The sequence below is a fragment of the Budorcas taxicolor genome, chromosome 7, assembly GCF_023091745.1.
Source record: "Budorcas taxicolor isolate Tak-1 chromosome 7, Takin1.1, whole genome shotgun sequence".
Classification (NCBI taxonomy): Eukaryota; Metazoa; Chordata; class Mammalia; order Artiodactyla; family Bovidae; genus Budorcas; species Budorcas taxicolor.
This window is the reverse complement of record NC_068916.1, coordinates 15,627,942-15,768,567: the sequence shown is the minus strand read 5'-3', so window position 1 is coordinate 15,768,567 and position 140,626 is coordinate 15,627,942. Positions and strand designations below refer to the sequence as shown.

Here is a 140,626-nt window from a genome sequence, read left to right as displayed (position 1 = left end):
ATACATGTAAAAATAAATAAATAAGCTACACACTCAAAAAGTAAAATAGAATACTTTGTCAGGGACTTCCCTGGTGGTCCAGTGGCTAAGACCCTGTGCTCTCAGTGCAGGAGGGCCAGGTTTGATCCCTGGTCAGGGAACTAGATCTCACATGCCTCAACTAAAGATCCTGAATGCTGCAGCAAAGATTGGAGATCGCATGTGCCACAACCAAGATCCCGCACAGCCAAATAAACAAATAAATATATTTTTTTAAAAATACCTCATCAAGGGGAAAAAAAGGTTAATGAAACAAACACTATTGAACTCTTGGTGATGGTTGAAACTGGATGAGGGTCTAGAGGATTCTTTTTCATAAGAATTTTAGATTTTTCTCACAAAGTAATTTTTTTTTAACCTTCTTTTTTGGCCCCATCATGTGATTTGCAAGACCTTAGTTCCCTGAACCCATCCCCCCTGAAATGGAAGTGTAGGGTCCTAACCACTAGACCACCAGGGAGGTTCCTCACAAAGTAATTCACAAAACAGGACAGTTTCAATGGCAGGAAGGCATGTCATCCCATTCAGGTACTTAGAATTACAACCGCTGTCAGCTGCGATGAAAAATAAAATGAAGGAGAAAGGAGTCAAGATGAGGAGGATTTCCCGAATCCTTTATTATCAATCTCCTTTCCAGACGCAGGGAGGGCCGCAGAGAAACAGACTGAGACCACATCTCCTTCCAGCAGCCAGTGGGGCTCAGGGGTCCTGTTCTTCCCAGGTCTGTCAGCCCAGCTTGATGAACAGCAGCAAGGTGGCAAGAATTCCTGGCAGCTGAAATGGGGGAAGAAAGAAACACTGAACCAACATGAGGCATCTCTGGAACCCAAATTTAATACGGAGATACATCGTGATTTAGAAAGGTCAGGGCAGGGTGTGACAGACAGACAGCAGAGGGACTCTCAGGGCCTCGGTGGAGGCAGTTTGGACTGTTACCACAATAAACCTCATCAGAAGGTAGAAGGAGGAGGCGTTTTGCGATGCACGTCCGTCATTCTCCCTTCGTTTTCCCCAGATCTTATCTCCACCTTCTTTTGTTCACCCCTTGGGTCCTGAAAACGACATTTCCCAGAATCCCCTGCTCCCGAGGGTCGAGAAGAGTCGGACACGACTGAGCGACTCACACACGCACACACACACACACACACACACACACACACCTGCTCCCTAAATTCCTGTTAAGTTTGGCCAATAGGAAGTACCAATAGGATATGGCTGGACAGAAAGAGAGGTTGGAATATTCTTTCCCGCACTCCCTCCTCTCTTCTGCCCACCCTGAGCTCTGCAAGGTTGCAGTTGTGGGCAGCTGGCTTCTTATCCTTGGCTCTTGCTCTCCCTACCCCTTCAGGCATAAGAAAAGTAAAGGCTTCCTACGTGGCTAGCCCTCATTCTCCTCAACCCTGCTGATACTTCCACAAGGGGCCCCTGAAAACTTTTAAACGGTTTTTTTTTAATGTGGACCACTTTTTTTTAAGTCTTTGCTGAACTTGTCACAATACTGCTTCCATTTTATGTTTTGTGTTTTTGGCCACAAGGCATGTGGGATCTTAGCTCCCTGACCCTAAAAATGTCATAAAAGGGCCCTCTAGGACTTCCCTGGTGGTCCAGTGGTTAAGAATACGCCCGCCAATGCAGGGGACATGGGTTCATTCCCTGATCCGGGAAGATCCCACACGCCGCAGAGCAACTAAGCCTGTGTGCCAAAACTACTGAGTCCTTCTCTAGAGCCCGGGGGCTGCAACTACTGAAGCCTGTGTGCCTAGAGCCCATGCTCGGCAACAAGAGAAGCCCCTGGAACTAGAAGCCCGTGCGCTACAAGGAAGAGTAGCCCCTGCTCACCGTAGCTAGAGAAGGCCTATGCGCAGCAGCAAAGACCCAGCACAGCCAAAACAAAGTAATAAATGAGTAAAACTAAGGGAAAAGTCATACATGCTGCTGCTAAGTCGCTTCAGTCGTGTCCGACTCTGTGTGACCCCATAGACGGCAGCCTACCAGGCTCCCCCATCCCTGGGATTCTCCAGGCAAGAACACCGGAGTGGGTTGCCATTTCCTTCTCCAATGCATGAAAGTGAAAAGTGAAAGTGAAGTCACTCAGTCATGTCAGACTCTTGGCAACCCCATGGACTGCAGCCTACCAGGCTCCTCCGTCCATGGGATTTTCCAGGCAAGAGTACTGGAGTTTCTTGCTAGGATCTTGACTGTTTTGACTTCCCTGGGGAGGATAGTGTGATATCGTTTGCAAACAAATATTCAATATAAATGTGTACAATGAAAAAAAAATCCATTTTAAAATATGAATCAGACAGATGAGACTCGTCCGTATCTTGGCTGGTGGTAATCTGCAGAAAAACAGTTTTGTGTGAAGCTTCCCAGGTGGCTCAGTGGGTGAAGAATCTGCCTGCCAATATAGGAGACGCAAGAGATACAGGTTCGATCCCTGGGTCAGGAAGATCTCCTGGAGAAGGAAATGGCAACCCACTTCAGTATTCTTGCCTGGAGAATCCCATGGACAGAGGAGCCTGGCGGGCTACAGTCCATGGGGTCACAAAGAGTCGGACATGACTGAAGGGACTGGGCAGAGGCATGAACAATCAATATGGGGAAAATGTGAGAAAAACTTCCAGGGCTCAAGGGGATGGACATTTTTTCTAATTAACAGCTTTATTGAGATGTAATTCATTTATCATACAATTCACCTTTCTAAAGTGCATAGTTAAGTGGTTTGATTCCTTTACATTTAACGTAATTGCCAAGAAAGTAGGATTCATATCAGCCACTTTGCTATGTTTTCTATTTGCCTTTTTTGTTGCTCTTCTTTTATTCATTCATCACAGCCTTCTGTTCTGTTGAATATTTCCTTTTCAAATATTTATTTGTTTAGCTGTGTCGGGTCTTAGTTGCAGAATGAAGGCTCTTCATGCAGCATTCAGGCTTCTCTAATTGTGGTGCCTGGGCTTAGCTGCCCCAAGGCATGTGAGATCCTAGTTCCCCAACCAGGGATCAAACTCACCTCCCCTGCAATGGAAGGCAGATTCTTAACCACTGGACCACCAGAGAAGTCCCCGTCTGCTGGATATTTTCTAGTGCACCATTTTAATTCCCTTCTTGTTTTCATTATATTTTAAAATTATTTTCTTAGCTGTTGCCCTGGGGAGTACGATGGACATCTTAACTATTCATAATCTAGTTTGGATGAATACTAAATTAATCAGTACCTCTGTCGTCCCCTTCTCCTCTTGCCCCCAATCCCTCTGATCCCACTCGATGGACGTGAATCTGAGTGAACTCCGGGAGTTGGTGATGGACAGGGAGGCCTGGCGTGCTGCAATACATGGGGTTGCAAGAAGTCGGACACGACTGAGCGACTGACTGAACTGAACTGAATCAGTACCATACAAAAACTTCACTCCTATATAGTTGTGTTTTCTCCAACATGCTCTGTGTTATTCTTGTCATGTAAATTACATGTAAATTAAATCTTCGTACAAGCACAGTTTTATGGCTGTTGCTCTATGCAGTTGTCTTGTAAATGAGGTAGGAGACTAGCTTCACCAACCATTTCTGTCTTTTGTCACTGCTGTGTCTCAGTGTTCCAAACAGTGCTTGGCACACAGTAACTTAAAAGACCTCGGTGTGTCCCAGAGGAGCTGGAACTTACCTGCATCACTGCTGCCCCCAGACAGCTCCGACTCAGGTTGGCGCTCTAAGTCCTGGTTATTTTCAGGAGCTTAGGGAAACAGCCCTGGGGAAACAAACATCAAAGTAGGAGGGACCAGGTTAGAGCCTAGTGGATTCCAAAGTGAAGTCAAAGTCACTCAGTCGCGTCTGACTTTTTGCAACCTCATGGACTGTACAGTCCATGGAATTCTCCAGGCCAGGATACTGGAGTGGGTAGCCTTTCCCTTCTCCAGGGGATCTTCCCAGCCCAGGGATAGAACCCAGGTCTCCTGCATTGCAGCCGGATTCTTTACCAGCTGAGCCACCAGGGAAGGCCTGGTGGATTCCAAGGCCCCATCAACCCCTACAGGTCAGATTTTTTTCACAAAGTATTTTATTCATTTTTTTACTTTTATTTTTTATTTTTTTGCCTCACCCACTGCATGTGGGATCTTAGTCCCTTGACCAAGGAGGGAACCCGTGCCCCCTGCAGCGAAAGTGCAGAGTCTTAACCACTATACTGCCAGGAAAGTTCACCAACACAATATTTATAGAAGTCAGTAGGAGGAATTCCCTGGCGGTTGGGTCGGATAGTTAGGACTCTGCTTTCACTGCTGAGGGTTCAATCCCTGGTCAGGGAAGTAAGATCCAGCTAGCCCCTCGGTGTAGCCAAAAAAAAAGTCTCTGGCCTCAGGGTCTACCAAGGTGATGCCTGTGTTTCGTGGGTGTTCAGTTGATCATTCGTGTCTGACTTATAATCCCATGGACCACAGCCCGTCAGGCTCCTCTATCCATGGGATTTTCCAGGCAAGAATACTGGAGTAGGTTGCCATGTCCTCCTCCAGGGGATCTTCCTGACTCAGGGATTGAACCTGGGTCTCCTGCATTTCAGGCAGATTCTTCAAAATCTCCAGTTACCTCCTGGTGGATGATGTCTGCAGACACGTTGCGTCCATCGCAGTCCACGGTCCCTAGGGATTTACAGCAGCTCCGGGGGTAGGTGTGACCTGTCACCCTTTCAAAGGAGGAGCCAGAAAAATCTGTGTAGTTCTTCACTCCACAGCACTTGAGCTGCAGAGAGGAGAATAAACACTTGAAGGCTCCCTTTCAAATATCGAAATAATCCACACAATAGAAATCACAGTCACCATGGGTACTGTTTAGAGCAGGCAGTTGCATTATTCCAGGGCCTGTGTTAAGCACCGCCCTTCCTCACCCCATCATGGCTCAGAACCCTCCACGACTGTCATCTTACCTGAGGCAAAAGCTGAACTCTTCACCATGGCCCCTGGGGCCTGCATGATCCTCCCCATCACCTTCTCATCTCCCTGCTACGTCCCTTGAACTCACCCAGCTGCATATTGGCCTTCTCTCTGTTTCTTTTTTTTTAAATTATTTATTTATTTATGGCTGTGCTGGGGCTTCGTTGCTGCACGCGGGCTCTTCTCTAGTTGCGATGAGTGGGGGCTACTGCTTGTTGCGGTGCGCGGGCTTCTCATCGCAGTGGTTCCTTCTGTTGCAGAGCAAAGGCTCTCGGCTCGAAGGCTTCAGGAGCTGCAGCTCTCAGGCTCTAGAGCGAGGGCTCCGTAGCTGTGGTGCGTGGGCTTAGTTGCCCCTTGGCATGTGGAATCTTCCCAAATCAGGGATCGTACCCATGTCCCCTGCATTGGCAGGCAAATTCCTACCCACTGTGCCACCAGGGAAGTCCCTCCTGTCTGTCTTCTTTCTTTTTTTAATATTGACTGTTTCTTTTTATTGTTTGGTTTTTGCTAAGCAAAGGGGATGAGACGAGATGATGGTGGTGGTGGTTCACCTGCTTCAGTCGTGTCTGACTCTTGCGACCCCATCAACTGCCACCCACCAGCCTCCTCTGTCCGTGGGATTTCCCAGGCAAGAATACGGGAGGAGGTTGGTATTTCCTTTTCCATTTCTCTCTGTTTCTTAAGCACACTTGGGAAGCGTCAGCCTCAGAGTCTTTAGATGGCTGTTTTTGGAATGCTGTTCCCTCATCTACCTGCCTGACGTACTCCCTCACTTCATTCAGGTCTCCAGCCCTGTATCAGTCAGGCCAGGCTAAGTGATGCTGCATAACAGACAGGTCTTCAGTCTTAGCAGTTCATCTCTCACTCACATGACATGCTCATCCCAACCTGGCAGGAGAGCTCCACTTATCAAGGTCTCTCAGGGACTCAGGCTGGTGAAGCAGTCACCATCCAGATGGTTCCACTATTGGGGCAGAAGGCAAAGAAAGGTCTAGAGAGCCCTGCACTGACAATTACATAATTTGGCCAGGAAGTGACTCATATTACTTCTCATTGGCCAGAACTCATCAACGATCCCCAACTAACTATAAAGGACTAGGACAGGCCATCCACTGTGTGTGAAAAATAGATGACAACTATATCTAAGAGTAAACAAAAGCCTCTCTCTTTCCCTGCCTTGGTTTTCTTCACACTTAGCACTCCTGACACCAATGTTTACGTAGTGATTTCTTGTTTGTCTCCCTACCCAAGTGTCAGTAACACAGAGCAAAGGAGTTTTGTTTTGCACCCTGCTTTGTCCCTAGACACCTGAATACTGCCCAGCACACAGTAAGTGTTCAACAAAGATCCATGGAAGGACAGCCACCTAAATGTCCATAGACAGAGGAATGGATAAAGAAGATGTGTTACATATATATGATGGAATACTACTTAGCCATAAAAAGAATGAAATAATGCCATTTGCAGAAATACGGATGGACCTAGAGATGATCATACTAAGCAAAGCAAGTCAGAGAAAGGCAAGTGTCATATGACATTGCTTATATGTGGAATCTAAAGAAAAAGTAATACAAATGAACTTACAAAACAGATAAATATAGATATAGAAAACAAACTTACGGTTATCAGAGGAGGGATAAATTAGGAGTTTGGGGATTAGCAGATACACACTGCTATATATAAAATAGATAAACACAAGGACCTACTGTATAGCACAGAGAACTGTATTCAATGTTTTGTAATAAACTATAATGGAAAAGAATATGAAAAAACTATGTCTGTATAACTGAGTCACTTTGCTATACACCAGAAACAAACACAAAATTGTGAATTAACTATACTTAAATTTTAAAAGATTAATGGAAGGATTGTATGAATGAATGAGAGGTACTTTCCACTATCTCAAACTTCAGAAGCCAAAACAGGGATGCAGGCAAGTCCCCTATCCATCATGTGACGCCTCCAGAGCCTGAACTTGACCCCATACCAGTTCCTGGGTCCCAAACTCAGACAGAAAACATTCCTACAAACAGGCGATGGCTTTTCCCTTTCACATGCTTCCTGGCCTCACAGACCCTTCTCAACTATCTGCCTCGAAAGCTTAGATGACATATGCAGGCCGGTCCTGCTCTTTAAACACGAAGACTAAAGAAATAAATCCTGGGGACTTCCCGGGTGGTCCCGTGATTAAGAATCTGCCTTCCAAGGCAGGGGACGCAGGTTCGATCCCTGGTGGGGGAACTCTGATCCCACATGCCATGGGGTAACTAAGCCACAGCACCTCAACTATTGATCCCGTGTACTACAACTGGAGAGAAGTTTGCTCATCACAATGAAAGATCCCAAATACTGCAACGAAGACCCAATGTGGCCAAATAAATAAATACATATTAAAAAAGGAAATAAATCCTAACACCTCACACCCTGCTGATGGGAATATAAAATGAGCAGTTGCTGTGGAAATCAGTTCCTCATAAAAAATTAAATGTAGAATTATCAGAGATCCAGCAATTCCATTTCTGGACATACACCTAAAAGAATGGAAAACAGAGACTCGGAGAGATATTTGTACACCTGTAAACCCAAGTGTCCATTGACAGTGTGTGTGTACTGCTAAGTTGCTTCAGTCGTGTCCAACTCTTTGCAACCCCATGGACTGTAGCCTGCCAGGCTTCTCTATCCATAGCATTCTCCAGGCAAGAACACTTGAGTGGGTTGCCGTGCCCCACTCCAAGGGATCTTCTTGACCTGGGGATCGAACTCTCATCTCTTATGTCTCCTGCATTGCTAGGTGGGTTCTTTACTTCTAGCGCCACCTGGGAAGCCCCTGTCCATGGAGAGAGAAATGGATAAATAAAATGTAGTCCACCCATACAAAGGAATATTATTCAGCCTTAAAAAAGAAGGAAACTCTGACACCTGCTATACCATGGATGAACATGGAGAATGCTTAGTGAAATAAGCCAGACACAAAAAGACAAGTACTGCAAGATTCCACTTAGACAAGGTTCCTGTGTCTGAGCGTACTCAGTTGCTCAGTCATGTCCGACTCTTTGCAACACTACGGACTGTGGCCCACCAAGCTCCTCTCTCCATGGGATTCTCCAGGCAAGAATACTGGAGTGGGTGGCCATTTCCTCCTCCAGGGGATCTTCCTGACCCAGAGATAGAACCTGTATCTCCTGCATTGCAGGCAGATTCTTTACCAAGCCCATATGAGGTCCCTAGACTCTTGAGAGTCCCTTGGACTGCAAGGAGATCCAACCAGTCCATCCTAAAGGAAATCAGTCCTGAAGGTTCATTGGAAGGACTGATGTTGAAGCTGAAACTCCAGTACTTTGGCCACCTGATGTGAAGAACTGACTCATTTGAAAAGACACTGATGCTGGGAAAGATTGAAGGCGGGAGGAGAAGGAGATGACAGAGGATGAGATGGTTGGATGGTATCACCAACTCAATGGACATGAGTTTGAGTGAACTCCGGGAGTTGGTGATGGCCAGGGAGGCCTGGCGTGCTGCAGTCCATGGGGTCATAAAGAGTTGGACACGACTGAGCAACTGAACTGGAGTCATATTCCCAGAGCATTGTAGAATGGAGGGTGGTGGCTGCCTGGGGCTGAGGGAGGGAGAAGGAGCCTTTGTGGTTAAAGGGGACAGTTTCAGGTGTGGAGAGGCAGGCTGGCGACGGTTGCACAACCATGTGGATGTGCTTAACGCCACCAAACTGAGCAATTAAAAATGGTTAAGACGGTAAATTCACGTTATGTCTTTTCTGAATGTGACTCTCACCTTCTCCATGACCACATTCCATCGCATGGAATAGTCATCTGGCTCCTTGTAACCTCTGTAATTCTTCCTCAGGGTCACGAAGTTGTGCTCCAAGGCCACTTCTCGAACCTCAGCGATGAAACGGGGAGCGGTGAGCACAGAAAACAGCAAGGTGCCCATTTGGTGAGGTTTCTTGGGGACTCAGGGTGGGGGCGGGGAAGGGGACTTCCCGTCTGCTTCCTTCCTGGCCCCTCCACCAGCCAGGGGTCTGCGCCGAGGGAGGAAGAACTCAGGCTACCGTCGGGCCTGCCCCCCACCCCCCAGAGGGACACAAGCAAGAGCGTGGGTGTGGAGCCCAGCTCAACTGGCTGCGTTCATCCTCGCAAACCGTTTTGAATCATCTGCTCTTTTGAATCGCCCACTCGCCCGCTACGCCCCCGACTGGGTTGCAATTCGATTAGGGACTTGAAAATCATCTTTAGCAACTGAATCTCTCTCTGCACAAAAGGCGCGACTTTAATTTTCTATGTGCGTGCGTGTGTATGTGTGCGTGTGTCTAAATAGAGGTTTAAATTTAAAACCTTTTTTTTTTCCCCCCAAAGAGGTAAAATAATCCCATGGTTCAAAATTCATAAAGCACAGACGGTAAATCATGAAAAGTCTCCCTCCCACTTTTTTCTTCCAGCCGACAAGTTTCTCCCACTCCATCACAGGGTCACATTGTCCTGTGTCCCCAAAGAGATACACTATGTGTGTCAAAGCAGAGTACTCTCCTTATTGTTCTCCTTGCTTCCTACTACTCTCTCTCACTGTTCCGCATCCGGCTACTCTCATCATTCGGCGTCCGGCTGTTTTCAACAAGCGCATTAGCGGCTCTTCGTAGCCTGCTCAAATCCCGGGGGCTTCGCTTATTTCTGGGTCCGGGAGCCTGACTTCCCGCTGCCAACGACCGAGGGGCTCTACGTGGCCTCTCAGTACGCATGCGCCGTGGGAGCAGCCCGTAAACAATGACTGGTGAGAGGTGGTGGAGCAATACTGCAGCTTTCTCGCCCCTTGGGTGGGGAAAATAGTTGCGTGCTCTTTGCGTCCCAACCAGGATTGATCCCAGTTGTGCCGTGTAAGCTTTTAGGGGCTACATTCCCTTCCCTGCCTCACTGCTCATGCCCCCTACTGGTGCTTCTTGGGATCATCACTCAAACCAGGAGCCTTCAAATCCTTGTCTCAGGGTGGGCCTCGCCGGAGGTAAACAAGAACTACGTTCTGGAGAATGTAGCCTCTGTTCATAGAGCCTCCTCCTTCCTTCTTTCCAGCTGCATCAGGCTCCCTTGTCTGGATTATTATAAATTATAATCCCCTCCCGCCAAACTGACGCTCCACGAGGACAGAAGCGATCTTCTGCACATCCTGGTACATGTATGTCATGCTGCCCACAAACAAGCATATCCTTGGATAATTCCTAGAGACCAGATGGTTGGGTCAAAGCATACGTGCTTTGCCATTTTGATAGATATTGCTAAACAGCCCTCTATTTTGAACTCATTTCAAAACCGCAACAATTTTCACAGCGTTTCCCATTACCATCCCCCGCAAGCCTCACCGCAAATGCAGGAGAGAGGTCAAATTAACCCAGCAGGTTTTTTGAGGACAGCCTTGGCGGAGAGAGCTGAGGTTTTTGGCTTTTGCACCCTATTTCTAGAGACTCAGTCTCCCACCGTCACCAGATCTTGGAGGGCGTGGGTGCCTGGCGGGGGCGGGGTGGGGATGGGGCCCGCGGAGGGGAGGAGGTGGGGCCCTATTGGTTCCATCTATTTCTAATGTGGAGTGGGAGAAGCCATACTGTACTTACAACCGGGAAGAAGGCAAGGCCCACCGTGGAAGCCATGATTTCCACAGTGAGGATGATGACCATGACCAAGAAGCCCTGGAAGACACGGGGCGGGGCGGGGTGGGGCGGGGGGGCTGAGGCTGGGAGCCTGCTGGGAGTCCTCCCACCCCAACCCCCACCCCCAGGCCACCCTGTAGCCTCTCCAGTTTGAAAGACTTCACTCCTGGCATTGGGTGGTGGTGGGCTGGGAGGTGGGGTGGGTAGTGGGGGTAGCAGGGTGGGGGGGTTTGGGGGGATTTTATTTCTTCCCTGTGTCATTTTCCTGGATGTCGTTCAGGATGCTGGCAGCAGGGTATTCCTAAGAGCTAATAGCTAGAACCCCGTTTCATGTCCAGCACTTTCTGGGAGTCCCAGAGCCCTAAGAGGGGACTTCTGACTCTGTGTGCAGACAGCAGGTCCTGAGTACGTGCCAAGTCACTTCAGTCGTGTCCGACTCTTTGCGACCCCATAGGCTATACCCCGCCAGGCTCCTCTGTGCATGGGCTTCTCCAGGCAAGAATACTGCAGTGGGTTGCCATGCCCTCCTCCAGGGGGTCGAACCTGAGTCTCCTGCATTTCCTGCACTGGCAGTGTGGTTCCTTAGCACTAGCACCCATCTAGGAAGTCCAGATAGCAGGGACGATAGAAAAGCAGGAGGGACAGTAGGGACAGAGAACAGAGGCAGGAGGGCATTCCCCAGCAGTCCAGTGGTTAGAACTCCATGCTTTCACTGCTGAGGGCCCAGGTTCAATCCCTGGTCAGGGCACTAAAATCCCACAACCTGTGCTTTGTGGCCAAAAAAGGAAAAGTTGCCGGGAGAAGAAGCAGGGCCAATAAATCTCAGATATGTAAATTGGGGGGAAGGGTGATAAGACTGAAGGGGAGATGCCAGATGACAGGTGGATGAGCGCCAGGGAGAAAATATCAACATAAGCTGCCTCATGCTTCCGATGAAATTCACATGCCTAGGGGGAAACAGTGGGAAATACTGTGAAGGGAAGGGGTGTCCAAGAAAGGTCAGCTACTGGTCTCCTTTCATCTATTTCTACCTATGCCTATTATTACTATCAGTCCCATGGACAGCAGATCAAACCAGTCAGTCCTAAACGAAATCAACCCTGAATACTCATTGGAAGGGCTGATGCTGAAGCTGAAGCTCCAGCACTTTGGCCACCTGATTCGAAGAGCCGGCTCATTGGAAAAGATTCCAATGCTGGGAAAGATTGAGGGCAAGAGGAGAAGGGGGCGAGAGAGGATGAGATGGTTGGATGGCATCACCGACTCAATGGGCATGAGTCTGAGCAGACTCCGGGAGATGGTGAAGGACAAGGGAGCCTGGTGTGCTGTAGTCCATGGAGTCGTAAAGAGTCAGTTACAACTGAACAACAGCAATAGTATTTCCCAACCTCTGGGTGAGTGAGGCATCCAGAAGACAGATAGCCAGGCATTGAAAAGTCCTATTGGTGACTTCTTCAGAATCTGTCCTGAGTCTACCCACTTCTAATGCCCTCCAGGGCCCCAGTGGGTCTAGCCCAGACTATCTCCCATCGGTTCAAACACAGTCCTTCCACTCCGGTCCTTCCCTCACGGTGTTCCCTCCACAGCCACCAGAGGGCGCATCTGTCAGGGCACAACTCTGCTCAGATCCCTCCGTGGCTCCCAATTCCATCAAAAGGACTTTACTTTTGTGGATGAGGTCTCAGAGGATTTGGATGGACCGGAGGCCAAGGGTAAAGTCGATTGAACTTGCCACTGGGTTGGACTGTGGTGTGAGAGCGAAGACTCTTTGATCCTTCCAGATTAAACTATGGATAAAATAGTGCCCACAGGGACTTCCCTGGAGATCCAGTGATTAAAACTCCCTGATTCCACTGCAGGGGGAACAAGTTCCATCATCATATGCTGGGCTTTAAGGCTAAAAAGCAAAAAGTGCCCCCCCCACCATGTTATTGATCCTGTATGCATCCTAGACAGCATATTATAAAGCAGAGACATCAGTTTGCAGACAAAGGTCTGTATAGTCAAAGCTATGGTTTTTCCAGTAGTCATGTATGGCTGTGAGAGTTGGACCATAAAGAAAGCTGAGCCCTGAAGATTTGATGCTTTTGAACTGTGATGCTGCAGAAGACTCTTGAGAGTCCTTTGGACGGCAAGACCAAACCAGTCAATCCTGAAGGAAATCAACCCTGGATATTCATTGGAAGGACTGATGTGAAGCTGAAGCTCCAATACTTTAGCCACCTGATGCGAAGAACCAAATCATTGGAAAAGACCCTGATGCTTGGAAAGATTGAGGGCAGGAGGAGAACGGGATGACAGAGGATTAAATGGTTGGATGACACTACCAACTCGATGGACATGAGTTTGCGCAAACTCCGGGAGATAGTGAAGGACAGGGAAGTCTGGGGTGCTGCAGTCCACAGGGTTGCCAAAGGTCGGACACGAACATGACTGAGAGGCTAAAGAACAACAACATCCTATAGGAGAGAAAATGAAATATTGCAGGCACAGGACTGGTTCAATAATACTTGTTAAATGAAGTAATCAAGAAAACTAGAGATGATAGATATTCAGGGAGGTGGAGAGTGAGGACGGATTCTTTAAAAGTGGGGCATGTTGACTCCCTAGGAGATGGCTAGAGCAAGGATCACCTTGAAACCTCTAAATCAAAACCACTGGAATTTTACAGCAACACAGTAGGGGAAGATGCTGGAGGCAGGGACTTTCCTGGTGGTCCAGTGGTGAAGAATCTGCCTTCAATGCAAGAGATACCAGTGTGATCCCTTGTCTGGGCACTAAGATCCTACACACCTCAGAGCAACTAAGATGCTGTGCTCCAACTAGAGAAGCCCTTTGGCCACAAGGAAAGATCCTCCCTACCCCAACCAAGACCAGACAGAGCCAGAAAAAAAAAAAAAAGAGAGAGGCAGTGCTTGTTTAAAAACAAAACAAAAAAGGTGTGGAGACAGATTCAACTTAAAATGGGATGATCAGTTCAGACAAGATTGTTAGAGAAGTGGGAATGGGGGCTCCGGGAGCTGCACGCTGGGGAGACATTTGGCCAAGGCTGCATGTGAGAAAGAGTGAGACACGTAAAACCTGTGACATGATCTGATGAGCATGCTCAAAACATTCATACTCCATGCATCTGGCCACGCACTTGTACTGCGTGGCAGTTACTATAGTGTTGTCTTCATGGGGGACATATACCTGGGCCATCAGCACAGAGCAGTGTGCACAGAGCAGATCTGAGCATAATGGAAACTAGCAAAGACAGAGGAGGACTGGGTGGGCCAGGCAGTAAGTGCAATAGTATGTCACACAGTTAGGAAAAAAACAAAAAGAAATCAGATCCCTACCTCACACCACACACACACAATCAAACTCCCAAAGACTGAAGAGCTAAGAGTGAGAAAGGAAGACTTAAAATCACGGGAAGAAAACCTAGGAGGGTATAATTTATGCACTTGGGTAGGGGAGGGGTTCTAAATGAGACCCATCATAAAGAATAAGACGGGACTCCTCTGGTGGTGCAGTGGATAGGAACCTGCTCGCCAGTGCATAGGACACGGGTTCAATCCCTGGTCCGGGAAGATTCCACATGCCTCAGAGCAACTAAGCCTTGCAGCACAACTACTGAGCCCACACGCTGCAACTTCTGAAGACTCGAGCCTGTCCTCTAGTCCTAGACCCTGTCCTCCATCCACAAGAGAAGCCTGAACACTGCAACAGAGAGTAGCCCGCTGCTTGCCGCTAGAGAGACGCACGCAGCGATGAAGACCAAACACAGCCATAACTAAACAACTCTTTAAAGTTATTAAAAAAAAGAAAAAGATGTTTGCATCTGGTGTTCTGAAAAAGACACCATAAACACTATAAAATAGGAAACATCAAAGGAGTTTAGAACACCTGCAAGGAAGGATTCAGACATGTCGGAGGAGTTGTGGGGTCTGTGTGCAGATGCAACTTACAAACAAGAGGGTGCCTCTGCTTTCCTTGGCTGCTCCATGCCGCCTGGCGAAGCCAAGTAACACCGTGACGCTGCCCATCACCAGGCACAGGTAGCCAACATGAAACAGGTATGCAGAGGACAGCCCAAGGACCTTGGTCAGGACAGCCCCTCTGAAATTCACATAGATGCTCAGACCAATGAGGATCATGCCAGAGAGCTTTAGAACAGAAAACAGGGGGAGCAATCTGTTAGTTGTATACAAACCAAACGCCTGGAGGAGGCAACAAAGGCCAACAAAATCAGCAAAAACATTTCAAAACTCATAATGCCCAGAGCTGGTGAGGATGTAGAGAAACTTTCCATACACTGCTGCCAGGCCACAGCCTTTTTTGAGGGAAGGGGCAGGAGGATATTTTGTAATTAGTATTTTAAACCTTCAAGGTTTTGTGGTAAAACTTTTTACCCAGAAATTCCATTTCTGGACATTCAACCTAGGAAAAATAATCACATATGATGAGCCTCAGAACCAGGGAAAAATGTTGGAAATAATTGAAGCAACCAGTAATGCAGATTGGGTAGGTAAATCATGGCACCACCTTGCAACGGGATCCTAGACAGTTATTTTAAATGATGCTTGTAAGACAGAGGGTGGCACATTTTTTTTTGGAAAAGTCCCCAACATTGTGAGCTTTGCAGGCCATACATTCTCAATTGAAATGACTCAGCCAGTGTATCGGATTGCAGCCACACATGTGCGTGCATGCATGAGCAGCCACTTCAATTGTGTTTGACTTTTTGTGACCCCATGGACTGTAGCTGCCAGGCTCCTCTGTCCATGGGATTCTCCAGGCAAGAATACTGAAGTGGGTTGCCATGCCCACCTCCAGGGGATCTTCCCAACCCAAGGATCGAACCCACATTTCATGCGGCTCCTGCATTGCAGGCAGATTCTTTACTGCTGAGCCACCTGGGAAGCCCCGCCATACACAATTCATAAACAAATTTATTTTATTTACAAATAAATTTTATCTATTTACAACATTGTACTTCACCAACTTCTGTTGCAGGAGCATGTTTATTGATACACAAAAATGTTTTTAAGGCCTATATTTAAAAAAAAATAGATTGTCAGCAGTCATAGTCCTTGGTATTTATCTCACAGAGTTGAAAACTTATGTTCACATAAAAACCTGCACATGGATGTTTCTAGCAGCTTTATCCATAGCTGCCAAAACTTGGAAGGCACCAAGATGGCCTTCAGCATATGAATGGATAAATAAACTATGGTACATCCAAACAATGGACTATTGGCACTAAAAAAAGCATGAGCTGTCAAAGCCGGTAAAAGACATAGAGGAAACTTACAGGCATATTGCTGTTGGAAGAAGCCAATCTGAAAAGGCTACATGGTTTATGATTCCAAGCATATGACATTCGGGAAAAGGCATAACTATGGAGACAGAAGGAAGGTCAGTAGTTGCCAGGGGCTGGGGGCGGGGGGGTGACAGGTGAAGCATAGAGGATTTTTAGGGCAATGAAACTATTCATACGATGCTGACATGGTACATACACTTGTGAAAAGCCATCGGATGTACACCAGGCAGTCCCTGGCAGTTCAGTAGTTAGGACTCCATGCTTGCACTGCAGGGGGCACGGGTTCGATCCCTGGTTGGGGACCTAAGATCCTGCAAGCTGGAAGGCACGGCCGACAGAGAAAACCACGTACAATGTACAAGGTTATAATGATAGCAGTGTCTTGCCTGCGTGCTCAGTCGTGTCCGACTCTTTGCAGCCTGGTAGACTGTAACGCGCCAGGCTCCTCTGTCCATGGAAATTTTCAGGCAAGAATACTGGAGTGGGTTGCCATTTCCTCCTCCAGGCGATCCCCACCCAGGGACAGAACTCTCCTGAATTGGTAGGCAGATTCTTTACCACTGTGCCACCTGGGAAGCCCCTGATTTCAATGTAGGTTCATTATAACAAATGGACCACTCTGATTTGGAATGTTGACAGCAAAGGAGGCTGTGCATGTGTGGGGGGCAAGGCGTACGTGCGGAGTCTTGGTACCTTCTGTTCGATTTTGCTGTGAACCTAAAAGTTCTCTAAAAAGAAGTCTATTTAAAAGGAGGAAAAACTTGCAATTTTTCAAAAGAGAAAAAAAATGGAGATTGTAAAGCAGTCACATACCACATTTATGTTGCTGTTTTTAAAGGTACATAGAAAGGTCTGGAAGGATATAATAACGATATTTATTGAGCCATGTTCCCATGACAGGCATCAGCCTTTTAAATGCGTTATCTTGTTTCAGTCAGTTCAGTTCAGTCGCTCAGTCGTGTCTGACTCTTTGCGACCCCATGAATCGCAGCACGCCAGGCCTCCCTGTCCATCACCAACTCCCGGAGTTCACTCAGACTCACATCCATCGAGTCAGTGATGCCATCCAGCCATCTCATCCTCTGTCGTCCCCTTCTTCTCCTGCCCCCAATCCCTCCCAGCATCAGAGTCTTTTCCAATGAGTCAACTCTTCGCATGAGGTGGCCAAAGTACTGGAGTTTCAGCTTTAGCATCATTTAATTCCCATCAAAATGATGCCACACAGGTGAAGAGAGTAGGAGTAATATTTAATTTCCTTCTCTTTCCTGGCAACCTTTCCTCATACAGTCTTACTGTTGAAAACAAAGACTGCTTCAGCAGTGCACATTTCAGGTTACTTTTTTTTTTTTTTTAATTTGTTTGCCCCGGGTCTTAGTTGCGGCATGTGAGATCTAGTTCCTGGACCAGGGATCAAACCCGTGTCCCCTGTGTTGAGAACACAGGATCTTAACCACTGGACCATCAGGGAAGTCCCATGGGTTACTTTGTAGTAAGAAAAAAAAAATGGTTTGAAAAATGTAAAGGACCAAGAGCAGAACCATTCTCTCCTGCCTTTCCAAACAACTTTCATTTTCTGCAGGGTTTGCCTTAGAGCTGAGTTCTTCCACCATTGACCCCCAGGTCCCCCAGAGTACACAATTCTGCTTGATTTAGCAGCTCTGGGTTGGTGGAGGCGACGCCTGTTCCCAGTGCATCCTGCTCCTCGTCCGTCTGCCCTACATCCCTCCTGGGTCCCTGGGGACAACAGATCCGGATGCCAGCGAATTTGGATCAACTTATTTCTGTCTTTGAAGGAGCCAGCCATGGAGGAAGGGCTGCAAAGCCCCAGGGTCCAGGTTGTGACATACTTACAGCAGTAACACCACTGAAGAAAGAAAACAGTTTCTTCAACGAATAATGTGGAGTGTGCGTTTCAGCCATGTCAGCCAGACTGGGGTGCCCTGACCGGTTAAGTCAGCATCTTCCTAAACCTCTGGGCTCCTGCTTCCCAAGATGGTAGAGGTCTGGGGAGTGGGGTGGGGTTACCAAAGCTGACTTGCTCTGCCCCTCTCTCTCCTGGCTGCCTGATCCTCAGCTGGGGAGGGGCCCCAACAGCTGCCCCTCTTCAGTCACAGCCTTCATCACATCACAATCAGAGGCTGGAGCGAGGCTCCCAGCAGCAGGGAAGTGAGTGCGCCGAACTGCACCCTGCTGGTTCTTCATCAGGAATGGAGAAGTCACTCTGTTACGCCCCGCCCCCAGATGCTACCCAGGACCTACAGGGATAATGCTCAACGTTATAGTGGTCAACATTATTGACCACTCATGTGGCTGATGCCCCTGCTGACTGGGGCCTCCAAGTGGATACGTGTGTGGGCCGTCCAACTCATGGCTGTGTTCCCACAGCCTGATACACAGTGGTGCTCAAGAAACCGCTGTGGAATGAATGAACGAAGAGGTTCCATGAAGCAGGAATCCAGCTACAAGCCATCGGGTTCCTCAGCCCCTTGCTTACACATTAGCTCACTGGGCTCAGACTTCTTAAATGGCTCAGAGAGGCCACCCAGGAAGCAGGGCCAAGGCTGGGCTTTGAAGCTCCAAGAGTGACACAGAGGTAGGAACCTGGGTCCCCTTCCCACCTGAGAGCCTGTACTTCCTGCATCTGAGGCCTCCTTGGCCAGAGCTGATGAAGATATCATCCTTAAGCCAACTGTCATTGATCAGTGGGTCTTTCTTGATGATGAAAGAAGCAGAGAGGGCATTTCAGGGCAAAAAATGTGCAAGCAGGCACTGAAGGCCCCCAGGCCCAACGCCTGCAGCCACTAGCCCTCACTGTCTCCCGGACTGAAGTCCGTCTGGGTCCAAAACTGGGGGCTCCTCTGTCCAGCCCCTAGGCTGGAGTGGGTCTGTGACCAGGTCCTGGAGGGCTCAGGGGTTTCACGATCTTCTGTGATCCCCAGGGCACAATTCAAAGAAGAAAAGAAAAGAAACTTTCCATTTGAATTCATTTAATGAATATTGTTTGTCAAACTGCCTGATTCTAGAAACATGTAGAACTAAGCCAGATGTTCGTAGAGGCGTGGCTGTCTCCTCCCCGGACCGCGGGTCACGTTCACAGCTAGGAGTGTGTCCTTCCACATCTTTCTCTAAAAGGTCACTTTGGAAAAGAGAGCCCCGGCGCTAGATGCTGGGGTAAAGAAAACGGGGGCGCAAATGTTTGGAGAACACCAGAGCGAAGCAGGACAGGAGAGGGTTGGAGTTAATGAGGGCGGGGAAATGAAGGGTGGATAAGGACGGGGAGGGTGGGAGGCAGAGTGGTGTGGCCTCAGGGGCGCGGTGGAGCGCCTGCCATCCATGGGACGCTAGAATTAGGGAGCTAGGTTAGATGCAAGAGGCTGCAGGAAACTCTCCGAGGCGCCTCGCCCCCGCGGCAGCCCCGCCCCCGGCTTCTCTACCAGGCAGTGGCCCAGATCCCGGCCTCTCGCACCCCCTGGTGGCCATCATCGGAAGCACCTGGGCCCCGGCCCTGGCGCCTCCCAGCCAGACACCTCCCAACGCGTCTCCATCTGCACCACCCGTCCCAACCCCTGAGCCACCGCTCAGCCCTCAAGTGTGAGGGAATGGAGGGACGAGAACCACTCCCAAGTCCCTCCAACACACACCCATTGAGAGCCAGAATAGTGCAGGCATCCGGTGAATTGTAAATTCAAGACACGGATCAAAAAAAAAAAAAAAATGCAGAAAACTAGTGCAATTTATCAGGCACAGTTCAAAGGTTCTAGCAAACAGTGAAAAATTCCCCTTGAAGGATAGAACCCAGGGATGGAACAGAGCGATTAGGAGGACACTGAACTACCACGGTAGAATAACAAGAGTCACTCTAGTACTTCCTTAATTACAGGGCCTAGGCTGTGTTGAGGGGCTACCGTGGTGGCTCAGACAGTAAAGAATTTGCGTGCAGCACAGGAGACCTGGGTTCGATCCCTGAGAGGGGAAGATCCCCCAGAGAAGGGAATAGCTACCCACTCCAGTATTCTTGCCTGGAGAATTCCATGGACAGAGGAGCCTGGAGAGCCACAGTCCATGGGATCCCAAAGAGTCGGACACGACTGATCAACTACCGCACATACATACACAGGCTGTGCTGAGAGTCCTAATGTATTTCTCCACATGCTTGGTCTCCTTCCTTATATTTTAGAAGTTTTGGAAAAGCACGATTTTCAAGAAAACGGTGTCAGATTAAACATACATTTTTAAAATGTTTATAAAAAAGGAGACAATGTCTTACACACACAGCATTTATATCAGTAGCCCATGTTGGTCTATGAACTGTCCTTAAATTGATGTATTTGTCATCAATAGCAATAACAGAACTCTCAGGACTTTTTAAAGCATATGGACTGGGGAGAGCGGATATCCCCCATAGGAATTTCTACAACAGATTTAATCAGACGCATATAGACCGATAGTTAACAAAACCTTGCTTGTCAAATTTTTCTTTTAGTTTTTATTGGAGTTGCTTTGCAATGTTGTCTTTCCACTGTACAGCAAAGCAAATCAGCCATACATATACATATACATATATTGGGCTCAGCGATAAAGAATCCACCTGTTAATGTAGGAGACGTGGGTTCAGTACCTGGTTCGGGAAGATCCCCTGGAGGAGGACATGGCAACCCACTCCAGCATTCTTGCCTGGAAAAATCCCCTGGACAGAGGAGCCTAGCAGGCCACAGTCCACGGGGTTGCAAAGAGTCGGACATGACTTGGTGACTAAGAGCAGCAATACATATACGCCCTCTGTTCTGGACTTCCTTCCCATTTAGGCCGTTACAGGGCACTGGGTCGAATTCCCTGTGCTGCACAGTAGATTACCCTTAGTTATTTTATACGCAGTATCAGTACTGAACGTCTGTCCATCCCAATCTCCCAGTTCATCCTAGTCCCCTTTTCCCCCTCTAGGCGAGTGATCAAATCTTTTCTGGAAAGGGCCAGAGAATAAATGTTTCTCACTTGTCACTCCGCTGTTGAAGCCTACACAGTGTATAAATGAGCACTATGTAAATACATGTAAACGAATGGGTGTGACCACATGCCAAAATGTTATTTACAAAAACAGGTGGTAGGCTGTAGTTTTTGCCAACACTTGCTCTAAAGCCTAGTTTGAGTTAGTGAATGATTAGAAATAACTTAAATGCCTTCACAAGGGGGCTGGTTAAGTATGGCACGGTCCAACGATAGGAAAGTGTTAGGGACTGATTTGTGTCCCCTCCCCCACAAAAATTCATATTGATTCACCATCCAGGGAGAGAGACCTCGCTAGAAACCAACGCTGGCACGTCGATCTTGGATTCCAGCCTTTAGAACTGTGAGAAAATGAACGTCTACTGTTTAAGCCACCCTGACTATGCTATTTTGCTATGGCAGCCTGAGATCAGACAGAAGTTATATCTGCAGCTGAGGAAATGAAGGAGAAGTAGCAAAGGTAATTTGGTTTTGAAATGAGATCTTCAAATCATAGTCCTCTCTCTCTTTTTCTTTCCTTTTAGTTTATTTTTGGCTGCTCTATGTCTTCATTGCTTCGTGTAGGCTGTCTCCAGGTGTGCCAACTGGGGACTACTCTCCAGCGAGGTGTGCAGGCTTCTCTTTGCGGTGGCTTCTCTCGTTGCGGAGTGTGGGCTTTAGGGCTCTTGGGCTTCAGTAGCTGTGTCGAACAGGCTTAGTTGTTCCACAGCATGTGGGATCTTCCCAGACCAGGGATCTAACCCGTGTCCCTTGCATTGTCAGGCGGATTCTTAATCACTGGATAACCAGGGACGTACCATGGTCTCTTGAGTGAAGAAATAAAGTACAGAGCCACGTGTATGGATGGAATACGTACTTAAACAAACGCTGATCCATCCATACCATGTAATATTATCCAGTCTTAAAAAGGTATATGAGGCTCTGATGCATGCTACGATGGGGATAAAACCTCCAAAATAGCACGCCGAATGAAAGAAGCCAGACCCAGAATGCCATGGATTGTCGATTCTGTTTATAGAAAATGTCCAGAATAGGCAAATCCATAGAGACAAAGCAGATTTGTCATTGCCGAGGGCTGAGGGGAGGCAGGGAATGGGATTGGCTGCTTTCTGGGGGCATGATTCCTTTCGGGTGGTAAAAAGGTTTCGGAACTAGATAGGGGTGGGGTTGCCCAACGTTATGAATGTACTGAATGCCACAGAATTGTACACTTTAGAGTGGTGTATTGGATGTTATGTGAATTTCACCTTTAGTTCAGTTCGGTCGCGTCCAACTGCGACCCCATGGACTGCAGCACACCAGGCTTCCCTGTCCATCACCAGCTCCCGGAGCTTACACAAATTTATGTCCATCGCATCGGTGATGCCATCCAACCATCTCATCCTCTGTCGTCCCCTTCCCCTCCTGTCTTCAATCTTTCCCACCATCAGGGTCTTTTCCAATGAGTCAGTTCTTCGCATCAGGTGGCCAAAGTATTGGAGTCCATGGGTTGCAAAGAGTCAGATGTGACTTAGCCACTGAGCACACGTGTATATATAAAATGGATAACTAACGGACTTCCGTGGTGGCCCAGTGGTGAAGAATCCGCCTTCCAGTGCAGAGGACCTGGGTTCAGTCTCTGATTGGGGAACTAGATCTCACATGCTGAGGGTCAACTAAGCCCATGGGCACCACAATTACTGATACCGTGCACTGCAACAAAGATGCTGCAGCTAAGGCCTGATGCAGCCAAATAAATAAATAAATAAAAATAAATACTAAAAAATAGACGGCTAGCTGTGAAAAGAAGAGAAGCAAAAAGCAAAGGAGAAAAGGAAAGATATAAGCATCTGAATGCAGAGTTCCACAGAATAGCAAGGAGAGATAAGAAAGCCTTCCTCAGCAATCAATGCAAAGAAATAGAGGAGAACAACTGAATGGGAACGACTAGAGATCACTTTAAGAAAATTAGAGATACCAAGGGAACATTTCATGCAAAGATGGGCTTGATAAAGGACAGAAATGGTATGGACCTAACAGAAGCAGAAGATATTAAGAAAAGGTGGCAAGAATACACAGAAGAACTGTACAAAAAAGATCTCCACAACAAAGATAATCACGATGGTGTGATCACGCATCTAGAGCCAGACATGCTGGAATGTGAAGTCAAATGGGCCTTAGAAAGCATCACTACGAACAAAGCTAGTGGAGGTGATGGAATTCCAGTTGAGCTATTTCAAATCCTGAAAGATGATGCTGTGAAAGTGCTGCACTCAATATCCCAGCAAATTTGGAAAACTCAGCAGTGGCCACAGGACTGGAAAAGGTCACTTTTCATTCCAATCCCAAAGAAAGGCAATGCCAAAGAATGCTCAAACTACCACACAATTGCACTCATCTCACATGCTAGTAAAGTAATGCTCAAAATTCTCCAAGCCAGGCTTCAGCAATACGTGAACTGTGAACTTCCAGATGTTCAAGCTGGTTTTAGAAAAGGCAGAGGAACCAGAGATCAAATTGCCAACATCTGCTGGATCATGGAAAATGCAAGAGAGTTCCAGAAAAACATCTATTTCTGCTTTATTGACTATGCCAAAGCCTTTGACTGTGTGGATCACAATAAACTGAAAAATTCTTCAAGAGATGGGAATACCAGACCACCTGACCTGCCTCTTGAGAAACCTATATACAGGTCAGGAAGCAACAGTTAGAACTGGACATGGAACAACAAACTGGTTTCAAATAGGAAAAGGAGTACATCATGGCTGTATATTGTCACCCTGCTTATTTAACTTCTATGCAGAGTACATCATGAGAAATGCTGGGCTGGAAGAAGCACAAGCTGGAATCAAGATTGCTGGGAGAAATATCAATAACCTCAGATATGCAGATGACACCACCCTTATGGCAGAGAGTGAAGAGGAACTAAAGAGCCTCTGATGAAAGTGAAAGAGGAGAGTGAAAAAATTGGCTTAAAGCTCAACATTCAGAAAACGAAGATCATGGCATCCGGTCCCATCACTTCATGGGATATAGATGGGGAAACAGTGGAAATAGTGTCAGACTTTATTTTTGGGGGCTCCAAAATCACTGAGGATGGTGATTGTAGCCGTGAAATTAAAAGACGCTTACTCCTTGGAAGGAAAGTTATGCCCAACCTAGATAGCAAATTGAAAAGCAGAGACATTACTTTGCCAACAAAGGTCCATCTAGTCAAGGCTGTGGTTTTTCCAGTGGTCATGTATGGATGTGAAAATTGGGCTGTGAAGAAAGCTGAGCGCCGAAGAATTGATGCTTTTGAACTGTGGTGCTGGAGAAGACTCTTGAGAGTCCCTTGGACTGCAAGGAGATCCAACCAGTCCATTCTGAAGGAGATCAGCCCTGGGATTTCTTTAGAGGGAATGATGCTGAAGCTGAAACTCCAGTACTTTGGCCATCTCATGTGAAGAGTTGACTCACTGGAAAAGACTCTGATGCTGGGAGGGATTGGGGGCAGGAGGAGAAGGGGACGACAGAGTTTGAGATGGCTGGATGGCATCCCTGACTCGAAGGATGTGAGGCTGAGTGAACTCCGGGAGTTGGTGATAGACAGGGAGGCCTGGCGTGCTGCGATTCATGGGGTCGCAAAGACTCGGACATGACTGAGCGACTGAACTGAACTGAACTGAATAAAGACCTACTGTATAATACAGGGAATTCGACTCTATACTCTGTAATGACCTACATGGGAAAAGAATCTAAAAAAAGAGTGGTGTATTCGTAACTGACTCAGTTTGCTGTATAGCAGAAAAATCAAAAATATCTTTTTAGAATATAATTTTATTGGCATATGGTTGATTTACAGTGTTGTGTTAGTTTCTGCGGTACAGCAGTGAATCAGTTACATACACACCACTCTTTTTTTAGATTCTTTTCCCATGTAGGTCATTACAGAGTGTAGAGTCGCATTCCCTGCATTATACAGTAGGTGTTTATTAGCTATCTATTTTTTAGTATTTATTTTTATTTATTTATTTGGCTGCATCAGGCCTTAGCTGCAGCATCTTCATTGCAGCACGCGGTATCAGTAATTGTGGAACCCACGGGCTTGTGGGCTCTTAGATCCCCAGTCAGAGATTGAACCCAGGTCCTCTGCACTGGAAGGCGGATTCTTCCCCACTGAGCCGCCACGGAAGTCTGTTAGTTATCCGCTTTATATATGCGTGTGTGCTCAGTGGCTAAGTCACATCTTAGCCACTTGGTCACAGTAGCCACCAGGCTCCTCTGTCCATGGGATTTCCCAGACAAGAACCCTGGGGTGGGTAGCCATCCCATTCTCCAGGGGATCTTCCCAACCCAGGGATCGAACTTGTGTCTCCTGATTTGCAGGCAGATTCTTTACCATTCTGAGCCACCATGGAAGCCGTCTATTTTATGTATAGCAGTGTGTGTATATCAATCCAAATCTCCCAGTTTATCCCTCCCCCTCTTCCACCCCTGTAACCAAAATTTGCCTTCTACATCTGCGACTCTATTTCTGTTTTGTTAATAAGTTCATTTGTACTGTTTTTTTTCCTTTTAGATTCCACGTGTAAGTGATATCGTATGATATTTGTCTTTCTCTGTCTGGCTTATTTCACTCATTAGGGCGCTCTCTAGGCCCATCCACGTTGCTACAAATGGCATCGTTTCGTTCTTTTTTATGGTGGAGTAGTATTCCATTGTATATACACACCACAGCTTCTTTCTGCATTCATCTGTCGATGGACACAGGTTGTTTCCACGTCTTGGTTACTGTGAATAGTGTTGCCATGAACACTGGGATGCATGTATCTTTTCAAATTATGAGTATTTCTGAATATATGCCTAGGAGTGGGATTAAAGCAGAAATACTTGGATTTTCCCAGATGGTATATGTGTGTGTGTTGTGTTCAGTCAGGTCTGATTCTTTGTGACCCCCTGGACTGCAGCCCACCAGGCTCCTCTGTCCATGGGAATTCCCAGGCAAGAATACTGGAGCAGGTTGCCATTTCTTCCTCCAGAGGGTCTTCCTGACCCAGGGATCGAACCCGTGTTTCCTTGTTCTCCTGCATTAGCAAGCAGATTCCTTATCACTGCACTACCCGAGAAGCCCCAAATATTGGTCGTCAGATGGAATTTACTGGGAATCCTCGAGGAAGGCCATATGGTCAGAGGTTTGGGCCCTAACACTTGGTTTGTTCAGATCATAGTGTCCCCACTCACTAGGCAAATGACTTAAGCCTTGGCCTCACTTTCCTTACCTGCCACACGGTGATAAGGACAACATCTGCTTCCCAGGGTCGTTATAAAGCTTTCCATGCAATGGGCAAGCCCTCAGGCACTACTACCCAGAACTGTCATCTTTTTTAAAAATTGTGAATATCCTTTCAAGGCCCATTCTAATCATAAATTTAATTCTGGTCTTAGACAGTTATAGATCTTCAAAAGAGTCAAACTCATACAATGGGCAAGACATGAATGGATAAAGTAGATGTGGTACATCTATTCATTGGAATACCACTCAGCCGTCAAAAAGAACACAATTATGTCCTTTGCAGCAACATGGATACAACCTGAGATTATCACACTAAGTGGAGCAAGTCAAACACAGAGAGACAAGTATCACATGATGTCACTTATATATGGAATCTAAACAAATGATACAAAGGAACTTATTTACAAAACAGAAATAGGACTCTCCCGGTAGTCCAGTGGTTGGGAATCTGCCTGCCAATGCAGGGGACGTGGGTTCGATCCCTGGCCTGGGAGGATTCCACATGCCCTGGGGCAACTACGGAAGCCGAGCCCACTGGAACCCAAGCACTCCGGAGCCCGGGATCCGCAGCAAGAGAAGCCGCTGCAACCAGAAGCCCGCGCACCACAACTAGCGAGTGGGCCCCTCTCATGGCGACTAGAAGAAAACCCTCACGCAGCAACGAAGGCCCAGTGCAGCCAGAAGTAAGTAAATATTTAAAAATTGTATTTAAGAAATCAGTGACTAGCGTCCTTATTAAAAAAGAGTTGGGGTGGGGGGAGATTTGGACACAGAGAGAGGAGAAGGCCATGTGAAGATGGAGGCAGAGCTTGGGCTGATGCAGACACAAGCCGAGGCCTGCCAGGAGCCAACAAACGCTGAAGGAAGAAAGGACTCTCCCCCAGAGTTCTGGGGAGCAGCGTGGGCGCGTCCCCGGTGGCTCAGCAGGTGAAGGATCCACCTGCAGTGCAGGAGGCAAGGGAGACACGAGTTCGATCCCTGGGTGGGGAAGATCCCCTGGAGGAAGAACTGGCAGCCACCCCAGTATCCTTGCCTGGAGAATCCCATGGATGGAGGAGCCTGGCGGGCTACCGTCCATGGGGTTGCAAAGAGTCGGACACCACTGAGTGCACGTGCGCACGTTGCCCTGGAAGTACCTTGTGTTCAGACGTCTGGCCTCCAGAGTACGGCCAGTGAAGTGAGTGAAGTCGCTCAGTCGTCTCTGACTCTTTGCGCCCCGTGGACTGTAGCCCACCAAGCTCCTCGGTCCATGGGATTCTCCAGGCAAGAATACTGGAGTGGGTTGCCATTTCCTTCTCCAGAGTAGGGCGAGAATACCTTTCTATTGCTTCCAACCACCCAGCTTCTGGTAATTTATGGCAGCCGTAGGAAACTAACACAGGCCGGAAACAGTGGGTGGCCGGCGGCAGGTACCCAGCTGCTGGTGGGAATGAGAAACGCAAGGTTTGGGAAAAGAGTCCAGGTCCAGGGAGGGGTCCTCTCCTTTCTCAGAACAGATCTTGCTGGTGGCCTCAGCTCTAAAAATAAAAGAAAAAAAAATTAAAACTTTTTTTCAATCGAACATCTGGATTTCGAGTTTCTCTTGGGAAATCCAGAGATGCGACTATGCTGGAACTGCACTCCCCGCTAAACACAGACACGCATGGCTGAAATGAATGTCTGCTCTCTCCTTCATGGAGCGGGGCGTGGCCAGCGTGCCCCCACCTCCCTCCAGCTAGGCTGGCCAGGTGGGCACCTGAGTTGAGGCCCCACAGCCAAGACAGCCAACTGACTGATATTCAGAGGGGGGTCCCTGCAGGAAGGACCCAGCTGCAGCCGCTGGTAGAAAGGGAGGGTCAGAAATGTTACATAGTCTGTCCTTAGTATGCTCATTCGCTCAGTAGTGTCCAACTCTTTGCGACATCATGGACTGTAGCCCGCCAGGCTTCTCTGTCCATGGAATTCTCCAGGCAAGAATACTGGAGCGAGTGCCATTTCCTCCTCCAGGGGATCTTCCCAACCTAGGGATGAACCCACCTCTTACATCTCCTGCGTTGGCAGGGAGGTTCTTTACCACTAGGGCCACTTAGGCTTCTCCTAAGTGTCTTGAATTGCCCTTCCTTGAGAGGTGATGGAGGCAGGGTCCACCCACCATTAAGATCATTCAGAACTTGACCGTTTTCCGCTTCACTCCAGGTCCATCCCCTGTCATCTCGCACCTGGGCCAGTCCTGTCTCCTCCCTGGTATCTCGGCTCCGCCTCTCGCGCCACAGTGAGTTTCCGCCACCAGAGGGCGCCTGTGAGCAACTGAGTCATTTAGGTCCATCCCGTTCTGAACGCCCAGTGGCTCCCACCTTATTAAGAGCAAAGCTGTCAGCTACAAATTGGCACTTGCCATCTACCGCTACAAGGACTAAGTTATGAGCTGCTGCACCAGCTCCTTTCAACACCCCCTGGAAGGAGTTTAGGGTGGAGAGCAGAAATGAGGCACTGTGTGCTCGGGGAAAAACTGGCGAGAGATAGATAGTTCAGATAGTTACATATTTTTTAGGAGCTGATTTTGTGAGTCCAATTCTTGTATCTCCTCATATTTAGAAAAAGCACTAAAACGCTTCATGGGGACGACTGTTCCTTGACTTCCCTAGCAGAAAGCTTCACGAGACCAGCAGAAACTTCTGGAAAAAAATATGTGCCTGATTGCATGTAGTCCCCCTTCACCAAAATCACATATATACTGACCTTCCTATGATAGCACCAGCCCAGGTGCGAGATAACAGGGGATGGACCTGGAAAGCAGGGGAAAGTGATTGAGTTTTGAATGACATTAATGGTGGGTGGACCCTGCCTCCAATCACTTCTCAAGGAAGGGCAGTTCAAGACACTTAGGAGAAGCTTAGGCGATGCTAGTGGTAAAGAACCCACCTGCCAATGCAGGAGATGTAGGAGACCTCGCCTGCAATGCAGGAGACCCCGGTTCAATTCCTGGGTCGGGAAGATCCGCTGGAGAAGGGATAGGCTACCCACTCCAGTAGTCTGGGGCTTCCCTTGGGGCTCAGCTGGTAAAGAATCCGCCTGCAATCTGGGAGACTTGGGTTTGATCCCTGGGTTGGGAAGATCCACTGGAGAAGGGATAGGCTACCCACTCCAGTATTCTGCCCTGGAGAATTCCATGGACTATCCAGTCTATGAGGTCGCAAAGAGTCAGACATGATTGAGCGACTTTCACTTTTACTTTCCCCCATAACCTCTTTGGAGCAGATATCTCAGAGGTATCTCATGGGCTGCAGTCCTCATTTTGCCCAAATAAAAGTTAACTCATAACTCTAATGTGAAAATTTTTAAGTCAACAAAACCAAAGTCTTCCTCAGGCCTTACAAGGCCCTGTTGTGTCCCCAGGGACCAGAAAAGTGCCTAGCACACAGTAAGTGCTCAATAAATGCTTATTGACTGAGCAAATTAATGCAATGGCCAGCCTTCCACACCTTCCAATTACTGCAAACCTTCCTTCTCACGATACGAAATCATTGCTCAGGGGACTTCCCTGGAGGTCCAAGTAGTTAAGAATCCACTTGCCAATGCAGGGGACACCAGTTTGGTCCCTGGTCTGGGAAGATTCCACATCCCATGGGGCAGCGAAGCCCGTGCGCCACAACTACCGAGCCCACGTGCCACGACTACTGAAGCTGGCATGCCTAGAGCCAGTGCTCCAAAAACAAGAGAAGCCGCCACAAGGGGAAGGCTGAGCACTGCAACTAGAGAAAGCCCAGGCACAGCAGAGAAGACCCAGTTCAGCCGAAAATAGAGAAATGAATTCTTTTCCACCGGACGGCCTTGTCTGCATCAGGCCTTCCCCCAGACACTCCTCTCAGGGGTGGGTGGGGCTACCCTTTTTTCTCACTGCAGAAGAAATGAGCCACAAAACTGAAAGAATCCTTCAGCTCTTCACAACCCCCATGGACTGTAGCCCTCCAGGCTCCTTTGTCCATGGGATTTCCCAGGCAAGAATACTGGAGTGGGCTGCCATTCCCTTCTCCAGGAGATGGACTGTAGCCCTCCAGGCTCCTTTGTCCATGGGATTTCCCAGGCAAGAATACTGGAGTGGGCTGCCATTCCCTTCTCCAGGAGATCTTCCTGACCCAGGCATCGAACCCAAGTCTCCTGCATTGCAGGCAAATTCTTTACTGTCTGAGCCACCAAGAAGGCCCCCGGAGACCAGCCCAACTAGAGACATCAAAAGAATCCCCAGGAGAACACAATTCACAGGAAGTCCCTGGCCGTCCAGTGGTGGACGCTTCCAATGCAGGGCACGTGAGTTCGATTCCTGATCAAAAAATTAAGATCCTGCACGGCATGACCAAAAAAAAAAAAAAGTCATTGGGTACCAGGGATTCAGGGAGAAGGGGCAGTGGGAGGTAGATGGAGAAATAAGTGAGGGTTTTAGGGTAATTAAATTGTTCCGTATGATGCTGTACTGGCAGATACAGGACACTGTGCATTTGTCAAAACCCACAGAATATACAATACCAAGAGTGAACCCGGATGTGAACCCTGGACTTCAGGTGATAATAGTGTTATCAGTATTAGTTCATCAGTTGCAATAAAGTTACCACACTAATGCAAGACGTTAATAGTAAAGCAAGTGGAGCAGGGAGAGAGGAGATATATGAGAACTGTACTTTCCATTTAATTTTTCTGCCAGTCTAAAACTTTGAAAATTTAAAATTAATTAAGTAAAAATGTTCATTATTTGGTAATCACTTTAAATAGAGTATAACCCATAAAAATATTGAATCACTATATTGTACATCTGAAACTAATAAAATACTATAAGTCAGCTATACTTCAATAAAGAAAGAAATGAAAGTGAAAGTCACTCAATTGTGTTTGGCTCTTTGCAACCCAGGAATTCTCCAGGCCAGAATATTGGAGTGGGTAGCCTTTCCCTTCTCCAGGGGATCTTCCCAACCCAGGGATCAAACCCAGGTCTCCCACATTGCAGGCGGATTCTTTACCAGCTGAGCCACAAGGGAAGCCCAAGAAAACTGGAGTGACTAGCCTATCCCTTCTCCAGCGGATCTTCCCAACCCAGGAATCGAACCAGGGTCTCCGGCATTGCGGGTGGATTCTTTACCAACTGAGCTCTCCCAAAATAAAATAAAACCATTGAGCAACTTTTTAAAAATCTGATAATGGCATCTGTTTCTGGAGCAAAAAGAAAAACAGATGCTTTGTACTTTGTAAAATAAAATCAATTTATTTTAAAAATCTTTTTAAAATGAGGATCTAAAACACAAATACAGAAAGCTCCATAAAGCACGTAGGCTGGATACAATGAATCATGGCAAAGCAGACAACGTTGGATGTGTGTTTTGTGGTTTTATATAAGTAATACAGTAATGAAGGTGTGATGTACATAACTTGCTAGGAAGGCAGTGTGGTGTGGTCCTCAAGAACATGGAGGAATTCCCTGGTGGAGCACTGGACAAGAATTTGTCGGACAATGCAGGGGACAGTGGTTCGATCCGCAGTCCAGGAAGATCACACACACCGCAGAGCAACTAAGCCTGTGTACCGCAACTACTGACACCTGTACTCCTGGAGCCTGTGCGCCACAACAAGAGAAACCATCTCGAGAAGAAGCCCTCGAGCCACAAAGCAGAGGAGCCCCTGCTCGCTGCAACTAGAGAAAGCCCACGTAAAGTGTAAGAAGACCCAGCACAGCCAAACATAAAGAAATAAATAAAATTTTAAAAAGAGCTTAGCACAGAGCCTGGTGCACTGTGAACGCCAAGTTTATGTTTTTAAGACACGGAAACCTTTCTCTGCTGTTGACACTTGTGGGATCCAGAGTTGTTGTGAGATTAACTGGACTAATATAGGAATCTTCTTGGTGGTCCAATGGTTAGAACTGAATGCTCCCAGGGCAGGGAACCCAAGTTCCATTCCTGGTTGGGGAACTAGATCCCCCATGCTGCAACTAAAGATCTCACATGGCACAGCTAAGGCCCAGAGCAGCCAAATAAGTAAAATAAAAATAAATGTTTTTAAAAAGTGGATTAATATATCCCCATTTTACAGATGGGAAAAATGAGGCCCAAAGATTAAAACACTCCCACTGAGTCAGAAAGTGGTAGGAGCCAGAATCTGACCCCAGGGCCTCAGTCTTAACCACCACATAGATGCCTTGTTGACCACCTGTGATATCACTTTGCTGACGAATGTCCACATAGTCAAAGCTATGGTTTTGTCAGTAGTCATGTACCAATGTGAGTGTTGGACTGAACGTCAAAAAATTGATGCTTCCGGATTGTGGTGCTGGAGAAGACTCTTGACAGTTCCTCGGACAGCAGGAGATCAAACCAGTCAATCCTAAAAGAAATCAACCCTGAATATTCATTGGAAGATCTGATGCTAAAGCTGAAGCTCCAATACTTTGGTGACCTGATGTGAAGATCTGACTCATTAGAAAAGACTCTGATGCTGGGAAAGAATGAAGGCAGGAGGAGAAGGGGACGACAGAGGATGAGACGGTTAGATGGCATCACGGACTCAGTGGACATGAGTCTGAGCACACTCTGGGAGATAGTATAGGAGAGGGAAGCCTGTGTGCTGCAGTCCCTGGGGTCACAAAGAGTCAGACACAACTTAACAGCTGAACAACATCCGCCCTTTCCCTCACGAGTATAGTTTTTCTTAGCTTTTGTTGTTTTTGGCTGTGCTCGAGAGGTATGTGGGATCTCAGTTCACAGATCAGGGATCAAACCCACGTCCCCTGCAGTAGAAGCCTCGAATCTCAGTGACTGAATCGCCAGGGAAGTCCCAGTCTTTCTTATCATAAAGTATGAAATCCCCCATGGCCTTGGAGGCTCAGTGATGGAGAAAATCCAAGTAGAAAAATCCCTACATATTGCCAGAGGACCCGTTGTTCAGCTGCTAAGTTGTGTCCGACTCTTTGCGACCCCAAGGACTTGCAGCACGCCAGGTTCCTCTGTCCTCCACGATCTCCCAGAGTTTGCTCAAATTCATGTCCATTGAGTGGGTGATGCTCTCTAACCATCTCATCTTCTGTCCCCCTTTCTCTTTCTGCAGGTTCTACAGCAGCTTCCAAAGCTGTGCATTCAGAATAATCTCATCTTTTGAAAAATTAGCACAGTTACCTATTCTGTATGGAAAAATGACCAGAAGGAAATTCACAAAAATGTCAGCCTTGTTGGACTTTGGGGCAACTTTCTTTTTCTTTTCTTATGTAGTTTTTCTCTGAAAAAACAAATGTTCACAAATTGTCTACAGTGAGCATGGATTCCTTTGGCACACAGAAGAAATTGAAGAAAATGGAGGGATGTTATGACTGTCAAAGGTGACGGGGTGGCGGGGGAGGGGACTGGAGGAGAGGCTTCTGCATTCCCGGGAGGGTTTTCTCACCATCTCAGCGGATGCTCCTTGCTGAGCCTGGCAGGGACGTTGGAAACCACGACCTCATCTTGGACCATGCGAATGAGAGCCGATCTGTGGAAACACAAAACAGCTCTGACCTAAAACTGAGCTAGGACCTCAGGGGTCATGGAAAACAGTCCCACCCAGCACAGGAATTTCCTTTGTTGGCTGCATTCGGACCTTTTTTCTGTGGTTCTCTCTTAAAAGATTTTGAGCAAGTTGGTGTAGACACTGGGAGATCTTATTCCATGCCAGCTCAGTTCAGTTCAGTCGCTCAGTCGTGTCCGACTCTTTGCAACCCCATGAATTGCAGCACGCCAGGCCTCCTTGTCCATCATCAACTCCCAGAGTTCACTCAGACTCACGTCCATTGAGTCAGTGATGCCATCCAGCCATCTCATCCTCTGTCGTCCCCTTCTCCTCCTGCCCCCAATCCCTCCCAGCCAGGTGCTTGGCAAATGGTCTGGATGCTTTCCTCCCATCCCTGGAGGTGGGTGTTGTTACTACACTCGTTTCACAGATAGGAAACCAGAGGCACAGTGGGATAAGCCCCGTGTCTCAGCCCCCGCAGATGAGATGTGAAGGTCTGTCTCTTGAGCCCAAAGTCAAAGCTTCTTACTGATGGGTGGCATCTGTTCACTCACTAATTCATTCAATTTTTTATTCAAAGAGCATCCATTGAGCACCCCTTGTATGCCCACCGTTGTGCCAAACAAGAGAGACGCAGTCCCTGTCATCACAAACTCAAATATTTTGGGGACCCAGACATGCAAACAGACAAATACAACGTTGGGAATGTTGGACGTGGCTTCTTTCTTTCTTCCTTTATTATTATTTTTTTTTTGGCCACGCTGCTCCAAAAGGGCAGCCCAAGGTCAGCTGTCCCTCTACCGGTGTGAATATGAAAGACGCAGGAGGGAGGAGATGCCCGAAGCACAGCTCGGAAGGCTGAGATCAGGGCAGTCCAGCCCTCAACTAGTAACCATTTCCTCCGTGGCCCTGAGACCTTACTCTGTGGCTTGAATCCTCAGAGCAGGTTCCTGGCGTGGGTTCTCCCCTCCCACTTTGGGAAGCTTTTCCTAACGGATTTTTGGCGCAAGCGCAGTGGCTTCCGTTGATGTCTGGCCCCGCCCTCCTCCCGTCTGCCTCGCGCAAGGTGGCATGGTGATCCCAGTGCCCGAGATTCTCATCTTTATCCGCTGGCACCTCTGAGCCCTGGGGTGGCTTTGTCTTAACTGGACCTCATATTATCTCAACGACCTCTTTAAAGATCTTATCTCGATAAACAAATACACATTACTATATATATAATGGGGTATATTATATATATACCCCACCTGGGGAATCTCAGGTGGCGCTAGTGGTAAAGAATCCATTTGCCAGTGCAGGAGACCTGGGTTCAGTCCCTCGGTTGGGAAGATCCCCTGGAGAAGGGGATGGCAACCCACTCCAGTATTCTTGCCTGAAAAATCCCATGAACTTGGTGGGCTACGGTTCACCGGGTCACAGAAGAGTCAGACCTGAGTGAGCACACACACACACACATGTACAAAATAGGTAACTGACAAGGAGCTACACAGTGTAGCACAGGGAACTTTACTCAGTACTCTGTAATCACCTATAGAGGACAGAATCTAAGAAAGAGTGGATATGTGTGTACGTGTAACTGATTCGTTTTGCTGTACAGTAAGAACTAACACATTGTAAATCAATTATACTACAATTAAAAAAAAAACCTGTTCTCCAAATACAGTTCCATTCTGAGGTCCTGGGAAATAGGGCTTAAACACACAAATTTTGTGTGCTTTTTAAAATACTTGTTTATTTACTTATTTTTGACCCTGCCTCATAGCATGTGGCGGAGAAGGCAATGGCACCCCACTCCAGTACTCTTGCCTGGAAAATCCCATGGATGGAGGAGCCTGATGGGCTGCAGTCCATACAGTCGCTAAGAGTTGGACACAACTGAGAGACTTCACTTTCACTTTTTACTTTCATGCATTGGAGAAGGAAATGGCAACCCACTCCAGTGTTCTTGCCTGGAGGATCCCAGGGACCAGGGAGCCTGGTGGGCTGCCGCCTATGGGGTCGCACAGAGTCGGACACGACTGAAGCGACTTAGCAGCAGCACAGCATGTGGGATCTTAATCCCTGATCAGTAATTGAACCGACGTCCCATGCATTGGAAGCTTGGAGTCTTAACCACTGAACGGCCAGGGAAGATCCAGTCCATGAATTTTAGTGGGAATTCCCTGGCTTCCCAGTGGTTAGTGCTTTCACTGCTGAAGGTGCAGTTTCAACATTCAGGACCTCTGGGAGCTAGTGCAGAACACACACCTCAGTGAAATCACCTGTGGGAGAGGGAGCTGGGGTGTTTATCCAGCCCCACCATCCCCATCAGCCATCGGCCAAAGGCTGCTCCCAGAGGCCATTAATTCTCAGATACTTCTCCCCTTCTCCAGAGAAAACCATCTGATAGAGCCATCTGCGTGTTCAGTTCAGTTCAGTTCAGTTGCTCTGTCGTGTCCGAGTCTTTGCGACCCTATGGACTGCAGCACACCAGGCTTCCCTGTCCATCACCAACTCCCGGAGTTTATCCAAACTCATGTCCATTGAGTCGGTGATACCATCCAACCATCTCATCCTCTGTTGTCCCCTTCTCCTGCCTTCAATCTTTCCCAGCATCTGGGTCTTTTCAAATGAGTCAGTTCTTCACATCAGGTGGCTAGAGTATTGGAGTTTCAGCTTCAACATCAGTCCTCCCAATGAACACCCAGGACTGATCTCCTTTAGGATGGACTGGTTGGATCTCCTTGGAGTCCAAGGGACTCTCAAGAGTCTTCTCCAACAGGATCTCAATGTCAAGTCTACCATACCCCTATTCATCCCTCAGCTTTCAGTGTCACCTCCACAGGAGGCCTTCCTTGATTTCTGCATCCTATTTACATGTGTTCGTCACATCAAGGTCAGTTGAACCCCAGAACTGGAGGACTTAATCTTGTGCCAAAATTGTTACATCAGGGGATTTAAAAATCCCTTTTCTGAGTCTTGGTTTCCTTGACTGTAAAATGGGAAGGGTGTACTAGTGAGAGAATGAAGCCAGGTGAGGTTCATAGCACAGGACTGACCCTGGCCCGGAGCTGCTGGAGTGAGAACCTGCCACCCACTATAGGGTCTCTCCTCTGCCTCCAGATGGTTATGAGCACAGAGCTGGACTCACATAGGACTGCTCTAAATCTTCCCCTGGGGGAATTCCCTGGTGGTCCTGTGGTTAAGACTCTGTGCTCCCAATACAAGGGCCAGGGTTCAATCCCTGGTCAGGGAACTAGATCTCACATGCCACAGCCAAGAGTTCACATACTGCAACTAAGAATTTGCTTGCCGCAACTAAATAACTCACGCTGCAAGGAAGATCAAAGATCCTGCATGTTGCATAGAAGACCGGGCACAGCCAAATAAATAAGTAAATATATTTTAAATTTATTCATTTCTAATTGAAGAATAATTGCTTTATAGTATTATGTTGGTTCCTGCCAAACATCAACACGAATCAGCCATAGGTATACCTGTGTCCTCTCCCTCTGGAACCTTCCTCCCCATCACACTTCTCTAGGTTGTTACAGAGCCCTGGTGTGAGTTCCCTGAGTCATACAGCAAATTCCCAATGGCTATCTATTTTACATATGGTAATATATGTTTCCATGTTACTTTCTCCAAACATCCCACTGTCTCCTTCCTTCCCCCCATAAATAAATTTTTTAAAGTTGTTTCTTTTTTTAAATAAATCTTTCCATGACTCCCAGCTTTAACATTTACCTGCTGTGTGACCTTGAAAAGATGACTTCACCTCTCTGAGCCTGAGTTTGGTTCACTGGACACTGGCTCTGTTCTAGGACTGAGGACACAGAGGTAGGCAAGGCAGACAAGCATCCCTTCCCACCTGGAGCAGACATTTTTGTGGGATGGGGCTGGGAGGAGACAAACAGATGTGTGAAAACATATTGAGTGGAGAGATGTACCAAGAAGAAAAAGAAAGCAGGGTCAGAGAAGAACTGTCTTCTCCTGGGTGGTCAGGAAACATGTCTCTGGGGTCTTTATTTTCAATGTAATTTACATTGAGCTTCCCTGGTGGCTCAATAGGTAAAGAATCCACCTGCAATGCAGGAGCCCTGGATTCTATCCTTGGGTCAGGGAGATCCCCTGGAAAAGGAAATGGCTACCCACTCCAGTATTCCTGTCTGGGAAATCCCACGGACAGAGGAGTCTGGTGGGCAACACAGTCCATGGGGTCTCAAGAATTAGACACGACTTAGCAACTAAACCACCACCCACCATATTTTCTAAAAATATTTATTTGTATTTGGCTGCATCAGGTCTTAGTCTGGGCACACAAGATCTTCATTATGTCATGTAGGATTTTTCATAGTGGAGCAGACTCTAGTAGCTCGTGGGCTTAATTGCCCTGTGGCATGTGGGATCTTAGTTCACTGACCAGGGATTGAACCCACATTCTCTGCATTGTAAGGTGGATTCTTAACCACTGGACCACCAGGGAAGTCTCTCTGGGGTCTTTAATTAGAGAGCTGAAAGAGGAAGGAAGGGAAGGATCCCTGTGGTTACCTGGGGGAAGAGCATTCCAAGCAGAGGAGACAACAGGTGCAAAGGTCCTGGGGCAGAACCATGTGTGGAACAGGGAGGCATGGTCAGAGCTGAGTGAGTGAGTGTGGGGGATTAGGAGGCGATGACGGTAGGGAGGTGGAAAAGCAGGCTGTGTAGGACCTTTAGGAACATGGGAGGATTTGGCCTTTAACCGACAGGGAGATGGGAGCCATGGAGGGTTCTGAGCAGAAGATGGCTGGGATCTGACTCAGTTGCTCAGGCACCCTCTGGCTGCTACAGGAGGGACAGAATGTGGGGGCTTAAGGTATGGTTGCTAAGGTGACTGCACTGGTCCAAGTGAGCCCTGAAGGAGGCTGTTGGAGGATGGAAGCTGAAGAAAAGGAGAGAAGTGTTCAGATTTTGGCCAGATCCTGAGGGCAGAGCCAAGGGGAGCTCTGCACTGGGCTGTCTGTTGCGGGTAGAGGTACCCCCTGTATCTGATGCATGATCATTACAGATGCTATCACCCTTGCCCCCCACCCCCAGCCAGCCCTCCTGGCTAACGAAAGCATTCAATGACATCATCACAAACTGGTTTCCTTTCCACTAGAACAGGAGCAACGCAGGCCAGAGCATTATCGTGCTGTTTAATTTTGGTGAACCTGGGAGCTATAAAGTGACATCTTGTTCCAACCTGCATGTCTCTTTTTTTTTGGCTGAGCTGGGTTTTTCTTGTAGTGTGCAGGGTTTCGATGCTGTTTGCGGGTTTTCTCTAGTTGTGGGGAGTGGGGGCTACTCTTTATTGCTTGTTGTGTGAGGCCTTCTTGTTGCAGTAGCTTTTCTCGTTGCAGAGCACAGGCTTTCATAGCTGTTGGCCGTGGGCTCAGTAGTTACAGTGCACGGGACTTAGTGGCTGCCCAGCATTTATCTTCCCAAACCAGGGGTCGAACCTATGTTCCTTACACTGGCTGGCAGATTCTTAACCACTGACCACCATTCTCAACCACTGAGCCACCAAGGTAGCCCCCAAACCTGTGTGTTTCTGAGCATTGATAAGTGTGAGCATCTCTTTATAAGCTCATGAATCTTCCAGGCTTCCTTTTTTTAATTTTTTAAATTAATTAATTAATTGGCTATGCTGCTCAACTTGCAGGGTCTCAGTTCCCCAACCTGGGATTGAACCCTGGCCTCCGCAATGAAAGCCCACATTCCTAACCACTAGGTCACCAAGGAATTCCCTGGGCTTCCTTTAAAACAAAAACAAAAACTTTATTGAGGTGTGACTAATATACAAAAAGCAGTGTCTGTCTGATGGATACAGCATGGTGGGTTTGAGTGGGCTGTTCTTTTGTGACTTACCTGTTTCTGCTCTTGACCCATTTTCTATGTTTCAGGTTAGTGTCCTGTTCCGGTTGATCTGTAGAAGTTCCTCAAACCTTCGTTGGTTTCAGACCTCACAGATGTTATCCCTCGTTAAATAGGCAACTGGAAGACACCTTTTCACATATATATTTATTTATTTATTTGGCTGTGTCTAGTCTTAGTTGCAGTACTTGGGATCCTTTGTTGTGGCATGTGGGATCTAGTTCCCTGACCAGGAGTTGAACCCAGGCCCCTTGCATTGAGAGTGCAAAGTCGTAAGCACTGGACCACAAGCGAAGTCCCTGGAAGACACCTTTTTTAGTGAATGTATTTAACTTTTGAAAATGTCTATTGGAGTGTAGTTGATTTACAATGTTTTGTTAGCTTCTGCAGTGCAGCAAAATGCATTAGTTACACATATACATATATCTACCCTTTTTTTAGATTCATTCCCACATATAAATCACTGTTGTTTAGTCATTAAGCCCTGTCTGACTCTTTGAGACTCCATGGTTCCTCTGTCCATGGGGTTTCCCAGGCCAGAATATTGGTTGCCATTTCCTTCTCCAGGGGATCTTCCTGACCCAGGGATCGAACCCACGTCTCCCGTACTGCAGGTGGATTCTTCACCACCGAGCCACCAGGGAAGTCCATATAGGTCATTACAGAGCACCAGGTAGGAAGATGCTTTTGATCAAACGCAGCCTCTGTTCTTTCTGCATTTGAGTCTCTCTTAATTCTGCCCATTTCTCTCCACCCTGGCCCCTGGCTTTTTCCTTCAGGCCAAACCATCTCCTCCTTGCTACCCCATCCCAAGTCACTCTCCACTCTAGTGCCCTGGCAATCTTTCTAAAACAAAGTTTAGAAAGTCTGACTACCTCCCTTTCCTGCTCTAAATCTTCTCCATGGCTCCCTAGTACTCTTGAGATAAAGTCCGGTGGAAGAAAAAAGTGAAAGTGTTAGACTGACTCTGCAAACCCATTGTAGTCTGCCAGGTTCCTCTGTCCATGGGATTCTCTAGGCAAAGAATACTAGAGTGGGTAGCCACTACTTTTCCCAGGAGACTTTCCCAACCCAGGGATCGAAACTCGGTCTCCTGCATTGCAGGCAGATTCTTTACCATCTGAGACACAAAGTCTGGTTAGATCCCACCAACTTCTCCAGTCTCCTTTCTCTCTAGTTTTCAAATTACAAATGGGTGAATCTCTGGGTATTCCCTGATGGTCCAGTGGTTAGGACATCCTGCTCTCACAACCAAGGGCGCAGGTTCAGTTGCTGGTTGGGAAACTAAGATCTCACAAGGTGAGCGGCATAGCCTCCTCCAACCCCCAGAAAAAAGGATGAATCTCAAAGAAAAAAAAATCTCTGTACTCCAGTCAAATTAATGCCACCCGGTTTCCTGAATATCTCTCCTCTGGGTTCTGTTCACATGGTTCCCACTGCCTGGAAGGCCCTTCACCTGCCTGATTCCAGCCCAGCCTGTAAGTCTCAGCTTAAATGCCCCTTCCTTTGAGAAGCCCTCCAGCTGGATCAGACGTTGCCTCCGGGTCCCCCTCAGTGCCTAAGATCCCCCACGACTGCTCTGATTACTGGAGCATCATCTGTTATCCAGGCAATGAGCTGAATAAAAAAATAAATAATACATTTATTATCCAGACAATAAAACAACCCCCCAAATTCCCCCTTGCTGGTCTCTCATAGCCAGCCCCATCCCCCAGTCCCAGGCAAATACGGATCTGCTCTCCCACGCTAGAGCTCTGTTTTCTGAGAACGTTATGTAATTGAAATCATACGATATGTAGCCTTTTGAGTCTGGCCTGTTTTGCTGCAATGTAAAACGTTTGCTTTGCTGCCTGTATCAATAGTTTGTTCCTTTCTGTCCCTGAGGAATGTTCCATTGCATGAATAGACCCGAGTTTATTTTGTATTCACCCACTGAAGGACAATTGACTGTTTCCAGCAATTGGTGATGATGAATAAAGCTGCTGTAAATAATCACGTACGGGTTATTTTTTTTTAACATGAACATAAAATTTCATTTTCTAAATACTCAGCAGTGGGACTGCCAGGTTGTATGGTAGTTGTGTGTTTAGTGTTTTAAGAACCACCAAACTGTTTTTCAGAGTGGCTGTACCATTTTGCATTCCCACTATTCCCAACCAGAGTTCCTGACCTCCTTCATCAATAGAAACTGACCAGAGGCCAGACAAGAAATTCAGGCAAGGCTCTACTGGGTCCCTGCTGCAGCAGGAGTGGAGGGAGTATAGAAAACAGGTTCTCTTGCTCGCGCCTGGAGTGCGGGGGGAGCTGGTTCCTACATCGGGCGGGGGTGGGAGTGGGTCCAGGGTTCAAGACGGAAGCGTGGCTTAAGTGATCGCCCACCTCCTGGGTGGGGTTTTGGTCTTTTTGTATTTTGTTCCTAATTTGTCCCACCTGTGCATGCACACAGTTATTTTTAGTCCCATATAGTTTCTTTGTATTTTGCTGCTGGAGGAGACATTTGTCCAGCTGCAAGCACTGTGGCAAAGGGTCTCAGGTACCAGCCTGTCTCACCACCAGCAGCATCTGAGAAGCCCAGTTTTTATGCATCCTCGCCTGCACCTGGTGGTGTCGGTATTTTTAGTTTGAATGTTAATCACTCAGTCATGTCCAACTCTTTGCGACCCCATGGACTGTAGCCCGCCAGGCTCCTCTGCCCCTGGGATTCTCCAGGCAAGAATACTGGAGTGGGCAGCCCTTCCCTTCTCCAGGGGACCTTCCTGACCCAAGGATGGAACCCGGGTCTCCTGCACTGTGGGCAGATTCTTTACCATCTGAGCCACCCTCCTAATAAACATGAAACGAGTCTTTATGGCTGCCGTCACGAGCCAAGGTGAAGAATTTGAGCCTGAACATCTGAGCACATAGTTGGTGCAAGGTGTAGCCTACTTTTCTTGGCAGAACTGTTTTAAAGAGAAAGGAAGTTGCTGGCCTGAGAAAACTTGGTCTACCTAGAAGCTGAAGTTTTGTTGAAGTCATTGCCAACTGCCCCAAAAATTAATTGTTAAAAACTGTCTTTCCTAACTTGTGTCCAAGCTCCACCAGTTTTTGTTGTTTTTTTTTTTTTAATTCTTTGAAGGAGATATCTAGAAAATCAAGTAAATATGGGTATAGATATATATTATTTTTTCTCTAATATTTTACTCAAAGTGGGCTTCCCAGGTGGCTCAGTGGGTAAAGAACACACCTGCAATGCAGGAGATGCATATTCAGTCTCTGGGTGGGGAAGATCCCCTGGAGAAGGAAACGTCAACCCACTCCAGTATTCTTGCCTGGGAAGTCCCATGGACAGAGGAGTTTGGCAGGCGATAGTCCACACAGTAACAGAGAGTGGGACATGACTGAAAGGGCTGAGCACAAAGCACAATATTTCACTCAAAGGATGACTTCCTGTGCACCCTGGCGTGCATTGCTTTTCTCATTCCAATCCATTCCATATGCTTCAGGGACGTTGCTTTCATTGTTTCTTTGGTTGAAATTCACGGCTCATTCTTTTTCACAGCTGCATAGTATTCCACTGCAACAGTGAAGCCAGCCCCATAGAAAGAGTCTTGTCCAATCTTGGCTGTTTAGTTGACACTGCTATGAATATCCTCATCATTTTCTATGGAAAGACTAGATTTCTAGAAACAGGCCTTCTGAGTCCAAGGGTTCGAAGGTCTGTAATTTGGAAACCTCCAGCTGATTTGTCCTCCACTGGGCATTCACCTAATGACACCTCTGCCTGTGAAGGGCAGGAGAGTCAGATCTTCCTGAAACAAACCAGAAGGTGTATCTGACCTGCTCTGTACCGCTCCAGGGCTCCCCACGGCCTGCATGGCTATGCCCAGGCCCCCACTGGGAGGTCCTGCAGGACGCGCTTCCACAAATCCATCAGCTTTGAGTCTCACCTTTCCCTCCCTGACCTCCACTTGGGAGACTTCCGTTTCTCTCCATCTTTGCTTTGCTGTTGTCATTCTACTTTATTTCTTTAAAAAATTCTAGGGAGTTCCCTGGTGGAGCACCCAGTGGTTAGGACTCTGTGCTCTCACTGCCATGGGCCCTCACTCCCCTGGTTAGGGAACTAAAATGCCACAAGTCACACAGTGTGGTAATAAAATTTTTTTTTAAATTTCATTTATTTAATTATAATTTACTTCTCTCTCTTTTTTTCTTTAATTTATTACTTCTCTCCATCTGTTCATTGCTCGTCCCTCTGCCTAGAACTCCCTCCCTGATTCAGCCTGAACTTCAGGTCTCAGCACTGACATTACGGCTTCCCATGCCTGGCATACAGCAGGTGCTCAATAAATGCTGCTGGAGTGAATGAATGAATGAATAAATAAATGAGGTGGAAAGGGAAGCGGGGGCAAGCTTATGGGGCACATAAGGGAATCTGTAGGCCACAGGGAGAAGCATGGCTCCTTCTCAGGGCAATGGGGAGCCACAGCAGGCTTTAGGCTGGGATAGGCAATTTGAAAATTTTCTCTTATTTGTAGGGGCCATCTTTTTGTGCCTTGGGACGTTATCAGTGAAAGTATGTACGTGCCTAAAAGAGAATCCCTCATAGGATTCCCCTGGTGGTCAAGTGGTTAAGAATCCACCTTCCAATGCAGAGGACGTGGGTTTGATCCCTGGTCAGGGAACTAAGATCCAACATGCCACAGAGCAACTAAGTCCCTGCACTGCAACCACTGAGCCTGAGTACCACAGCTAGAGAGGAGCCAGAGCAACACATACCCCGCGTGCCGCACCTAAGGCCCCGCAGCAGCCAAAAAGCAGAACAAAGCAAAAACAAACCAAAAAGTTAGAAAAATTGTTTAAAAAAAAAAGAGAGAGAGAGAGAGACAGAAACCCTCAGGGAACTTTCCTGGTGGCTCAGTAGCTAAGACTCTACACTCTTAATCCAGGGGGCACAGGATCATGTTCCAACTAAGACCCAGTGCAGACAGATAAATAAATATTTAAAAACAAAGAAGAAGTCCCCTCAGAAGGTAAAGGAAACCCATTACAAATCCATCACATAGGATACAATTATCAAAATATTTGTCTATTTATTTGGCTGCACCAGGTCTTATTGGAGAAGGCAATGGTACCCCACTCCAGCACTCTTGCCTGGAAAATCCCATGGACGGAGGAGTCTGGTAGGCTGCAGTCCATGGGGTCGAGAAGAGTCAGACACGACTGAGAGACTTCCCTTTCACTTTTCACTTTCATGCATTGGAGAAGGAAATGGCAACCCACTCCAGTGTTCTTGCCTGGAGCATCCCAGGGATGGGGGAGCCTGATGGGCTGCCGTCTCTGGGGTCGCACAGAGTCGGACACGACTGAAGCGACTTAGCAGCAGCAGCAGCAGCAACCAGGTCTTATTGGTGGCATGTGAGATCTTTGATCTTTGCAGCAGCATGCAAGATCACCATGCAAACCCTTATTTGCAGCATGCGGGATCTAGTTCCCTGACCAGACATGGAACTGGGGTCCTCTGCACTAGGACCGTGGAGTCTTAGCCATTGGACCGCCAGGGAAGTCCCTTAAAATTTGTTTAATTGTGACAGAATTTGTGCATCTTTGCTCACGCATTAAACAGCAAGAGAGATCCAATAGCAGCTCTAATGACTGCTATCGTTGGAAGCAGGGGCAGGCCCGAGTGATGCATTTTTCCCCTCCAAATTCATGGACCCCCCTGAAATCTATTTGCAGACCTCTTGGATGTCTGGGAGCCCTGGAGGAAAATTCCCAGACATTGGAATGTGACAAGAGCACCGGTAATGAGCAAACTGGACAGAAGTGTCACTGGGAGGGATAAGAAGGGGTTACCAGGGACAGTGGATACATGTCCAGACAGACAAGCGTCCGGCGGCTTGACCATCTGTTCAAAGAAAAACAGGAAGCCTGTGGCCTGTCCCTCTGGCCTCTCTGGGCCCAGCCTTTGTCTTTGTGACTTATACTCCCAAAGGCAGTCCTGGACACCCTGAGCCAGCTCCCTGCTTCCTTCCCCCAGTCCGGAAGTGGCAGGAAAAACAATCCAACGAGGCAGCATCTCCCAGGTTCTGTGCTCTCCTGACACCATCTCCTGGGCTCTGAACGTGGGCCCCCAGGATCAGCTCTGAGAGTAAATCCCCATTGCACAGGTAAGGAGGCTGAGGGCCCGACAGTCCCCCCTATCCCCCACCTCTGCCAATCCAGGTCACTCAGCCTGGCTGTGGCCAAGCCAGGGCCGGAATCCAGGTCACTTCAGACTCCAAGTATTGCCTGTGATACTTTAAACTCACCACTGCCCACTGTATAGTCAAGGAACACTGCTCAATGTTATGAGCAGCCTGGATGGGACAGGGGTTTGGGGAAGAATGGATACATGTACATGAATGGCTGAGTCTCTTTGCTGTTCACCTGAAACTATCACCACATTGTTAATCAGCTATACCCCATATCAAAATTAAAAGTTTTTTTAAAAAAATAAATTCACCATTGACTGTGAGACACCTTCATTCATTCATTCATCAAGTGATTCACCAAAGTGCCAAAATGCATCTGAAGAATCGAGCTTCCCAGGTGGCTTAGTGGTAAAGAATCTGCATGCCAGTGCAGGAGAAAGCAGGAGATGTGGGTCCAGTTCCCGGGTTGGAAGGATCCCCTGGAGGAAGAAAAGGCAACCCACTCCCACATTCTTGTCTGAAAAGCTCCCATGGGCAGAGGATCCTGGCGGGCTACAGTCCACCAGGTCGAAAAGACTCGGACGCAACTGAGCAACTGAGCACATACATTTGGAGAACCCCTGGAGCAGTTTCCCAAATACGACAGACCCGCCCAAAAGTATGTGATTTGAGGCTGGTGGCTGTTTCTCTTTGCACCTTGGTTTCCTGCCCCTATGGGCTGGTGACCTGGGGTGATGACACCACCTCCCGGGGTGACTCCAGGGCCTATACACAGCACGTGGTCAGGAGATGCTTGCTGAATGGAAGTTCCCTGTACCCCTCTTTCCCAACCTGCCCTTATCAGCTTATCCCCCCACATCCTTCCCCTTGTGGCAAAAAGTTTTTCTGCCTATGGGCAGAAGAGCTTGGGGCAGGAATAAGTGTCCTGGTTGCACCATTCCTGCTGTGGGCACCAGAGGGCAGTGGGCACCCACATTCAGCCTCCCCCTATATGCCCTCAACGCCCCTCAGTTTGGGAAGTTGAGGAATTGACCAAATTGATCTCAGCTTCCCTGGTGGTCCAGTGGTTAAGAATCTGCCTGCCAATGCAGAGGGTGTGGGTTCAATCCCTGGTCCAGGAAGATTCCTCATGCCACAAGGCAACTAAGCCCCAGTAACACAACTACGGAGCCTGTGCTCTAGAGCCCGGGAACTGCAACAAGAAGGCAGCACACCACAACTAGAGAAAGCACGTGCGCAGCAACAGACACCCAGCACAGTTCAGTTCAGTCGCTCAGTCATGTCCGACTCTTTGCGACCCCATGAATCGCAGCACGCCAGGCCTCCCTGTCCATCACCAACTTCCGGAGTTCACTCAGACTCACGTCTATCGAGTCCGTGATGCCATCTAGCCATCTCATCCTCGGTCGTCCCCTTCTCCTCCTGCCCTCAATCCCTCCCAGCATCAGAGTCTTTTCCAATGAGTCAACTCTTTGCATGAGGTGGCCAAAGTACTGGAGTTTCAGCTTTAGCATCATTCCTTCCAAAGAAACCCCAGGGCTGATCTCCTTCAGAATGGACTGGTTGGATCTCCTTGCAGTCCAAGGGACTCTCAAAAGTCTTCTCCAACACCACAGTTTAAAAGCATCAATTCTTCGGTGCTCAGCCTTCTTCACAGTCCAACTCTCACATCCATACATGACCACAGGAAAAACCATAGCCTTGACTAGACCCTTAGTCGGCAAAGTAATGTCTCTGCTTTTGAATATACTATCTAGGTTGGTCATAACTTTTCTTCCAAAGAGTAACCGTCTTAATTTCATGGCTGCAATCACCATCTGCAGTGATTTTGGAGCCCAAAAAAATAAAGTCTGACACTATTTCCACTGTTTCCCCATCTATTTCCCATGAAGTGATGGGACCGGATGCCATGATCTTCGTTTTCTGTATGTTGAGCTTTAAGCCAACTTTTTCACTCTCCTCTTTCACTTTCATCAAGAGGCTTTTCAGCTCCTCTTCACTTTCTGCCATAAGGGTGGTGTCATCTGCATATCTGAGGTTATTGATATTTCTCCCGGCAATCTTGATTCCAGCTTGTGTTTCTTCCAGTCCAGCGTTTCTCATGATGTACCCTGCATATAAGTTAAATAAGCAGAGTGACAATATACAGCCTTGACGTACTCCTTTTCCTATTTGGAACCAGTCTGTTGTTCCATGTCCAGTTCGAACTGTTGCTTCCTGACCTACATACAGATTTCTCAAGAGGCAGGTCAGGTGGTCTGGTATTCCCATCTCTTGAAGAATTTTCCACAGTTTATTGTGATCCACACCGTCAAAGGCTTTGGCATAGTCAATAAAGCAGAAATAGATGTTTTTCTGGAACTCTCTTGCTTTTTCCATGATCCAGTGGATGTTGGCAATTTGATCTCTGGTTCCTCTGTCTTTTCTAAAACCAGCTTGAACATCAGGGAGTTCACGGTTCACGTATTGCTGAAGCCTGGCTTGGAGAATTTTGAGCATTACTTTGCTAGCATGTGAGATGAGTGCAACTGTGCAGTAGTTTGAGCATTCTTTGGCATTGCCTTTCTTTGGGATTGGAATGAAAAGTGACCTTTTCCAGTCCTGTGGCCACTGCTGAGTTTTCCAAATTTGCTGGCATATTGAGTGCAGCACTTTCACAGCAGCATCTTTCAGGATTTGAAACAGCTCAGCTGGAATTCCATCACCTCCACTAGCTTTGTTCGTAGTGATGCTTTCAAGGCGCACTTGATCACTCCGGCTCTAGATTAGTGATCACATCATCGTGATTATCTGGGTCGTAAAGATCTTTTTTGTACAGTTCTTCCGTGTATTCTTGCCCCCTCTTCTTAATATCTTCTGCTTCTGTTAGGTCCATAACATTTCTGTCCTTTATCGAGCCCATCTTTGCATGAAATGTTCCCCTTGGTATCTCTAATTTTCTTGAAGAGACCTCTAGTCTTTCCCATTCTGTTGTTTTCCTCTATTTCTTCGCATTGATCGCTGAAGAAGGCTTTCTTATCTCTTCTTGCTATTCTTTGGAACTCTGCATTCAGATGCTTCTATCTTTCCTTTTCTCCTTTGCTTTTCACCTCTCTTCTTTCCACAGCTATTTGTAAGGCCTCCCCAGACAGCCATTTTGCTTTTTTGCATTTCTTTTCCATGGGGATGGTCTTGATATCTGTCTCCTGTACAATGTCACGAACCTCATTCCATAGTTCATCAGGCACTCTATCTATCAGATCTAAGCCCTTAAATCTATTTCTCACTTCCACTGTATAATCATAAGGGATTTGATTTACGTCATACCTGAATGGTCTAGCAGTTTTCCCTACTTTCTTCAATTTAAGTCTGAATTTGGTAATAAGGAGTTCATGATCTGAGCCACAGTCAGCTCCTGGTCTTGTTTTTGTTGACTGTATAGAGCTTCTCCATCTTTGGCTGCAAAGAATATAATCAATCTGATTTCGGTGTTGACCATCTGGTGATGTCCATGTGTAGAGTCTTCTCTTGTGTTGTTGGAAGAGGGTGTTTGCTATGACCAGTGCATTTTCTTGGCAAAACTCTATTAGTCTTTGCCCTGCTTCATTCCGCATTCCAAGGCCAAATTTGCCTGTTACTCCAGGTGTTTCTTGACTTCCTACTTTTGCATTCCAGTCCCCTATAATGAACAGGACATCTTTTTGGGGTGTTGGAACTAAAAGGTCTTGTAGGTCTTCATAAAACCATTCAACTTCAGCTTCTTCAGCGTTACTGGTTGGGGCATAGACTTGGATAACTGTGGTATTGAATTGTTTGCCTTGGAGACAAACAGAGATCATTCTGTTGTTTTTGAGATCGCATCCAAGTACTGCATTTCGGACTCTTTCGTTGACCGTGGTGGCTACTCCATTTCTTCTGAGGGATTCCTGCCCGCAGTAGTAGATATAATGGTCATCTGAGTTAAATTCATGCAGTCCAGTCCATTTTAATTTGCTGATTCCTAGAATGTCGATGTTCACTCTTGCCATCTCTTGTTTGACCACTTCCAATTTGCCTTGATTCATGGACCTGACATTCCAGGTTCCTATGCAATATTGCTCTTTACAGCATCGGATCTTGCTTCTATCACCAGTCACATCCACAGCCAAAAATAAGTAACTAAGTAAAATTTTAAGATGAAAAAAGGAATTGAACCCCCTGCCATCAGGCTGCTTTCTCCCACCACACCGAAAAAGAGTAGGCACCAGGCAGCAAGGAGGCATCAAGCCCTCTGGCCACTGGATCCTGTACCACTCCATCTCATTCATTCTCTTATACAGCACCTACAGTATGTCCAGCCACGAGCTAAGCACTCAGGACACGGCAGTGAATAAGGCAGAGAAAAGTCCTTGCCTTTACGAAACTGACACTTAAGTAGGAGAAACAGTTACCGTGGAATCGGGCAGTTACAACCAAGAGTGATCAGGGCTCTGAGGGGGAAAGCAAGGGGCTAGAAGCGAGCGGGGCCCTGAGGAGGCCCTGACCCAACTTGGGCAGGGGAGGGAGGTGGTCAAGGAGACCTAAAGAATGGTTTGAAGCTCTTTCAGGTAAAGATTAGGGGAAATAGTGTTCAAGGCAGAGGGTACAGGGTGTGCAATGGTCTGGAGGCAGCTGGTTTTGACCCTGACAAAGAAGCAATCGTACAACGCTACAATGATTCAAATAGTGAGGTCCTGGAACAGGCACTGAGCAGCAGATCAAGAGAACAGAAGAAAGAGAGACAAATATTTATGGAGCGCTCACTGTGTACCAGGTGCTGGGGAACTCAGACACGAACTTTGTTGTTCGTTTGCTAAGTTGTGTTTGACTCTTTGCAACCCATGGACTGTGGCACACCAGGCTCCTCAGTCCTTCACTATCTCCCAGAGTTTGCTCAAACTCAAGTCCATTGAGTCGGTGATGCCATCCAACCATCTCGTCCTCTGTCGTCCCCTTCTCCTGCCCTCAATCTTTCCCAGCATCAGGGTCATTTCCAATGAGTCGGCTCTTCGCATCAGGTGGCCAAAGTATTGGAGCTTCAACTTAAGCATCAGTCCTGCCAATGAATATTTAAGGTTGATTTCCTTTAGGATTGACTGTTTTGATCTTCTTGCTGTCCAAGGGATTCTCAAGAGTCTTCTCCAGCACCACAATTCAAAAACATCAGTTCTTTGGTGCTCAACATTCTTTATGGTTCAACTCTCACCTCTGTACATGGCTACTGGGAAAACCAGTTTTGACTTCACAGACCTTTGTTGGAAAAGTGATGTCTCTGCTTTAGGCATGGATAACGCAGGACAGGGCTTCCCTGATAGCTCAGTTGGTAAAGAATCTGCCTGTACTGCAGGAGACCCTGGTTCGATTCCCAGGTCAGGAAGATCCACTGGAGAAGGGATAGGCTACCCACTCCAATATTCTTGGGCTTCCCTTGTGGCTCAGCTGGTAAAGAATCCGCCCACAATGCGGGAGACCTGGGTTTGATTCCTGGGTTGGGAAGATCCCCTGGAGAAGGAAAGGCTACCCACTCCAGTATTCTGGCCTGGAGAATTCCATGGACTGTACAGTTCATGGGGTCACAAAGAGTCGGACACAACTGAGCAACTTTCACTTCGCTTCACCTCAACACAGGACAGTGAAACGCACTGTGATCAGGGCCATCATGGGGGATGCGTAGGCAACCGTGGGAGGCAGGGATGTCCTCATTGAGACTCAAGGGATGAAGAAGGGATCAAACAGACAAGGTGTGGGTGGCACAGCATCCCAGGTGGAGGGAATAGCATTGGGAAGCAGTGTGAAGAGAGCTGGTCTTCAGTTTCACTCCATCTCTCACATAAACATTCAACTTGCCTGCAAGTCAGTCTACCCAGAGCCCACCCACTTCTGGGCCATCTCCACAGCCCCTCCCCAACTCAGCCCAGGCATCTCCCACCTGGGCCAGTGCAGACCCTCCTCCCAGGTCTGCAGGTTGGCACCATCAGACCCCACCATCTGTTCCCCCACATCAGCCAGAGGAGGCTGAAGTCCCCACCAAGCTTGGCCTCAGTCTTTTTTTTTTTAATTTTTGTTTTGGCTGTGCTAAGTCTCTGCTGCTGCAGGTGGACTTTCTCTGGTGGTGGTGAGTGGGGGCCACTCTCCAGCTGTGGTGGCTTCACTTGTTGCGGAACATGGGCTCTCGGGCACGCAGGCTTCAGTACATGGGCTCCAGAGCATGGGCTCATTAGTTGTGGCACATGGGTTTGGTTTCTCCGCGGCATGTGAGATCTTTCCGAATCAGGGATCGAATCTGTGTCCCTTGCATTGCAAAGAAGATTCTTAACCACTGGAGCACCAGTGAAGCCTGGCCCCTGTTTGAGCAGCCGCCAGGGTCCAGTCCAGTCTGGTGGTACCTTGAAGAGGACCTGTCTTGCCAATCAGATCTGGTTGGCATGGGGGTGGGCAGGTTGCTGGGGCAAGGCCTTTATTGGAGGGATCTGGGGCTTCCCTGATGATTCAGTGGGTAAAGAATCCACTTGCGATGTAAGAAGAGACACAGGAGATTCAGGTTCAATCCCTGGGTCAGGAAGATCCCCTGGACAAGGTAATGGCAACCCATTCCAGTATTCTTGCCTCAAAAATCCCATGGACAGAGGAGCCTGGTGGGCTACAGTTGAAAAGGTTGCAAAGAGTTGGACATGCCTGAGCAGCTAAACACACAAGTCCAAGATAGTGGACGAGTCAACTTCCACTAGACACTGAGCCTCAGTACACGCTCACTGTAACACAACAGTAAGCTACATGACACACCCCAGGTGCCATGACAGTTCCAAGGTCAAAAAGTGGGTGGTGGCCCAATTCCTGGAAATTCCCACCTCCTTCCCCCAAGTAGCCAGAATGCTCCTCCTGCTTATTAGCCTATGAAATTATCCACCCCTCTAAAAACTGACAAGCCCATCCCCTGGTCCCGGTCTTGCCTTCTGAGATGGCTCCTACTCCTTGGAGTGTGTTCTAAATAAACCCACTTCTTACCTCTCACTTTGTCTCTCACTGAATTCTTTCCACGAGGAGGCAGTGAGAACCTGAAGTTCATTAAGTCCTGAGATCAAGTGTGTGATCTCAGTTAAAAGATCGTGGCTTCCAGTCCCAATCTGAGTTATGTGGTTTTGCTAAGGCAGGGTTCATACTCCCACCTGGCCCCCGCGTGGAATCAACTCCTACAAGGGCCTGGAGCTTAGTACTGACCACAGCCCTCACAGAGCAGACAAGGAAACAGAAGCTGAGAGGTTGCGAGATTTACCGTGGGTCACACCGCGTGACCTGGATTGGAACCTGACTGGTATTTATCTTTTTTAAAAAATATATATTTACTTATTTGGCTGCGCTGGGTCTCAGCTGCAGCACACTGGAGCTTCAGTCTTTGTTGCAGGCTCTTTGGTAGAAAGGTGAAAGTGAAAGTTGCTCGGTCGTGTCCGACTCTTTGCGACCCCATGGACTATACACAGTTTATGGGGTTTTTCAGGCCAGAGTACTGGAGTGGGTAGCCTTTCCCTTCTCCAGGGGATCTTCCCAACCCAGGAATCGAACCCAGGTCTCCTGCATTGCAGGCATATTCTTTACCAGCTGAGCCACCAGGGAAACCCAAGAATACTGGAGTGGGTAGTCATAGACTGCAGGATTTTAGTTGCCTCCTGTGAACTCTCAGTTGCGGCATGTGGGACCAGTTCCCTGACCCATTGAATCCAGACCCCCTGCATTGGGAATGTGGAGTCTTAGCCACTGGACAGCCAGGGAAATCCCCCAACTGGTATTTAGAGAAAACCACTTTGGAGTCAGGCTCCCTGGGCCACAGATTTGGAAGGACAGATCTGAAACTGATTCACTGGCTGAAATAGGGCAAGTCACTCTGCCCCTCTGGGTCTCAGTTTCCTCATCTGTACAAGGGGTATGTGACAGCACCCGCTTGTGTGGAGGGAAACAGCAGGTACAAAAGCCCTGAAAGAGAGCTGCGCCCTAAAGCTTAGAGCCATGTGGAGAAGGCAGGCAGCCGGAGTGCCGTGATTATGGGAGACAGTGGGAGGAGGGAGGGGCAGGCTGGTGTTGCGATCAGAGCCAGAGCCTTTGTGGCTGCCGCGAGGACTTTGGCTTTTACCCTGAATGAAGTGGGAGCCATGAACAAGATTCTAAGCAGAGGAGGGACCTGATTCCAGTGTTCCCAGGCTCCTTCTGACCATGGAGGCGTGAGGGCAGGAGCGGGAGACCAGGTAGGATGAGGCCTGGGCTGGGAAGAGGCAGAGAGGAGTGGTGAAACCTGCCAGTCTTTGCTCACCTTCAAGCTTCCAGCCCAGCAGCTCCCAGCAGCCTGAAGGCAAGGCGGGGACTTGAGCCTGCCACACTGCAGGTTGCGTTGAGGGTGGGGTGAGGCAGGGAGGAATGGGTGGGGTTACACCTGATGCCTCCCAAGCCAAAGTGGCTGGACAACTGGGGCAGGTGTGTGGGCTGCTGACACACTTGTGCACACACCACAAGCCAGGCTGTGCCCTCAGGAGCCTGGGGCTACAAGGCAGGGCTACAGTGTTCCCCCACCATCCAGGCCCCCCTCCTGTGGGCTCAGTATCCGACACTGATCCACTGGGCAACTGGGGCAAATCACTGTTTCTCTTGTTCAGTCACTAAGTTGCGTCCAGCTCTTTGCGACCCCGTGGACTGCACACGAGAGGCTCCTCTTTCCTCCACTACCTCCTGTAGTTGGCTCAAATTCTTGTCCGTTGAATCGGTGATGCTATGTAACCATTTCATCCTCTGCCTGTTTCTCTGGGCCTCATCTGTAAAAGGGAAGGGGTATTGCCAGCACCCATTCGCAGGAATGGGCTTCCCTGGTAGCTCAGTTGGTAAAGAATTCACCTGCAAGGCAGGAGACCCTGGTACAATCCCTGGGTTGGGAAGATCCACTGGAGAAGGGATAGGCTACCCAGTCCAGTATTCTTGGGTTTCCCTTGTGGCTCAGCTGGTAAAGAATCCACCTGCAATGTGAGAGAGCTGGGTTTGATCCCTGGTTTGGGAAGATCCCCTGGAGCAGGAAAAGGCTACCCACTCCAGTACTCTGGCCTGAAGAATTCCATGGACTGTACAGTCCATGGGGTCGCAAAGAGTCGGACACGACTGACTTTAACTTTCACACACAGGACTGGAAACAGTACGTGCAAAGGCCCCCAAGGTACAGCTCTTCCCTAGTGTGATTCAGTCCCCAATTCTACCTAGGACATCTTCTGACCAGGGCTAGAAGGGCCTTCAGAAGGAGGCACCTGTCCATGCAAAGGCGGAGAGGTGAGCAAGAAGCTGGATATGCAGATGGTAAACGAGGGCTGGAGAATTCCTCTAAGACTGCTGCAGTGGGACCGAGACAGGAACCATTGGGGAGAGATCTGAGACCACATATTGGCCAAGACGTCCCCACATCCTCCTTCCACTGGAGGCGGCCCCATGGTGCAGCCTCCCCGACTGGCTCTTGCAGATCCCACCACCACATCCTGTGTCCTATCTCTTAGTGGGCGCCTCGGAACCTGTCTGGACCCCTCTGCCGCTCTCACCACAGACTGTGCTGTGCTAAGTCACTTCAGTCGTGTCCAGCTCTTTGTGACGCTATAGACTGTAGCCAGCCAGGCTCCTCTGTCCATGGAATCTCCCAGGCAAGAATACTGGAGTGCATTGCTATTTTCTACTCCAGGGGCTCTTCCCCCAGCCAGGGATCCCACCCGCAGTGTCTTGCCTCTACTGCACAGGCAGGTGGATTCTTTACCACTTCTCCACCTGGGAAGCCCGTGCCTCAGTTTTGTTCAGTCGCTCCATCGTGTCCAACTCTTTGCGACCCCATGGACTGCAGCACACCCCGCCTCCCTGCCCCTTACCATCGCCAGAGTTTGCCCAAGTTCATGTTCATTGCATCGTTTATGCTGTCCAGCCATGTCATCCTCTGATGCCTTCTTCTGTCCTCGATTTTTCCCAGCATCACGGATTTTTCCAATGAGTCCTCTGTTCACATCAGATGACCAAAATACAGGAGCTTCAGCTTCAGCATTAGTCCTTCCGGTGAATATTTAGCGTTGATCTCCTAAGATTGACTGGTTTGATCTCCTTGCTGTCCAAGGGGCTTTCAGGAGTCTTCGCCAGCACCATAGGTCGAAGCCTTCTGCCTTCTTTGCGGTGCCTCAGCTTACTCGTCTGTAAAATGGAAGAAACGATAGGTCTCCCCCAACCCCACCTCCGTTCACCCCCTACCCCACACATGAGAACTACAGGGCTTTGCTTAATAAACGCTGGAGATAATACTTATGGTGCTTATAGTGACTGCTAGCCAGAGGGCAGAAAGAGCATCCGCAGGGGAGGGAGTCAGAGACCCCCGCCCCAGTCCCTTGTCTTCTCCTCCCCTGCCCACCTCAGAGCCTCAGCTCCCCCAGCTCAGCCCCGAGGCCACGAGAGCGGCCCGGGGGACCCGCGCCCCTCCGGCCGGCAGGGGCAGCACAGAGCGGCCCGGGACACCCGGAAGGGCCCCGCCCCCGGCCCGGCCCCGCCTAGCCCGGGCTGCCCAGAACCGGGAGGCGCTGCGGCGGCGGCGTTCGCGGCGGGGACGGTGCGCGCGGTAGCAGCGGCGAGGCCGGCGGCGGGACGCGCGGGGCGCCATGGCGGCCGCCGAGCGCCGCGCCTTCGCGCACAAGATCAACAGGTAGAGCGGCCGTCGGGCCCCCTCCCGGGCCGCCCCCACGTGTCCGAGCCCCGCCCCGGGGCGGCCCAGCCCTCCCCCGCCTGGGCGCCCCTCATTCAAGCCCCTTGGGTCTTCGCCAGGTCCGCCCGCTTCCTCCGGCCCGGGGGGCGCAGGCGTGGGGAGGTAGGGAGGGCGGCGGGGGTCGGGACTGGGGGTCATGTCGGGGCTGCGGGCGCGATGGTGGCGGAGGTCCGCCCTCGGAACCGGTGGGACGCGTGGGGGTGTGTCCGGGGGCCTTCCTGGAGGAGGTGGCTCCCGCGCCTCCTCACCAGCTCCTGGCCGATTCCCGGCCCTCGAACCCCAGGGCGTGGGAGTTGGGGGGCTCTTTCCACCCCATCTGTGCATGGTGTGGGGCGGGAATGCACCAGGCGCCGGAATTTGGGGCCGGGGATGGCGTTCCTGGCGGCCCTTGAACCCCCTCAGGAAGTTTCCCGTGCTCTCCTCCCCGCCAGGGTCCCGTGCCCAGTTGTCTGGGGCGGGTGGGGAGGTGGGGAAGGGGACAGCTGTGGATGTCCCCCCGCCCCCAGCCCTGCTTCAGGCTCTCCTAGCACCGCCTGGACGCGCTGGAGATGGATGGGTGATTGAATGGAAGGAGTGGGGGCTGGGGACAGAACCAGCTGGTGGGCAGACGGGGGAGGGGACGGGCGCCAGGCGCTGGGGAATCCGTTTCCGTGGCCACTGGAGACTGTAAGAGACTCGGCCCGGGGAGGGGGATGTCGGCCTCTCTGGGGCTGAAGCGCCTCCCCCCACCGCTGTGGTCTGTACCTCCAGTAGTGCATTCAGAATCTGCTGGGGGCAGGGAAGCGGTTCCCTTGTATTAGGGGGTGGGCCGGGACACCCCGTGTGTCCAGCACTGCCCTGATGGAGCCTCCTGATGCCCCCACCCTTGGGGGCAGATACAATGGGGCAGACAGAGGAGAAGCCGGATACAGTAGATTACATGTTAGTGGTAAGCAGTGTGGGGACATACCAGGCAGAGATGGGAGGTGATGAGTGTGAGCACTACTTTAGACCTGGGAATCAGGGTCAGGAAGGCCTGGAGAAGAAGATGACATGTAAACAAAGATCTGAAGGAGATGAGGGAGGGATCCATGCCTGGATATGGGGGGAAGGGCATGTGCAAAGGCCCAGGGGCAGGAGCAGGCGGGGTGTGTTTATAGATATCTGAGGCCAGCCGGGCTTCCTTGGTGCCTCAGATGCTAAGGAATCCACATGCAATGTGGGAGACCTGGGTTTGATCCCTGGGTTGGGAAGATTCTCTGGAGGAGGGCATGGCAACCCACTCCAGTCTTCTTGCCTGGAGAATCTCCATGGACAGAGGACCCTGGTGGGCTACAGTCTGTAGGGTCGCAAAGGGTCAGACACAACTGAGCAGCTAAGCACATAGCAGGCTGGAGCAGAGTGAGAAAGGGGCTGTGGGAACGGGTTGCACAGGGCTTGTGGGTTATGGGGAGGAGTTCAACTTTTACCCTGGGTGAGGTGGGAGCCATGGAGAGTTCAGAACAGAGGAGGGACGCTGTGACCTGGTGTCTGGGCGCATATCAGTTGGGCAGTTTTTACGTTCTGCTATCTCTGTGTCTGAATTGTCCCTCTGTCTTGGACCTTCGGTGTTTCTGAGCCTGGGGAGGTTATTACTGTTTCTTCGCCACTGAAGTCCCTGTGTCCTTGCGTCCTGGCTTCCACTCAAGTGAGAAGCAGAGGCCCTGGGTTTTGCGCTGGGAGATGGATACTGTAGAGCTCAGGGTAAGAAAAGCAGAAAAAGGTCTTGGGGCTGCCATGTTGTCGTTGTTGGTTGTTAAAGTGAAAGTGAAGTCGCTCAGTCGTGTCCAACTCTTGTGACCCGTGAACTGTAGCCCACCAAGCTCCTCCGTCCATGGGATTCTCCAGGCAAGAATACTGGAGTGGGTTGTCATTTCCTTCTCCAGGGGATCTTCTCGACCCAGGGATCGAACCCAGGTCTCCCACATTGCAGGCAGATGCTTTAACTTCTGCACCACCGAGTCGTGTCTAACTCTTTTGCCACCCCATGGACTGTAGCCCGCCAGGCTTCTCTGTCTATGGGACTTCCCAGGCAAGAATACTGGGGTGGGTTGCCATTTCCTTCTCTGGGGGATCTTCCCAACCCAGGGATCAAACCTGTGTCTCTTGGATGGCAGGTGGATTCTTTACGGATGAGTCAGATTCTACCCCACCACCGGGGAAGCGCTGGGGCCCTAGTGAACCACAAATGGCGCAAGTCTTCCGGCCCCCCTCTGACAGGGTCTGCAGAGCAGTGTATTGGGCACCCAGGTGTCTGCATGCTGAGACCTAGGCCTGTATTCATCTCCTTGTTTGCTCAAATCATTCATTCCACAAATGCCACATTAACCTGCATGTTAGACTGTCCCCCAGGTTCCTAATGAACAGGCTCATTTAAAACGAAGATTTGTAGGGACAACTTAAAAATACAAACTCATATAGCCAATGGTTAGGACTCCAGGCTTCCACTGCAGGGGGCATGGGTTCGATCCCTGGTCTGGAACTAAGATCCTGCAAGCCATGTATCCAGAAAAAAAAAGTGATGGTCATTGTCACCATTCCAGGTTGGATTTTATTTTAAAGAATACAAGTGAAAAACAAAAAAGAACACTGTGTTGCATACAGTAACATTTGTCCATATTGTTTGTGCTCAGTTATGTCCGACTCTTTGCAACCCTATGGACTTCAGCCCACCAGGCTCCTTTGTCTGTGGGGTTCTCCAGGCAAGAATACTGGAATGGGTTGCCATTTTCTTCTACAGGGGTTCTTCCCGACCCAGGGATCGAATCCACATCTCTTGCATCTCGTGCATCGAATTGTCTCCTGCATTGCAGAAGGATTTACCATTTGAGCCACCATGATGGATAATATGCGTTCAGAAAATGCCAAGTTTAAAAGAGTAATTATGAAACAAATTCCAGGACTTCCCTGCTGGCCTACTGGCTAAAACTCTGTGCTTCCAATGCAGGAGGTACAGGTTCCATCCCTGGTCAGGGAACTAAGATCCCACATGCCTTGCAGTGCGGCCAAAAAATTGAAAAAAAAAAAAAAGAAAGAAAGAAACAAATGCCGTGGAAGAAGTCACTTGGATCAAAACAGGGGCTGTCCCTACCTTCCTGAGCCTTCCCACTCTAGCTGCCCTCCCAGGTGATCTGCACGTGGTTCTGCTCCTTAGGGAACTACCATGCTGATGGCTGCCACTATCGTTTCCCCACCTGCATTATAATTTCTTCATTTAATTTGGCTCCCTGTCTGCTCTGAGTTGGTTTTTCCTGGTGAGAACATCCCATAAATGGAACCGCGTGGAATGTCGAGTCCTCTGTGGCAGCGAGATGTCAGGAGAAGGGCTCATCTGTGTTGCGGCTTATAGTCAGACGCATCCCTTCCCATCTTTGCATTCTATTCCCTCTGGCTGTGTGTCCTCCATCTTCAGTCAAGGAACTTGTGGGTTGTTTCCCTTTGAGGTTGTCACGATCAGAGCTACCATGAACATTCTTGGCCATGTGTTTCCTCCTGAGTATCTACACCTCAAAGTAGAACTGCTGGATTGGCGTGTTTTCAATTTGCTTGTTCATTTACAGATGGTTTTCCAAAGGGATTCCCCTAGTAGCAGATGAGAATTCCTAATCCTTGGTGGCACGCATATTATTTGCCTTCAGATTTTGCCAGCACTCATATTATTTGCCTTGCCAGCGCTCACTGTTCGCCTTTAAATTTTTCTGCCAGTCCAGGAGGTGTGTGTATAGGGTGGGATATGAAGAGGAATCTCTTTATGGTTTTATTTTTCGAATTTTATGTTTGGCTGCACCACGTGGCTTGTGGGATCTTAGTTCCCCGACCAGGGCTTGAACCCATGCCTCCTGCAGTGTAAGCACAGAGTCCTAACCACTGAACCACCGGGGAATTCCCTGTGTGTGTGGGTGTGTGTGTGTGTGTTTTAAGATTTTTAAAATTTATTTACTTACGCTTATTTTTGGCTGTGCTAGGATCTTTGTTGCTGCTTGAGGACCGTTCTCTAGTGGTGGCGAGCAGGGGCTGCTCCGGAGTTGTGGTGCTGTGGCTTCTCTTGTTGCGGAGCACAGGCTCAGTAGTTATAGCACATGGGCTTAGTTGCTCCGCTGCCTGTCGGATCTTCCCCGATCAGGGATTAAACCTGTATCTCCTGCACTGGCAGGAGGATTTCTTTTTTTTTCCACCACTGAGCCACCAAGAGAGCCCTATAGTTTTGTGTTTATTCATTTTCTTCCCTCACTTTTTGCAGATTTCTGTCACATTCCAAGGCTTATGTCATTCCTATTTCTGGTTTTATCATCCTCCTTCCCTGTAAGAGTAGACCTCTGTTAATCTGACCAGCCCTAGGGGGAGGTCCACAGTCTCGCATGAATTCCTAGCGATGCCACTGCTTCCTCTTTCCCCTCAGGCACCTCTTTAGAATCACATCAGGTTGTCAGGTTTTCACCTTAGAAAGATTGATCTCATCAATCAAATTCTGAGACCCGTTTTCTGAGAAAACCCACTAAATTCAGCTCAACATTTTGCCTGCCTTTTTGTAATGTGGTCCACGGGGACATCTGAGGCACATCTGATATGGGAGTGACAGAGGAGTGGGTAATGACTCCAGGTGAGGGTCCTGAGCATCCACAAGGGTGGGGCTGTGCTTAGTGAGACACAAAGGATGGTGGGAAGGCAGGTTATCTGTGTGTGTGTAAGTTGCTAAGTTGTGTCTGATTCTTTGCAATTCCATGAACTGTAGCCTGCCAGGTTCCTCTGTCCATGGAATTCTGCAGGCAAGAGTATTGGAGTGGGTTGCCATTCCCGTCTCCAGATTCTCTGTATGGGCCCGGTTAATCTGTATAGCATAGATTTGAAGATTGGTCGGTGTTCAGATAGTGCTGAAGGCCGAGACTGGATGGGACCGCTCTGGGGGCAGGTAAAGGGCAGGTGTTCTGCCATCTCTGTTCTCGGCTCTGCTCCCTGTCACGGGCGCCGTGGCATGCCTAACGCTGAAGGACTTTGACCCCCAGCTGACCAGGCTTCTATTCTGGGTGCTGCTGTGTGACCCTGGGTGCCTCATGACCCCTCTCTGAGCCCCACTCACCTTTGGTTTACAAAAGCAGGGTCAGAAATTCCAGTTTCCCAGGATGCTCTTTGAGGCAATGTGGTGACAGCAACTCTTAATTAAACACTTACTGTGTGCCAGGCCCTGTGCTCAGAACAGCTCGATAAGAGGTGGGTACCAGGGTGGCACAGTGGTAAAGAACCCGCCTGCCAACGCTGGAGATGCGAGACACATGGGTTCTATCCCTGGGTCAGGAAGATCCCCTGGGGAAGGAAATGGCAACCTACTCTAGTATTCTTGCCTGGGAAATCCCACAGATAAGAGGAGCCTGGTGGGCTACAGTCCATGGGGTGGAAAGAGTTGGACACGACTTAGCAACCAAACAACAACAAATACCACTAAGCCCAGAGGCCTGGAGAAGAGGTGTCGTTCATCCCTGCTCGCCCAGCTCCAAGTGCAGAGCTCTGCGACTCGGTAAACTAGTTCCCGGGGCCATGCCATTGTGGACTCAGTGGTTTCCCACCCTGGGGCACTCACTCCAAGGCCAGGGACCAAATGAAGCTGGACGTTCGGCCCCCGCTCCCCTCCCTGCTTTGCAGCAGCAGCTGCAGAACAGCTGGGCCCAGGGCATAGACAGGTTCCCTGTTCCAGCATCTTTTGTAAATCACCCCCAATCCTCTGTGCCCAGGCTTCCAGAGGAAGCGGCCAGGACTTGGGGAATTTGAGGACAAGTCTAAAGAACCTGCTTGCAGTGCAGGAGACCTGAGTTCCATCCCTGGGTGGGGAAGATCCCCTGGAGAAGGAAATGGCAACCCACTCCAGTGTTCTTTCCTGGAGAATTCCATGGACAGAGCAGCCTGATGGGCTACAATCCATGGGGTCACAGAGTTGGACGTGGCTGAGCGACTAACACTTTCACTTCCCCTGATTTTTAATATCCTTTGAAATTCCTGCAAGCTAGTCTTCCCTCTTCGCCTCCCACCCCCCCATCCAACAGAAATAGTTGACACAGAAAATAAATAGAATCCAGGGTCAGAGAAAGAAGGAGGCTGGGGTCTCACATCGGAGAGCCCACGTTGAATCAGGGTCATGGTCGAGTTCTTTTTGACCCACACAGATTTGAATTCAGAGGCCTCCAGACTGCTGAAGCTCCCAACTGACCCCACCCCCACCCCACACCTGTCTTCCCTGGGCCCACCCTGCACATCTATCTCATTGGTGACACGTGGGCCACATTTGCAATCCTTAGCACTTTTAATTTCTTTTTGTTTCAGTGGTTTAAAAAAATATTTATTATTTATTTCTTTGGCTGCACCAGGTCTTACTTGTGGCACTTAGGACCTTTAGTTGCGGCATGTGGGATCTTAGTTCCCCAACCAGGGATTGAACCTGGATTCGGAATGTGGAGTCTTAACCACTGGACCCCCAGGCAGTCCCAGGCATAACTTTTTATTAAGCAGATTTCCAAACAATGAGAAAAGAGAGACGCTGAAGTGATTGAGGCCTGAATGTCCCACAGTTGCTTTCTTGCTTTTAAGAGACACTGAGGCCCAGAAAGATTGTCCCACCTGCCCAAAGCCACACAGCTAAAAGATAAGGGGCTTCCCTCAACTTACGGTAGATTTAGGCAAGTTGGACTGAGAGGGAGATCAGAAAAGATTCACTCATTCCATCCAAAAAAAAAAAAAAACAACACTGATGGGAATTCCCTGGCGTTCCAGTGGTTAAGACTTGGCACTTTCACTATCAAGAGCTTGGGTTTAGGGAGGAACTAAGATCCTGCAAACAGTGTGGCATAGCCAAAGAAAATAATTTATTGAGCACCTACTGTGTGGGGTCCAGTGCCAGGGCCTTCATGGGGACAGCACAGTCCTAGCCTTGTTTGTACAGAGCCCTCGGGGAGCAAGGGTCTCTAGGCCCAGAGCACAGAGTCCAGCCTCAGAGCCTTGGCACTCACTGTTCCCTCGCCTGGCACACTTTCCCCCAGATAACAGCATGGCTGTCCCTTCCTCCAGGCTCAGCTGAAGGAATTGAGAGTTTAGGGAATCCCTTCCCCTACTGGGACTGTTCCCAATTCTTCTCCTCCTTCCCCTCTTCCTTCTCCCATTCTGGATCTCTCTCCCCTGTGGTTCTTGCCCCTTGACCCTCAGTCTGTGCTGTGACTCTGAAGGCCAGCGCGGATGCACACGGCCCAGGAAGGTCACTGCACTGACCTTGGTGGCTGGGTTGTGCTCCAGAAGTCATGCTGGCCTCTTACACACCATCAGCCTCAGTCTTAGACCCCTGATAGGGTGTGTGTATGAACACCAGGCCCCCTGCTCAGCTCCACTGCTCTGTGAAGGCAGGGCAGCTCCAGATGGGTAAACTGAGGCTCAGGGGCAGGAGTGATTCGTCTAGCAAGGGTGGAATGGGGCTCACCTTCCAGATAAGGGGTTGGAGTGGGCAGAGATCCCCTAGATGAGGACATGGAGGCCTTTCTGCAGATCTGGGAGCCTGTCCTGGTGGGAAGAAGAAAGAGTGGGGATCAGTGACCCCCAGGTGCTGCCCAGCTGCAGTCCCCAGCCCCCCTTATCTGTGCTTGGGAGAGGAAAGGGGGTGATGTGTCTGCCACACCCTTGGGGGCACCCATGCTGAGACCTGTGCATCCTGGATCCTGGGTTCTCTTGGCCGGTGGCTGGATTTTTTTTTCTTTCCACAGCCTGGATTTTCCTCTCCTAGTATGAATCTGTGGGCCCCAAAGCCCCAGTTCCCAGGGCCCTGCTGCCCAAGTTTTCCTGCCCACTATGGTCCCCTTCCTGTCCCCGCAGGACGGTGGCTGCCGAAGTGCGGAAGCAGGTGTCCCGGGAACGCAGCGGCTCTCCCCATTCCAGCCGGCGCTGCAGCAGCTCCCTGGGGGTGAGTGTTTGGGAGGCGCTCCCCCACCCCACCTACTGTGGGGGAGCTGAGGCTGGGAAGGGCCCAGCTGTGGCAGGGGAGGGGGTCCCAGTGAGTGTGATGGGGAGGCTGGCTGGTCCCCCTCTGCAGGGAGCAGCCCCGTGGGTGGTCAAGTGGGGAGAGGTTCAGCCCCTCAACCCCTCACACACACACAACCACCCCCACCCCACCCACCCCCACCCCCACCCCCTGTGCCCACACCTGCTGCTGTCTAGACTGGACCACCCAGCTGGGAATGCTGGGGAGGGAGGTCTGGGGAATGGGCAGCTCTTCTAGCTGCAGTAAGGGAGGGGGTGGGGCTCTCTTGCCCCCAGGGCCTTAGGAATTGTCTCTTTCTTTGCTGCAGTCCCCAGGCCTTTCCTTCCACCAGGAGTTTCCTGCCCTTCCAGGCGCAGGGTGTGATTTCCTGCCTGGAAAGAGGGGCCGGCCCAGCTGGGGTGGGGGTGGAGCGGCTGAGGTTACTCACTGCCCCCTGTGGCTCCTCCAGGGCCCTCCCACCACTCCAACACCCTCCGTGGCCCCCACCACCCTCTTGATTGTCCGAGGCCAGCCCAGGCTCACACTCGGCCTCCAGCCCCCAACCCCAGGGCCCAGGTCACAGCCACTTTGCTCCACCTCAGGTCCCACTGACCGAAGTCGTTGAGCCCCTGGATTTTGAGGATGTGCTTCTGAGCCGGCCGCCAGATGTAGAGCCTGGGCCTCTCCGGGATCTGGTTGAGTTTCCAGCTGATGACCTAGAGCTACTCCTGCAGCCCCGGGAATGCCGCACCACGGAGCCCGGTATCCCCGAGGATGGGTGGGTTGAGCCCCACACCCTCCCTGTCTATCCCCACGTGGCCTCTGTACCTCACATCCACTAATCCCTCTCCCACCAAGCTCCCGAAAGCCCTGAGTTCAGCTTCTGGCTTGGCTGTGTGACCTTAGCCAAGTCCCCTTCCCTCTCTGAGCCTTTACCTCTGTATCCCCGAAAAAGATAGAAGGACAGGCCACTGGAGAGATTTAACACTGGGTCCTGCTTCTGTTTGGGGCTTCTTTGATGGCTCAGACAGTAAAGAAACTGCCTGCAATGTGACAGACCTGGGTTCGATCCCTGGGTTGGGAAGATCCCCTGGAGGAGCGCATGGCAACCCACTCCAGTATTCTTGCCTGGAGAATCCTATGGACAGAGGAGCCTGTTGAGCTACAGTCCATGGGATTTGCAAAGAGTCGGACATGACTGAAGTGACGGACGCTTTCACTTCTCTGCTTTGTTTACCCTTACTGTATTTTGTGCAGAAAGATGGATGCCCAGGTGAGAGCTGCGGTGGAAATGTACACTGAGGACTGGATCATTGCCCATAGGAGGTGGGTCTGACTCGGGGGCAACTCAGGGTAGAGAGCTCAGGTCTGAGCCCAGAGGAGCCCATTGTATGCTGCTGTTGCCACTCCTCCTGGTTATCCGCCCACTGTCCCTGCAAGGGTAGGTGGACTGGTGCGGCGGCATGTCCGGTGGATGGATGGCCCTGCAGGCATCACATGGGCCTTGTGGCTGTGTCAGTCAGCCCCTCGGGGAGCCCTGGGGAGCCCTCATCTCTGCTACCCTCTCATCCTCCTAGATACCAGCACCTGAGTGCGGCATACAACCCCATCACCACAGAGACTCAACGAGAGAGGCAGAAGGGGCTCACCCGCCAGGTCTTCGAGCAGGACGCTTCTGGGGATGAGAGGTCCGGCCCCGAGGACTCGGTGAGGGAGCCCTGGCAGGGGTCACTATCGGGGGCGGGGATGTGTGTGCACGGCCTGCCTGAGGCTTCAGCTCTTAATCCTCTGTGATGGGCAATGACCTGAACAGCCTCCATCCCCACAGGAAGTGTATCAGCCCTGTAACTGAACAGTTAAGAATCATAATTATCAGCATTTATGAAGTGCTTTTTTTTTTTTTAAAGTTACCCAGTCATGTGCAACTCTTTGTGACCCCATGGACTATAGCCTGCCAGGCTCCTCTGTCCATGGAATTCTTCAGGCAAGATACTGGAGTGGGTAGCCATTCCCTTCTCCAGGGGATCTTCCCAACCCAGGGATCGAACCCAGGTCTCCCGCACTGGAGGCATATTCTTACCATCTGAGCCACCAGGGAAGCCCTATTAAGTGCTTGGTGTATACTAAATGTTTTACACTTGTCCTCTTTCATCTGGTGAAGCAGGGCAACACCCATTTTGCAGATAGAGAAATTGAGGGGGCTGTTCCCTGGTGGTCTAGTGGTTAGGATTCGACTAACCATAGCTATCACTGCTGTGGCCCAGTTTTAGAACCTGGTTGCAAGGAACTGAGATCCTGCAGGCTGCCCAGTGCCACCAAAATTTAAAGAAAAAAGAAAAAAGAAACCAAGGCATGCCTGGCTTAGTAGACGGCTTTCATTGGCCTTTTGAGTTTTGAACCTGTATTTTGTCAACCAATATTTATTGAATGCCTACTTTTACCAAGAATCATATAATTACTGTTATTGTTTCCATTGTTAGCTGTTTATGAATGTAGTTGGAGAAACTGAGGCCCTTAGCTGTTGGGGTTAGAGACCCAGGGTCACAGAGCTGAGCTGGGATTTAAACTAGGGTAATCTGCTTCTGGGGGCTTCCCTGGTGGCTCAGCAGTAAATAACCTGCTTGCCAATTCAGGAGTGTGGGTTCAATCCCTGGGTCTCGAAGATGCCCTAGAGGAGGAAATGGCAACCCACTCCAGTGTTCTTGCCTGGGAAATTCCATTAACAGAGGAGCCTGGCGGACTCTAGTCCATGGGGTCACAAAAGAGTTGGATACAACTGAGCAACTCAGCACCAACAAATCTGCTTCTGACCAGAGCTGAGTCTAGAAGGTCTGGCAGATCTGGGCTAGTAACAGCCCCAGTGAGAAGAACTCTCCCTCCCCTGGCCACAGTGAGCAAAGTCCTCAAAGGCTCTCATTGGCCCAGCCCAGGCAAGGGCCTGGGCTGACTTTGTTGTGTTCTGATTGACCCAGGCAAGAGCCATGTGATGCCCAGACTAGGAAGTAGCCTTCCCAAGCATAGTAAAGGGTGATACCCATTTTGCAGATGAAGAAACTGAGGCATGGCAAGCTTAGTAGAGGTCCTTCACTGGCCAGCTGAGTCTTTATTTTTTCAACAGATATTTTTTGAGTGTCTGCTTTTACCAATAATAATCATATCTCCAGACAGAAGTTTCTAGAAAGAAGGTCAGCAAAGCCCTCAGGTGACGCTTGGTCATGGTGACCTCAGCCCCTGGTCCTGAGCATGCCCATTCTCCATTGGCAGGATGACCCCCGACACTCCTCAGGTTCCCTGGACGACACCCCACGAAGCAGTGGTGCCTCTGGCATCTTCGACCTGAGGAACTTGGCGGCGGATTCTTTGCTACCCTCCCTCCTGGAGCGCGTGGCCCCAGAGGATGTGGACCGGCGTAATGAGGCATTGCGGCGGCAGCACCGACCCCGCGCCCTGCTCGCACTCTACCCTGCCCCCGACGAGGTGGGTGCCCACTCAACTGCACAGCCCCTGAGATCAGTGCACAGCCAACTGATGTGTGTCCCTGTGTGTGATGCCAGTGAGATTTCCTGGGTGCCTAATGTATACCCTGCATTTTAATTCAGTAGCTCTTATTGCATTCTCCTATGTTGTATACCCCTGTATTTATCCAGCCAGCATTTATCGGGAACTTACCATATGCTGCTGCATTTACTCAGCCGATATTTATTGTATGCCTAATGTATACTCTTTAAACAAACGGCATTTGATCACCCAGCATTGGAGAAGGAAATTGCAATCCACTCCAGTACTATTGCCTAGAAAATCCCATGGACGGAGGAGCCTGGTGTCCATGGGGTCGCGAAGAGTTGGACACGACTGAGCGACTTCACTTCACTATTCATTAAGCACCTGTTATATCTGCCTGTGTTTATCCACCAAGTGTTTATTGGGCACTCACTGTGTTGTTCAGTCCCTAAGGCGTGTCCAGCTCTTTGCGACCCCATGAACGACAGCTCGCCAGGCTTCCCTGTCCTTCACTATCTTTTGGAATTTGCTCAAACTCATGTCTGTTGTGTTAGTGATACCATCCAACCACCCCATCCTCTGTAGCCCCCTTCTCCTCCTGCCCTCAATCTTTCCCAGCATCAGTGTCTTTTCCAATGAGTCAGCTCTATTTAATGACTATTATTTATTATATATCTTTATTTTTATCTACCCAGCATTTATTGGGCTTTTACTGTATACTCATATTTATTCAGTCAGTGTTCACTGCATGTCTACTGTATAGTTTTCTATTTAAGCAAACAGCATTTGAGCAACTAATAGTTATTGAGCATCTGTATATGTCCAACTAACTTTTATTAAGCACCTAGTGTATACATCTGTGTTTTAATTCAGCCATTTAGTTAGTGCTTGCTGTATAGCCCTATATTTATTCAACCAGTTCTTACTGGGTGTCCAGTATGTATGTCTAGTCAGCATTAATTAGATACTTTCTGTATACATCTATGTTTGTTCAACCACATTATAATAGGTACCTACTACATACCTCTGTATTTATCCAACCAGGATGTGTGAGTGCCTGTTACATAGCAGCCACTGGGGATACAGCCATAAACAAGACAGACCCAGTCCCTGCCCTCTGAGTTCAGTCTGGTGGAGAAGAGACCTCCCTACAGGAAATGACAACTCAGAGTAGTGCCATGATGAGCCGTGTGTCGTTGTCCCTCACGGCTTCCCGGGTGACATTAGTGATATAGAACCTACCTGCCAGTGCAGGAGATATTAAGGGATGCTGGTTTGAGCTCTGGGTCAGGAAGACCTCTGCCGTCTCACCCCCCCGGAGGAGGGCATGGCAACCCACTCCAGTATTCTTGCCTGGAGAATCCTAGGGACAGGGGAGCCTGGAGGGCTATGGTCCATAGTGTTGTAACGAGTCGGACACAACTGAAGCGACTTAGCACACACGCACGCACGTTGTCCCGCTCACAGCCCTCTGTGTCCCAGCCATGGGGCCCCCTGCATCTAACTGAAGCGACTTAGCACACACGCACGCACGTTGTCCCACTCACAGCCCTCCGTGTCCCAGCCATGGGGCCCCCTGCATCAGGGCATGGTGAGGACCTGGAGTGTCAGATACCTCCGGGTGGAGGAAGGCTTCCTGGAGGAAGTGCCAGCTAAACTGTGACCTGCTGATGAGCAGGTATTGGCCAGGCCAGGAGGAAGGGAGAAGGAGGGCATTCCAGGCTGGGGGAACAGCATGTGCAAAGGCTCAGAGGCCAGGGACTGAACGCTTAATCAGGTTGAGGGTAGAGCTGGTCTCAGGCCACACGTTCCAACCCCTCCCTGGAGGATGTGTCCCAGCTGCCCCTTCGGCTCTTGGCAGGATGAGGCCGTGGAACGCTGCAACCGCCCAGAGCCACCGCGAGAGCACTTTGGACAGAGGATCCTGGTCAAGTGTCTGTCGCTTAAGTGAGTGTGCTGATCCGTCCCTCCCTTCAGGCACGTGAGGGAGGACCAGGGGGGATTACAGTGAGGCACACAGTCGGCACTCACTGTGCGAGCCATGCCATTACTGTGTGCAGCCCTGAGACCACGAGGACCCCCCCATAGACTTTCAGGCTGGGAAATAAGACTTCTTTCATTATTCAGAGCCACTAACCCTAAGTTCCAGTTGTGTGCCAGCCTCAGTTCTCAGCCTTCCATGTATATTTTTTCTTTCTATATGTATGTGTGTGTGTGTATTTTTTATTAAAATTTTTTAAATTTATTTTAATTTTTTAAAAACTTCGGCTGTGCTGGGTCTTCATTGCTGCGCTGGCTTTCTCTAGTTACAGCGGGCAGGGGCTCCTCTCTAGTTGCCGTGCTTGGGCTTCTCATTGTGGTGGCTTCTCATGTTGCAGAGTGTGAGCTCTAGGTGCACAGGCTTCTGTGGCTGCCGCACTTGGGCTCAGTAGTCGTGGTGCACAGGCTTAGTTGCTCCAGGGCATGCGGGATCTCACCGTACTAGAGATCAAACCTGTGTCTCCCGCACTGGCAAGCGGATTCTTTACCACTGAGCCACCAGGGAAGCCCTCCACGTGTATTATCTCTGACCTTCACCACAACATCACGTTGTGGGTACAAGTGGGAAACTGAGGCATAGGGAGGTGAAGTCATTGTGCCCAAGATCACAGTGACTTGTGAAGCCAGAGTCTGGCCCTCGCCCAGTCTGCAGCTGGCACCCAGGCCAAAGGGGGCGCTGGTGACCCTGGGCCTGGCTTCTTGCCGCCACAGCCCCCTCCACATCGGCCCTGGGGAGCAGCCAGAGTGCGTGGGAATGGAGCGGAACAGGATGTGGCCTTGGACCCAAGCCCGGCCCTGCCCCTCCCTACCCTGAGTTCCTGCCTGGATGGAGGCAGGAAAGGGAGGCCCCATCTGGCCTGAGGCTGTGGTGGGCCTTAGGCCGCCTGCCTCCAACACACAGGCTGGGAACCAGCTCTGTAGGCTCATTCAGTCATTCAACCAACAGTGAGCGTCTACTGTATGCAAGTTGTATAACTGGGATGACCACAGGGGGCTCTCTAGGTGGGAGACACAACACACACAAAGATCTGGAGAAAGGAAAAATGAGGCCAAGAGGTGGGTGGGTTTGGTCCATGCAGGGCAGTGGTGAGCCTCAAATTTTAAGGTGTTTTTTTTTTTTTCTTTTTCTTTTTGGCTGTGCTGGGTTTTGTTGCTGTGCCCTGGCCTTTTCTAGTAGCATCGAGTGGGGGCTACTCTCCAGTTGTGGTGCTCAAGCTTCTCATTTTGGTGGCTTCTTGTTGTGGAGCATGGACTCTAGAGCGTGGGCTCAGGAGTCGTGGTGCACGGGCTTCGTTGCCCCGTGGCATGTGGAATCTTCCCGGAGCAGGGATTGAACCCGTGTTCCCTGCATTGGCAGGGATTCTTATCCACTGGACCACCAGGATAGTCCTCAGTTTCCCCTTTTGCAAAATGGGACAGGCCTTTCCTACAAGTCCTTAGATGGTGCTCTTTGTGACCCAGTGGGAATCAGATGCCCTCCCCTCCCAGTGCACCAAGGCTGAGCTGGACCTCAAGAGGGAGAGGGCATATGGAGATGGGAGGATCAAGGTCAGCCACTGCCAGAGAGCCCCCACTCATTGCAGGTTCGAGATTGAAATCGAGCCCATCTTTGGCATCTTGGCCCTATACGATGTGCGAGAGAAAAAGAAGGTAGGAGCCCCTTTCTTCCCCTTCCTCCCACCCGCTCTTCTTCCTTGCTGCAGGGTGATGGTCTTCCTGGGGCTGGTGGCTCAGCTGTTTCTTGTGCCCCTAGATCTCAGAGAATTTCTACTTTGACCTGAACTCGGACTCCATGAAGGGGCTACTGCGGGCCCACGTCACCCATCCTGCCATCTCGACCCTGGCCCGCTCTGCTATCTTCTCTGTGACCTACCCCTCGCCTGACATCTTCTTGGTCATCAAGGTATACCAACTGGGGCTGGCAAGGGGGTGATCATGGTGAAGGCCACAGGTGAGGTCCCTGCTCTCATAGAAGAAGACATGTCACCAAGAATGGTGAGCAGAGCTGTCATGGGGGAAGCCCAAGAGGAAGCCTGAGCCCACAGGGAGCTTCTGAATGAACCCAGGTGGGGAGAAATCACCAAGGGCTTCTTGGAGAGGTGACAGCTGAGCTGACACCCATGAGTAGGCAGCCTGGGGAGAAATGGCATCCTGGCACATGTGGGAAGACATTTAAAATGGTTTTTTTTTTTTTTTTTGGTTGAGTTTTTCAGCTTATTAGGGGTGGGAAAACTTAATTGGCGCATGGTTTGGGATTTTGCTTCCAGGAGTGAGCTCAAATTTCCTTTCCCCAAACGTTCAGTTAGTTTTTGATCAATTAATTAATGACATTAATTGGACACCTTCAGGCAGGCACTGCTTCCAGTCAGTCATGCTTCACAAGGAATCTGGCCTTTGCTCCTCACAGCCCAGGAAGGTGGGGGTTGCCATGGGGCCCATTTTACAGATGGGGAAGCTGAGGCACAAAATCCAGAAGGAATGTGCTCAAGGTCCCACAGCCCCCAAGTGGTCAGGATTAGAGTCCAGGCCTAGAGCCATGCTTGGAGTGGACTTTGCTTATACTAAGAAATAAAGATATAAACATGGGAGGAAAAATGGAGTCGGGTTTGGGGGCGGGGGCAGCTAGTTATGCAGGCTGACAGCTAGCACTCAGTCCAAGGGATAGTGGGAGTCGTGGGAGGTGTTGGAGCGAAAGCCCTAGCTGGGTGGAATGTTTGGGTGGCGGTAAAGGTCAGAGAGATTGGGAGTGAGGTGGGGAGGTTGGGGTCCTGGCAGCACCTCACTGGGCTTGCCCGCCCCTCAGCTGGAGAAGGTGCTGCAGCAAGGAGACATTAGCGAGTGCTGTGAGCCCTACATGGTGATGAAGGAGGCGGACACAGCCAAGGTGAGCGTGGGAGGCTGGGGCGAGCGTTGAAGGGGTACCCCCGCAGAGCAGATCCTGGATTCAGCAGGCCTGGGACACTGAGCTTGTCGGGGGTGGGGTGTGTCGGGGGTCTCCTCCCAGAACAAAGAGAAGCTGGAGAAGCTGCGCCTGGCGGCTGAGCAGTTCTGCACCCGTCTGGGCCGCTATCGCATGCCCTTCGCCTGGACGGCTGTGCACCTGGCCAACATCGTGAGCAGCGCCGGCCAGCCAGACCGGGACTCAGACTCAGAGGGCGGTGAGGAGGCGGGGCCGATGGGCCAGGGGCGGAGCTACCAGGGTGGGGAAGGGGCGCCCTCTGCTGGCTGGACTAGGTACCAGGCCTGAGTCTGCAGTGTCTTGGCTCCCCGCACCCTTCATTTCTGTCGCTCCATCACTGTCTCCCCTAGAGCGCCGACCCGCCTGGACTGACCGCCGCCGTCGGGGACCCCAGGACCGGACGAGTAGTGGGGACGACGCTTGCAGCTTCTCTGGTTTCCGCCCGGCCACACTAACTGTCACCAACTTCTTTAAGCAGGTGTCGTGGCTGGGGGTGGCGGGTGGGCAGGGGGCTGAGAGAGGGGGACCCCACACACATCCCCATTTCCCTCTTGCGGCCGCACGATCCCCGGGGATCCCCAAACCCCTCAACCCTGGGTCACTGGGGCGGGTTCGTGCAGGAGGCTGAGCGGCTCAGTGACGAGGACCTCTTCAAGTTCCTGGCTGACATGCGGCGCCCGACATCCCTGTTGCGACGCCTGCGTCCCGTGACCGGTGCGTGGTGTGCCCCGTACATGAGACGTGTCACTCATGTAGTCATTCAAACCCGTATCTGCTGCGCCAGATCTTGGTGACTATGATAGACAAAGCCCTGACTTCAGGGGTGACCTTCCAGTGGGGGCCAGAGATGAGAAGCAGAATAAATAAGACAGGTAGTGGGTCAAACGGGGAATGTGGGCAGAGCTCCTCAAAGATGGGAGGCCGCAACGGGAGTTGAGGGTGACTTCCTGCCACAGCACCTGAAAGATGGAGCCACCAGAGGGCATTGTGGGAGGGTCAGAGCCCTGACTTGAGCTCAGAGTGTGTGGGCGGGGCAGGGGACCCCAGGTGGAGACTCCCAGGAAGGTGCAAACTGGCTCCCCCTCCCCAGCCCAGCTCAAGATCGACATTTCCCCGGCCCCTGAGAACCCTCACTTCTGCCTCTCCCCGGAGCTACTTCACATCAAGCCCTACCCAGACCCCAGGGGCCGGCCCACCAAGGAGATCCTGGAGTTCCCTGCCCGTGAGGTCTATGCCCCCCACACCAGCTACAGGTACAACTTCTGGGGCAGCCGGGCACTTGAATATGGGGGGCATCATGCGGAGTGAGGTCTGCTTCCTCGCCTCCAACACACACAGACGCTGGCCTGAGATGCCACTGTTCTGCTTTAATAGGGAATGTATAGGCATGAAGGGGCATATCCTTCCTCCACCCCTCCTCGACCATCCATGTTCTCTGCCTGCGTCCCCGCCTGCTTCCCTCTCTGCTCCATGACTGGAAGCAGGGCCCAGAGCCCTGGCTGACCTCAGCGGATGGGCAGCTCCTCCCTGTGTGGGGGCCGCATGGGGCAGGGCTGTGTCCCTCGGTGCATGACTGGTCCTCAGTTCTGCCCAGGCTCAGGCTCAGGCTGGGAGCGCAGCCATGTGGAGTCTGGGAAGGAGGTGAGGCTTAGCCAAGGCACAGGGATACCCCTATTCCGCTGCCCTCGCACACCTAGACCCCCGCCAGGCTCACCTCTCCTGAATCTGTCTCAGCCGCTGCTGCTGTGCCATCATCTCCTGCTTCTGTCGCTGCACGTGACCCGTGAGGACCCACACGACGTGGTTCTGCTCATCTGCATGGGCCTGTGGGTCAGGACAGAACCCTCAGCTGGGGGCCCCCGCACCTCCCATCCCTGGATTCTGCCCAGACTCTCCCGCTTCCCACTGTATCTGTGTGATCCGCAAGCCACCGCCACTCCTTGGCCTCAACTTTCCCAGCTGTAAAATGGGGACGAAATAGGAGTCCCTCTGTGGGATTGTTCTGAGCATGATAGAGATTGTGATGATTTAGTCGCTGAGTTGTGTTCGACTCTTGCAACCCCGTGGACCATAGTCTACCAGGCTCCTCTGTCCATGGGATTTTCAGGCAAGAATACTAGAGTGGGTTGCCATTTCCTTCTCCAGGGGATCTTCCTGACCCAGGGATCGAAACTGTGTCTCCTGCATCACGAGCGGATTCTTTACCTCTGAGCCACCAAGGAAGCCCATAATAGAGATTATTAGAGGGGATAAAACAGTACTGGGTGCATCACAGGTGCTCCAGAAACGCTCTAGTATGCATTTATTGAATAACCACTATGTGCCCCATCCCAGCTTGAGGATTTTATCTGCACTGAGTCCCTGGCTCTATTTTGAGACATAGTTGTTGTTCTTATTTACAAATAAGGCAACTGAGGCATGGGAAGGCACATGGCTTTTGCCCAGGGTCACATAGCATAGAGACCAGGGTACTAGAAGCCTTAACTGGGTCTGGGGGGTCTGGGGGACAGAAGGTTCAGAAATGAGGTCTGATTGTGAATCGAGGTCTTGATTCCCCCAGGGCCAGGAACCCCTTACCTTTAAGGCCTCGAATTCTTGCCGGGCATGGCCCAGCCACACGCCCTTCAGTTGAACTTCTAGCCACTTCATTTTCTCCCGCAGCACCTGCTGTCCCCGGGCCACCTCCCCCAGCGCCTGGGCTGTGGCCTCTGCCTGCAGCTTGAGACCATCCTCTTCTATCTACCAATAGATGGTGGATGTTAGTAGGGTGACCTGCTGAGATCAGCCTGATTTTAACATTGGAAATCCTGTATTCCAGGAACCCCCTCACTCCTGGGAAAACCCCAAAGGTCAACCCAGGCATAACTCCACCACAGACTCTTACCCACCCCACAACACCCCAACTGCAGTGCCCACCTGCATCTCCAATAGACTCGCACGTAGCTCTTGGGCTGCATCCTGGCCCTGGCTGACCTCCTTCCCCAGGAGCCCCAGCACCTGGCCATAGAGGCTCAGGCTGTCCCCGGCCTTTGTCAGCTGTGCCTCCGTGGCCTTGTACACACCGTTGAGAGCCTGGCTCAGCTGCAGGGCCCCGTGGAAGAGTAGGGTCAGCTCCTCCTGCTGCGCTGGCTCTGAGCCACTCGTGAAACCCACCAGTGCCGGCTGGGCCGTCGTTGCCAGGGCGCACAGCAAGCACAGCACAAGCACGGGCATGGCTGGAGGGCTGGGGAGGCTGTGGCTACAGCCCCAGTGGGGCTGCCTTTTATGCCTTAACACCCCCACCTTAACTTCAGGTCAATCGTTAACCAGCCAGCTGGGTGCCCCGTGTTGAGCAAGGGCCTGGAGGTGGCACCACAGTTGCGTCAGGCGGATGTCCAGCCAGCCACGCTGGAATCACGCTGGCGGGGGCTTGGGGCCAGGTGTGGGCTGGGGCACTGGTGAGAGGATAGGCCCAGGCCTGGCTGGAGAACCCTACGGCTCCTAGCCTCCGTTTCCCATCTGTGGATGGGCACAACAGTAACGACAGTAACAGTGAGGCTTTTATGATCGCCAGTGGTTCACCCAGAGCTGTCCTGCTGCTATTACACAGTAGCTGATCTCATAACCTTCTCACAAGCCTGCAATGCCCGAGTCTTTGTTGACCTGGTTAAGAGCTAGGGGAGCAGGTGGTGGAGATCCTTTCAAGGCCACACAGCCTGACTCCAGGACCTCCATGTGCCCTGGATCAATGCTCACTGCTGTTTTTCTCCCTGGATGACTGTGGGCAAGTGCTTCTGTTTCCCTGCCTGTGACTGTGAAATGGGGGATGATGCGAGGTTCCCCCCCAATAGGCTACTGGTAAGAAATAAATGAGTCGTTTCACGTCAGGTGCTTAGAACAAAACCCAACACACAGTTGGCCCCGCATTAGTGTTTGGTGCAATTATTGACATTATTGTTGCTTAATATCATTGATAATGACAAAGGCTCAGCTGGGAGGCTTGATGCCCTCATTATATAGTTAGGGAAGCGGAGACCCAGGGTGCTGCTGGGGCCTGTACAAGCTTACTCTGGAGGAGGGAGGCAGAACCCTGACCTCAGCCCTGCTCTCGCCTCCAACTCTCGCCTCCATTTCCCCAGCTGAGAGAGAAGCCATATAACTCCAGGGGCCTCTTCTGAGGGAAGGGGCAGTCAGGCTCCTGAGCTGGATGAGGCGCAGGTCAGCCTGGGCCTGAGCACCTGTGTGTCTCCTCTGCCTCACCGTGCACCCTCAGTGGCCCTGAAGTCCCTCTGTATTCCCACCCTCTGTCACTCTGTTCCCCCATCTGTGCTCTGAATGGTACCTGTCTATTGCCCGCTCTCTGCACTCACATCGCCCGCCTGCTGCCCATCACTGTCCCTGACCCAGCCCTCCGTGTCCCGGTGGGGTGGCCACTGTCCCCCAGGCTCTCTGTCCCTCTGACGTGGACATGCCCCTTCCCCCGCAGGAGCCTGCTGTACGTGTACCCACACAGCCTCAACTTCAGCAGCCGCCAGGGCTCCGTGCGCAACCTCACCGTGCGAGTGCAGTACATGGCAGGCGAGGACCCCAGCCAGGCCCTGCCGGTCAGTGGCTGGACCCAGGGGCGGGGGGCGGGGGTTGGTCCCCAGCCAGTCCCTCATGCCTTTGCTCCCCCCAGGTCATCTTTGGCAAGTCCAGCTGCAGTGAATTTACCCGTGAAGCCTTCACACCGGTGGTCTACCATAACAAGTATGTGGGCTGGGGTGGGGGACTGGTGGGGGTATAGATGGGCAGGAAGAGGGGTGCGGGGGATGGGCAGGCTCCTGGAGTGCAAATGGGGGCACCTGAGGCAGACAGCAGGAACAGTGGGGCCTGGCAAAGGGGGTGAGACAGGCAAGGGGGAGCCCAGCTCCCAGCAGAACCCCTCGCCCGGCCCCCTAGGTCTCCCGAGTTCTACGAGGAGTTCAAGCTGCGTCTTCCCGCCTGCGTGACTGAGAACCACCATCTGCTCTTCACCTTCTACCACGTCAGCTGCCAGCCCCGGCCTGGCACGGCCCTGGAGACTCCTGTGGGCTTCACTGTGAGCCCCCTGCCGCCTCTCCCCATCCATGCCCCGCCCTCCTGGCCCTTGTCCGGCCCCACATCTGACCCCCTGTCTCTCCCCAGTGGATCCCACTGCTGCAGCACGGCCGCCTGAGGACAGGCCCCTTCTGCCTCCCCGTGTCGGTAGACCAGCCCCCGCCCAGCTACTCCGTGCTCACACCAGATGTGCGTGCCCTGGACCCCCTGCCAACCAGCACCGGGTCCCAAGAACCCCAGTCATGCCCTGCTTTCCTTCCCGCAGCACCCCTGGGCGCCTTGTCCTCTGTTGAGGTCTCATCACACCCATCCCTGTTATTAATCCTGTGTGTCTTCCTGCCCCATGTGTATCCCTCCCTGCTGTGGGGTGTCCCTCCCTTGTTAATGCCCCCCCACCTCTGCACTCACTGTTCCCCACCAAGACCCCACTGCCTCGCCGCTTCAGGCCCCTGTTTGCAGCCCTGGCTGCCTGACACTCTCCCCAGAGCACTTGCTCCCCATGGGAATGCTGTGTCAACCTCGCACAAACCCTTTGATTTGCACCAGGTCCTCTCATTATGCTGTCTTCTGTTCATTCCCTCCAATAACATTCAGCCTCAGTCTCCCTTCTGTGAGCGTCCTGGGCATCCCTGAGCCTGCCCAGGGGACCCTCGTCAGTGCTGCCCACAATCCGCCCCCATCTCTGGGCTGGGCTGCGGGGCCAGGGGGCAAGGTGCCCAGCAGTTCCCCCAGGCAGGGCCACAGTCAGGCCACAGTGTCGCAATGGCTGAGCTGGTGGCCTGAGTCGGGGCGGGGGAGGGTGGGCCTGTGTCCACCTGGCGTGTCCCTCCCACAGGTGGCGCTGCCGGGCATGCGCTGGGTGGATGGTCACAAGGGCGTGTTCAGCGTGGAGCTCACAGCTGTGTCCTCTGTGCATCCCCAGGTAGGGGGCGGGGCCGCAACCCAGGCGTCCGGCCCTGGGGTTGGGCAACACTTTCCTCTGTCCTGGGAGGCCTGGCCTTGGGCCATGGACGTGACTTTGGTCAGCAAGGCTGGCTCCCAGGGAAGCTGCTGACTCAGGCGGGGGTGGCCATGCCAATGGCCATCGCAGCTGGAGCTTTGGCCTTTTCTGCATGGTCTCTCCTCTTCCCCCTGCCCCCAGTTTGCCCCTTGCTATGTCTGTGATCACGCCTGTCTTTTTTTTTTTTTTTTAATTTATCTATTTATTTATTTTTGGCTGTGCTGGGTCTTCGTTGCTGCACACACTTTCTCTAGTTGCAGTGAGTGGGGGCTCCTCTCTAGTTACGGTGCATGGGAGCCTCATTGCGGTGGCTTCTCTTGTGGAGTGCAGGCTCTCGGGCACACGGGTTTTAGTTGCAGTGTGTGGGCTTCAGTAGTTGGGGCATGTGGGCTCTAGAGCCTGGGCTCAGTAATTGTGGTGCCCAGGCGTAGTTGCTCTGTGGGCATGTGGGATCTTCTCGGGCCAGGGTTCGAATCCACATCCCCTGCATTGACGAGTGGATTCTTAACTATTGGACCACCAGGGAAGTTCCCTCCTCATTTCTTTTCCATTCACTGGTCTCCAGCCTCGCTGTCCTGACCCACTCAGTCTCCCGCTCAAACCCCAGGTCCTTCCCTGCTCACCCCGGGTCCTTCCCTGTTCCTACCCCGCTCACCTGGTCCCCCGCCAGGACCCCCACCTGGACAAGTTCTTCACCCTGGTGCACGTCCTGGAGGAGGGGGCCTTTCCATTCCGGCTGAAGGACGCAGTGCTGAGCGAGGGCACTGTGGAGCAGGAGCTGCGGGCCAGCCTGGCGGCCCTGCGCCTCGCCAGCCCCGAGCCCCTCGTCGCCTTCTCCCACCACGTACTGGACAAGCTTGTTCGTCTGGTTGTGCGACCCCCGGTCATTGGTGGCCAGATTGGTGAGCTGTCACAGCCTCAGACTTTAGTTTCCCCATCTAGAGAGTGGGCCCAGTGACCAGTGGTGACCTCCCATAGCCCATTTATCTCTCTGGGCTCAACTTTCCAATCTGAAAAATGGCCCCTCAGTCCCCTAGTCCCCTGACCTTTTGAAGACCACATGACCCCCTTGGGCCCTGAAGTAGGAGCTTGGAACTTAACCTCTGCTCTGCCCGGCAGTGAACCTGGGTCGTGGCGCCTTTGAAGCAATGGCCCATGTGGTCAGCCTCGTCCACCGGAGCCTAGAGGGTGCCCAGGACACCCGTGGTCACTGCCCACTGCTGGCTGCATATGTCTACTATGCCTTTCGACTGCCTGGCACAGAGCCCAGCCTCCCGGGTGGTGAGTGTCGGTGGGAGACTCTGGGGCACAAGAAATACCTGGGAGGGAAGCATCCTAAGCAAAGGGAAGGCATGTGCAAAGGTCCTGAGGCTACAGGCCTTGGTTGGTTTATACAAGGTGTAGGAGAGCGAGAGACAGAACTTTGTACCCCAGCCCCAGGACTGTGGTCTCTAGAAATTTTATTGACAAGCGATTCAGCCAGTTAGCAAGCAGGGACTGGATCAGAGCAGCCTGGGTTTGGCTTTCAGTTCTGCCTGTGAGCTCTGTGACCTCAGGCAATGCCTTTACCTCTCTTGGCCTGTCTTCCTATCTTTTAAACAATGATAATACTAGTGCCCCTCTTGTGGGAGTGTTAGTAATAATAAATGGCAAGTGAAAGTGTTAGTCACTCAGCGACCCCATGGATTGCAGCTCACCAGGCTCCTCTGTCTGTGGGATTGTCCAGGCAAGAACACTAGAGTGGGTTGCCATTTCCTTCTCCAGGGGATCTTCCTGACCCAGGGATCAAACCCAGGTCTCCTGCATTGCAGGCAGATTCTTTACCATCTGAGCCCCTAGGGAAGTCCAAACGGCATAGTAATCCATGTGAAATACTTGGCACAGTGAACACTCAGTAAAGTTGGGTATTTTCATTTGCTAAATGATTAGTAATAGCCAGTAACCTCTCTGGACACATACAATATGCCGAGCAGTCCGTGTTTTTCATCCTTCTCAAAATTGCTATGAGGCTGAGCCACTATTACACCTATTTTGTGGGTGAGGAACCTAGAGGTTTAGAGGCAGAAGGTGACTTTGGGGACTTCGCTGGAGGTCCAGTGGTTAAGACTCTGCTTCCACTGCAGGGGACGTGGGTTCAATCCCTGGTCGGGGAACTAAGGTCCTTCATGCTGTGTGATACAGCCAAAAGAACAACCCCAAAACAACAACAACAACAAAACACACAAAAAGGAAGTGACTTCGCCAAGGGCATCCGACTGGGAAGGGACAGGAGGTCATCAGGGCAGGTGGGCAGGGGGCTGAGCATATTCCTTCCGTCCTCAGGGGCCCCTCCAGTGACGGTGCAGCCTGCCACGCTGGCCCGTGGGCCTGGCCGCCCCGCCAGCCTCTACCTGGCACGCTCTAAGAGTATCAGCAGCAGCAACCCCGACCTGGCTGTGGCCCCTGGCTCTGTGGATGACGAGGTCTCCCGCATCCTGGCCAGCAAGGTAGGCGAGGGGGCCCTGCTGGCGCCAGCCTCAGGGGTCATGGCTGCCGTGTGGGTGGGTGAAAGATTTCAGTGTTGAAGGAAAACGGAACGACAAACAACAGCACAGGTGAAGGCTTGACCCTGGGGCCTCCCTGGCGGTCCAGTGGGTAGGACTCCGCACTTTCACTGCCAAGGGTGCGGGTTCAATCCCTGGTTGGGGAACTAAGATCCCACAAGCCACATGCGTGTGTGTGTGTGTGTGTGTGTGTGTGCGTGCGTGTGTGCTAAATCGCTTCAGTTGTGTCCGACTCTTTGTGACCCAGTGGACCTTAGCCTGCCAGGCTCCTCTGTCCCTGGGATTCTCCAGGCAAGAATATTAGAGTGGGTTGCTGTTTCCTTCACACAAGCCACACAGAATGGCAAAAAAAATAACTTGACCCTGGACAGCAGGGCTGGGCTCTGGCTGTCAGTTCGGGAGCTGTGACTTGGATTCTGAGGCTGACCCACGGATGGGTGACTGGAGCTTGAAAAAGGAGCAGCCTGTACGTAGCGCAGCGGGGTGTTTCCACATGTGCCACACGCATGTATCCACAGGGGGCGCCCATGTGCACATTGCCCACGCATATTGGAACACGGTTGCGTGTACTCGTGTATTCCATGCACAGACACATGTGGGAGGCATATACACACATACCCTGTGCGTGTTTTGTACACATGTATTGCAGGGTCACATGTGGGTGTCCACGTGAGCACATGTGTGGCCCAGGGCAGTGAGCACGCTCCGTGTTTGTTGCTGGTTTCTCTGCCCTCTGCCCACAGACACTCCCACTTACCCGTGTGTCTCCAGGGTATCGACCGCTCACACTCCTGGGTGAATGCTGCTTATGCTCCGGGAGGCAGCAAGGCTGTGCTGCGACGGGCCCCCCCTTATTGCGGGGCCGACCCCAGACAGGTGCCCTCCCTACCTGACGTGCCCCTGCACGTGCATCACCCCACCTCAGCATGGGCTCCTCCCACCTTCCTGGCTGCTGCCGACTAACCTAGGGGGGCTGCGTGGAGGAGGCGGGAGACCCACCCCCCACCTCCTGCCTTCGTTTGGGGCTGTGGCATGGATGTTGTGGATGATGTAGGCAACACGGGCATCTTCATGAGCCTTTTACTGCCACACAGACCACAGCCTCAGGCAGAGACAGAAGGGACAGAGCAGTGTCCAAATAGCATGCAAATGATGTGCAGTGACAGAAAGGGAGGGGCAGTATGCAAATAGCATGCAGATGACCCAGCCACTCTAACCTCACTTCCTGCATGGCCTCTCTCTCTCCCCTTAATCCACTCTGTTCAGGAGATTCAACTGTCCCCTTGACACAGCAACCTGAATGATGCCCAGAGGGCAGAACTGAACCTTGGCTCCCTCACCCCATTTCAGGCAGAGGGACCCCTTCCCAGGACCCTAGTTGTGGGGAGGGGCTTTGCCATCAGATAGTCCTGGGATGAGTCCTGGTTCTGTTAGGGGCTCACTCTGCACTCTAGGCTTTGAATTTTCAGAAGTAGTGAAGACTTGCTGTTCAGTGCAGCGGCCCCAAGCCTGGGAAGGAGTTAGGGCATCACAGGTAGGACTTCATTGGGGAGAGAGATCCTCTGGCCAGCCTCATCCTTGAGCTGCTGGCTAGTCGGGGAGATTGATGCCTATCAAACAAACACACGACTATGTAAGTGCAGGAGGCAAAAACGTCTGCAAGGAAGTGAACCAAGACAGGGCGGTCTGAAGAGTCTCTCTCCTAGAAGGTGACCTAAAGAGTGAGATAGAGCCAGCCAGGGATGAGTGGGTGTTCCAGGTGGAGGGAAAGGCTCTGCAGAGGTTGGGAGCAAGCTCAGAGGCCCCTGGGCACCCAAGGCTAGATTCCCTGCACACTTGGCCCTAGGCCACATGTTCCAGCTTTGTGCCTGTCACCTAGGCAACCTGCATGGCATGGCAACCAGGGGACTGTTCACAGCTTGAGCAGGGGAACTTCTGGGCAGGCTTCTAAGATTTATGAGAGTCTGGCTTCATGGGCCTTTCCAGCACCCACCTGACGTTTTGAACAGTCCTCCCCACAGTGCCCTCAGTTCTCTGGGGTGTCAGCTGGGCTTGGAAGGGCATACTGCAGGTGGCAAGGTGTCAAGAGGGCAGGCATTCCGGACCTCAGGAGGAGGAGGCGGGAGGCGGCAGTGAGGCTGGCCTTGGCAGGCCTTGGCAGTGGGTGGCCCATCTGATGTAGACCAGGGAGCCGAGGGTGTGTGGCTGGGACTGTGGGAGCTGTGGGGGCCCCCTCATGCTCGAGGCAAGGGCCTGGGCAGTTTTCCAGGGCTGGGCTAGTTCCATCATTGGGTCATCTCCTCTCCCTGTCAGTGGCCTCACCTTCTGACCAGCCAAGGAGGCGGGGAAAGTGGAGCTTGAGCTCTCCATGCCCATTTCACAGATGGGAAAGCTGAGGCCTGGCAAGGCCCCAAGTAAGGCTGGAGTGGGGCCAGGCCTGGAACCTGGAGCTCTCAGCTGCTCCTGCTGCCTCTCATCAGTTCACCTCCTCCGTCCTTATCTTTCTTTTCCTTCTTTCTCCTCCTCCATTCTCCCCTTCAATCCCCTTTGTCTGTGCTCTGCGCCCCTGTCTACACTCTCACTCCACCTTGTTGACCTCCGTCCATCGGTGAACTCATGGACTCACTCACCCTCCACCGTCAACCCCACTCGCACTCCCTGCCTCTGCCCACGTTATCCTCTCCATCTATGTTGATTTCATTCTCTCCACCTACATGCCCCCCACCCCCACTTTTCTCTTACTTTTGTCTGCCGGGTCCTGCTCTATCCGCGCTCACCTCCGACGGGCTCCCGTCCACATCCTCACCTGTCCCCTTCACCCTGCTTGTCACCTCCTTACTGTGCTTTGCTTATTCTCATCTCTTCCATCACTTTCATGCCTTCTCCGTCTGAATCCACACACTGCTGTCTTTATTTATTAACACTGCTTGTTCCATCCACGCCCCCACTGTCTGTCCACATGGGCACACCTCCCCTCCATCCACACTGCTGACCATCTCTCTTCTCCATCCGTACCGTCTATACCCACACTAACCGCCCCCCACCCCCCACCATCCCATCCCCTTGCCATTCCATCATAGGCCATCGACCGCAGCTCTAGCCGAACCTCTTCCTGTCTCGAGAGCTCCTCCTCGTCCCCGCCCACCACCCAGCCGAGACCCACTGTGCAGAAGGTAGTCGGAGACGGGGTGGGTGACTGCACTTTGAGGTCCAGAGCTCCCTTGACCGCCCAAATCCAGTGGGGTCTGGAGAGCCAGGGAGAGGGCACACTGACTGCTTCTGGCCCCTCTCCTCCTGCATGGCCTCCCCTTGCTCTGACCCCGAGCCATCCAGCTGCATCCTCCCCTGTCACACTGGGGGTACAGCGTGGGCGCCTCTGCACTCCGTGACCCCTGCCCCTGCCCCCAGCTGCTACATGAGGAGCTGGCCCTGCAGTGGGTGGTCAGCGGCAGTGCTGTGCGCGAAGCCGTCCTGCAGCACGCCTGGTTCTTCTTCCAGCTCATGGTGAGACTCCCTGTTCCCTGCCCGAGAGCAAGGGCCCCTGGAGAGACTCTCTTAAGATTGCACCTAAGCCCCCTGAGAAATGGCCCCAAGAGACCCCCACATGGAGATAAGAGATGCCTAAGGGAATCTCTCCCTGGAGAGCCCCTGAAACTTACCTGAAACGCCCTCCCCTGTGTGAAGGATTTTCTCCCCACTTTTCCTGTGACACCATTGAGAAACTACCTACCAAGGAGACCCACCTCATCCCTAAGAGACAGAAGGAAACTATTGAGATCAAACTTGAACACGCCCCCAGACTCCTCAAGAGGTGCCTTGAACTACTCCTGCTGACAATAACCGCCCCCACCTCAATCTGGTGGGCCTTGAAGCCCCACCCTCATTCCTACCGCCCAACTTTGACCACTGGAGACCAGTTCTAGCCCCACACATGCCCTCTCTGAGCCTCCTACCCCTCTAGCTAGCCCTCACTTAGGCCCCACCCATGGCCTTCTCAGGCCCCGCCCACCGTTCTCGGGCCCCGCCCACACGGTCAGGTCCCAGGATCCCTTATGCCCACCTTTAGCCCACCTCAAACCATCACACAGTCCCCCAGGTTCCACCCCCTTCTGGCAAGCCACCTCCACCCCCCGTCCTCTCACTTGGCCCCCAGGTGAAAAGCATGACGCTGCACCTGCTCCTGGGTCAGAAGCTGGACACACCCCGCAAACTTCGCTTCCCTGGACGCTTCCTGGACGACATTGCAGCCCTGGTGGGCTCTGTAGGCCTGGAGGTTATCACCCGCGTCCACAAGGTGAGGGATGTGGGGCCTCCACGGTGTGGGGGGTGGGGCGGGGATCCTGAGGGAAGACATGGAGCCAGCCAGGTGGGGTGCCAATCTGCCCGGTGCTTCCTGGCTGCAAGACCACAAATCCCATGCATTGGATGGGTCCGTTTACTCAACATCTGTTTCTTAAAGCACCTACTGTGTGCACAGCCCTGGCCTGGGAGCTAGAGACAGACAGTGGTGACCAAAGCAGACCCAGTTCCTTGCTTTCATGGAGCTGTTAGGGAGAGATTTGAAGGAGGTAAAGGAGCAGTCTATGTGATATCCAAGGAAAGAATGTTCTAGGCAGCGGGAACAGCAGTTGCAAAGGCCCTGGGGCAGGACTGCCTCTGCTGGAAAGCAGTGAGCAGTTAGAAAGCCTACGCTTCAGGCTGCAGCGGAGTTAACCAAGGATGGAATGAGAGTTGGGGAGGGCAGGGAGATGCCAGGGCAGATCCACTAGCCCTTAGCAACAGTGCCAGTATACAGTAAGTACTCAATAAACGGACATTGATATTTGAAACTTTGACAGTTATCCAGACGCTGAACCACTAATTCTAGTGCTCACAGGAGCTGTGCAGACAATAATGATAATAATAAAATTATGTGTTTGTTGAGCACTTGCTGTGTACCTGAATACTTTAGGTGGATCCCATCATTAAACTCTCCCTGCAGCTTCATGAACTTAGTGTTATTCTTTTTTCCATCTTACCAATGGAGAAACTGAGGCAGAGAATGACTAATAACCTGATATCACATGACTGGGAAGGGGCAGAATGGAGATTTGAACCCTCACCACCAGCTTCAGTTGGGAGAGTAGGGCTTCTGGTGGACCAGAGGGCATGTGCCCACTGGCTATGGCCAGAATGTTCGATTTTTAAAATAATTTTGTTTAATTAATTTATTTTGATTTTTTGTATAACTTTATTTAATTAATTTATTTATTTTGGGCTGTGCTGGTAAAGAGAGGCTCGTGCCTTTCTCTAGTTGCGGAGAGTGGGGTCTGCTCTCTAGTTGCGGTGGGCAGGCTTCGCGGTGGGCAGGCTTCTCGTTGTGCAGCACTGGCTCCAGGGCATGCGGGCTTCAGTAGTTGCGGCACGTGGGCTCCGTAGTTGTGGCTCTGAGGCTCTAGAGCACAGGTTCAGTAGTTGTGGCCCATGGGCTTAGCTGCTCTGAAGCATGTGGGAATCCTCCCGGATCAAGGATCAAACCCATGTCTCCTGCATTGGCAGGTGAATTCGTAACCACTGAGCCGCCAGGGAAGTCTAGAATGTCTGATTTCCAAAGAGAAAGGGGACTTCTGTGTTTGATGGGAATTTTCCAGATGTTTGAAATGCCAGTCCAGCCTAAGCTGGCTCTTGTGCAATTCCCCGTGACCTTTGGGCTGATCTCAAAGGCCTTGACCTGGTTGCACTAAAGTCTCCCTAAGAGCTAAGTTGCATATTACGAGGAAACCCCCCTTCAAGAGGGCTCGGGGAAGAACAGCACCCTTGAGAAGCAGCTTCGTCACAGCCACTGGGGGGGCATCAGTGACGGGTCCCAGCGGTCATTCCTTCACTGGACATTTATGGAGCATCCAGTTATATCAAGTTCAGTGCACCAGGCAGACCCTATCTCTGCCCTCCCGTGGACTTGGAGCTCAGGCGGGTTTTGTATTTTGTCTCTGTCACAGGACCTGAGAACCCCTGAGGCTAACTTGTGAGGCCGTAGGGTAACTCATGAGAACAGGAGGGCAGCTGGGCCTTGAGGCCATGTCAGCCTCCTTGCTGTTCCTCCCCTTGCTGGGCACTTCCTGCTCCGGGGCCTTTGCACTTACTGTTCCTTCTTTCTCATCCTTCAGGCTCCCCTCTCTCTTTTTTTCTTAATTTGTTTTTGGCTGTGATGGGTCTTCATTGCTGTAGAGTTTTCTCTAGTTGCGGCAAGCATGGGGCTATGCTCCAGTTCCAGTGCTCAAGCTTCTCATTGTGGTGGCTTCTCTGTTTTGGCCACCTGATGCAAAGAGCCAACTCAGGAAAAGAACCTGATGCTGGGAAAAATTGAAGGCGAAAGGAGAAGAGGGCGGCAGAGGATGAGATGGTTAGATAGCATCATCAACTCAATGGACATGAATTTGAACAAACCCCCGGAGACAGTGAAGGACAGGGGAGCCTGACATGCTGCAATCCATCAGGTCGTAAAGAGTCAGATACGATTTAGCGAATGAACAACAACTCTTGTTGTGAGCGCAGGCTCAGTAGTTGTAGAGTATGGACTTAGTTGCTCCAAAGTGCGTGGGATCTTCCCAGTCCAGGGATCGAATTTGTGTCCCCTGCATTGGTAGGCAGATGCTTAACCACTGGACCGCCAATGAAGTCCCCAGGCTGCTCTTGAACTAGCATCCTGTTAGGTGTCTTTGAAACATGTTACTTTTATCAGTTAGGGCAGAGGTTAATTTGCTTGAATATCGTCACAAGCGGTTTTAATGTGACCAGAGTTTATTCCTGAGCGTAAGTGGGTTGCAGGGAGCTCCGCAGTGTGGGCCTGGCCATCTCAGTTCATCATAGTACCCACCACATCAGGTATTTCAAGGTGGTGGGAACAGGAGGACCCGCCACATCACTTTTCTCAAATTCCACTGGCCAGAATATGGTCACATGATTTTTTGCCATTGCAAGGAAGGCTGGGAAATGTAGTCCCTACCCAGCTCTGAACTCTGAGAAAGGGCCCCAGTACCTAAGAGAGGATATGAGGGGGGGGTTAGCAGCCAGTCTCTGCCATCTGCGTCGTCTTACTGAAATCTGGTGAGAGAGGGGACTTCCCTGCTGGTCCAGTGGCTAAGACTCAGTGCTCCCCATGCAGGGGCCCCAGGGTTTGATCCCTGGCCAGGGAACTAGATCTGCAACTAAGACCTAGCACAGCCAAATAAATAAATACTTGTAAAACTAAATAAAATCTGGTGAGAGGAGAAAACAGAGTGCCCTCAACAGAGCTGGATGGAGAGTAGACACCTACCTGGGGGGAAGGGAAGAGCTAGTCAGAGAGAGGAGGACAACCAGGATGGCCAGGAGTCTGGAGCTGAGACAAGGGCATGTCAAGGAGGCCCAAGGCTTTGCGGCAGTGACCCGGCTCCTGGAGGTCACTGGTGGCCTTGGCGAGAGCCAGGCCCAGGGCAGGGACTGAGGCTCGATGGGGCGAGTGGGTGTGGGCTGACAGGCCCTGTGCCCCCAGGACGCGGAGCTGGCCGAGCGCCTCAACGCCAGCCTGGCCTTCTTCCTCAGCGACCTGCTGTCCCTGGTGGACCGCGGCTTCGTCTTCAGCCTGGTCCGGGCTCTCTTCAAGCAGGTAGAAGTGGGTGTGGTGGGCACGGCGCACCTGCAGGAACATGGCGGGGCTGGCAGTCCTCCGGGGGATGTGGGTGGGGGGTGGGCAGAACCACGTTAATGTCGCCTGCCAACCCTTCCCCTGCAGGTGGCCACACGGCTGCAGTCGGCCCCCAACCCGGCAGTGCTGCTGACCCTACGCATGGACTTCACGCGCATCCTGTGCAGCCATGAGCACTACGTGACCCTCAACCTCCCCTGCTGCCCTCTGTCGCCCCCCGCCTCGCCTTCGCCCTCTGTGTCCTCCACCGCCTCCCAGGTGGGTTGGCCTCACTTCTGACGCCTCTTCTTGACCCATCGACCTCTTGCCTTCCAGCCCTTCCTCTGCGGTCCCCTCATCTCTGTCCATTTCACACATAGGCCACTGCTCAAGGGATTGACCCCTTCTCGCTGATCCTTCACCTCTGACCCTGCATTCTCAGCAACTTCCCAGGAGGACCAGCTTCTGATTTCTTACTTCTAACTCCCAGACTGGCATTCCATCTGCCATTTCTAAGATCTCTGATTTTGGACTCAGCCCCCTGTCATCTCACCGATGAGTTAACCCCGACCTCTCCCCTCTGACCCTTGACCCCCTGATCCCCTGTTTTGTCCCCCATCCTCTCCAGAGCTCCACCTTCTCCAGCCAGGCCCCAGACCCCAAGGTGATCAGCATGTTCGAGCTGAGCGGGCCTTTCCGGCAGCAGCATTTCCTGGCCGGGCTCCTGCTGACGGAACTGGCCTTGGCCGTGGAACCTGAGGCCGAGGGGTGAGTGCAGGCCCTGTCTGGTCCCTCGGGGTTGGGGGTAGGGTGCAGGAGCCACACCCACTCCATCCTGAGCACCTCACTACTTTGCAGGGCGTCCCTGCTGCACAAGAAGGCCATCTGTGCTGTCCACAGCCTGCTCTGCAGCCATGACGCCGACCCCCGCTATGCCGAGGCCACCGTGAAGGCCCGGGTGGCCGAGCTATACCTGCCACTGCTGTCACTCGCCCGGGACACGCTGCCACGGCTGCATGACTTTGCCGGTCAGCAGGGCAGGGTCGGGCAGGGTGGGTTCTGCCATCTGGGGACCTGATTGATCCCACAAGGCTCAGGTCAGGAAACGTGGGCAAGGAGTTAAAACATGAGTGTTAGGGTCAGAGGAGCGGGTTTAAGTTCTGCCACAGGGCCCCAGGAAAGCCTCAAGGTCAGAAAAGGCTCAAGTCAGAAAAAGTGGGCAAGGAGCAAAAAACCTGGATGTTAGCATCAGAGAAGTGGCTTTAAGTCCTGCCACGGGGCCTCAAGAAAGCCATTAACCTTGCTGAGCTTCAAGTTTCTCACCTGTAAAATGGGGACAGTGACAGTACCAACTACTCCTAGGATTTTGTGAATATCTGGGGAGGTGTAGGACTGGAATACTGTCAGTGCACGATAAATGGGAGATGAATTATCTGTTCAAAAGAGGTGGGAGGAGGGAGAGGTGGGGAATGTCAGGGTGAGAGGGCAGTTAGAGCCTTGTGTTCATTAATTTGCACATTGACCAGCACCTTTGATAAACAAGTGTGCACTGTGGTTGAAACACACAGACTTGGAATTGGTGGGTTGATGCCCTTTGTCATTTTGGGGAAACTCTCAGTTGTTATCTCTTGATTTTTTTATTTTTTTTTCTTTTCTGCCTCGTTTTCTCTCTTCTCTCCTCCTGGGACTCCAATGACACGTATGTTAGACCTTTATGATCCTGTTACACGTGTCTGCTGTGCTCTCTTCTGCTTTTCATTCTGTTGCTCTCTTGTGCATGAGTTAGGAAACTTATCGCCTGTGTTTGAGCTCACGACCTCTGTCTTCTGCTATGTCTGGTCTTCTGTTAACAGCCTTAGTTGAGATCTGAATTTCAGATGTTTTATTTTTCACTTGTAATATTTGATGTTTTTTGTTGTAGATTTCAGCTGTCTGTTGACATTCCTCATCTTTTTATCCTTGTTTGTGCATCTTTTCTACATTTCATCTTTAAAATTTTATTTATTTATTTGGTTGCACCGGGTCTTAGTTACAGCATCTGAGGTGTTTAGTTGACGCACGTGAACTCTTAGTTGCAGCATGTGGGATGTAGTTCCTTGACCAGGGATTGAACCCAGACCCCCTGCATTGGGAGTGCAAAGCCTTAGCCACTGAACCACCAGGAAAATCCTCTACTTTTTATTTCAGTGTCCTGTTTGCTCACTTCAGTATTTGATTATCTCTGTGCCATGCCTGCTTCTGTTGTCTTTTCTCCCCTGTCAATCACATTTTCCTGCCTCTTCACTTCTGATTTTTTTCTCGTATTTTGGACATTGTGTGTAAAAGGGCCATCAGGAGTGAGGCAATGTCCTCTTTGCCCAGTGAGGGTTTGTCTTTCCTTCTCTTAGGCAGATAGGATAAGGGGCTGAATCACCTCAATCCAGTCAGAAATCCATGTTAAACTGGGCTGGAGCTTGAGTAAAATTCAGTTGAGCTTGTATCTCAAGAATCTCTAGGCTGAGACCTATTCTGTATTTGTTGGTAGCAACTCTCTCTGATGATACTGTTATGGGGGCGAGTGGAGAGGATAGTCTTTTAAGATCATAGATTTTGGGAGCAGACTTTTTAGGTTAAAATTTTAGCTTTACCATTTACCTACTATGTGACCCCAACTTAACCTGTCTTTACCTCAGTCCCTTCTTCCATAAAGTAAGGATGATAAAAGCACTTATCTCATAGGGCTGTGTTGAAGATAATAGTTAATAGTTTAAAGTGCTTAGAACACCACCTGATACGTAAGAGATGCCATGTCCGTGTCAGTTGATGCTATAATAATAGCAGCAGCAGTTATTATTACGGTTGTCACCATGTCATCACCATCTTTACAATGACTGCTCCTGTGCACCAGGCCATGTTCTAAGCATTGAGCATAGAGTGGCCAGAGCAGATAGATACAGTCCAGGCCTTTGTGGATCTTAGTTGCATGGTGACTGTCTCTAATTGCAAATACAATAAGTGAGCTCTGGGAGTCAATAACTAGAGACCGCACCCTGGTCTCGGGGGGTGGTATCAGGGAAGGCTTCCTTGAGGAGGTGACCTCTGAGCTGAAATTTGAGAAAGAGACAGAACTAACTGAGTTCTCTTGGCTCTCATCCCAGAGGGCCCAGGTCAACGCTCAAGACTGGCCTCTATGCTCGACTCGGACACAGAAGGGGAAGGGGATGCCGGAGGCACCATCAACCCCTCGGTGGCCATGGCCATTGCAGGTGGCCCCCTGGCCCCTGGCTCCCGGGCCAGTATCTCCCAGGGCCCAGCGACGGTGAGTACTGGCCTTGTCGCCAGAGACACCATCTAACATCCGATCATCTTTGTGCCTGTGTCTAATGTCTTTTCTCCCTTATCAATCACATCTCCCTACCTCTTCACATGTCTTGTGATTTTTTGTTGTACTTTGGACATCGTGTGCCCGATAACCCAGTAATAGAAGTTAGGTAATAAAGTACCAGTTGGCCTGTTCTCACTTTACTATGGAGAAAACGAAGGTCAACTCTCTTCCTTCTGAGCCCCCTGTCCCCTCCCCAGGCTGCTCGCTCAGGCTATGCCCTCTCTGCTGAGTCCAGTCGGACCTTGCTGGTGTGTGTGCTATGGGTCCTGAAGAACGCTGAGCCGGCCCTGCTGCAGCGCTGGGCTGCGGACCTGACCCTCCCTCAGCTGGGTCGTGTCTTGGACTTGCTGTACCTCTGCCTGGCTGCCTTTGAGTACAAGGTTTGAAGGTTGGGCAGGGGACGGGGGCATGGGGGGCAGGTTGAGGACACATGGTGAGGGGGGGTGCCTGGAGTGACGTGGGCTGGGTGTGCAGGGGTGGACTGTGCAGTTGCTAGGGGGAAGGGGTAGACTGTTTCAGTGCTGTAAGTTACCAGCAAACTGCTCCTACAGTTTTGCCTCTGAGAGGAGTTCCTGATAGAAATCAAGGAATAATAAGAGTCCATGTACCTTTCTCAGCTCCCCTGGTGGCTCAGTGGTAAAGAACCTACCTGCCAATGCAGGAGACGCAAGAGATGTGGGTTTGATTCCTGGGTTGGAAAGATCCCCCTGGAAGAGGAAATGGCAGTCCACTCCAGTATTCTTGCCTGGAGCATCCCATGGACAGAGGAGCCTAGTGGGCTACAGTCCAGAGGGTCGCAAAGAGTCAGACATGACTTAGCAAGTGAGCACATGAGCACGTGTTGAACCAAAGCAAAAAGGGAAAATTTTCTTCATGAACGGGATCTGGGAGGTGCTGAGAGCTTGCTGTAAAGGGGAGGACTGTTTGCAAGCACAGGTTCCTGGAGGGATAGGGCCAGAAAAGGCAGACCAGGTTAGCCCACAGAAAAGGACAGAGTCAACCCTGAACCTGTTCTCTGCCGTCTCAGGGGAAGAAGGCCTTTGAACGCATCAACAGCCTCACATTCAAGAAATCGCTGGACATGAAGGCCCGACTGGAGGAGGCTATTTTGGGCACCATCGGAGCCCGACAGGAGATGGTGCGACGGAGCCGTGGTGAGAGGAAGGTGTACCCCAACACATGTCCCCACTCAGCGCCTCCCACACTTTGCACAAGGGTCCCCGAGACGGGAGCCGTTCCCTCCTGTCTGTCTGGCTCACTTTTCCCAGAAGTCCACACATTATCTCTGTACACATGGCACATGGGTTTCCCTGTTCATGTCTAACCGCGTCCACTCCGCAGGCATCCACATCATCCAGTGACCTCACAGGGATCCCTTGTGTGTATCTTTTCATGGTCACGTGTGTCCTTATCTTTTTGCACATGTGTGAACACCCACCTGTGTGTCTCAGAGAGGAGCCCATTTGGGAACCAGGAGAACGTACGCTGGCGGAAGAGCGTCACACACTGGAGACAAACCTCGGACCGTGTGGACAAGTGGGTGAAGGCGGGACATAGTTCACAGGGGTTAGACCAGTTTCCAGAGAACTGCGCCCCCAGGGCAGATAAAGGGAAAGCGCCCAGCTGTCGGGGGAGGAGTCTGGCCAGGAGAGGCCCTCCCAAGCCCCTCCCATCCCCTCTAGGACCAAGGATGAAATGGAACACGAGGCCTTGGTAGACGGGAACCTGGCAACCGAGGCAAGCCTGGTGGTCCTGGATACACTGGAGATCATCGTGCAGGTATGGCTTGATCTAGCATCTCCATGACCTGTGGCCCCAGCAACGGGCCTTGTGATCTCTGACCTCAGAACCCCTCTCCCTCCCTGACTCCATAACCACCCCAGTCTCTAAGAGCTGGATTTCTGGCCTGCCAGACGGTGATCCTGTCAGAGGCCCGGGAGAGCATCCTAGGCGCGGTACTGAAGGTCGTGTTATACAGCCTGGGCAGCGCGCAGAGTGCCCTCTTCCTGCAGCACGGCCTGGCCACACAGCGGGCTCTGGTGTCCAAGGTGAGTATCTCTGACAGCCACGCCTCTTAGAGTAACAGTCACTGCCCAGTCACTCAGCACCTGCTGTGTGCCCAGACACACTCCTTAGCCACAGTTTGCAGAGGAACTGAGGGTCAGAGTGGCAGAGTCAGCTACCTGGAGTCACACAGCAAGGGCTTAAACTGGCTCAGACGCCAAAGCCTGCTGGTTTGGCCGGAGAAGGCAGAAGAGCCCTGTGCTTCTGCCCAAGTCCCCATGGGGAACCGTCTGAGTCAGAACAGGGAGAAGCTCACTGGTGTCTCTTTCACCTTGGGCGCGGGGTCCAGTTCCCAGAGCTGCTGTTTGAGGAGGACACGGAGCTGTGTGCTGACCTCTGCCTGAGGCTCCTGCGCCACTGCGGCAGCCGCATCAGCGCCATCCGCACCCATGCCAGTGCCTCCCTCTACCTCCTCATGCGCCAGAACTTCGAGATTGGCAACGTAAGCGTGGAGCGGGGGGCGTGGGCTCCAGGGAGGGCCGTTGATAAGGGTTCTTTATTAATTTTTTAAGAAGTTGTATTTGTTCACTTGCTTTTGCCGGGCCGGGCTCTGTTGGACTTTGTCTAGTTGTGGTGCACAGGCTTCTCATTGCAGTGGCTTCTCTTGCTGCGGTGCGCAGGCTCTAGGCCTGTGGGCTCAGTAGTTGCAGCACGTGGGCTCAGTAGTTGTGGTGCACAGGCTTCTCATTGCAGTGGCTTCTCTTGCTGCGGTGCGCAGGCTCTAGGCCTGTGGGCTCAGTAGTTGTGGGGTACAGGCTTAGTTACCCCGTGGCATGTGGGATCTTCCCCGACCAGGGATCGAACCCGTGTGCCCTGCATGGGAGGCAGATTCTTAACCACTCGACTACCAGGGCAGTCCTGAGCAGGGGTCTGGATCAAACAGACGCGAGGCAGAAGGGGAGAGGGGTGAGGCCAGCAGGCCCACGGGCAGGTGCGCTCTTCCTCCCGGCCCACCCAGAATTTCGCCCGTGTGAAGATGCAAGTGACGATGTCGCTGTCGTCCCTGGTGGGAACAACACAGAACTTCAGTGAAGAGCACCTGCGACGTTCACTCAAGACCATCCTCACCTATGCCGAGGAGGACGTGGGGCTGCGGGACAGCGCCTTTGCTGAGCAGGTGATCCCCCAGGGCCCCGGCCCCACCTTCCACAACCGGGGTCTTTGCCCCACCCTCTTGACCCCCGACCCCACCACTTGGGCCACATCACTGCTGGCCCTTCCCCCACTCCAGGTCCAGGACCTGATGTTCAACCTGCACATGATCCTGACTGACACGGTGAAGATGAAGGAGCATCAGGAAGACCCGGAGATGCTTATCGACCTCATGTACAGGTGAGGAGGGCCGGTCACAGACAGGCGAGGGGAGAGGAGGTGGTGGGAGGGAGCAGGTGAGCACCCAGGTAACGAGAGAGACCAGCAAGGATGGACAAGTGATGAGGGCCAGGAGGGCAGATGAGGACCAAGGGAGAGGGAGGGCAGGTGAGGTGCGGGCAGGCAAAGGAGCGAAAGCAAAGGGTCATCCAGATCAGAGTGACAAAGCAGAACCAGGACAGGTGGGAGAGGCAGGTGAGGCGCTGACCCATGAAGCGGTGACAGATCAAGAGAGCAAAGTGCTTTGGAGGAGAGAGGAGTGTTCTGTAAGAAACTGGGGAGTGGGAGATGGGGGCCCAGGTAATGCAGACAGGGGAGGGAGGGGGCATGCAGAAGGGAGGGCCCTAGGCAGACAGGTGACCTGGTTCAGGGTTCCAGGTAGAGTAGACTGACGAGAAGGACAAGTGGGGTGACACTTGTGAAGGGATGGACAGGTGTGGAGTGGAGTAAGATCGGAGACAGGTGCGTAGAGGAAGAGAGGCAATGATGGACAGGTGGATGGGAAGACAGGTGAGAGCTGGACAGGTGAGACAGGTGAATGGGGTACAGGTGAGGAGATTGGCTGGTCAGTGGGAGACGAGGAGGAGGACTGCTGAGAAGAAAGATGAGTAGAACAGTAAGTGAGAAGACAGGTAAGCGGATGGACAGGTGAGACAGGTGAGGGGAGGGATAGGTGACTGAAGATTCAGGTGAGGAGGTGGTCTGGGGCAGATGGCTGGGGTAACAGGAGGGGATGGACAAGTGAGGGGCGAGCAGTGAGGGGCAAGGTGAGCCTCCACCCTCCTCCCACCTCCCATCGCCCTCACCCGGGCTCTACGATCGCCCTCACCCTCCTCCCACCTCCCATCGCCCTCACCCGGGCTCTAGGATCGCCCGGGGCTACCAGGGCTCCCCAGACCTGCGGCTGACGTGGCTGCAGAACATGGCGGGGAAGCACGCGGAGCTGGGCAACCACGCGGAGGCCGCGCAGTGCATGGTGCACGCGGCCGCCCTGGTGGCCGAGTACCTCGCGCTGTTGGAGGACAGCCGCCACCTGCCTGTGGGCTGCGTTTCCTTCCAGGTGAGTGGCGGGGGTGGGGGTCGTGGCGGGCGGGGGTGCGGCACGTGTGGGTTAAAGACCAGGCCCTGAGCCCACCTCCCACCCCAGAACATCTCGTCCAACGTGCTGGAGGAGTCCGCCATCTCCGACGACATCCTCTCACCCGATGAGGAGGGCTTCTGTTCCGGGAAGCACTTCACGGAGATGGGGCTGGTGGGGCTGCTGGAGCAAGCGGCCGTCTACTTCACCATGGTGAGGCCCAGGGCCCGGGGCAGTGGCGTGCTTCCGCTCTTGGGCCCCACACCCGCTCCGGGAGATTCCAGATGGAGCTGCTGGGAGGACGCTTTCTGGGCAGGAGACTTGTCAGGGCGGATTTGGGTGTCTCTGAAGCCGCTTTCCTGCCTTTCTCCCCTTAAAACTCTTGGTACATGGGTAAGGCTTGAGTATGTTCAGTGACCATTTTTAAAAAATTTTTTATTTTGGCCACACCTGGAGGCTTTGGGGAACTTAGTTTCCTGACCAGGGATTGAACCCTGGTCCCCTGCAGTGAGAGCATGGAGTCATAACCACTGGACCACCGGGGAAGTCCCTAAAATTCTTTTCTGTTATGAAAAATTTCAAGAACACATAAAGTTGTGTCCCCACCACCCCTCATACCCAGCACCCAAAATCAGTGACCACCTATGTTTACCATCCTGTTTCAGTTCTTTGCATTGAACCTTCTTTTTTTCAAATTTTATTTGTTTGTATTTATTTTTCGGTTGTTCTGGGTCTTTGCTGCACGGGTTATTCTCCAGTTGTGGTACACGGGCTTATTGTGACGGCTTCTCTAGTTGTAGTGCGCAGGCTTCAGCAGTTGCGGCTCCCAGGCGGTAGAGCACAGGCCCAATAGCTGTAGTTAATCTGCACCATGTGAGATGTTTCTGGATCAGAAATCGAACCCCTGTCTCCTGCATTGGCAGGTAGATTTCTTTACTACTGAGCCACAAAGGAAGCCCCTAGAGGTTTTTTTGATGTTGTGTTTCTTGTTGTTACTTTGCTGGAGTCTCAGAGACAAAGGCCTTGGGAATAAGCCAGATGGTGGACACAGACCTCGGACAGTCAGCAAATAGCTCGGGACACCTATTGTGTGCCAAGCTTGATGTTGGCCCTGGCTGGCACTCAGGAGTGCCTATTACCATGTGCCAGCAGGCAGTTGTGTGTGGAGGCCTTAGGCATCATGCCAGAAGGGCTTACATTCAGGTACTGGTCCTGGGGAGCCCCTCCTGTCTCGGGTTCAATTTCCTGTCTGAGGGATAGGGAAAAAGAAAATGACTCCTCCTACCAATGACGGAACATGGATAAAGCATACATGTACACAGCACCTGGTCCACAGTAGAATGGTAGAGACCACAGAGGATGTCTGTAAGGGCTGAGTGGAATGGCTGGTACCCCATCTGGGGCAGATGCAGTCAGGGTGGGCTTCCTGGAGGAGGTGATAGAAGATGGCACCCTGGGGGAGTGGGTCAGAGCGTGGTTGGTCCAGGCAGGAGAGAAGACCAGGGTAGGTGCTGGAAACCCTGACATATTGCCACACCCTCATCCCCAGGGCGGGCTCTACGAGGCCGTGAACGAGGTCTACAAGACCCTCATTCCCATCCTGGAAGCCCACCGCGACTACAAGAAGCTAGCTGCCGTGCACGGCAAACTTCAGGAGGCCTTCACCAAGATCATGCACCAGGTGGGCCCAGGAGGCCCTCCCAGCCCCAGCCCCAGCCCCTGTTGACCCCTGCCATCCCCAGCTGACTTTGCCCCTTCTCTTTCCCACCACAGAGTTCGGGCTGGGAGGTGAGTGGCCACCTACTTGCCTCTGGGACCCCCATGACAACTGGTCAACAGTGGTCGGGGACCACCAGGGGGCGCTGGCGGAGCACGGCTGCCTGGCCACGGGCTCAGTGGGCGATGACCAGTGACGCACCCCCACTGCTTCCCCCCAGGTCCCCCTCCCTGCCCCAGATCTCCAGGGCAGCTTGTGACTCACCCAGCTGGGAGCTCTCCAGTGACACCCTTCCCTCAGGCAGGGCCAGCTTGGTCACCGCCTGAAAGGGGGGGCCTCCCGCTCCCACCCTCTGCCTCTGTTTCTTTTTGTCTCTATCTCTTGGTCTCTTCCCATCCATCTCTCCCTGTCTGTCTCCTTGCTTGCTTACTCTGTGTGTGTCTCTGGGTCTCTCATGCCTCCCTGTCTCCTCAACTTCCCCCAGGATCTCTGCTCATTTGCCATTTCATGTTCCCCCTCTCTGCCTCTTCCCTACTTGGGTCTATTTTTAGGCATCTCCTAGTTTGGGGAGAATTTTCTGGCCAAAGATGGCAGGAACCCAGAGCCAAGGCGGGAGGGCTGGGTGGGGGCCGGGCAGGGCAGGCGGGTCTCCTCCCTCCCTGGATCTCCCTACCCATAGAATGGTTGTCATCGGGCTGCATAACCAGGACCCTGGGGGTTGGGGGCTCTGACCTCTGACCTCTGCAATGACTTTGTCTCTCTGCCCCTGGCTCCCACCTCCCTCTCCTGGTGCCCACCCCACCCTACCTGGATCCGCTTTGGTGAGTGAACATGAGCCACCCCCGTCCTTCCTGGTGGTGGGTCATCTACCTAGGGTGGGGAGGAGGGGGAGTCCTCTTTCCAAACTTAGATCAGGGAGGGGATGCCCTGGAACAAGGGAACCAGAGCCTCTGTCCCAGAGCAAGAGACAACTATGACTTCCTTCAGCCACATGTGCATTTATTGAGCACCTACTGTATACCCAGGGCTCCCAGGTGGCACGGTGGTAAAGAATCTGCCTGCCAAAGCAGGATACGGGAGTTCAATCTCTGGGTTGGGAAGATCCCCTGGAGAAGGAAATGGCAACCCACTCCAGTATTCTTGCTTGGGAAATCCCATGGACAGAGGAGCCTGGCAGGCTGCAGTCTATGGGGTTGCCGGGAGTCGGACATGACTTAGCAGCTAAACAACAACTATATACCCAGCCACACAGACATTGAGAAGCGAGCTGTGAGCAATAGAGCCCTGTTTCTCATTGCATATTGAGATCCATACTCTGAAGAACTGCACGGAACGAGAGGGAGAATCAGAAACTCAGGGTTTGTGTTCAGTGAGAGTAAAGATTGAGGGACCAGCAGATAGGCTGGAGAGGAAGAGTGAGGGTGTGGGCAGTGGACAGTTGGCCAGGTCCACGTCTCTGCCTGTGATGTGATGTTCTTGGGGTCCCCCCAGTCCTCCACCCATGCCCCCATCTTCTGCACATGGGGCTGGAGGACACGTGTCTCTGGGGTAGGGGCCTCCAGGTCAATAGCAGCTCTCCCACAGCCCCAGCGCGTGTTTGGGACATACTTCCGTGTGGGCTTCTACGGCGCCCGCTTTGGTGACTTGGATGAGCAGGAGTTCGTGTACAAGGAGCCATCCATCACGAAGCTGGCTGAGATCTCACACCGGCTGGAGGCACGTCCTGGAGGTGGGGGGTGGTCAGGGCACTGGGCTACCCTGGGGCTGCATGGGGGCTGCAGCCATGTGGCCCTGAGTCAGCCCCGTGTCCCCAGGAGTTCTACACGGAGAGGTTCGGGGAGGATGTGGTCGAGATCATCAAAGATTCTAACCCTGTGGATAAGACCAAGCTGGACCCGCAGAAGGTGAAGGCTTCCGACCATCTCCCCAGGGTCCCCCAAATCCTATATTCAGAGACTCCATGCACCACATCCTGTGGCCCCTCAAATCCTATTTCTCTAGGAAACTCCAAAGCTGGTCTCTCTCAGGGACCCCAAAATCCTATTCCTCAGGGATTCCCATACATCCAGATGAAATGTGAAAGTGTTAGTCGCCCAGTCATGTCTGACTCTGCAACACCATGGACTGTAGCCCACCAAGCTCCTCTGTCCATGGGATTCTCCAGGCAAGAATACTGGAGTGGGTGGCCATTTCCTTCTCCAGGGGATCTTCCCAACCCAGGGATTGAGCCCTGGTCTCCTGTATTGCAGGCAGATTCTTTACTGTCTGAGCCACCAGAAAAGCCCCAGTTGAGACATAGGGAGACTTGAGAACCCAAAGCCTGCAGACCCAGGGAGGCTCAACCCCCTTTCTGCAGGGATGGGGCCCCTGTGGGAGGCCGGCAAACCCCAGCTGTGTGTGTTGGGGCTGAAACCCTTACCCCTGGGCCCCGCACCCCAGGCCTACATCCAGATCACATACGTGGAGCCGCACTTTGACACCTATGAGCTCAAGGACCGGGTGACCTACTTCGACCGCAACTATGGGCTGCGAACCTTCCTGTTTTGCACACCCTTCACGCCAGACGGGCGTGCTCACGGCGAACTGCCAGAGCAGCATAAGCGCAAGACACTGCTGAGCACGGCCCACGCCTTCCCCTACATCAAGACCCGAATCCGTGTTTGCCACCGGGAGGAGGTGGGTGGTCAGGGGCGGCCCAGGGAGTGGGGAGGTGAAGAGACCCCAGACCAAGGGAGGCAGGGGACCCCGAAATTCCAACCTCCAGGCCCTAGTCGGCAGACTGAAACCCCTCCCTCCAGACCTCACTGACCCAAGTCTGGACTAGAACCAGGCCAGAGTTAGCAACAGCACGCTAAAAGCAGCTGAACCTTGACCCTTACCCTGCCAGACCCAGGCAGGCAGGAGCCCCCAGACCCAGTTCCTTACACAGGCTCTTGGACCCCTATGAACCCCTAGTCAAGATCCAAGCTGCCACAGGCTGGTTTGGGTCAGGGCATCTCCAGGCCCCACCCAGTGATGCGTGCCCATCCCTACCCCACAGACGGTGCTGACCCCGGTGGAGGTGGCCATCGAGGACATGCAAAAGAAGACTCGGGAGCTGGCCTTCGCCACTGAGCAGGACCCTCCTGATGCCAAGATGCTGCAGATGGTGCTGCAGGGCTCTGTGGGGCCCACTGTGAACCAGGCACGGCTGGCAGGGGAAGCAGGCTGCCCAAAGCCCCACAGGGGGCAGGGGGTGGTGGAGTGCAGACGGCTTCATGAGCCCCTGTCACCCCACAGGGACCTCTGGAGGTAGCCCAGGTGTTTCTGGCAGAGATCCCAGAAGACCCCAAGCTCTTTAGGCATCACAACAAGCTGCGGCTCTGTTTCAAAGACTTCTGCAAAAAGTAGGCCTGACCCCATCCCCAGACAGGGCCCCTCTAACCACCCCCCTATTATGACTCTCTGCCTACCTGACTCCCCAGTACAGCCAGTCTATCAACCTGACCCCTGTTTATGACCTCTCTGATTTCCATTAAGTCATGTCCATCATCTGACTCAGTGGATATGAGTTTGAACAAGCTCCAGGAGATAGTGAAGGATAGGGAAGCTTGGTATGCTGCAATCCATGGGGCTGCAGAGAGTCAGACACGACCGAGTGACTGAACAACAATATATCCACCTATCAGACCCCCATTATTACTCCTCTGCATGCCTGATCCCAGTTCATGGCCTCCTCACCGCTCATTTTTTTAATCCTTTTTGTTTGGTTGCACTGGGTCTTCATTGCTGCACACAGGCTTTCTCTAGTTGTGGCAAGTGGGGGTTACCCTTGTGTGTGGGCTTCTCACTGCGATGGCTTCTCTGTGCGGAGCACAGGCTTTAGGGCCCACTGGCTTCATCAGTTGCAGCGCATGAACTCAGTCATTGCGGTGTGCCGCTCTACAGCCCGTGGACTTCAGTAGTTGTGGCGCCTGGGCTTGCTTAGTTGCTCCACAGCATGTGGAATCTTCCCAGACCAGGGATCAAACCCAGGTCCCCTGCACTGGCAGGCGGATTCTTTACCACTGAGCCATCTGGTCCTCAGGTGTGAGGATGCGCTGCGGAAGAACAAAGCCCTGATTGGGCCGGACCAGAAGGAGTACCATCGGGAACTGGAGCGCAACTATTCCCGCCTACGGGAGGCTCTGCAGCCTTTGCTCACCCAACGCCTGCCCCAGCTGCTGGCACCAAACACAGCCGGCCTCAGGTGCCTAACCCGAGTCCCCCGCCCACCCCAGAGAGGGCGAGATGGGGCAGGCAAAGCCCAGCAGACTGGGGGGGCTACCATACGTGTGCCCATCAACACAGGTGCTTGGGGCTTTGCACGTGCATGTGAACACTTGCACATGTACATAATATTCAAGCTCTGAGCCACCATTTCTGACCCTAGCTAGGTTATTTCTCAGGCATGTGACTTCATTTTTCTGAGCCTCAGTTTCCACATCTGTCAAAGGGGTATGATTCATATCTCCAGTGGTGGATTCTATGAAGGAATCTCCAGTTCCACGGCTGGATCAGAACCAACCTTAAAGGAGTCAGGATGACCATAGAAGGATCTTGGGAGGGGGAGGGGGAGGAAGGGAAGGAAAGTAGTGGGAGGCAGAGGAGGAGGTGATGGCTGGAGAGCATTATGGAATTGGGGACCATGTGCCCGTGTTGATCTGCTTCATTCCTCCCTCCCCCAGGAACTCGTTGAACAGAGCAAGTTTCCGGAAGACTGACCTCTGAGCCCACAGGGCCTGGAACCACTCCCAGAGGAACCAGGACCCTGGCCTCAGCTACCTGTGCCTTCCTGATAGTCTCTCCCACTGCCCACTTGGCTGTGAGGCGCCCACATCGTGCACAGGGCTGGGCCCTCTGTTCTCGTCTGTGTGCACTGATGCTTCTTGTCTTTTCTAATTTAAAATGGTTTTTGTAAACAGCCTGTGTGGTGTGGTCCCTGGGGGCTGGGTCCCAGGTGCATACTCGACCTCATTGTTGATGATGGACACTGAGAACTAGTTGGGTGCAACAGACAGCAGTGACGACCCATGCAAGTTCTTGCCCTTGTAGAGCTGACATTCTAGTGGGGAGGGCAACACAAATGACAATGTCATGTGTGTTCATGGGGAATAATAGTGACATTTGTTAAGCCCTTGCCCAGAGCCCAGATCTGTATAATTGCCACCCAGAAAGACACTGTCCCATCTATGGGCCTGGCTGCATGAGGGACAGCCTGCTTCATGGTTACAGAATCATCTCAACACCACTGTCAGGCAGGCAGCATTCTTATCCCGGTTTACAGATGGGGAAACTGAGGCAGCCAGTAGTTAGAGGCTTGGTGCTGTTGAAATTGGAAACCAAATCTGGCTGGCCATGGAGCCCAGGCCTTGGCTGAGGTCTGCGCCCTCGCGCTGACCCACCCCTCCCTTCCCGCCCCGCGGTGGTCACGTCACTGTACCAGGCCTGCGCTGGGCGGCTGGGGGAGGGGTGACCTCCCGCAGTCACCAGCACCGCCGCCACCCGCCCTCCAGGAGCTGGACCCCGGCCAGCCCCGCCCCCTCCCGCCCCCCGCAGCCGCCCAGCTGCAGCAGGCCGGGGAAGACAGCAGTAGGGGAACACTCCCAGGGACTGGAGGAGGGGACGAGGCCGGACACCCCCACGCGCGCACACACACCTGCCGTCCAGGTGCGATCGTGTCCCTTACCATCCCCCTGCACGTTGGCCCGGCCGCAGGCGACAGGGGGCGGGGCCTGCCCCGAGGGGGCGGGGCGGGGCGGGGCGGGGCTACCGCCGAGGCTGGTCGGGCGGGCGGCGGCGGAGGGCGCACCGGCGGCGGGACGCTGGGACAGCGGCGGCCGGAGCGCGCGAGGCGAGTAGGACCCGAGTTGGGTCGGGGTTCAAGTCAGGTTCTGGGTTTGAGCGTGGTCCCCATCCCACCCCACCCCACCCCACTCTCAAGCCCGGGGCGCGATCTCTCCGGTCTCTACTAGCGGCTGCCTCCAGCTCCATCATCTATGCGCAAACTTTCCAGACTTGAGAGTGTCGCGGTCCCCGCGCCTCTGCTCGGTCCTTATCTTGGCTCCTGTCCTTGCTGGTCTCTCCCAACCCCATCCTCCATCCGTACCTCCCTATCCCTTCGCCCCATCACTGCCTCCCCGTTGCCCCTCTCCCCTGTCTCCATCCTTTCTGCCTCTGTCCCGTCCCCCTCCTCCCTCCGTTATCCTCCCTCTCTTGTCCTCCCTCGCCCTTCTCCGTAGCCGGGCCGGAGCCAGGCCCCAGGCGGCGGGAAGGCGGCCGGGCGTCCGGCCGGGCTGGGCCTCGGCCTAGCTGCTGGGCCGGCGTGGGGAGCTGCAGCTGTTTGCCATTAGCTGGGGACCCCGCAGGCCCCGCCCCCTCCCTGCACGGGGCGGGGTCCTCCTCGCCCCCGTCTTTGGGCCGTGGATAGGAGCAGAAGACCCCAGAGACGTTCAGGCTGGCCTGGGGCGGGGGCTTTAGGGAGACCCCGTTGGACATTCGGGACGCCTCCCTGGGACCCCGCGTTACTTCCCTGAGCCACCTACCTGTCCCCTCGTGGAGTGGCCTGTCTCTCTTTCCATATCGCTCTGTCCTGTCTCGAGTACTCGCCATGCTCCAGGGAAGGTGAGCCACAGACACCCACCACCACTACCCTTTCCCCCACCATCTGCTTTCTCCACCTTTAGCCAGTCACCGACCCGCATGGAGCATGGTCACATGGCTTCAGACCTCAGTTTCTGCCTGGAATATGGGGATGTGGGTGGCTTGGCTGGCAGTGAGGGGAATCTACCAAGCTAAGGATTAAAATCCAGACCCAGCTATTTCCTCGGGCTAAGTGACCCCGGGCAAGTCACTGTGTATTTCTTTCTTTTTATTTTGGCAGCCCCGCATGGTATGTGGTATCTTAGTTCCCCAACCAGGGATCGAACCCATGCACCCTACATTGGAAGCATGGCGTTGTAACCATTGGATCGCCAGGGAAGTCCCCATTGTGTGTTTCTGTGTCCCAAAACACTTCTTACCCAAGGCACCGTAATACACGGTGATAACTACCCCCCTGGTAGGGTTGTCATGATGATCAAAGGAGTTGCCTGGATGATAATTATAGTTATACTATTATTCACCCCACCCCCTTCACCTCCAGGGGTCTCCACAGGGGTACCGTTTCTGCTTCCTGCCTCTAGTCTCTCTCAGGTTCCCAGAAAATATTTTCAATCACTTCCCTGTTGTGCAGGGGGTGACCCTTCAGGCAGGTGGAAAGCCAGGTTTCCTACAATTGGATGACTGTGTGTTCCAGGCACTGAAAGAAGAAGTGAGGACAGAGACGTACAGAGACAGGGCGGGAGAAGTGCAGAGAGACAGAGACGTGGAGAGACAGAGAGAGACGTGGAGAGAGACAAGCAAGAGGCTAAGCAAGGAGGACGTAAGACAAGACAAGCTCAAGCTCGGCTGCCCCTGAAGCTCCGGCCCCGCCTTCATGCCCAGCAGGTGCTCCACCTGGCCCATCCTCCCAGGTACCCACTGCCCTGGCACCACAGCCTGAAAAGGGTGGGGTGGGCCGGAACCTCTGCAGCAGGGTGGTTAGAGGTCAGACAGCAGAAAGGACTGGCCAAACTCGGTCAGAGTAGGGGACAGAAGTACCCGGGGACAGAAGTACCCTGGCCATCCTCCAGGTCTGGGGGTGCAGGTTAGTGAGAGGCCCTGATTGTCTTTCCCCTTTCCAGTCTCTGGCGCCCCCTCTCACTTCCTCCCCCCACCCCCGTGACTTCCGGGGCCTCCACCCGCCTTCTATCCTTGCTGCGCCCCCGAGCCCCCAGCCGGACACATCCTGGGGGGGCGGGGGGGTGAGCAGGAAGTTCTCGTGTAGCTCGGCAGCGAAACTGTTTATTTTTAGAGAAAATTGTTTCCATAAAGGGGAAAGGCTTTGCTCCTTGCTGCCTCCCCCCAACTTTCCTTACCAGCCCCCCGCCACTGCCCAGGCTGACCCAGCTCTGTCTGCGGGTCTCCTACCCTGAGCTCTGTTTCTCTTTGTGCCCCTGTGTCTCTGTCTCCGGCTGGCTGTCTCCCCATTAGTGCACCCATCTGCCCACCTAAGCCCCCATCTGTCCTGGTAACCAGTTCTTGCCTGGGCTGAGGGGAGGGGGCACAGGAAGGGTGGCGGCTGTAGGACTTCAGCACCCCATCCCCCCCGCTCCTGGTGGGGGGCTTTGTGGAGGCGGGGCTGTGGGAACAGCTGGAGCCTGTCCAGGGGCTGGACAGATGTGCGGGCAGACCGTGAGGTTTGGTTTCTTTGTTCCAGGCTGTGGGCGCCCCCCCTCAACCTTTTCCACAGTCAGGACGGGTGTGTGCCTGTGAGAGGGTCCCACGCCCAGGGAAAGAGGGAAGTTGGTGGGGAAGGGAGAGTGGGGAGGGGTGGCCACCTCCCCTCCTGCAGACTCCTGACTCTGGGTGTCATCACACCCTCTTCACCCTCTTTCCAGGTAAACCGCAGCCGGTGCTGCAGGTGGTCTGACTTGCAGTCCCCCCCAGAGACACCTGAGGAGCTCTGCAGGCAAGAGGATGGCCCAGGTCCTGCACGTGTCAGCCCCCTTCCCAGGTCAGGGGTCTCGTGGGGAAGAGGGCCCAGCCTTGGGGTTGGAGGTGGGGCGTGAGGGACACAGGCCAGGTCCTGTGTGGCCTGGAGGAGAGAAGGGGGCCTGACTTGAGTGGGGCTGAGGGTAGGACACAGCTCTATCCTGAGAGCCTGAATGGGGACAACTCGGTTCTGCCCTCGACAGTCTAATGGAAGAGACAGGGTTTTTCATGAAAGGAGGTTAGTCTGAGTTGGGAGACAGGGTCCTGACTCATTTGGGAGGTTGGAAGCACAGCCCTGCCCTGGGAGGGTCCAAGGGGGACACAAGGCCTTGCCTTCGGCTGGGGAGGTAGGGAGGGGCCTGAGGCTTACAGCTGAGCATTGAGCAGCCAGTGGCGTCCCATCCTTTGGGCCAATAAGCCATGACTCACCCAGGGGCATCAGTTTGCCCCCAGGAGGGGACCACAGTGTTCAGAGGTGCTGGCTTTTCTCTCTACCTCAGGGACCCCCGGCCCAGCCTCCCCGCCTGCCTTCCCCTCTAAAGAGCCTGAGGTCCCCTACTCGGTGGAGACGCCCTACGGCTACCGCCTAGACCTGGACTTTCTCAAGTATGTGGACGACATCGAGAAGGGCCACACGCTGCGGCGGGTGGCCGTGCAGCGCCGGCCCCGCCTGGGCTCCCTGCCCCGTGGGCCCGGCTCCTGGTGGACGTCCACCGAGTCTCTGTGCTCCAATGCCAGCGGGGACAGCCGCCACTCGGCCTACTCCTACTGCGGCCGTGGCTTCTACCCGCAGTACGGCGCCCTGGAGACACGCGGTGGCTTCAACCCGCGAGTGGAGCGCACGCTACTGGACGCCCGTCGCCGCCTGGAGGACCAGGCAGCCGCCCCTGCCGGTCTGGGCTCCCTGACCCCCAGCGCGGCCGGCTCGACGAGCTCACTGGTGGGCGTGGGGCTGCCACCCCCGACACCACGGGGATCGGGACTGTCCACGCCGGTGCCGCCCAGCGCCGGGCACCTGGCCCATGTGCGGGAGCAGATGGCGGGGGCCCTGCGGAAGCTGCGGCAACTGGAAGAGCAGGTGAAACTGATCCCCGTGCTCCAGGTGAAGCTGTCGGTGCTGCAGGAGGAGAAGCGACAACTCACAGTGCAGCTCAAGAGCCAAAAGTTCTTGGGCCACCCTGCAGGAGCCCGGGGCCGTGGTGAGCTCTGCCTGGACCTCCCTGAGGCCCCCGAGGACCCAGTGACGCTCGAGACCCGGAGCGTGGGCACCTGGGTCCGAGAGCGGGACTTGGGCGTGCCCGATGGGGAGGCAGCCCTGGCCGCTAAGGTGGCCGTGCTGGAGACCCAGCTCAAGAAAGCACTCCAGGAGCTACAGGCAGCTCAAGCCCGGCAAGCTGACCTCCAGCCCCAGGCCTGGCCGCCGCCAGACAGCCCAGTCCGTGTGGACACCGTCCGGGTGGTGCAGGGGCCGAGGGACGTGGAGGTGGCGGCCAGCACGGCAGCGGGGGCCCCTGCTCAGCGGGCCCAGAGTCTGGAGCCCTACGGGGCAGGGCTGCGGGCCCTGGCGACGTCCAACGGGGCTGAGAGCCCCCCTGTGTTCCGCAGCCATGAGGTGATGGAGACAGTGTTCCCAGCGCCCGCTGCATCCACCAGCAACGTCCACCAGGTGAAGAAGATCAGTATCACAGAGCGCAGCTGTGATGGGGCAGCAGGTGAGCAGTAGCAGGTGGGGGCAGACGGTGGAGGGTCCCTCCTTTTCCTCTGAATGCTGGGGTCCAGCCCCAGCCCTGTCCTCCCACAAGCAATCAGAACCTCAGTTTCTTCATCGTGCAAAGGAGACACTTGTGCTGCTGACCCAGTCCCTCTAGAGACCATGTGAAGAAATTAAGTGTTTGAAGAATTAGGTGTGTGCTCATGTCTGGAGAATCCCAGGGACAGGGGAGCCTGGTGGGCTGCCGTCTGTGGGGTCGCACAGAGTCAGACACGACTGAAGCGACTTAGCAGCAGCAGAATGTCTAGAGCGTTATAAATATGTAGAGAATAGGAGGCATTTGGGTGAAGGTCCCCAAAGCTGTCAGTTGCTGGGCAAAGAAAATTCTTCCCTGATTGGCAAAAACCAGTCTCAGGCCATGAAAAAGGAAATGTGTTGTTCATGTAACTTAGTGACAGCTTCAGGCGTAGCTGGATCCAGGTGCTCAAATAGCCTCAGAATCTCTACCTCCCTCTTTCTCTTCCTCTGTGCATCCTGGAAGCTTCTCTCTCAGGCAGGCAGAGGTGATCACACCACTCCTGACATCTGTTGAGCCAGCTCATAAAGGGAAAGGGAGCCCCTCAATCCAGAGAGCACCAGCAAAAATCCCAGGGGTGACCCTTCTTGGTTGGTTTGGGTCATTTGCTCCTCACTGAGCTAATCACTGAGTCTCGCTGCCCAGGCCCAGATCCTGGAGGTGGAGGAGCCCCACCCAAGTCCAGAGGGAGGAAGGGGATGCTCCCTGGAGGAACTGCTGAGTCCTCATGCTCGGAAAGGGGATGTGGGATGTTCAGGATAGCAGCTGCCCCACCACCGCCGTCCTGAGGCCCCTGGGAGACGCTGCCAGAATGACTCATAATCCAGACAGCTGTTCTTTATCTAATACCAGTCTGGTGCTGACGGCTCTGTTAAGTGTTTCACCCACCGAGGAGGTTAAGACAGTGGGCTGTGTAGCAAGGTCACCTGGGTTTAAATTCTACTCCTTACTGTGTGATTTGAATGATCAGCTTCACTTCTCTGGGCCTCGGCTTCCCTGTCTGTGAAGTGGCCTTGTAGCGGTCCACACCTCTAGGATTCTTCTGAACTAGTGCATACATACAGTAAGCACTTAACCATCATGTGTTGCTACTTCTGCTATTAGTTGTCATGTCACTAAATTGTGTCTGATTCTTTGCAACCCCATGAACTGTAGCCCGCTAGGCTCCTCTGTCCATGGGATTGTCCAGTCAAGAATACTGGAGTGGGTTGCCAGTCCCTTCTCCAGGGGATCTCCCTGACCCAATCTCCGCATGGCAGGCAGATTCTTTACCATCTGAGACACCAGGGAAGCCCAGAATACTGAAGCAGGTTGCTGTTTCCTACTCCAGGGGATCTTCCTGATCCAGGGATTGAACCCATGTTCTTTTGTGTCTCCTGCAAGGGCAGGCGGATTCTCTACCACTGTGCCATGTGGGAAGGCCCCCTACTAATGGTTTTCAGGTCAATTCTTGTCATAACTGGGGAAACTGAGGTTTGCGGAGAAGCTTCACATATCCTTTGTCAAACATCCAGGATCTGAGACCAGGCTGTTGTGAACCTATAGCATGCCTCAAAGATTCAGCCCATTTCTTCGTCTAAGTCTCAAATAATATCAGGTGGCCAGAGCCCTGTAGAGGCACCAGAGGGTACAAGCTGGAGGGCGGGGTCCCAGCTGTGTTTTCTTGCTTCCCCATGTTCTTCCTGGCCAGCTCTGGACTCCACCCCTGTGATCTGTGTCTATCCCAAACACCCAGCGCTGCGACCCTGGCCCCCAGCCAGAAGCCCCACCCAGCCCAGCCTCCGGATCTCTTAAGAGGCAACCTCCATTCCAGACGTGCCTCCCAGCACAGCCACAGGGCCTCTTGCCTGCAGGACACACAGACCTAGCCATGTCCCCACGTTGTGCAAGCGGTCTTGAGTCTCACTTAACTCCCTCTTGCTGCAGCCAGCCCCAGTCTCTGCCTCGCTTAGGGAATATTTACTGAGTGCCTGCCATGTGCTAGATTTTTCTAGGCACTGGGGACACAGCAGTGAACAAGACAGACGAAAAGCCCCTGCAATAAACAAATAGCCCACCAGAAACAAGTGAAGAAAAATCACTTTAATAAAACAGGGATGTGGGATGGGTGGTGGTTGGATGGCGTGGAGGCCCGTGTTCAAATTCTGGTTTCCCTGCTCCCTAGCTCCATGCTCTTTAACCTCTGTTAAACCTGTTCAACCTCTCTGTGCCACATTTGCGGGGTCGGGGTGGGGTAGGGCGATGGTACTGACCGCCCAATGGCACCAGATCAGTGTGAGCTGAAATACATTGGTTGGTGCTGAGTGTTCAAGATGGTATCAGGCACTGGTGGGTGCTCAGGGGTTAGCTGTTGGCTCTTTGAGCCAAGATGTGAGAGAAAAGAAACACCTGGGTGGTTTCTTGACAAATGTTTTGTTTTTCTGTTTTTTGGCTGTACTGCATGGCATGTGGGATCTTAGTTCCCCACCCAGGGATTGAACTCATGCCCCCTGCAGCAGAAGCACAGGGTCTTAACCGCTGGACTGCCAGGGAAATCTTTGACAAATGTTTAGACCACTTAGGTCGGTCATGTGTAGGTCAATAAGGAGGCTGGGAGGAGTCCAGCCTTTCTGCCACCTAGAATTTGCTTGCTGCAGTGAAGGGCAGGAAGGGTGAGAGGCAGCCGTCGCCTCAGGCTGGCAAAGGTGGATGAGACAGGCAGAGGCCCAGAGACCACTGTAAACTCTCATTCATCCCTCACCTTTCAAAGGCACCACAGAGAGATTCCTGGGAGAACGGGTAGCCAGGCACGTGCATCCGTGGGGTCTCTCCAAGGCTTTGAAATTTCCTGTTATTGTTTGAAACACAGTCCTATGAATGCAATTCATATTCTTTGTGGAAGGTTTGGAAAGTACAGAAGACTCTGTAACGTGAAAGTCGCTCAGTCGTGTCGGACTCTTTGCGACCCCATGAACTATACAGTCCATGGAATTCTCCAGGCCAGAATACTGGAGTGGGTAGCCTTTCCCTTCTCCAGGGAATCTTCCCAACCAGAGGTCAAACCCAGGTCTCTCACACTGCAGGCGGATTCTTTATCAGCTGAGGCACAAGGGAAGCCCAATAATCCTGGAGTGGGTAGGCTATCCCTTCTCGAGTGGATCTTCCCGACCCAGGAATCGAGCCAGGGTCTACTCTATTGCAGGCAGACTCTTTACCAACTGAGGCAGGAGACTCTAGAACACTAAATAAGAGCTCCACAAACCCACCACTGCCTAGACACAGCTGCTATGGATGCTTCTTGTTTCCTTCCGATTTTTTTTTCTCATGAAGAAAATAATATGTATTTTTGGAGTCTGGCAACATGTACTGATGGAATTTGTTGTGTTGCCTTATTTTCTATGTAAAAGCATTTAGGCAGCCCACTGCAAAGGGCTGCATTATGTGATGTCCTTTTTGTATCTTAATTCATTGACACCCCCAGTACCGCTTGGAAGCGGGTGGTGTTTCTATCTCTGTTTTACAGATGTGGAAACTGAGGCACTGAGTGGTAAAGCAATTTGTCCATAGTTTTCCAAGCCAGGATTTAAATCCTCTGATTTCTTTGATTTAACATTATCGCAGGGACATTTCATCATGTTATTAAAAATTTGTAGGGGAATTCCTTGGCAGTCCAGTGGTTAGGACTCCAAGCTTTCACGGTCAAGGGTGCGGGGTTCAATCCCTGGTCAGAAAACTAAGATCCTGGAAGCTGCAAGGTGTGGCCAAAAAAAAAAAAAAACTATTGGAACATGCTATTTATCTTTTAACACCTGGATGACTCTTTACTGTCAAAAAGAAAGAAGAAAGTGTAGCTTTGCAACCCCATGGACTATAGCCCACCAGGCTCCTCTGTCCATGGAATTATCTAGGCAAGAATACTTGAGTGGGTTGCCATTCCCTTCTCCAGGGGATCTTCCCAACCCAGGGATCGAACGCAGGTCTCCCGCACTGCAGGCAGATTCTTTACCAGCCTCATTGAGCTACGCATGGCACCTCTCTTGTTTGACTTTAATTCTTTTTTCACCTTTGTCTTCCACCCTCAGTGTTGAGGACTGATAAATATTTTCAGCTTTGTGGGGCATCTGATCTCTGTCGCAATGACTTGACTCACTTCTGCTCTGTTCTTTTTTCCCCCAGCTTTACTGAGGTATATTTAATATACAAAAATCTGCACATTAAAAAAAATTTATTTTGTATTGGTATATAGCTGATTAACAATTTTGTGATAGTTTCAGGTGGACAGCAAAGGGACTCAGCCATACATATGCATGTATCCATTCTCCCCTAAACTCGCTTTCCAGGCAGGCTGCCAAACAACACTGAGCAGAGTTCCATGTGCTATACAGTATATCCTTGCTGGTTATCCATTTTAAATATAGTAGTATGTACATGTCCATCCCAAACTCCCTAACTATCCCTCCCCTCATCCTTCCCCCTGCCTCCCTGGCAACCGTAAATTCATTCTCTAAGTCTGTGAGTCTCTTTCATAATCTGCACATTTTTAATGTATACATTTTGATGAGTTTAATGTCTCAGCTCAACCTTTGTAGCATGTAAGCAGCATAGCCAATACATCAATGAACTAATGTGGCTATATACCAATAAAACTTAATGTGTGGACACTGAAATTTCAATTTCCTGTAATTTTCACGTGTCCCAAAGAGACTTCTCCTTTCAGTTTTTTCGCAACCATTTAAAAATGTAAAAACTGTGCCCACAGGCGGTGATTCAGCACCCCCTGCTCTGTCACACACCCCTACCCCATTGTAATATCATTCCTTGCAACCCACCTTCTAGAAGTTTATTTAGATATTTGAGTATTCTTGAAAAATATGCCCTAGGCATGTTTAATTTCCTAAAATGGTATTGTGCTTTAGGAAAAAAAAAATCTGTTTCTTATTTTTTCCTCGCTACACTCTATTTTGGAACTCTCCACCCTGATCTGGTGGTTTGTCACTTCTAATGACTGCATAGATTTCTGCTGTAGGTATGTGCTACACTTTCTTAGATGACCCCCTCCTTGGTGGACACCTGGGTTACTTCCAACTCCTGGCTGCTTTGAATAGTACTGGCTTCGTCCTTACATGTCCTGTCCTGTGGGGTTGCTGGGTTACAGGAAAGGCACATCTTCACTCCAGATTTTGTCTGATTCTCTCCGGAAAGTTCTCTCTGGCCACACTCCCACCAACCATGGCTGGGTCTGAAGTGTCCATTTCTCTACATCCGCGGTAACGTAGTTTATTTATCTTTCTAATTTTTTGCTCGTTTGATGCAGTTGTCCAAGGTGGTATCTCCTTGTTTTAAATAGCATTCCTTTGATTGCTGGTGAGGTTGAGCATCACCATATAATGTTTCACAACTCTCCTTAGTGAATCCCTTAGTCATAGCCTCTATTTTTTTCCTTTGGGGCAATTTTGAGATGTTCCTGGCATTTTCCAGAATAGGGGTTTGCAAACTGTAGCCTGCAGGGCCATATGAAGCCTGGTGCCTGTTTTCATACAGCCCATGGGCTCAGAGTGGTTTCTGTGTTTTTGAATGGTTGAACAATGTGAAAAGACTAATATTGTGTGATATGAGCACAATTATATGAAATTCAAATTTATTAGAACACAGCCAGGCCCATTCATTTATGTACCGTCTCGGGTTGCTTTTGTACTGTTTACAACAGACCTTATGACCCACAATATTTATTATCTGGCCCAGGACAGGAAAATTTTGTTAACGCCTATTCTAAAAGATAATTCTTTGCCTGTTTTTGGCATTATGACTATCTTTCCACAGCCTTTATTCTTCTGTCAATTAAATTTAAGAGGTTTGTTTTTTTTTTAAACAAAATAGTTTTAACCAAGAGTTTTTTAACTCTTAATGTTGATGTCGTTAAACGCATCGCAGATTTCTTGTTTTAATTTTTAATTCTTTCCACTTTATCTCGGTGATTGACATATAAATTATGTTAGTTAACTGTGCTGTGCTCAGTTGCTCAGTCAGTCATGCCCGACTCTGCAACCCCCATGGACTGTAGCCTACCAGGCTCCTCTACCCATGGCACTCCCAAGGCAAGAATACTGGAGTGGGTTGCCATTTCCTATTTATTATATATTATAAGTAATACTATTCATATTATTGAGGGTGTACACATTGATGATTACTATATATGTGTGTGTGTGTGTGACAATATATACATATATATATGTATGTATATATTACAAAAATGATTACCACAGTAGGTTTAACATCCATCATATCACAGTTAATTTTTTTTCTGTGATGAGAACTTTTAAGACCTGATCTCACAGCCGTTTTCGAATATATGCCAGATATGCCATGATCTTTTTGCAATGGTAACATCAAAGATCACTGATCACAGGTCACCATAAAAAGTATAATAATGATGAAAAAGCTTGGAATATTCTGAGAATTACCAAAATGTGACACAGAGACACAAAGGGACCAAATGCTGTTGGAAAAATGGTACCCGTAGGCTTGCTCCATGCAGGGCTGCTATTGGGCTTCCCAGGTGGCTCAGTGGGAAAAGAATCCCCCAGCTAGTGCAGGAGGCTCAGGTTCAGTCCCTGATCTGGGAAGATCCCCTGGAGAAGGAAGTGACCACCTACTTCAGTACTCTTGCCTAGGAAATCCCTGGACAGAGGAGCCTGGTGGGCTATAGTCCAAGGGGTTGCCAGGAGTCGGACATGACTGAGTGACTGAGCGCAAGCACTTCTGTTTCACCCCCAGTTCTCTCACCTGGGGTCTGTGCTGAGCCCTCTTTCCTCACCTCCTTTGGCCTGTTTCTTCCTGCAACCATGCCCTGCTGATTTCATTATTGTGGCTTTGGGAATACGTGTTACTCTCTCCTAAGCCTGCCCATTTTAGCTGGCCAGGGAGGGGCCAGCTGGCCATGGACTTGTGTTCTTCCATATAAATTTCCATATAAATTTTGGTTACAGTCCACTCCATCTCCCAGTAGAATAACAATAATAACTATTATCAGTTCTGTTACTGTTACTTTAGTATTGCAGTGTCTGACCTTGAACTTCTCATGACTGGAAGGAGCCATCCCAGCTTTTGAGGGGCAGAGCCTGCTCTTCCGTGGGGCAGAAGGGGCCATAGCACTGCTCTGATTCACTCTTTTTTTTTTTTTCTCCCCACTTTTGAAAAATTTGGGGTAAAGAACATATAACATAAAACTTACTCTCTTAACCGTTTCTCGGTGGCAATAAGCACATTGCTGTGCAACCAGCCTTACCATCCCTGTCCAGAACTTTTATTTTATTTTACGGGTTTATTTGCCTGTGCTGAGCCTTCACTGCTGTGAGGGTTCTCTCTAGTTGCGGTGCTTGGGCTTCTCACTGCGGCGGCTTCTCTTGTTGTGGAGCACAGGCTGTAGGTGAGCGGGCTTCGGTGATTGTGGCACGTGGGCTCCGTAGTTGCAGCCTGTGGGCTCTAGAGCGAAGGCTTAGTAGTTAGTCGGGCCTAGTTGCCCTGAGGCACGTGGGATCTCCCTGGACTAGGGATCTAACCCGCGTCTCCTGCATTGGCAGGCACATTCTTCACCTCTGAGCTACTAGGGAAGCCTCCCAGAACTTTTCCGTCTTCCCAGATTGAATCTCTGTCCCCTTTAAACGCTTACTCCCCACCCTTCTCCCCCAGCCCCTGGCACCTGCCATCCTGCTTTCTGTCTCTCTGGATCTAACTCTTCTACGGACCTCGTGTAAGTGGAGTCATGCACATCGTGCTCTGTGACTGGCTTCTTTCCCTGAGCGTAATGTTAGTGTTAGTCTCTCAGTCGTGTCTGGCTCTTTGCAACCTCATGGACTGTAGCCCTCCAGGCTCCTCTCGTCCATGGAATTCTCTAGGCAAGAATACTGGAATGAGTTGCCATTTCCTTCTCCAGGAGATCTTCCCAACCCAGGGATCAAACCCAGGTCTCCTGCATTGCAAGCGGATTCTTTACCATTATGGTCTGAGCCAGCAGGGAAGCCCGGAGCATAATGTTACTTTACCCGAATTTAAGTAACAGACCTCCCAGGTGTTTCCAGCAGGAAGCCTGGCTTTGGGTGACAGTGATACTTTCCACTGTTTCTTGTTACTTTCCACTGGACCACTTAGTGCTTTTGTTTGTCAGATGTGAATTTATTGACAAAATTAAAAAAAAAAAATCAGATTCCCGTAAAAACCTGGCATTTGCTCTCGGTTCCCCGCGGGAGTTGGAGCTCCTGACTCTGGAATCCGCCTGGCCCGACCCCGCCCTGGGCTGGGGCGCTGTCGGAAGCTTTTATGGCCAATGTCTCATCCGTTCAATGTGCTCTGCTTTTGTCGAGTGTTTACTCCCTGTTCCTAGCTCAAGTTGAGTGTTGCTCGTGGACTTGAGGGAGTAGTTGCTGCGGTTGTCAAAAAAAATTAAAGGGAATTAAAATGAATTGGTCTGCAGACCCCGTGGTCAGTGGCAGGAAGGGGACATGCTGGGAAAGTGGGGACATGGGAGCCACACGTGGCCTGGGATGGGGGGTCCTCAGTGGGTTCTGAGGCCCGGGCAGCCACTCAGGGTCTCAGGACTTTTGTTCCTGGCTCCAGGCTAGTGATCCGGGGCTGGAGCTCTCTGCCAACTCCACCCCTGTTTTTGCAGTGGGCACCCTCGGGATCCTGAGTCCTACAATGTCACTTTTGTTCTCAGACCAACTTGGGCGTTTTTTTTTTCCCCTAATTATGATAAAATTAGGAACTATTAGGATATAACATAGGGTTTCCCTGGTGGCTCCAACGGTAAATAATTTGCCTGCGATGTGGGAGACCCAGGTTTGATTCCTAGGTTGGGAAGATCCTCTGCAGAAGGGAATAGCTACCCACTCCAGTATTCTTGCCTGGAGGACTACAGTCCAAGGGGTCGAAAAGAGTCAGACATGACTGAGCAACTAACACACACACACAGAACATAAAAGGTTTCATTTTAAACATGTCTGAGCGTCCATTTCACATTGTTATACAACTGTCCCCACCGTCCACCCGAGAACATTTTCATTGACCCAGAGTGAAACCCGCCTGGGTGGGGTTTTAACTTTCCAATAGCCCTTTTTTTTTTTTTTCTTTTTCTGGCCACCCCCTGTGGCTACCCTTATTGCTTCTTTCTCCTGATTATTAAAATGTTTAAAGAAGCAGAAAGCCAGATACAAAATGTTATCTACAGCACAACGCTATAGATATTTATAATATTGAAATAATATTATAAATTATAAAATAATTTATAATAGTGAGATAGTATTATAAAGTGATAATAGTAAGTCTTAGCAAAAGGTAGCTGACAGTTCTCTTGACTTAACAAATGTTCTTCATGCTCTTGTGCACGTGTTGTTTTAAGCCCTCTCTCACGCTACTGTCTTTACTGTGTATGGCGTCATGATGTAGGACATGTCGTGTCTGAGACACAGAGAGGTTAGTGACCTGCCTGAGGTCACACAGCTCTTTTGCGGGAGATTTGAGTCCTGACCGTGACCACTATTTTCAGCTGTAGTGTCCAGACAACACTCAGTATGATGTCAGAGGGGAGGTCACAAGCCAAGATTGCAGGGGTCATGTGATCTTCCCCGACCCTGACCGGCTGTGAGGCAGGCGGCAAACCAGAACTGGAATGGATCCTGCCACTTCTTTGCAGGGTGACCTTAGGCCACCCTCAGGGTCTCAGCTTCCTCATCTGTAACAATCCAGCTTCCACATGGGAAGTTTTGATGAAGTAATGCAAGAATTAGCCCTTGGAGCACCTGGCCCAGCGTAAGGGACAAGAGGCAGCTGTTATTACTGTTCTTGTTTTGCTGTTGTTACCTGCAGTAAACTCCTCTTCTCCCGCCTCTGCAGGTCACCCACAGGCTCCTGCAGAATCGTCCTTATCACCTCTGGAGTCTGAGGGGGCCACCCAGGCGCAGCCAGAGAAGAACACAGGCCAGGTGCCTGCCCATGACGACACCACCGTCAAGGAGCCCATCGGGCAAGCAGCCTGTCAGGAATTGGAGTCTGAGGAGGCTGGGGGTGCAGGTAAGTGGGAGCGGCTGCGCAGAGGGCCAGCCGCCAGAAGCCCAGGCGTGGGGTCTGGCTTCGGGAGACTCTCACGACACCACCCCTCCCCCTCCAGGAGGGGCCCGTGCAGGCGTGCGGTCCATCATGAAGCAGAAAGAGGAGCCCACAGACCCAGAGGCCCACCGGAGGAGCCTCCAGTTCGTGGGGGTCAACGGCAGGTGAGAGATCCTGGGCTGAGCCCCTCACTTTGATTCATTCATTCAACCAAAGTACAGGAGACAGATGAGGAAACTGAGGCATGGGGAGGCCTGGTGGACTGACTCCAGTCAGTCCAGTGCTGAGCTGGTGCTGTAACCACTACATCACACTGCCCCATGGGAGGCGCTGGACTCAGCTGTGTGCCCCATGGAGCTCCTGGTCCACTGTGACCTGGGGCAATGATGGGCGGTCCCAACCCAGCGTGGTTGGAGCAATGATGGGGATGCTCAGGCAGTGAGGGGGGCCTGGCAGAGGCAGAGATGGCCCTGGGGAGAGTCACCGACAGAGGGGAACACGTGTGCTGCAGGACAGCAGACCCTTGCAAGGCGCAGAGTGCGGGGTGGGAGGTCTCCTGGTGGAGGACACATCCTGGATAAATGCTCCGAGGCAAGAGGAAGCCATGACGTGAAAAGTAGGAGAGGACTTCCTGGGCGGTCCAGTGGTTAAGACTTCACCTTCCTATGCAGGGGATGCAGGTTCCAACCCCAGTTGGGCATCTAAAATCCTTCTTGCCTCACAGCCGAAAAACCAAAACATAAACAATATTGTAACAAACTCAATAAAGACTTTAAAAATGGTCTGCATCCAAAAAAAAAATCTTAAAAAAGAAGAAGAAAAAGTGGGAGGCCTGGGGAGCAGAAAGAGTTGGGGGCCTTGAATGCCAGGCACAGAAGCTTAGACTCTGTCAAGAGATAGCAAAAAGCATGAGGGTCCTATGTGCAGTAGGGCGAGGGTCTGAATCAGTGTAACACCTGTGTAAGGAGCAAAGTGGGTTTCCCTGGTGGCTCAGATGGTTAAAAATCTGCCTGCAGTGTGAGACGGAGAAGGCAATGGCACCCCACTCCAGTACTCTTGCCTGGCAAATCCCATGGACGGAGGAGCCTGGTAGGCTGCCGTCCATGAGGTCGTGAAGAGTCGGACATGACTGAGCGACTTCACTTTCACGTTTCACTTTCATGGATTGGAGAAGGAAATAGCAACCCACTCCAGTGTTCTTGCCTGGAGAATCCCAGGGGCGGCAGAGCCTGGTGGGCTGCCGTCTCTGGGGTCGCACAGAGTCGGACATGACTGAAGCGACTTAGCAGCAGCAGCAATGTGAGAGACCCAGGTTCGATCAGTGGATCAGGAGGATCTGCTGGAGAAGGGAATGGCAACCCACTTCAGCATTCTTGCCTGGAGAATTCCATGGACAAAGGAGCCTGGTGGGCTACAGCCCATGGGGTCGCAAGAGTCAGATACAACTGAATGACTAACACACTTTCTAGCATAAGGAGCAAAGTATAAGAGGTACTGAAGTGTAGAAGAGAAAAGCAGTGCCCCTCCCTGACCCCCCAAACATGATCACCATCACAGGCAGTGTTTACTGAGCACTTATTGCATCCCTGGAGCCCTGTCAACTTCATAGTGTCACCATCCCCATTTAATGGATGGGGAAACTGAGGCCCAGAGAGGTTAAGTGCCCCTCCCCTACCACCTACAGCGTCTCCCCCAGGTATGAGTCCTCCTCTGAGGACTCCAGTACCGCAGAGAACTTCTCGGACAATGAGAGCACAGAGAACGAGGCCCCAGAGCCAGAGGAGAGGGTTCCAAGTGTGGCCGAAGCCCCCCTGCTCAGGCCCAAGGAGACGGCAAAGGCCAAGACAAGCCGGGAGGAGTCTCAACTGTCCCAGGAGTCTCTGCACACGCCCACAGCTGAGGGGGCATCAGGATCAAGTGCAAAAGACGAGATCCGGTCAGTTTTCTGGATGGGAGGGCTTCAGGCAGGGCCTGGGGTCAGAGAAGGTGACCTCTGCCTCAGATCCCACTGTTCAAGCCCTCTAAGGGGAAACTCCCATCAGTCATGTACACCTTAGTATGAATTAGTGAATCCATGCTTTCTCTTTCTGGGCATCTGAAGATCTGGTGGCTTTGATAAAAGGCCTGAGGGGGGCAATTTGGGCTGTTGGGGTTAGGGTTTAAGGGGCAGGCTAAGTCTGATCTTAAGTCACCCACCTTCTTTGGGACATTTTGACCCACCTGTCCATCCTGTGTATGTCTCCTATGTCTCCCGTTGATGAAAAACCCATCCTCAGAAAAAGATTTCCATCTGCCGCTGGCTATTTGGAATAAAGTTTGACCCATGTGTCCATTTTCTCTTGGGGTCTGTGTGTTCCCCATGTCTGCCCCTTGGGGTGCCGTGTAAAAGTTTCTGAGAAGGAGAGGGTCTGAGATTCCACCACTCGGGGGCCCTGGCAGGACTGGGTGAGGGCCACGGGGCAGAGTGTTGAGACCCTCTGTGAGCACCCCAGTTGGACGTGGTGGGTGGAGGACACCCAGGAAGCTGAGGCGAGTACTCCTAAGATAAACTCCCCTTCGTCTGTCCTTGGCAGGATGGAGCTGAGTCCTGACCTCATCTCAGCCTGCCTAGCCCTGGAGAAGTACCTGGAGAACCCCAAAGCTCTCACCGAGCGGGAGCTGGTACAGTGGGGCCATGGGCCTGAAGGGGGGGCTCACCTTCCCCTCCTGGCTTCTCCTTATCCACAGTGTCTCTCTGTGCTTTGGATTATGGGCACCCCAGTATCCTAGCTGGGAGCTGGTGGGCGAGGGGCTCTGAGACTTGAGTCGTGGTCTTTGGAGAGGCGCCAGGGAGGAGGGAGGGCCAAGGATGGTCACCTGCCCGCAAAGCTAGCCTTGGTTCCTGTTCCTTCCCGGGCTTGAGGAAGGGGAGTATTTCCTGCTGCTGTATTTCTTCTGATGGGTGTGTACACTTGACCTTGAAGATCCCATCCAGGGTGGAGACGCTCACACCTTCCTCTGGGGACATACCTAGGACCACGGGGTCTACACTTCCCTTTAGGGCAGGGGACACTACGCTTTTCTTCAGGGGGGGCACACCTAGGGTGGGGCACCCACACGTCCCCTCTGGTTCAGGGTGGGCTTCATCTGGCCCAGGGTGGGCTGCTGTGGCCCTCACGTCCCTCTTCTCCCTGGCCCGCGTCCAGAAAGTGGCCTACACCACGGTGCTGCAGGAGTGGCTGCGCCTGGCCTGCCGCAGTGACGCCCACCCGGAGCTCGTGCGGCGCCACCTGGTCACCTTCCGGGCCATGTCGGCACGGTTGCTGGACTACGTGGTCAACATCGCTGACAGCAATGGCAACACAGCGCTGCACTACTCCGTGTCCCACGCCAACTTCCCCGTGGTGCGGCAGCTGCTGGACAGCGGTGAGCCCCGGGGATGGGGGCAGGGGGCCCCGGGGGGGAGCAGGCAGGCTGCCACCTGGTCTGATGTTCTGATGAGGGAGATGCTGCCCTCCTGGTCTGATGGGGGAGGGTGCCCTCACAGCCTGATGGAAGAAATGCCACCCTCCTGATGTGATGGGAGAGCTATCACCCTCCCAGTCTGATGGGGGAGACATTGCTTCCCAGTCTGGTGGAGGAGATGCCACCCTCATAGTCTAATGGAAGAGACACTGCCCTCCCAGTCTGATGGGGGAGATCTCACCCTCCCAGTCTGGTGAGGAAGATACTGCCCTCCCAGTCTGATCAGGGAGACGCCGCCCTCCCAGTCTGATGGGGGAGACGCCGCCCTCCCAGTCTGATGGAGATGCCGCCCTCCCAGTCTGATGGGGGAGACGCCGCCCTCCCAGTCTGATGGGGGAGACGCCGCCCTCCCAGTCTGATGGAGATGCCACCCTCCCAGTCTGATGGGGGAGGCGCCGCCCTCCCAGTCTGATGGAGATGCCGCCCTCCCAGTCTGATGGGGGAGACACCGCCCTCCCAGTCTGATGGGGGAGACGCCGCCCTCCCAGTCTGATGGGGGAGACGCCGCCCTCCCAGTCTGATGGGGGAGACACCACCCTCCCATGCTGGTGAGGGGATAGAACCCCTACCTGTGGCCCTGGTGTACTGGAAAAGGCAGCCATGGTCTTATGGAAAACACGTGGCCCTTCCACCACCCCAGTGACCCGTGTATGACAAAGGTGACACCCCCGGAAACCTAATCTGAGGAAAGGATGTGGCTTCCCATCTGGGGCTCAGAGACAAGTCGTGGTCCACAACTAGACGTGAAGAAATTAGACGTGACTCTCCACTAGTCAGTCTGATGAGGCAGAGCCCGCAGTCTAATGGAGGAGACATAGGCCAGACGGAAGGATGAGTAGGGGGACCTTTCAGATTAATGGGGATACAGAAATCCTACTTTCAGCCCTAAATGTGGGAGCCCAGTCTGATGGACGAGTCACAGATTTCATTGTTAGGAGCCCCTCCCATAGTAGAGCTGGGTACCCAGGGGCAGAATGGGGTTGTCAGTCTAAGAAAAAGAAGGAATGAGTCCACACCTAGACTAATAGAGGAGACGTGATGCCCGATGCTCATTATGGTAGTGAACAAGGCTTCCAATCTGATGGCAGAGACGAGGCCTGGTCCTCAGGGCCCTTCCCCCAGCCTTGAGGCAGACCCAGCCAGCATCACGGGGGTCTGAGACCCGATCTCTTCCTGGCCCCCTCCCGGCAGGTGTCTGCCAGGTGGACAAGCAGAACCGCGCCGGCTACAGCCCCATCATGCTCACCGCCCTGGCCACCCTGAAGACCCAGGATGACATCCAGACCGTCCTACAGCTCTTCCGGCTTGGAGACGTCAATGCCAAAGCCAGCCAGGTATAGCCCTCGGTGCCGGCGACCTGGACAGCCCTTCCCACTTATGACGTCCTAGCCCTGCCCCAAGCCCAAGGCGAGAACCCCCACTCCACAGGCAGAGAAACTGAGGCACAGAGAAGTATTCATTTCCTCGAGGAAATGAATTCAACTAGAGGAGGGGGACTTGAACCTGGGGGTCTAGCTCCAGAGCCCCATTCTTTTTTAAAAGAAATTATTTATTTGGCTGTGCCAGATGTTAATTGCCATGTATGGGATCTAGTTCCCTGACCAGGAATCAAACCTGGGCCGCCCTACTTCGGGAGCTTGGAGTCTTAACTACTGGATGACCAGGAAGTCCCAGACCCTGCTTGCTTTTTTACTGATTTATTTTTAATTAGAAGAATTGTATTAGTAGTTTAGGGTTTTTTTTTTTTAATGGAATATAATTGATTTATAATGTGTTATTTCTGGTGTAGAGCAAAGTGATTCAGTTGTATATATACATATATATAGATTATTTTTCATTATAAGTTATTACAAGGTGTTGAATATAGTTCCCTGTGCTATGCAGTAGGACCATGTTGTTTATTTTATATACAGCAGTGTGTATCTGTTACTCTCAAGCCTCTAATTTCTCTCTCCTTCCCCACCTTTTCCCCTTTGGTAACCATAAGGTTTTTTTTTTTACTATGTCTGTGAGTCTGTTTCTGTTTTGTAACTAAGTTTATTTGTATCACTTTTTTAGATTCCACACATATGTGATATCATATGATAGCTGGCCTTGTCTGATTTACTTTGCTTAGTGTGACCGTCTCTAGGTCTATCCATGTTGCGGCAAACGGCATTATTCCGTTGTTTCTTATGGTTGAGCAGGATTCCGTTGCACCACGTTGTGCCACACCTTCTTGGTCTCTTCATCCGCCGATGCTTTCACGTCTTGCCTGTTGTAAAAGTGCCGCGATGAGCACTGGGGTACAAGTATCTTTCTGAATTAGGGTTTTCATCTTCTCCGGGTATATGTCCAGGTGGTTTACTTTTTTAAAAATTGAGGCAAAATGCACATATGATGAACTCTTTTAAGATGACCAGTTCAGTTCAGCCGCTCAGTCATGTCCAACTCTTTGCGACCCCATGAATCACAGCACGCCAGGCCTCCCTGTCCATCACCAACTCCTGGAGTTCACCCAAACTCATGTCCATCAAGTCGGTGACGCCATCCAGCCATCTCATCTTCTGTCGTCCCCTTCTCCTCCTGCCCCCAATCCCTCCCAGCATCAGGGTCTTTTCCAGTGAGTCAGCTCTTCGCGTGACCGGTAGCATTTAGCATAGCTGCAGTACGGTGCAACCTCTCCCACTGTCTGCCTCCAGAACACCTTTACACTCTGATAGGAGACCCGGCACCCGCAGCTGTCACTTCACTCTCATCTTCCCTCCCCCAGCCTCTAGCCCCCTCAGTCTGCTTTCTGTCTCTGCAGATTTGCCTGTTAGGGATATATTATATAAATGGAATCATGTAGTATTGTGTCTAGCTCTTGTCACAGAGCATAATTTCTTTCTTTATTTGGCTTTGCCTGGTCTTAGTTGTGGCATGTGGGATCCAGTTCCCTGACCTGGATGGAACCTAGGCCCCCTGCATTGGGAGCTGGGAGTCTTAGGCACCAGACCACCAAGGAAGTCCCTAGACGTTGGTTTTTATTGAGATTTAACCTCGTAGCTCAGTCAGTAAAGAATCTGCCTGCAATGCAGGGGACCTGGGTTCAATCCCTGGGTCAGGAAGATCCCCTGGAGAAGGAAATGGCAACCCACTCCAGTATGCTTGCCTGGAGAATCCCATGGACAGAGAAGCCTGGCAGGCTACAGTCCATGGGGTTGCAAGAGTCAGACACGACTTAGCCACTAAACTACCACCAACTGGTAGACAGAAAAGCGTACACAACACATTCTACTTACGTTTGTACCTGTCTTAGCTCGACACATGCTGCTTACGTTTGTACCTGTCACTTAGGAATCTGATTTAAGTGGGCATACGGATGGATAGCATCACCAACTCAACGGACGTGAACTTGGGCAAACTCTGGGAGATAGTAAAGGACAGGGAGGCCTGGCGTGCTGCAGTCCATGGGACTGCAGAGTCAGATATGACTTAGCAGCTAAACTCCAGCAACAACAAGGGATGGGGAAACACAGAGCATGTGCCGGAGGAGGAGACATTTAAGCTGAAACCTGAAGGATGGGAAGGAACCAGCTGGAAGAAAAGGGATCAGCAAGTACAAAGGCCCAGTGGTAGGTAGGATTATTTGAAATACAGAAGGCCCATGATTGGAGGTGCAGTTAGCATCAGAGTACTCAGGAACCATGGAAGGTTCTAGGGCAGGGGTGTCACCCTCTGGGGCCTGCATGATCCATAAGCCTGTTCCTTTGCCCTAACCAGGCGGGGCAGACAGCCCTGATGCTGGCGGTCAGCCACGGGAGGGTGGACGTGGTCAAAGCCCTGCTGGCCTGTGAGGCGAACGTCAACATCCAAGATGACGACGGCTCCACGGCTCTCATGTGTGCCTGCGAGCACGGCCACAAGGAGATCACTGCACTGCTGCTGGCCGTGCCCAGCTGCGACATTTCCATCACCGACCGTGTGAGTCCCCACCCCGGTGCGCCTGGGGGTAGGGCGGGCACAGTGCAGAGGGCATCAGCATAGCAACCGATGCTTTGCAGGACGGGAGCACGGCTCTGATGGTGGCCCTGGACGCGGGACACAGTGAAATTGCGTCCATGCTGTACTCCCGCATGAACATCAAGTGCTCGGTGAGTCTCAGCCCTAGCTGGGAAGGGGGTGGGGCCTCCGAGGGGGGATGGCATACAGGGACCACGCCGAGGGCTGCAGCTGTTTGTTGAACCTTCATGGAGCCCCCATGAGGAAACAAGTTAGAAGAACTAAGACTGTGCAGCTATGGTTGGTGATCACAGGATTCAAACCAGATCTGTCTGGTTCCAAATCGTATTCTTCATGACCATGTGAAGGACTTTGGCATTCACTCAAAGTGTGTCATTGTATTCAAGGCCTTGAGAAGTTTCACTGTAAAGAAGCCTAACTGTGTCTTACTGGGGAATTTCTCTGATTTGACCCTAGAAATCTGGGTTTAAAAAAAAAAAATCATGCCCATTAGCAAAATGCTCTTCTGGAAGTCTAACAGGAGGATAACATTGATGTTCGCTGTGTCCTGAGTGCTTGATGGAGGAGACAAGCCCTTCTAGTCTGATGGCGTGTGTGTGTGCTCAGTCGTGTCCGACTCTTTGCGACCCCATGGACTGTAGCCCACCAGGCTTCTCTGTCCGTGGGATTTCCCAGGCAAGAATACCAGAGCGGGTTACATTTCCTCCTCCAGGGGATCTTCCCAACCCAGGGATCAAACCCACGTCTCCTTCATCGGCAGGCGGATTCTTTACCACTGAGCCACCTGGGAAGTGCCTGGTAGTCTAATGGACTGTATACCAAATGCCTCCCGAGCGGGATTTCCAGAACCCTCCACAAGGACCCTGTTCAGTTGCATAATGTACTGTTACTGTGACCATTTTTCAGGTGGGGAAGCTGAGACTTAGAAGGTTCCATTCTTGGTCCAAAGCCTCACAGACAGGAAAGGGCAGAGACCTTAGGGTGTGAATCCAGGACTGGAACCTGTCTGCCCGCTCCTCCTCACCCCCATCTCCCACTTGCCCTGGCCTCCCTGAGGCATGAGTGGGGCCAGGTTCCAGGGTGGCTAGGTAGGTGTTTACCACAGCAATTTCCCCAAGTAGTCCAGGAGAGAGAAGTTTGCTGAGACATAAGCCATCCGGCTCCTGCTAGGCTTGCAGGTTCTTTTCTGAGGCTCCGAGTCTTCCCAGCGTCACTGCTTTGGGTCTTAGGTGCTCAGGGGATCCCCTTGGGATCAGCTCTGGGCCTCCATGTCCACACTGGGAGATGGGGGTGATGGGGCTGGGTGGCGTCCTGCTGTCTGACATGTGGTCCTGCTCCCAAGGGCTCCACAGGGCTGGAGCCCGATCCTCTGTCACTGTCCTCTCGGGCCACTGCCTCGGCATGCTTCTCTGGCTCGCACCCCCTCTGCCGCCTCCACTGTCCTCCCCAAAGTGGCCAGAGGTCACTGTGAGCACCTGAGTCAGGGTACAGCCCTCCTCTGCTCACAGCCCTCTGTGCCTCCCACCCCGCTTGGAGTGGGGTCACCCTCAAAGCCCACCTCCCCCCACTCTTACCTCCCCCTTCCTTGCTCACTCTGCTCCAGCCACACTGGCCTGATTGCCGCTCCTGCCTCGGGGCCTTTGCACTTGCTGTTTCCTCTGCCCGGAACACCCTGCCCCTTGGGTGCCCCCCCAACGTCCTTCAGACGTCACCCTGCCAGACCACCTGCTGTCCACTGTCCCTGCCACCTAAGCACTCAGGAAGAACCCTCCACTGCATTCATCTGTGAGCTTCTGTGAAGCTGTCTCCCCAGCAGCGTCACCTCCTTGAGGCCAAGGGACCACAGCCTGTTGTTCACTCACCATAGGACCGGGGCCAGCCAGCAAAGTCGCCACTTCAGACCCCCAAGGGGACGCCAAACTAAGGGAATTCTGCCTCTCATTTCAGTTTGCCCCCATGTCAGATGACGAGAGTCCCGCGTCATCCTCTGCAGAGGAGTAGCTCTGAGAAGAGCCCAAGGTGCCACTCCTGGGGACCAGGCAGCCCAGAAAGAACTGTCCTTCGTCTCCTCCCTTGCCAGCTCCAACTCGATCCACCAAGGTCCCAGTATCAAAGGCAATTGGGGTTTTCCTCTGCTTCCCAGGGGGAGACCCCAACAGCGTGGAGACTTCAGCTGAAAGCGGGTTTTTTCCCAGTACCCCGGTTCAAAGCAGCCGCAGCACACACTGGAGCTAAACTCATATGTAAATCGGCGCCAGTGGCTGGCTCTGAGGCGTGGGTTTGTGAGGAACGCTGAGAACAATCAACTGGCAATTACAGATGGAGGAGGGTAAGAGGGAAAAATATTGTATTTCTGAATCACAGTTGGAGGGGGAAAGGGGGAAAAAATCACTTACTTACTTGTTGCCAAATTTGAAAGTCACTGGAATCGTATATTTTCACTTTAAGCCTAAATGTTGTTACGCACGGATCGCATCATCTAGAGTGGCCTGACACCCAGTCCCCCTACATTTAATTGTCTGGTATATAATCGAGTTTTCTCCACTGCCCCCTGCCCAGACGACTTTCTTGGTGGCATTCTCTCGTGGTCTCTTCACAAAGCAGATTCTGTCTTTGTCACCCGGGGTGGGAGGTTTAATTGTTTCTTCTGCCTTCTGTTTCTTCCCGCTGGGAGCAGCCCAGCCACCCGCCCCCGCCCCATTCAGGTGTGGGGCTCGGGAGCCAGCAGCCGAGGGGTGCGAGTTGAGCCTTTCTTGTGATTCCCCAGAATCTCCTCCATGCAGGGGGGCCCTGGCAAATATTCATTTTCCTAGAAAACCCTGTAGACCTGGACATGTAGGAGATGAATCCGGTCCCCAGAGGGGTGCCTACATCCCTAGGCTTAGAACCCCAGTGACAAGGCCATCCTTCTCCGCAGACTCCAGAATGTCTCTCCTCTAAGGAAGGATAACAGGGCATGAGTCTGTTGGCAAGCACAGGCCCCGTTCCAAAAATCCCATGTGTGCTCGATTCGAAGTTGGCTGCCCCTGAGGGCTCCCAGTGCAAACTTAAAAAGACAGAGCTTTGCCGAAAACCAAACAAGGGCCAGCTGGTTGTCTTTTTTTTTTTTTTTCCCCCAAACAACCTACAGGCTTTCCGGAGCCGCCTGGAACACAGCCTGCTGGAAACGGGGCTCTCCCAACACACGCAGTTTCCTGCATGGCCTGTTTTGTCTCAGAATCTCAACATAGTTTTCTTTCCCATTCCTTCCTTTTGTGACCAAAAAAGAAAGAGAAAAGGAAACAGGGAGGGGAGGAGGGAGACAGGTTCTAAGCCTCGAGAAGTGCCTTGTGACCGGGGAGTAAGATCCCTTAGTCTTTAGACGTCCTGCCCTCTCTTGTCCAGTTCTCAGCGTAGCCACCAGGGTGGGCGCTAAAACCCCAGCAAGACGGGTCAAGCCCTCGGCACTACACGCGTTCATTCACCAAAGCCAAGTGCTGGCTTCTCTCCTAGAAAAGTAGGTTTCCTGGCCTGATGGAGTCTGCTCACTTTGATTATGATGGAAGGGATAGTACCTAAGACAAGAGAGCTTGGATGGTCAAAGGAGAGAGACACTTCCGTTTGTGTGTATGTGTGTGTGTGTGTAAATGAAAAGGACAGGAAACCCAAGCTGACTGGGGATGACCACTGTCAGGAGGCCACAGCTTTGGGCAGCTTTGAGAAGCGGTACGAGAGTTGTGTGTCTGTGTGTCCGGCCCTGGAGCTGTGGCTGTGTTTATTTTAAGCTTCTAGAAGCAGCTCATTGATCACCGCGCCCTGCCCCCCTGCCCTCCCACCGTGAGTGCATATTTATCCCTGTGTGTTCCCTTCTTCCCCTGCCCTTACCCCTTGGGCTTGGCGTGGTAGGTTACAGGGGGTTCTGTGTCTGACTCTGCTCTCTTCTCACATGTATTCAAGACTTCACTTTCTGACCATGGTACGTCCATAAAGACAGTATTACACTTAAATGAAGTATTCCTTTTTGTAATCATTTTTTAGAAGGTAAAGGAATTTAATAAAGCTACCTTATGAGAAGGCCAAAGTGTATGTGTCTGGTGTTTGTCTTACTGTACTCCTCTTTTTATTTTTAAATCAATTAATTTTTAAAATTTTGGCTGAGCTGGGTCTTCGGTGAGGCACACAGGCTTAGTTGCCTGTGTGATCTTAGCATGTTGGGATCTTAGTTCCCCAACCAGGGATCAAACCCACGTCCCTTGCGTTGAAAGGGGATTCTTAACCACTGGACCACCAGGGAAGTCCTTGTGTTTCTCGTGAAGCTTTAAAATAGATCTTTTTTTAAAAATGGACTTATTTGAACAATGCTCAACACTACAGAAAGTGGCAAGACTATTAAACGCCCTTACTGACACTATCCAATACTGTAGTCACTAGCCAGCTGTGGCAATTTCCATTTAAATGCAAATCAGTTGTAATGAATTCATACTCAGTAGCTGCACATAGCTGGTGGCTTCCAGACTGGGCTGCAGAGATACAGAACATAGTCATAGTTTGTTTAGAAAGTTCTAAACAAACCAACTGTGGGCATCTCAGAAAAAAAAAAGGTTTCCTGATTTTTTCTCCTTCATGACAAAATAATTTACAGTGATTGTAAAAGGCAGACTTTAAACAATAATGAAAACATCTGGCATAGGGGAGGCTGCCATGGTCCCATTTGGTAGAAATGTGCACCATTGTCAACGCTTGGAGCATCTCCTGCCAAACATTTTCCTAACAGGCTGAGTATTAAAATACTTTGTTTTCCTGTTTTATATTTTTGTATTGAGGCAGCGTTATACCTTTGTGTACGAGTCGTGTACAAAAGCTGGGGGCTTCCATGGCAGTCCAGTGGTTAAGACCTCGTGCTCCCAATGCCGGGGACATGGGTTTGATCCATGGTTAGGGAATTAAGACTCTCCATGTTGCACAGGGCAGCAAAAAAAAAAAACAGTGTACAGCTCCATGGCGGTTTGAAAAGTGAACATCCTCGGGTTACCAGCACGAGGACAGGAAGGGGAGTCTCCTCAGCCCCTCCCCTCTCCAGTCCTGGGACCTCTCTCCCTCTCTTCCCCAAGGATAACTGATAATGGATGATTGGTCTCCTGATTCTCACTTCCTCTGTTTTCCCTCTGGACTAGGAGATAATGGGTGGTTTTCAGAGGTTATAGGAAGTCCTAGAAATTTTATGCAATGTTGTATATTCCTAAGTGGAAGGCTCACTGATCTTATCAGTTTTCGGAAGAGTCTGTGGTTTGTGAGCCAAAAAGAGACCTTTTGGATATTAAAAAAAAAAAAAAGATAGATAGTGGGAAGCTGCTGTATAGCAGAGAGAGCTCACTTCAGTGTGATGACCCCAAGGACTGGGGATGAGGGAGGGGATGTATCTATATACATAGCTGGTTCACTCTGTTGTATAGTAGAAACCAGCACAACATTGGAAAGTGATTATACTCCAATTAAAAAGATAATTGCGAAGAAAAAAAATATTGTTCAGAAACTCCCTGGCAGTCCAGAGGTTAGGATTTGGTGCTTTCACTGCTGTGGTTCAGGTTCGATCCCTGCTTGGTGAACAAAGATCTCACAAGCTGCATGACACGGGCAAAAAACAAATAAAAATTCTTTCTCGTAAGCAGTCACCCAGGATCATTTCGTCCTCTTTGCTACTTTGTTCAGCTCCTGCTGAAGACTTCATTCCCCACTCCCCAAACCCAGTGTCTTGTTTGGCTTTTTAAAAAATACAAGTCTGTTTATTTTTGCGGCAAAACATACATAACAAAACAAACGTTCACCATCTAAACTATTTCTAACTGTGAAGTTCAGTGGCATTAAGTACATTCACCTTGTTGTGCAACCCTCCCCACCATCCATCTCATCTTCCCAAAGTGAAACTCTGTCCCCTTTAAACATTAACTTCATCACCCCACCCCCAGCCGTTAGCAACTCCATTTTCCTGTCTCCATGAATTCAAGTACTCTAAGGACCTCTTGTAAGTGGAAGTGGGGAGTTTTTGTCTGTATATGACTGGCTTATCCCACCTAGCATAATATACTCAACATTCATCCATGCTGTAGCATGTGGCAGAATTTTCGTACTTAAAGACTTAATAAAGTTCCATTGTATACACCACATTTTATTTATCCATTTATCCATTGAGGGACACTTGGTTGCTTTCACATTTTAGCTATTGTAAATCGTGCTGGGTGTACAAAGTCCCAGCTTTCAACATGGGGGGGCGGGTATATACCTAAAAGTACAATGGCTAGATCGTGTGGTAGTTCTATTTTTAGTATTTTGAGGAATAGCTATAATTTGTTCCAGAGCGGTTGGCCCAGTTTATATTCCCACCAACCAGTTCCTCCATTTCTTCACCAACAAATTGTTATTTTCTGATTTTTTAAACTTTTATTTTAATTAATTTTTATTGAAGTATAGTTGCTTCCAGGTGGCAGTAAAGAATCCGCCTGCTAATGCAGGAGATGCGGGTTTGATCCCTGGGTCGGTAAGATCCCCTGGAGAAGGAAATGGCAAGCCACTCCAGTATTCTTGCGGGGAAAATTCAATGCGCAGAGGAGTCTGGTGGGCTACAGTCCATGAAGTCGCAGAGTCAGACACAACTTACTGACTGAGCATGCACGCACATATAATAATTGCTTTACACTGTTGTAAAGCTTTAGCTTCTGCTTTATGATTTATTGTTAATAGGAGCCATCATAATGGCTGTGAGTCGTTCTTGCTTTATTTTTTGGCAGTGAAGTGAGTGGCCTTTCCGACAGAAGCGTTTATATCTTTCAGGCTCTGCTGGTGCAACCTGGAATGGCTTATCTCTTGAACAGCCTTTCCCAGCTGATAAGAGAGCTATCATTAGCTCATGGCTTAGAAAGGTTAAGAACTTGCCAAGGTCACAGGTGATCTGCAGAGCCAGAAACTGAATCCATGGTCTTATCGCCTTTTTATTCCACTCAGCAATGTGCCTGCCTTTCAACGCAGAGAAGGTCAGCCCCTAACACCAAACAAAGGTCACATAGCTGATGGTAACAAAGCAAACTCAGCATCAAATGCTCCGCCATCAGGAGGGTGAGCAATGCCATAAGCATTGACTCTGGGGTCCCAGCTCCATGCCTGGAAACAGACATTCCTGCAGGAAACTACTAAGGTGACATCACTTGTGTATCTGCAAGCCACTTTATGAGACAAAGGATGGAGAACTTCTTTTTTTTTTTTTAATTAATTCATTTGACTGCCCTGGGTCCCAGCTGTGGCATGTGGGATCCAGTTCCCTGACCAGGGATTGAACCCGGGCCCCCTGCATTGGGAGCTCAGAGTCTTAACCACTGGACCACCAGGGAAATCCCAGAGCTTTTGTTCTTGAACTTCCTCTTCTCCATACTCTTCCCCCAGGAGAGCTGTCATCTGATACTGGCTGCATCCTGACAGCCTGAATTTCTATCCACAGCCCAAATGCCTTTGCAGACTCATACAGGCAAGCAACTGCTTTCTTGATAGCTCCACACAGTCATCCTCCAGGCCCTGGGACCTTCCCCAAACCTTTCATTTCACGCACTCCCTCACCTCCACGTCTGTTCCTCTCCATATTGGTCACAATACCACCACCACCTAATAGGTATTTGGGCCAAACACCCAGGAGCTTTCTTTCTCTTCTTCATTCTGCACATCCAGGCTTGCTGGCAAGTCCTCTCAATTCCAGAAGATCTAGAGCCTAGCTCTCCCCGACGTAACACCTCCCAGTGCTTCCTGGTGCATCAGAATGAAGACTCGAGAAATCTCTTGCTCACTCCTCTCTGGCCATGACAACCTCCTCACCGTTCCTTAAAGAAATTAAACGGCTGGGACTTCCCTGGTGGTCCTGAGGTTAAGACTCCGAGCTTCCAAGGCAGGGGGCCTGAGTTCCACCCCTGGACAGGGAACTAGATCCCATATGCCACATCTAGGAGTGTGCATGCTGCAACTAAAGATCCTAAGAGCCGCAACGAAGACCTGGTGCAGCCAAATAAATAAATATTAAGAGAGACAGAAAGAAATTAAACTTCCACACCTCAGGAGCCTTTGAACTTGTTCTTTCCTCTGCTTTGTGCCTTGCTTCCTTTTCATCAGCTTCCTATTCATGTGTCCCCTTCTCAGGGAATCCATCCTTGAGCCCCCAACCTAAAGCCATTTCCCTCCCCTGCTCCAACTCTAGTGATTTTGTCCTATGACCCTGTGTTATTGCCCTCATAGCAAGTCTTCCTGGCTGACTGAAGTGATCTCATTCATTTCTTTGCTTATTGTGAGGTCTTGTCACTAGAGCAGTGAGTTTCAATGATGTTTTTAAAAAGATTTTCAGCACTCCCTTAAATTTTTTTAAATGCAGTGGTTTCCTTACCTTAAAATTTTTTTAATATAATTTATATCTTTTTATTTATTCTCTTTTGGCTGCGCTGGGTCTCCAACGCTGTAGACAAGCTTTCTCTCTAGTTGTGGTGCACGGGCTTCTCACTGTGGTAGCTTCTCTGTTGCAGAGCATGGGCTCTAGGGTGTTCGGGCTTCATCTGTTGCAGAGTGTGGGCTCAGCAGTTGTGGCACATGGGCTTAGTTGCCCAGCAGCATGTGGGATCGTCCCGGACCAGGGATCGAACCTGTGTCCCCAGCACTGCAAGGCAGATTCTCAACCACTGGACCGCTAGGGAGGTCCTCATGATTTTTCACATGTCCCACAGCAAGACACAAATTTCACATGTGACCCAGGGATCCAGGGGTTACAACTGCATCACAAATTACCTCCAAATTTACTGGCTTTAAACAACAACATGGACCTTGCTCACAAAGCTGCGGTTTGAGCGGGCTTGCTGGGAACATCTCTTTCTGCTCCTCTTGCTGTCAGCTGGGGAGGCTCAAAGGCCGGGGGCTAGAATCACTTCAGTGCTCACTCCCTTACTTGTCTGGTGGTTGATGCTGGTTCTGGCTGGGCCCTTCTCTGGGAGACAGTTCACGTGGCTTGGGCTTCCTCACAACATGGCAAATGGGCTCAGAGAGCCTATCCTGGAACCGAGAGAGAAGGAGAAAGCAAGCTAGCACCAGGCAAAAGATGCATCTTAGTTTCTGACCGAGGCTTGCAAGTCACACAGCGTCCCTTCTGCCACATTCTGTTAGTTGCACAAAATCCTGCTGAAGTTCAAGAGAAGAATAGAAGTCTGCCTCTTGACAGGGAGTGGCAAAGCTGGAACTATTTCTGTTGCTATTTTTTGGAAAAGACTACCTGCCACACCCAGTAGACAAATGTTTGGAGTTTCCCTAAAACAATACCTCGCCTTTTGTACACAATGCACTGATTTTTTTCACCATTGTATTTTGTAGAAAATGCTGGTCATGACTTGCTGCATTGATGTCTTCACCTCATTTGAGGGACACCTCACAAAAGTGAACAGTTTTTCTTTCCTGTACTGTAACCCTGCACAGCACGGTGTTCAGTAAGAGCTGGATACCTCACCTACTAGCTTTCTATATATGTTTTACTTAGCAGCTATATAGTAATCCCTTTTAGTTCACTCAGAATCGACTGATATGGGACCTTAAATGCTGTGTGCTCAGTCGTGTACAACTCTTTTCAACCCATGGACTGTAGCCCACCAGGCTCCTCTGTCTATGGGCTTTCCAGGCAAGAGTACTGGAGTGGATTGCCATTTCTTCTCCAGGGAATCTTCCCAACCCAGGGATCAAACGCGTGTCTCCTGCATTGCACCATCACTGACTGAGCCACCAGGGAAGCAATAACACCTGGTTAGCACTTACTGAATACCAGGTATTGACCTTATTTAACCCTCATGCCAACTCTTTTATTTATTGAAGTACAGTTGATTTGGCAATAAGGAGCTCATGATCTGAGCCACAGTCAGCTCCTGGTCTTGTTTTTGCTGACTGTATAGAGCTTCTCCATCTTTGGCTGCAAAGAATATAATCAATCTGATTTCGGTGTTGACCATCTGGTGATAGCCATGTGTAGAGTCTTCTTTTGTGTTGTTGGAAGAGTGCGTTTGCTATGACCAGTGTGTTCTCTTGGCAAAACTCTATTAGCCTTTGCCCTGCTTCATTCCGTATTCCAAGGCCAAATTTGCCTGTTACTCCAGGTGTTTCTTGACTTCCTACTTTCGCATTCCAGTCCCCTGTAATGAAAAGGACATCTTTTTTGGGTGTTAGTTCTAAAAGGTCTTGTAGGTCTTCATAGAACTGTTCAACTTCAGCTTCTTCAGCATTACTGGTTGAGGCATAGACTTGGATTACTGTGATATTGAATGGTTTGCCTTGGAAACAAACAGAGATCATTCTGTCGTTTTTGAGATTGCAGCCAAGTACTGCATTTCGGACTCTCTTGTTGACCATGATGGCTACTCCATTTCTTCTAGGGGATTCCTGCCCGCAGTAGTAGATATAATGGTCATCTGAGTTAAATTCACCCATTCCAGTCCATTTTAGTTCGCTGATTCCTAGAATGTCAACGTTCACTCTTGCCATCTCCTGTTTGACCACTTCCAATTTGCCTTGATTCATGGACCTAACATTACAGGTTCCTATACAATATTGCTCTGTAGAGCATCGGACCTTGCTTCTATCACCAGTCACATCCACAGCTGGGTATTGTTTTTGCTTTGGCTCCATCCCTTCATTCTTTCTGGAGTTATTTCTCCACTGATCTCCAGTAGCATATTGGGCACCTACTGACCTGGGGAGTTCCTCCTTCAGTATCCTATCATTTTGCCTTTTCATACTGTTCATGGGGTTCTCAAGGCAAGAATACTGAAGTGGTTTGCCATTCCCTTCTCCAGTGGACCACATTCTGTCAGACCTCTCCACCATGACCTGCCCGTCTTGTGTGGCCCCACAGGGCATGGCTTAGTTTCATTGAGTTAGACAAGGCTGTGGTGCTAGTGTGATTAGATTGACTAGTTTTCTGTGAGTATGGTTTCAGTGTGTCTGCCCTCTGATGCCCTCTTGCAACACCTACCGTCTTACTTGGGTGGGATTATCTCTTGGACGTGGGGTATCTCTTCATGGCTGCTCCAGCAAAGCACAGCCACAGCTCCTTACCTTGGTCAAAGAAAGTAGGGAAAACCACTAGACCATTCAGGTATGACCTAAATCAAATCCCTTATGATTATACAGTGGAAGTGAGAAATAGATTTAAGGGACTAGATCTGATAGATAGAGTGCCTGATGAACTATGGCCAGAGGTTTGTAACATTGTACAGGAGACAAGGATCAAGACCATCCCCATGGAAAAGAAATGTAAAAAAGCAAAATGGCTCTCTGGGGAGGCCTTACAAATAGCTGTGAAAAGAAGAGAAGCTAAAAGCAAAGGAGAAAAGGAAAGAGATAAGCATCTGAATGCAGAATTCCAAAGAACAGCCAGAAGAGATAAGAAAGCCTTCCTCAGCAATCAATGCAAAGAAATAAAGGAGAACAACAGAATGGGAAAGACTAGAGATCTCTTCAAGAAAATTAGAGATACCAAGGGAACATTTCATGCAAAGATGGGCTCGATAAAGGACAGAAATGGTATGGCCCTAACAGAAGCAGAAGAGATTAAGAAGAGGTGGCAAGAATACACAGAAGTACTGTACAAAAAAGAGCTTCACTACCAAGATAATCACAACGGTATGATCATTCACCTAGAGCCAGACATTCTGGAATGTGAAGTCGAGTGGTCCTTAGAAAGCATCACTACGAACAAAGCTAGTGGAGGTGATGGAATTCCAGTTGAGCTGTTTCAAATCCTGAAACATGATGCTGTGAAAGTGCTGCACTCAATATGCCAGCAAATTTGGAAAACTCAGCAGTGGCCAATGAAAAAGATCAGTTTTCATTCCAATCCCAAAGAAAGGCAATGCCAAAGAATGCTCAAACTACCGCACAGTTGCACTCATCTCACATGCTAGTAAGGTAATGTTCAAAATTCTCCAAGCCAGGCTTCAGCAATACGTGAAACACGAACTTCCAGATGTTCAAGCTGGTTTTAGAAAAGGCAGAGGAACCAGAGATCAAATTGCCAACATCCGGTGGATCATCGAAAAAGCAATAGGGTTCCAGAAAAATATCTATTTCTGCTTTATTGACTATGCCAAAGCCTTTGTCTGTGTGGATCACAACAAACTGTGGAAAATTCTTCAAGAGATGGGAATACCAGACCACCTGACCTGCCTCTTGCGAAATCTGTATGCAGGTCAGGAAGCAACAGTTCGAACTGGACATGGAACAACAGACTGGTTCCAAATAGGAAAAGCAGTACGTCAAGGCTGTATATTGTCACCCTGCTTATTTAACTTCTATGCAGAGTACATCATGAGAAACACTGGGCTGGAAGAAGCACAAGCTGGAATCAAGATTGCCAGGAGAAATATCAATAACCTTAGATATGCAGATGATACCACCCTTATGGCAGAAAGTGAAGAGGAACTAAAAAGCCTCTTGATGAAAGTGAAAGAGGAGAGTGAAAAAGTTGGCCTAAAGCTCAACGTTCAGAAAACTAAGATCATGGCATCCCATCCCATCACTTCATGGGAAATCGATGGGGAAACAGTGGAAACAGTGTCAGACTTTATTTTTTTTGGCTCCAAAATCACTGCAGATGGTGATTGCAGCCATGAAATTAAAAGACACTTACTCCTTGGAAGAAAAGTTATGACCAACCTAGATAGCAAATTGAAAAGCAGAGACATTACTTTGCCAACAAAGGTCCGTCTAGTCAAGGCTATGGTTTTTCCTGTGGTCATGTATGGATGTGAGAGTTGGACTGTGAAGAAAGCTGAGCACCCAAGAACGATGCTTTTGAACTGTGGTGTTGGAGAAGACTCTTGAGAGTCCCTTCGACTGCAAGGACATCCAACCAGTCCATTCTAAAGGAGATCAGCCCTGGGTGTTCTTTGGAAGGAATGATGCTAAAGCTGAAACTCCAGTACTCTGGCCACCTCATGCGAAGAGTTGACTCATTGGAAAAGACTCTGATGCTGGGAGGGATTGGGGGCAGGAGAAGGGGATGACAAAGGATGAGATGGCTGGATAGCATCACCAACTCAGTGGACATGAGTTTGAGTGATCTCCGTGAGTTGTTGATAGACAGGGAGGCCTGGTGTGCTGTGATTCATGGAGTTGCAGAGTCGAACACGACTGAGCAACTGTACTGAACTGAATAGTTGATTTACAATGTTGTGCTAATTTCTGCTGTACAGCAAAGTGACAGTTTTACACACACACATATATAATATCTTCTAAAATATTTTTTCTATTAGGATTTATTCCATGAGATTGGATGTAATTCTTTGTGCTATATTGTAGGACCTTGTTGTTTATCAATTCTAAATGTAATAGTTTGCATCTGAGTCAGTGAGTGCTTAGATTTCAGTTGTGTCCGACTTTGCGACCCTTTTGACTGTAGCCACGAGGCTCCTCTGTCCGTGGGATTTTCCAGGCAAGAAGACTGGAGTGGGTTGCTATTTCCTTCTCAAGGGGATCTTCCCCACCCAAGAATCTCATCCACATCTGCTGAGTCTCCTGTATTGCAGGTGGATTCTTTATCTGCTGAACCATCATGGAAGCCCTGCTACCCCCAAACTCCCAGTCCATCTCTTTCCCTTCCTCCTCCCCCTTGGCAATCACAAGTCCATTTTCTATGTCTGTGAGTCCATTTCTGTTTTGTAGATAGGATCATTTACTCTCAAGCCAACTCTTAAAGCAGACTCTATGATGACCTTCATTTTGCCGAAGAGGAATGTGAAGAGCAGAGGGATGAAGCAATTTGCTTGGGGTAACACAGCTTGTTGCTGCTGTTTAGTCGCTAAGTCCGAGTCTTTGCCA

The 140,626-nt window shown here is 51.3% G+C and overlaps 3 protein-coding genes and 1 non-coding gene across 12 annotated transcripts; 2 read left to right on the top strand and 2 right to left on the bottom strand.

The window, feature by feature from the left end:
• Nucleotides 1-3,742: 3,742 nt before the first annotated feature.
• On the bottom strand, nt 3,743-17,836 carry TSPAN16 (tetraspanin 16). The gene is made up of 6 exons (XM_052644255.1): nt 17,768-17,836; nt 14,562-14,759; nt 10,573-10,647; nt 8,748-8,855; nt 4,615-4,767; nt 3,743-3,781 (listed from the first exon to the last, which is right to left on the bottom strand). The coding sequence occupies exons 1-6, from the start codon at nt 17,834-17,836 to the stop codon at nt 3,743-3,745; spliced, it is 642 nt and encodes a 213-aa protein (XP_052500215.1).
• Nucleotides 17,837-56,370: 38,534 nt separating this feature from the next.
• Nucleotides 56,371-103,753, top strand: DOCK6 (dedicator of cytokinesis 6). Of its 3 annotated transcripts, XM_052644236.1 has the most exons (50): nt 56,371-56,414; nt 64,338-64,425; nt 65,085-65,260; nt 65,740-65,808; nt 66,060-66,189; nt 67,747-67,959; nt 69,845-69,930; nt 71,607-71,673; nt 71,777-71,926; nt 72,827-72,907; nt 73,028-73,181; nt 73,333-73,460; nt 73,603-73,696; nt 74,073-74,235; nt 77,448-77,565; nt 77,640-77,710; nt 77,903-78,041; nt 78,128-78,229; nt 78,876-78,962; nt 79,711-79,942; nt 80,160-80,321; nt 81,363-81,526; nt 82,355-82,459; nt 84,664-84,756; nt 84,992-85,087; nt 85,737-85,877; nt 89,097-89,210; nt 89,337-89,507; nt 89,857-89,996; nt 90,087-90,256; nt 92,366-92,526; nt 92,790-92,972; nt 93,620-93,746; nt 94,044-94,128; nt 94,275-94,371; nt 94,506-94,640; nt 94,946-95,098; nt 95,615-95,773; nt 95,888-95,988; nt 96,895-97,087; nt 97,175-97,318; nt 98,655-98,786; nt 98,879-98,893; nt 100,413-100,538; nt 100,637-100,726; nt 101,262-101,498; nt 101,863-102,006; nt 102,102-102,208; nt 102,889-103,050; nt 103,529-103,753. In XM_052644236.1, exons 1-50 carry the CDS (start codon nt 56,371-56,373, stop codon nt 103,569-103,571), a joined length of 6,342 nt encoding a protein of 2,113 aa, XP_052500196.1. In that variant the 3' UTR covers nt 103,572-103,753. The 3 variants fall into 3 exon arrangements, with proteins under 3 accessions (XP_052500196.1, XP_052500198.1, XP_052500197.1); XM_052644238.1 differs by lacking the exons at nt 56,371-56,414; nt 64,338-64,425; nt 84,664-84,756 and having other exon boundaries at nt 65,095-65,244; nt 95,633-95,773; nt 100,407-100,538; XM_052644237.1 differs by lacking the exons at nt 56,371-56,414; nt 64,338-64,425; nt 84,664-84,756 and having other exon boundaries at nt 65,095-65,244; nt 100,407-100,538.
• Nucleotides 103,754-105,272: 1,519 nt separating this feature from the next.
• Nucleotides 105,273-130,820, top strand: KANK2 (KN motif and ankyrin repeat domains 2). 7 transcript variants are annotated; one of them, XR_008199700.1, is made up of 14 exons: nt 105,273-105,464; nt 106,138-106,354; nt 107,321-107,436; nt 107,915-109,126; nt 119,069-119,245; nt 119,343-119,445; nt 120,966-121,217; nt 121,855-121,942; nt 122,467-122,686; nt 123,977-124,119; nt 126,530-126,730; nt 126,811-126,900; nt 128,717-129,098; nt 129,900-130,820. XR_008199700.1 is itself a non-coding variant. In XM_052643338.1 (13 exons), exons 3-13 carry the CDS (start codon nt 107,400-107,402, stop codon nt 128,768-128,770), a joined length of 2,565 nt encoding a protein of 854 aa, XP_052499298.1. In that variant the 5' UTR covers nt 105,273-105,464; nt 106,138-106,354; nt 107,321-107,399; the 3' UTR covers nt 128,771-130,820. The 7 variants fall into 7 exon arrangements, 6 of the variants coding, with proteins under 6 accessions (XP_052499298.1, XP_052499296.1, XP_052499295.1 ...); XM_052643338.1 differs by having other exon boundaries at nt 120,978-121,217; nt 128,717-130,820; XM_052643336.1 differs by having other exon boundaries at nt 128,717-130,820.
• Nucleotides 130,821-134,057: 3,237 nt separating this feature from the next.
• Nucleotides 134,058-134,130, bottom strand: TRNAG-CCC (transfer RNA glycine (anticodon CCC)). Its single transcript has one exon. It is a non-coding gene; the product is annotated as a tRNA-Gly (tRNA).
• Between the last annotated feature and the right edge of the window lie 6,496 nt (nt 134,131-140,626).

What these genes read in the sequence shown, in the direction of transcription:
- KANK2 (XM_052643333.1), top strand. Translation starts at nt 107,400, where the DNA reads ATGGCCCAGGTCCTGCACGTGTCAGCCCCCTTCCCAG. An exon ending in TGAGGAGGCTGGGGGTGCAG is followed by an intron (nt 119,246 to 119,342) that starts GTAAGTGGGAGC and finishes CTCCCCCTCCAG; the next exon opens with GAGGGGCCCGTGCAGGCGTG. An exon ending in TCAATGCCAAAGCCAGCCAG is followed by an intron (nt 124,120 to 126,529) that starts GTATAGCCCTCG and finishes TGCCCTAACCAG; the next exon opens with GCGGGGCAGACAGCCCTGAT.
- DOCK6 (XM_052644236.1), top strand. Translation starts at nt 56,371, where the DNA reads ATGGCGGCCGCCGAGCGCCGCGCCTTCGCGCACAAGATCAACAG. An exon ending in GGTCCGGCCCCGAGGACTCG is followed by an intron (nt 66,190 to 67,746) that starts GTGAGGGAGCCC and finishes CTCCATTGGCAG; the next exon opens with GATGACCCCCGACACTCCTC. An exon ending in TCACCAACTTCTTTAAGCAG is followed by an intron (nt 73,461 to 73,602) that starts GTGTCGTGGCTG and finishes GGGTTCGTGCAG; the next exon opens with GAGGCTGAGCGGCTCAGTGA.
- TSPAN16 (XM_052644255.1), bottom strand. Translation starts at nt 17,836, where the DNA reads ATGGCTGAAACGCACACTCCACATTATTCGTTGAAGAAACTGTTTTCT. An exon ending in GCAGAGGCACCCTCTTGTTT is followed by an intron (nt 10,648 to 14,561) that starts GTAAGTTGCATC and finishes CGTGTCTTCCAG; the next exon opens with GGCTTCTTGGTCATGGTCAT. An exon ending in CAGACATCATCCACCAGGAG is followed by an intron (nt 3,782 to 4,614) that starts GTAACTGGAGAT and finishes TTGTTTCCCCAG; the next exon opens with GGCTGTTTCCCTAAGCTCCT.